The 104,355-nt window shown below is 39.6% G+C and overlaps 1 protein-coding gene and 1 long non-coding RNA gene across 4 annotated transcripts; one reads left to right on the forward strand and one right to left on the reverse strand.

Moving 5' to 3' along the window:
• Positions 1–481: 481 nt before the first annotated feature.
• On the forward strand, positions 482–95,354 carry LOC124143327 (high affinity cAMP-specific 3',5'-cyclic phosphodiesterase 7A-like). Of its 3 annotated transcripts, none has more exons than XM_048400282.1 (14): positions 482–878; positions 49,416–49,476; positions 58,782–58,874; positions 60,201–60,343; positions 78,093–78,156; positions 82,354–82,449; positions 83,676–83,776; positions 85,367–85,498; positions 86,658–86,749; positions 87,549–87,630; positions 87,996–88,061; positions 89,906–90,002; positions 91,320–91,400; positions 93,207–95,354. In XM_048400282.1, exons 1-14 carry the CDS (start codon positions 741–743, stop codon positions 94,256–94,258), a joined length of 2,298 nt encoding a protein of 765 aa, XP_048256239.1. In that variant the 5' UTR covers positions 482–740; the 3' UTR covers positions 94,259–95,354. The 3 variants fall into 3 exon arrangements, with proteins under 3 accessions (XP_048256239.1, XP_048256241.1, XP_048256242.1); XM_048400284.1 differs by lacking the exon at positions 482–878 and adding an exon at positions 19,497–20,970; XM_048400285.1 differs by lacking the exon at positions 482–878 and adding an exon at positions 41,960–42,314.
• On the reverse strand, positions 91,700–91,914 carry LOC125382113. The gene is made up of 2 exons (XR_007222326.1): positions 91,849–91,914; positions 91,700–91,777 (listed from the first exon to the last, which is right to left on the reverse strand). It is a non-coding gene; the product is annotated as an uncharacterized LOC125382113 (long non-coding RNA).
• Positions 95,355–104,355: the final 9,001 nt, after the last annotated feature.

The following is a 104,355-nucleotide window of genomic DNA, read 5'->3' on the forward strand; positions in this document are numbered from 1 at the left end:
CATACCTGGTTGTAAGTCACAGTACTTACAGAGGATGGAGAAGAATGGGTGGACTTAGCAAGCAGATGCAACTGTACCATGAACAGCGACGGTGTGTACGCGAGTCGGGACACAATAAATAATTAATATTCTCAATACAGTATACACAGCGAAATAATGTTTTTCATTTTCAATGCTTTCGTCTTGTTAACCAGTACTAATATTTTGGGTGAATTATTTTAAAATTAAAATCAATTCCGTTTCATAAACGATGTTTTCTATAAAAACAATAGATATATATTATACAACAAATGAATTGTGTTCAGTTTACAGATTTGATATAACGCTAGTCACCTACTTCACTAGTTTTCTGTACCGTTTGAAAAAACGGCGAAAAAAAATCAATCAATTATCTTCTCCAGCTATCAACTGACGAACTTCAGCGCTCGGGTAAATCTTGTATCTTTCGAACACGCACATTCCATCCCTTAGAAAAGGTACGTCAGTCAGTGAGTTGTCACGCGTTTTATCCAGTGTGGATGGACCCCACTCGATCATGGATTATCGAATACACAGCTAATTTGCACAGCACACAGTTGTGACGTCAAACGTCCAGATCGCAGCCAGACGTGTGTTATTCGAGCCGTAGAAGTCGGCAAATTCGGGACCTCTCACCCCTACGATGAAAGTAGGTCAGGCCCGCTCGTTGTCGGCTGTTGGCGTGTGTTTGAGGAGGGTAGAAAGGGGTTTGGGGCCGGATCATGGCAGTCCACCCGGAACGGACAAACTATCCACCCGTGCTAGCGTTGGACCAACCCATCCCCCCTCATGTCTTGGTGCGCCGTGATGCTGTTTCATTTTGTTCAAGCAATAGTTATTTTACAGTTCCGAGATTCGAGGTGAGTATTGCCACGAATCTTTGTATTCATTTGTGACCGACGATTTACACTCGCTCGCACATGCTAGAAAGGTAACATGTGCAAGTGGTAGCACACCCGTCTCGCGGGCTCTTTGTCAGCCAGTGGCATTGCCTGCGCTCTGACCATTATGTAACACCATTACGATTTGTGTCAGTTCGATACGTTTGACGTAATCATTAACGCGAGATTTATTGATATTCACGTCTGCCAATATACTTTTGATATTATTTGTCCATTTAGGATCTTCGTTTTTGACAACCGCAACTAATAGTTGTAACTGTCATGATCAATCTCAGATCCGTTGTCTTCTGTAATGTTTTGATTATTAAATGGCTATCGCCCAGGTGGTCTGCGTTTCACTCCAGTCAATACACCTTGACCCCATCGGTGATTTAGTATGCACACGAGGTATCAGCTTAGACACGCGTTTGACATGGGATCAGACCCCTGCTATAATTATCACGTATACAATAAGGGCAGGATATATAAACTACGCTCACAAATCTAGCAGTCAGTGTCAATATCATTAGTTACGTTTCGTTGCGAGAATGAATAGAGAGAGAAAAATGTATATATAGAGAGTGAACATGTCTGTATTGACTCAATATCTGGCATAAAATGACAGATTTACACGCCCAGATTCAAGTATAAGTGACATGATGACACATGACTCGACACTTCAAGATGACAAATCATAGAAACTGTTGGCATGGTACTTGATTTTGCCACAAGTACTTTTAACCGTAAGGATCCAGGTTAGAATAGGTCTTCAGCAACCCATGCTTGCCGTAACAGGCGACTCCGCTTGTTGTAAGACGCGAATAGTGGGATCAGGTGGTCAGGCTCGATGACTTGGTTGTACATGTCATTGTATCCCAATTGTGAAGATTGATGCTCATGATGTCAATCACTGGACTACCTGGTTCAGACTCAATTATTTACCATGTTTACAGACCGCAGTCATATAGCTGGAATATTACTCAGTGCAGTGTTGAACAACAAACAACATATTTTTGGACCGTGTACGCCATGAATATATAAAAAAAAATCATGTTTAATGAAATCATTTTTGTAAGAAATGTGATGGCTTGGTCAAGGTGACATGTATTTCACTGATAACAGGACCAAAGATGACAAAGAGGCCTAATTTTACAATACAATGTTAAATACCTCTGAAAATAAGAAGATACAAACTTTACAAAACATACAGTTTTGAACAAAATATTTATTTTCCCAATTTTACTGCCACTTGGTTGCATACTTTGGAATCCTAGAAAAATCCCTGGATTACTTGAAATAAGTAATTGTTAGTCAAATCTGTCAACTATTATCTAGAAAATTAAAATACTGACCTTTTTGTTGAAATATCTTCAAAATGATATCCTGAGTTCACCAGTTATCTTAAATTCTGAATATTTTCTTTATAAGTATGATTAAATATTGAGAAATTATGTTGGTTAATTTAATCTTAATGTTGCTGGACTAAGGTCAAACATGTAACATAATCTTGTAAAAGATTTATTTGTTTGTTTGTTGTTTAACGCTGCCTTCAGCAATATTCCAGTTATATTACGGCAGTCTGTAAATAATTGAGTCTGGACCAGACGATCCAGTGATTGACATAATGAGCATCGATCTAAGCAATTGGAATATGACAACATGCATCAACCAAAACATGCATCAACCAAGTCCGTGAGCCTGACAACCCGATCTCGTTAGGCGCCTCTTATGACAAGCATAGTCACCTGTTATGCAAGGATGGGTTCCTGAAATCCTATTCTAACCCGGATCTTCACGAGTCCCACATTTGTGAACTGAATTGAGGACATGACATTGTGTTTATCAATACCATTGTGAAGCCACAAATCTGATTTAACCCTTGTCATGGAGTAAACCTTATCTACACCAATAATAATCTTGACACATTCTTAGCAAGAAAAGGTATGCTGTTTATTTAGGCACTTTTCGCTTCTCGAGCTGGTACCACCTGCATTGTGCATTTCGACAGGTACGCACGGAATTGATTATACTTAATTGATACCCTGGCGAGAACTTCTTAATAGTACACATGGTGTATATCCCCGTATCGCATGTTCATGATGATAGATGAGTGAAGTAAGTCCACATGGTTCTTATCAACAGGTTGTATACAAACACTGTGTGGCCAGTGCTATCTAGGTAAAAACAGTGGTAAATGTTGGAGAGGGTTATCATTGGTAGATTGGTATCTGATTTAGGTCGTGAATATTTACTCTTCATCATTTATTAATTACCCAGAACATATTTGTTTCTCTTTTCTTGAAATTATGAGGGTTTTGAGGTTGGTTGGTTGGTTTGTTGTTTAACGCCGCATCCAGCAATATTTCAGCTATATGACGGCGGTCTGTAAATAATCGAGTCTGGACCAGACAATCCAGTGATTGATGTCATGAGCACCGATCCGCGCTATTGGGATCGATGACATGCATCAACCAAGTCAGCGAGCCTGACCACCCGATCCCGTAAGTCGCCTTTTACGACAAGCATAGTCGCCTTTTACGGCAAGCAATATGTATAATATTATGAGGACTTTGATGTTATATTTATTACCGTTTATTTGATGACTGTTATGGATTTATGTGATTCATATGATTTAGAAGTACACAAGAAAGTAAATTGTTTTTAAATGTTCCCATGGTTGGTTTGAAGTTAATTCATTTCCTTAATGCAAACTCATGATGAAAAGATTAGACAAGGAAAATATTTTGTGTGGCCTGGAAAGACTCACGGTCCAGATGACTGTATCACTATTGGGACATTCAGCAGACTGAAGTTTGTAGTGGATTCGTTTTTTAAATAACAAAAAACAAGCCAGCAACGGGTTCGTTATTCGAAGTCTGTATATTGAACAAGTACAGTAATGTGGCCAAATACACATTATGACGTTCGTCTGACAGGTATACCATCGCCCTAAAGGTGTTCAGTTTATCAGTACTTTTGGATAACATAAAACAAGCCAGCGCCTGGTTCGTTAATCAGTTTATGTCTAGCAATTTTATCAAATATAAAATAGTCTACCTCTCAACAACTGTTTCGGTATTCAGTACTTTTAAATAATGAAACTCGAACCAGCAGCTGGTTAATTATTCGGACTTGGTATAACAAATATAAGATACGATGTTTCCCGCAGGTTCGTTTTTTGTAACTTGTTTTTCAGATAACGAAAAACAAGCCAGCACAAGGTTCGTTATTTAGTTTATGTCAAACATTTCTATCACATGAAAAGTAGTCTTTAGTTTATCTTCCTGATACAATGGTGTAGTTATTCTGTACTTTTGAACACTAGTGACTATAACCCAACCAGCAGAAAGTTTGTTATTCAGAACCGAAGAACCTTTATCAACACATGCACTAGAAAATAGTAGGGGCGGTCGGGTAGCCTAGTGGTTAAAGGGTTCGCTCGTCACGCCATAGACCCGGGTTCGATTCCCGACATGGGTACAATGTGTGAAGCCCATTTCTGGTCACCCCCGCCGTGATATTGCTTGAATATTGCTAAAAGCGGCGTAAAACCATACTCACTCACTCACTCTAGAAAATAGTTAACTGCTGTCTCACTTTGGCTCATTCCCCCTCTTGAAACAATGGACGTGACTAATACAGTGACAAATCAGTTTTTGGGGCGGTCGGGTAGCCTAGTGGTTAAAGTGTTAGCTCGTCACGCCGAAGACCCGGGTTCGATTCCCGACATGGGTACAATGTGTGAAGCCCATTTCTGGTGTCCCCCGCTGTGATATTGCTGGAATATTGCTAAAAGCGGCGTAAAACCATACTCACTCACTCACTCACAAATCTGTTTTAAATGGAGATTAGATAACTGACAATTTAACACAACATGCTCTGATTTCTTTTTGCTAGATAGTCATTATAGAACACAACATATAGATATACTCACTATGCATGAACGCCATGCGAGAAGTACATATACTTGGTTATAAAAGTGACAATGTTTACACACACACACACTCGCTGTGCAGAGTTGCGTCTCTTGGGCACGCCAGAAACCTATGATTGTGGGTTTGAATCCCAGTTCGCCCCGATTATGTTTCTAGGTTTGTCAGCACCATACCCATGCTCGTGGGTTTCACCGAAGTGGTAAACGTCTGAGACCTGCATCACTTCGGGCTTTCCTCCCACATTAAGCTGAAACGCCGTGATATAACTGGAATACTGTTAAAAGCGGCGTTAAACCCAACTCACACACACACACACACACACACACACACACACACACACACACACACACACATGCACCATGTATAACTGTATATCATTAATATACATATATATATATACATATATATTTGTATGTATATATTAGATTAAATATGCCTTTAACATGTTTAAGAAGTTTGATTTCATTCACATATGCATCAAAAATTCTTCTTTGATAAAATATCCCCAGAATGAGACCAGTTGACACTATTACAGAGTAAAGTCCCTCAAATGGACAGGTTCAATTCATAAAACAAAAGGTTTCCTGCCTCATGATAAAACTGATAACATCGGCTGGCTTTAGATCTTTGAAATCTCGACCATGGTCAGCTGTGCTTATAATTAAGCAGTTATCGGAAGATAGCTACCGAATTTCCTCTATTAGAGGCCTGTGCTTCTATTACTTCCTCGCAAGCTGTTGACCCGGCATCTATATTGTTTAATGCTGAATTCTTAATTACCATGATTACTACCTTGCCGAATCCGAAATTCTACGCTCATACAAAGGTAGCATTTGCAGGAAACGGTCAATTTTAATGTACATTGTCAATGCAAGAGAATATCCAGTGTATCCATTAAATGATGTATCTGGTCTATATTTTTGGACAGAGCGTAAGACCTGGCGTTAGTGAGAGACTGGCATTTATTTGACACCCGGCATGTAATAGAGGAAATACGGTATCTTATACTTGTTATGCCGAGTCTGAATAACAAACCTACTGCAGGCTGGGTTTTGGTTATTCCACACTACTGAATAACTAAATAAATGTTGGACACTCTGCTCTCATATGCTTTTTATATTTTAATGAGATAAGAATGACAAATTGAGCTTGTTTATTAAAACAGTCTTTCAATAACAAACCTGCTGCTGGTAAGTGTTTCATTATTCAAAAGTACTGAATAACTAAACAGTTGTTGAGAGATTGACTATTTTATATTTGATAAAATTGCTGGACAAAAACTGATTAGCGAACCTGGTGCTGGCTTGTTTTTCATTATTCAAAAGTACTGATTAACGAAACAGGTTTTGACCATATGTGAGGTGGATGTAAAAACCTCCTAGCGCCCCTAGGCAGCTTGGGTTCTATATTCCCCAGGAATTTGAGAATAAAATAAAACTGCATTTGAGCAGATACTAGTACCTTGATACCTGTGGTATATAAATATATAGTATAATATAATAATTACTGTAGTTCAAAATACGACTTTGAATAACGAACCTGGTGCTGGCTTGTTTTTTCGTTATTTAAAAAATGAATAACGAACCTGCTGCTAACTTCAGTCTGCCGGGATATCCTTGATTTTGTGAAAATTGATAAAAGAAACATTGTTATAAATGTACAGCTGTAATTGATGTTAATTGTTAACAGAAAGGCATGTTTGATAAGACAATCTATTTGATTAGTCAAATGCAATTGATAAATATGTGTCCATTTAAAGTTACATCTTTTTAGCAGAGAGTGGCGATTATCTGCATGAGTAGACAGAAAGTCCTTACCATGAATATGCAGTAATAAAAGTGAAAATATATCAACGTCACATTTTCTAGAATGCCTTGCATTTCATTTAGACGTATAAGCAAGGACAGTATCACAGATGGTAGTAGTGATATGGATGATGTGGGATAATTGTCACGAGTCTTGTAATACGACATTACAATAATCATTTTCATACAGAACATTACCAGATTAGTCGTTCTGTAATTTATGATCTACTCCATGTCCAGATCTGGGCTCCAGAAAGCGATCTTGGCATTATGATGACCGTCACAGAGAATGAGAGTTACGACAAACGTAGAGTTAAGATCGCTCGCTATGGGGAACAGGTTCCATCATGAGTGATGTTTGAGGAAACAATTGGTGAAGTCATTTAGACAGCAAAGATACATAGATATACCTTGCTTGGAGAGACTGGTTCATGAATTTGTTGAACAATGATATGACCTGCCTTCTTAATATCTTCCCAAGCAATGTTTGAACCTGGTAAAATACATGAAATGGTGGATATGACATCAGGTTGAAAAAACCAAGTCAGGGAAAATTGCAGGAACTATTGAATTGAGTTCATCATACTATCTTGCAAGGGGGGGATCTGGCTTTTTTAAAAGGGAGGGGTCCAAAATATCAAAATCCCCTCTCTGATAATTTTACTGCTTACAAGTACAACATACTATATTTGGTATTCAAAAGAGTTGGGGCCCGGATTCCCTGGATCCGCCTATGTCTTGTACAATATGTGGTATATCCCCACTCCGTCTAACTGGATCGGGTGGTCAGGCTCGCTGACTTGGTTGATGCATGTCATCGTATCCCATCTGCATGGATCGATGCTCATGTCAATCGCTGGATTGTCTGGTCCAAACTCGGTTATTTAATGTTCGCTGTCACATAGCTGGAATATTGCTGAGTATGGCGTTAAGCAACAAACAAGCAAACAAACTTATAGGTATATATAGCTGCAATGGTGTTTTGATTCTTATTAAAACATTATAATGTTCCAATCATGATTCATCACATCGATTTGTGTTATACTTCCTCATTTTAAGAGAAAAAAAACCACTGACTCATACAAGTCCAGATAGTGACAGGATGTGCTGATAACTAGGGCACCACAATAGACATGATAGAGCAGTGTTATAAGATACACACACTTTGAATGATGATGTGGCATATGAAGTGTGTCCGCCTGTGTCAGACAATATGTCATACAATGTCACACAGTGCAGCTTCTGTCCTACTTCTGCATACATATATGACAGTTATTACACAAGGTGATTGCCACAGTGTTGTTATGTCACAGTTAATAGTGTAACTGTGTCCTTACATTATGTGAGGTTCCATTTGGTAGCAAAATAATTACCTTTTTTCAAAGTCATACAATATTCAGTGATTTAGATATTGATTTTTATCTGATGTTAGTAGGAGAGGGCAAATGGCTGAATGACTGACTGAATAAGTGGGTCTCATGCTGTAGCTACCCTATGTCAGTTAATACACAGTCTCACACAGTAATTGAAGCTGCTTCTGGTTGATATCATCATCAATGTTGATTAATGCGGCACTTGGCAATATTCCAGCTATATGACGGCGGTCTGTAAATAATGGAGTCTGGACAAGACAATCCAGTGATTGACATCATGAACATTGATCGGGATGCGATGACATGCATTTACCAAATCAGCGAGCCTGACCACCCGATCCTGTTATTTGCCTCTTATGATAAGCATGGGTTGCTGAAGACCAATTCTACCCTGGATCTTCACGGGTATCATCATCAATGTACTTGTATGTACACACTGTCATATAAAGTAGACACAATTTTTGGATAACAACTTCTTAATCATTCTGTAATAGCGACATTGGGATCGGGTAGCGTTAATTCTCAGTCATGTAAGTTAATGGAAAATACAGTTCTACCCCTGCAAGCTCCTGTCACCATGGTGTTGGAATTTGATTGCAGTACATCCCAATCACACTGGTTGTCTAGAGGCGACTAATGGGGTTGGGTGCGGTGACATGGTTGATGATTTTTCACAGTCCGTAGTCAATTAGCTTGAATATTGCTTAGTGTGTCATTAGACAACAGACACACACACAGACAGACAGACTTCGTGGAATTGTTGTTGACATTATCGACCACTGGTTTGGCTGGTTCAGACTTGAACACCTTTCAGGCTGTCTTGGTAAATGTAATAATGCTGCTTATGAACCCTATTCATTCCACCACAGGCCTGTGAAGATATGGGGTAGCATAGGTCTTCAGCAACCCATGCTTGCCGTAAAAGGCGACTATGCTTGTCGTAAGAGGCAACTAACGGGATCGGGTAAAGGGCTCGCTGGCTTGGTTGAAGCATGTCATCGTATCCCAATTGTGTAGATCGATGCTCGTGACATCAGTCACTGGATTGTCTGATCCAGACTCGATTATTTACAGACCGCCGTCATATAGCCATAATATTGCTGAGTGCGGCATTAAGCAACAAACAAACAAACAAAACATTCCACCACAGTCGCTTGCTCATTCAACCACACTCACTTTGTCAACTCTCCCGTTTGTCCCTTATTTCAACTCCTAAAACATTTCTTGCATATCCCTTTTTGATTTTCATGGAGGTGGCTCACCACCAACTCCCTAAGACTCTCATTTCCTTTTCTAAGCCTAATGGTCCCACGAAGACATTTTCTGTTGACATAACACAGTAAGGGTGTACCCAAGATTTTTTTCATCTTGTACATTTCAGCGTTTGTGACATTTGTAGATATACTGATGACGTAGGTTGGCATATGACAAGGGTGCTAATCCACTCGTGCTCGTGGGAATACATGGATATCATAGATAAATAAATATATACGTACGTCACATCGGTGAATTTCGTAGTATAGACTACGCACACGGCAGATAATGTTGTGAGAAATGAATGACTTTTCAAATATTGCAGGTCAAGGTTTATTGATAAGTCTGGCAGGTGTAGCTAGGTGCTACTGTTCCGTTCTAGTATTCACCAAATTGGGTTAATGCTGTCAAAGCATTTCACATCGACTGGATTTAATGGCGGTCCTGGTCCAAGAAGCGGACAGGGTAATTTCATTTTCACCTGATATTGGTATATCAAATGTACTTAGTTCTGTGTGGTCAGACATGTAATCTATGATTGTCTACGATAGTTTATTATGATTTGTACGAGTCATTTTGGATTTTTTTTGATGTTATTGTCATCACCACGATCAGCGTTAGTTCAGGACCGAGACTTTTAATAATTCACTCTGGACCAGACACTAGTGCTTAATATTATGATCAATAATCTAAGATGCAGGTACATTGACATGCTTTCAACCAAGTCATCTGATCCATTAAGTTATCTCGTAGGACCAGTATTAGGCTGCTTGGGAACAATTATAAAATTAAATCTCCAGGATTGGGTGGTGACTGACTGAGTATGGTTTTACGCCGCTTTTAGCAATATTCCAGCAATATTCCAGCAATATCACGGCGGGGGACACCAGAAATGGGCTTCACACATTGTACCCATGTCGGGAATCGAACCCGGGTCTTCGGCGTGACGAGCGAACGCTTTAACCACTAGGCCACCCGACCGCCCCTTGGGTGGTGAGGCTCGCTGAGATGACTGAATGCTTGTCATTGTACCACAACAATATTGCACATTGCTTGTTATATCAGTCACTGGTTTGTTTCAATTATTTTGATTAGAAGATTGCTAAGTATGATTTTAAGGAACAAAAAATAAAAACAAAACAGACGTATGTATGTCTTTATTGAAAAAAATGTCTTTGTGAGCCCAATATGTTTCAGCAGCATGGATATCAAAATGTTATTTGAGAAAGGGAGCACAAGCATGTAAAAATAGTTTGGAATTTCTTTTTCAAGATGCTTTAGATTTTGTAAAGAGAGAATGTTAATCAAGCGAAGATTTTGAGGCATGTAGTTTGTAACAAAGGGAGACAACTCCTGTGTGACTACTCTCAGAATGAAAGACCAATTCTAGTGCCGGTCTTCTGAGAGGCAGGGTCGGCGATAGGTGAAGCAGGAGAAAATCAGTAATCAAAGAACTGCAAATGTACTTTTGTAGCAATACACAATTAGCACGTCAGCACTAGTATTTGACAATAATAAACATTTCTCAACAAATTTATGTTTTTCCAAACTAGTTCATTCTATGATAACATGTAGAAAAAAGACTTCTTTTGAAATGCTGTAACTATTATCCGTGACTCAAGCTGCTCAAAGTTAATATCAACATGATATCAGTGCACGGTTCCAGATCAGTTCCTATTTTGAGACATTGACTGCTTAGTCTCTGAAATGCCCTGAACAATTCTTTTCAAAATGAAACCATGAAGATCTGTGTAGAGAATAGGTCTTCAGCAACCCATGCTTGTCGTAAGAGGCAACTAAAGGGATCAGGTGGTCAGGTTCGCTGACTTGGTTGATGCATGTCATTGTATCTCAATTCTTAATTTAGTGGATTGATGCTCATGATATCAATCACTGGATTGTCTGTTCCAGACTCAATTATTTATAGACCATGGTCATATAGCTGGAATACTGCTGAGTGCGTCGTTAAACAACAAATAAACAAAACAAAACAAACATTTCAAAATTACTTATGATGCACAAAAATGTCCTATAAAAGTTGATAATGTCATGAAATATTTCTGGACAGAACTAGAGCCAAACGTTCCAGCAAGATCACAGAATGACAATGTAGCAATTGTTATTGGTCATTGTTGCAGGTTTTCACAGGATGTATATGGGCTAGTACAGCCTGGAAATATTCTTCCTTGAAAATGAATGTGTCTTGATAAGGCCTTGAATTTACATTCTTCCTTGAAAATGAATGTGTCTTGATAAGGCCTTGAATTTACATTCTTCCTTGAAAATGAATGTGTCTTGATAAGGCCTAGAATTTACATTCTTCCTTGAAAATGAATGTGTCTTGATAAGGCCTTGAATTTACATTCTATCTTGAAAATGAATGTGTCTTGATAAGGCCTTGAATTTACATTCTATCTTGAAAATGAATGTGTCTTGATAAGGCCTTGACTTTACATTCTTCCTTGAAAATAAAATGATGTGTCTTGATAAATATTGGTGAACTGCTGCCAAAGATGACTTTGTCGTTGATCATAATATCAATCACTGGATTGTCTGGTCCAGACTAAATTTGCTGTCATCTTGGTGGAATATTGCTTGAGTGTGGCTTTCACAAAAATGTAGGTGAAACAGTATCTTGGGGAAGGGTATTTATGAAGTTGTCATTCACCAATCCCCTTGGTCTATCCTGTATGTGGGAGATAAGTATTGTTTATTCAGAAGGTCATAGCTCACATTAAGCAATAAATCATCCAACCGAGTAATTTTAATGTCTGCCTTCACCCGGAAACAAAAATGATACCAGATGATCAACTGAGAATTGACGTGACCTCGATCACATGAGGTATAGAGTGACACTACGTTATCTGGACTTCTCATTCCTGTCTTCATCATATTTGTAGTGGTAGGAGTGAGTGAGTGAGTTGGGTTTTATACCATTTATATCATGGCGTGTCAGCTTAATGCGGAAAGAAAGCAAGTCAGACCTTACCCTTTTCGTGAAACTCCCGAGCACGAGTATTGTGCTGACAAAGTTCGATGGGAAATATTCTGCCAAGAAAATAGACACTTATACCATTGTATACAGCAACCCCCCCACCAATCAATGCACTGTCATGACAAAATAAACAACATAAATGTATTATATTTCTATTATTTTTATCCCAACACTTCCAATTATAAATTTGTGAATGTGTCCTAAATTAGTTCATATATTTCATGTCTTCATCTCACTTAAATTGTTCATCTCTCCTAATGTTAACTACTGGTAACTATGACGACCATTTATCACTTCTACATTTTGTTCTAACATGCAACACAGCTTGTAATGGAATCACACTATCAATTACAAGAAACATTCAAAGTTGAACATTTTCCTCATTTAATAAAATATATTGGTTTGAAAATAAAATTGATTTTGTAGTAGTAGTAGTAGTAGTAGTAGTAGTAGTAGTAGTATATACATATGATTACATAAAGTGTCCAAGAAAAAATCTGCTTATGAATATGAGACACTAAAATGTGTACTTGTATGGGATGCATTAAATTGTAACTTATAACAGCTTTAATAAGAAATATGTTATGACAATTGTTTGATGTCTCTTAAACTTCTTAAAAAGTGTTGAGGCCAAAACTTAGTAAAAGATTTTGAAGTTTAATATAATTCATTAGAAATACACACTTATGTTAATAATTAAATTATGAAATAGAGGATTCTGTATAAATGCTGCATTAAAACAATTAAAATGCAAGTCATAATGATAGTGAGGGGCGGTCGGGTAGCCTAGTGGTTAAAGCGTTTGCTCGTCAAGCTTGTGAAGCCCATTTCTGGTGTCCCCCTGCCATGATTTTGCTGGAATATTGCTAAAAGCGGCATAAAACCAAACTCACTCACTCTGTATGTGTGAAGCTAATTTCTATTTATTTTTCCCTTATCATGTGCTTATAGATCTTTGTACAAAATAGCTGTTTTGATGCAGTCTACACTTCCTAATTAGCAGGTTCTACTAATCCTTTCTAATCATCTTCTCCAATTCAACGTGAGATGGGCTGTATGGTGACAAAGAACAAATATTGGTACTACCATCCGAACCTAAAGTAAATCTAAACAAAACAGCCATTTGTATTTTCATGGCATTGGCTGAACGACTGGAACAGGCAGATGCGTAGACAGAGAAGGAAAACTCTTCTGTTTTTAGATAAAGCTCCATCTCATCTAATAAGCAGGTTCCACTTATCCTTTCTAATCTTCTTCTTCAATTCAACGTGAGATCGGCTACATGGTGTCAAAGAACAAATATTGGTACTACCATCCGAACCTAAAGTAAATCTAAACAAAACAGCCATTTGTATTTTCATGGCTTTGTAAATAAACAATTATTTCAAGCTACTTGTAACGCCAGTGACATCAGATTTAGGTCATGCTTTACAGAAGTTCTACATATCAAAATGGGGAATGTGAAGACCTCCCCTCCCCTAATTTCCCTTTCATCTGGAACGGAATCTTAAGTCTAAGAACTTTGTAAGAAGATAGCAGACATGTAGAGCATATGGGAAGATTTGATATTGATATTGAAATTTGAAATGGTTTTTGCTATAAACTCTTAAGGGAGTGTCACTTGATGCAAGCATTATTTGAATGGAACATGGCGTAGTAGGGACGTGCAGGGATTTATCCAGGATTCCAGAGTCAGTGCCCCTATCAGGCAAAATAAATCGTTATTTTGTTCAAACTTGGGATTCTTTTTATACTTCTTACTTATTTTAAAATTCAGAGGCATTTTACCAATGTATTTTGAGATTGCATCCAATGCAATAATATAATACTAAACATTAAAACCACTTCCTCTTTCTTGGTCCTGTTATCAGTGAAAGAAGGTAACCTCTACAAAGCCAAAAAAGTTATATTGGTTATATATGCCATGTGGATATGTGGATATGTGATATACAGTGGAATCTGTCCAAATTGGACCGTCAAATTTGGACTTTGGTGAAAACCTGACTTTATCTCCGGTCCCCTCAGTTCCTTAGTAAATTATCATTACTCTAACTGACCTACAACTCTCTAATTCAGACTTTACACTTCGGATTTTGGACTAAAATTACGATCCAAAAAAACAATTTTATTATACTATTAAAATGAAGCTGTCTTAATCAGTCTGGACCTGACTGGACCGGATAGGACTGGATGTTCCCTCACTTTGAAGTAAGCTCAGTCATTGTCAGCTAAAACAACATAACAACATTGCAAATCCTGCATGTAATCCTATTGATCTTAACACTTTGTTGTCCACCTAATTAATTAGAATTTTCTCACCTGTTAATGAAACTTATTAGAATTAGATAATGAATAGAATTAGCACGGTATATGCTATTAATAAATCTTGTGTCTTGAATGGACTCACATGAACTCGGTGTAATCCTGCTGTAAACCAGATTTTTTAAATGGTCCCGACCAAGTCTGAACTGGACAGATTCCACTGTATATTAACTAAATAGGGAAATGTTTTACTTCTAATGTGGGAATTTTAATGACGTTTGCTGCAGACTTGTGGCGAAACATCGGCCTCTGAGCTGGTCTAGATAATTCCCTGCCATCCATTTACTGGTAAGTCAGGATAAGTTGAGCTTAGTGACCTGAGAATTGCCTGCTGGAGCATACCCTTGTGATGAAAGGGGTAGTGGGTTGTCTGCGACAAGCAGTACAATGGATATGTGCATGTCCTGTCTCGGCTAACAATGAGTTCTAGTGGCAAGTTCAATAGCACAGAATAGTATGTGCTGATGTGAGGTACCCGATGACTGTGAAAACAGTGACAGCAAATTTGCATGGATAACAATTGAGAAGTATCATGACAGACAGACCACTGGCAATGCCAGCTCTTGAAAATGCTTGAGATATATTTGTACATTCTTTCTCCATGTAATTCATGACATTATAGGCCAATTCTTGAGCCAGAGAATGTGTGATTTAGCCATGCTTACCTCGCTTTGACATGTTTATTTGTTTGTAATTAACTTTTATAAAACGGCTTTTAGAGAATTCTGATATCGACTTGTCACACCGACCCTTAATAGTCTTATGAGCAACACGTGTGTCCATGGGAAAGTAGTCATTTTCGTCGTCATGACCTGCACGTGCACAACATGCGTACACCCTCTCCAACTCTAACAAACCAAATATGTTTGCCCAAATTCTGTACACCACCCACTTGTCTCAAACCCGTTTTGTGAGTTGGTTCAACTTATCCTGGACTACCAGTAATATTCTAAGCAGGGGATTTTTGATAGAGACAGAATATTTTCTAGGTCACTGCTTTAAGAGACACATGTTTTTCCAAACATTCATCTGTGAACCAATAATATATTTGTCCTGGTGTGAGTTCAGTGGGTAAATCTCTGTATGACACACATAAATCCCCAATGACCATGATCTGTTAATAGGGCATATGTTACTCTGGCATGGCAATCAGCCGAGAACTATTTAGTATCTAGTGTTACACTGAAACACTGCATTACAGTAACATCCTGCTGATGGTGTTGTGTGCTGCTGCAGTAAGCTATACTATCATCTCCATCGTAGGATAGGTTGTTATCAAGCTTTTGGTAACAGTTGTACTGAATAGCTTAGGCCACACATTTTTGTTTTTCGTTTCACTGGCCCATTGCCCCTACTGAAAATCAGCTGGAAAAGAAATAAATTAAACAGATAGAGATTTATTTTTATTGTATCTTCTGCTAGTAATATAGACCCTCTCACACGATATTAAATGTTATATGTCAATTCCATGTCTACATCACTATCAGTTATTCAAGAAGCCAGCTGCAGCTTTAACTCCACGTCAGAATGACTTTTACGTAAATACATAAATGATTAACATTGCTATTTATTTATATTTTTATTGACCAACCTTGTGTGGAAAAGCTGGAATAAATCCTTGAAACATAAAATTAAAAAAGTGTGGCCTTATGTAAAGGTTAACATGTACACAGTAGGGATGGGATGGGTACCCGGGTCTGCTTGGTACTGAGTAGGACCCGGATACCCACAGGACTACCCGGACCCGTGGTTAGTCACGTGATATATTGTTTAATGACAAAAATTATCAAGAACTCTATGGTTACACTACAAGTAACTAATGTTCGCATTTCTTTCTGACTAAGCACCCATTCCTTCTGATTATTCATATGGTTGAATAAAGATGTAACTTAATTCAGCTTCAGTGTATGAATGACCAGATTGTTTAATACATGTATCTAAATATGTTTTGCCAGGGCTATGCTAAAAATGTACCCAATCGGACATTTTGAGACATCTCCTGAGACCTACAGTGGGTACCCAGGTAGGGTTGGGTCGGGTAATAGGGGGATGGGTACCCAGGTAGGGTTGGGTCGGGTAATAGGGGGGTGGGTACCCAGGTAGGGTTGGGTCGGGTAATAGGAGGGTGGGTACCCAGGTAGGGTTGGGTCGGGTAATAGGGGGGTGGGTACCCAGGTAGGGTTGGGTCGGGTAATAGGGGGGTGGGTACCCAGGTAGGGTTGGGTCGGGTAATAGGGGGGTGGGTACCCAGGTAGGGTTGGGTCGGGTAATAGGGGGGTGGGTACCCAGGTAGGGTTGGGTCGGGTAATAGGGGGTTGGGTACCCAGGTAGGGTTGGGTCGGGTAATAGGGGGGTGGGTACCCAGGTAGGGTTGGGTCGGGTAATAGGGGGGTGGGTACCCAGGTAGGGTTGGGTCGGGTAATAGGGGGGTGGGTACCCGGGTAGTAAATTTGGCCTCGTCCCAGCCCTAGTACACAGGTGGCCCAGTGGAGGAGGGTGATGCTGGGTGGTCAGTTGTATCACTTGACCAACAAGGATTGAATATTCATTGGAAATATCTGCGAACACCTTGAGGTTTGATGGGATGTAGTACTCAAGACAGATTTTTTATTGAAAAAAGGTGAATTGTTTCACGGAAAACCTGTGTAGTCAGTGCAAAACTGATAAAAGTTTTATTATTATTAAATGCCCCAATCTGATAAGTGCCCCCTGACTAACTTTTTAGACAATCTGGTCCTAATCTTTAGCTTGAAAATTTCTGTATTGTCTGACAGTCTGTATTTTATTATTGATGTTGCAGATCTTTTTACAGTAATCAAAGTCCTACATCATGACTGTGGAATATATTTTTTTTATGAAACAAATCCAATCTAGATATATATACACGAGCATGCCTAGCCAGCTCTAGCTAGCACTGATCAGCCCCAGGAAAATTATGTATTTTAGTTTTTGAGGAGAGAAATGCTTTGTGTAATATAAGATTTCATAGACTATTTGTTAGTCTACAGTAACAGCAGTGTAGAACATTTTGGAAAGGGTTTATAATGCCTTGTAGCCATCATTGAAAATGAATTATTTTTATGGATGTTAATCTTTTCTCTTCCGCTCAATCTATGACAACAAGTTTAACTTGTGTATGGTTTTACTGTGCCCCTAGTCGACTTTCTAAACGCACAGGGCACTCACTACTGCTAATACGGTACTATTGAATTGTTAATTTTTCAGGTTACCTGTGTAAAACTTGGTAGAATTAGGGATAATTGATATGTCTATAGGTTTGCGTTAAAAGGAACAAAACAAATCCTGTTTGCGGGATTTTACAGATTTCATTTTTAGGGTTGGCCGATCTGTGTAAAAATTATTGCCACGAATGAAGAAATCCTCTGTTATTACAGTCTTGTTGCTTTGTGCGATCATGAGTGCATTCATGGTGCAGATATTGACACTGATGCACAGTGATGGGGAACACCTGGGCCTCCCTTCCCACAGATATCAGGTGAACGCAATCTCTCATTACACCTCAATAGTTAATAATCACTTCAGGTAATCGGTACTTTCTGCTTAGAAACAAGTAAGCATGGGTTATGTTTTGCGGCATTTACCACTCAAAGGAAGGGAACTTATCATGTTTGTGCAGAATCACTTTTCATCAGTAGATAAATGATAAAATTACTTCCTTTTTTTGTAAGCACACATCAAAGAACAAATCTAAAATAATTGTCCCACTGCATCAATTTTGACATTTCACAGCCATTTGATGTAATTGGGAATGAAAAATGACCTCAATATAAATCACTAAAAGACTTTAAAAAGATCTGATTTACATTTTGTTGCTGAATCAAAGCACTAAACATTTAATAACTATAAGACTAAGCACTTAGGTTTATCAGGGGATTTTCTTTTGGCAATTAAGTCTCGCTGAGAATATATATTTCATGCTGTTTCTTAAGTCAATATGTATTCCGTCAGTTTGCTTGACATTCCTTCGCCTTGAACATGTTGAGTAGAATGTGACACATCCTTGTGTGAGGGTCAAGTCTCATGTTCATAAGGGGTGGTTGGGTAGCCTAGTGCTAAAGGTATTCACTCGTGCCAAATCTCTGGGTTCAGTTCCCATACAGTATAATATGAAGCATCCCTTGCTGTGATATTGCTGGAATATTTCTAACAGTGACATAAAACAATCCTCACTCATTTTAATAAAGGATTAAGCTTGTGTGAAGCTGTCATATCCATACAGGTAATATATGGTGTTATGTTGACTTGCCTTAGATCACCTCCGTGTGATGGAGAGAGTCGAGTCGGTATTGATGGAGCGTGTTGACATTTGTATGATTTTCACAACGAGCTTGGCCTGATTGCAATGAATGATGTTGACCTGACATGAAGCTAAGTGTAAACTGCTTCCCATTCATCATGGTGTAGCAGTGGGCTCTATATTGTCTTGTGTTGGGAGCTGTGTTTTTATTTGACAAGCAAATCCATTTCAAATATTGACCCATTTGGTCGTGTCATGGCTTGTTATTGACTCCAGCACCATGAGGAAATCATACACTATGCCTACTTTTACCATTATTACCATGATTCCTCTCTCCACACACCTTGTCTGTGCTTGCGCTAAAGTGTCATTACACGGCAACAGCGTATTATCCTTCTCTGGTGTTTACAATAGTACTTACGCTTCATAGATGAAGCATTGATTGTAAACAATTGCAAATTTTTCTGTCCTCCATGGGCTTGGTAGCAGTAATATTGCTAATGGAAAAACCACCAGTTTGTCCAGACCTTTGGCATGAATGCATTGTGATAAAATTCATTATGGACTGTGTATGGGCTGCATAATCATTAGTGAGGTGCGATGTCCACACGAAGCTCTTGGCACCGTCATCGGTAGGGTTGTAGTGCAACTGTTGACTCCGCAAACATTGATGGCAGGAGTGGCATAGAGAGGAGGTTCAGAGCGAGCAGACGACGGTTGACAGCAGCAGCATCAACTGTGCGGTCTGGAGATTCTCACCGATGTTCCTCAATTGATAATGCTCAGTCAAGATTAACGAGGGTCAATTTGCATGGTGGATTGGCTGAATGGGATGCCTTGGATTGCAGTGTAGGTTTGGTGTGGCAGCGCGGCAGAGAGGAAGTGGGCCTTGGTGTGAGAAGCGTGCAGTGTGTGGGGAAGCAGCCCATGTGACACAAGTCTCAGAGATGACTGCGGCTTTTCTCTGTCACAAGTGAAGCAATTACAATCCTCTAAGCTGTCATTATCGAAGATGTCTTGAATTTTGCATCTGCTTCATTCAGTGGTTAGCTATTGCAGTGGTATGAAGCAGGCAGGCAGTGAATAGTTTCAGTGAAAACTGGTTTTAATGCCTTACAACTCGGCTCAAGCTTGCAGAAGAAAACTGACAGCTTTGTTGGAAGCAGACGGACTCTTCCTGTGTTTTTGTGCACTTCTTACCATCCCTTTTTTCTCGCAGATACTTGAGTGCACGTGCTTCCAGTAGTGGGGATGATTTGGGGAAAAGTAATTTTCCTGTAAAACACAGCCTCTTCCTGGTATAATTGCTGCTGTGGTGCAGTTATTGTAGCAATCAAATGGTAATTGAAGACAGTTACCGTGGCGACTTGAACATTGCCAGAGGACATTGTGGCATTATATAGTGTCATCAACTGAAAAACAGAAGGAATGGAGCATTGTGGCACTTTACAATTTAATGTCTCCTTCATGAATATTCATTGGAAATATCTGCAAACTCCTTGAGGGTTGATGGGATGCTGTACTCAAGACAGATTTTTATGAAAAAAGTGAATTGTTTCACAGAAAACCTGTTTGTGTAGTCAGCGCAGTATTGACAAACTTTGATACCAGACTAACAAGAGCGTCTTCAAAGACTGTGAAAAGATTTTTAATGTGATAGCCTTCCTGTGAACATGACCGCTGGCTGTTCTCTGAATATTGATAATCTTGACCTGGCCTTACCTCAAATGGAAAGTTGATATAATTTTGTAGCAATTGGCTGAATAATTGGACTGTGCATTCACGTGGCCCTCGAAAAGAAGAATCAATTGGCAGTATTTGTGATATCAACTCTTAAAGACAAAACACCTTCGGGAAATACGAGGATATAATAGCCTTTCTTTTTATTGTTGAAGTTTGGACAAACTATTGCTGGGATTGCGTCAGAGTTTGAAAAAACCCTGCAATGATCATTTTGACAGCCTGTCTTTTATCTCACAGAAAATTCAGGCAAGCTTTGCGCTGACAGAATCATGGTGCCGTTTACGTCATGCCTTTGCTTTTCGAGAAATTGTGCTTCAAGACGATGGCGTTTTGTCCGAGGCACGATGACCCTTGACATAGCAGAGAGTGACTCAGTTGCCGATGAGGTAATACTTTCAGATTCCATGTGGCCTTTTCTATGCTCTGACGTATGCTTGAATATCTCTTTCTGTGCAACTGATCTGGGTTTAATCGGGTTAAGCAAAGTCCATATGAGGTCTCATGTAGTTCGATGCATCACTGTTTGAGATGCTATGTTGGATTTTCTGTTGAAAACTCCCATTACAAGAAAATTAAATTGCAATTACATTTTATTGATTTTTTTCCGCAATCAATCAGTGCTTTTATGTGACCAGTTGTGAAAAGTGATAATATTCCTTTGTGATGCTGTAGTAACTGTACAATGCTATTTTGTGTCTTAATCAAATTGAAAAATGTCTATCATTACTATAGGGTTTTGGCAGTGGGTTTGAATGTTTAGCAAATCTAATACACAATGAATGTGGCAAGGCAGTTTTTTCTTAACATTTAATATGATATGATTTCTCTTCTGTCAGTGGAAATAAACAAGCATGTATCATTTTACAAAGCAATTACTCGTGTGAAGATCCGGGTTAGAATTGGCCTTCAGCAACCCATGCTTGTCATAAAAAGTGACTAAGGGATCGGATGGTCAGACTCATTGACTTGGTTGACACATCGAATCCCAATTGTCCTGATCGATGCTCATGATATTAATCATTGAAATGTCTTGTCCAGTCTCGATTATTTACAGATGATTATTTATCATATAGATGGAACATTGCTGAGTGGCGTGTTAAACAACAACAAAGCAACATACAATAATGTTGTTGAACTACAGCGGGGTATCAATGGTGACTTCACAATTTACTCAAAGCGTGACTAATCTCACATTTTCACATTTTCAGTAGAACTATGCATCTTAAGAAGGTATTACTGACAAATGGCAGCTTCTGTTGCCTCTTGTATCCCTGCACTAATATGCAATCTCTGAAATACTAGATGACCTTTCTGTATGTTATATGTAACACAATTTTGATTGCAGAAGCAGTCTAGACAGTTCGGTATTGTAAAAGACGAGTAATCTAGCTGCTGCAGTAAAAAAGATTAAAATTTACAATGTTACGTCAAGGAGGTAGAGTATCTGTGGGGAAAGAACTACATGCAAGATGAATCGTAATGGAAAGGATATTATTTTTGGACAGAGGTAATAGAATTGGAAATTCATACGTAGGCAGGTTTCATTGTGAAATTGTCACACTACAGAGACACAGTAGGGGTGAAATGTATTTTCGTGAATTTTTATGTGACGATACGATACACGATACATTTTTCCCTGCATCGATACAAGAGATACACTTGCTGAAATAAATTACTTAATACTCGTTTAATGACCCCTGGTGTTTTTGTAAGTCCGATATTGCAAAATATGTTGTAATTAGCGTTTCAAGTCCACTACCATTAATAGCCATTCCGAACGTGTGTCTACAGCTAGCTTTTCCTTTTGAACCTGCTCAGAAATATTTATTGTCAAGAAGTTTCCATGCGATTTGATGTAAATATGAGTATCGAGATACGTATCGTATCATGACCGATGTATAATGATGCTTATCGTATCGTACCTTGCTGTATCGTTTCACCCCTTCTATACAGTTGGGTATGATTGGCCATTTCATGAAATTAATATTAATATCAGCTTCAAGTGAAATGTTAAAATATATTTCTGTGTCTATTCTTGCTTTTAAAGGTTATTGTCATGTTATGTTTCATAGCCGCATTTTAGTTATGATGAAAGATGTAACAATGAAGCTCTTACAGCAAAGGGAAATATTCTCTTAAAGCATTTGAACTGAGATTCTACTGCAAACAGGCAAACTAGAATTGTTTCCTAGATCTTCAAGCAAGTAAGCAATTTGCTGTGCAGAGTTGTGTTCTTTGGGTATACCAAGACCCTATGATCATCAGTTCGAATCCCGGTTTGCCCCTATTATATTATAAAATAATTCCTATATTGCTTCATGCAAGTAAACAGATTCTGTTTCCTATATCTTACCTCATGCAAAGAAAAAAGGACTCTTTCCTATATCTTATTTCAAGCAAGTAAACAAGCACTGTTTTCTATATCTTACTTCAAGCAAGTAAACAAGGACCCTCTCCTATATCTTATTTCAAGCAAGTAAACAAGGACTCTTTCCTATATCTTACTTCATGCATGTAAAAAAGGACTGTTTCCTATATCTTACTTCAAGCAAGTAAAAAAGGACTGTTTCCTATATCTTACTTCAAGCAAGTAAAAAAGGACTGTTTCCTATATCTTACTTCAAGCAAGTAAAAAAGGACTGTTTCCTATATCTTACTTCAAGCAAGAAAAAAAGGACTGTTTCCTATATCTTATTTCAAGCAAGTAAACAAGGACTGTGTATTGTCTAATATAGACATGCTGAAGTGGTCAAACCATTATATTCCAGATCTTCTGTGTATTGTCTAATATAGACATGCAGTAGTCATGGTAGTGCCCAAACCATTATGTTCAAGATCTGTGTATTGTCTAATATAGACGTGCAGTAGTGCTCAAAACATTATGTTCAAGATCTGTGTATTGTCTAATATAGACGTGCAGTAGTGCTCAAACCATTATATTCCAGATCTACTGTGTATTGTTTAATATAGACATGCTGTAGTGCTGAAACCATTATATTCCAGATCTACTGTGTATTGTCTAATATAGACATGTCGTCGTGCTCAAACCATTATAGTCCAGATCTGTGTATTGTCTAATATAGACATGCAGTAGTGCTCAAACCATTATGTTCAAGATCTGTGTATTGTCTAATATAGACGTGCTGTAGTGCTGAAACCATTATTTTCCAGATCTACTGTGTATTGTCTAATATAGACTACTATAGTACTCACACCATTATGTTCGAAATCTGTGTATTGTCTATAATATGGACGTGCTGTAGTGCTCCAACCATTTTGTTCCAGACCTACTGTGATGTTGACTCAGATGGCATATGGATTTTGAATTATTTATTCCGTCAATGTGACATTTCTGTACACAAGCTAGTGGACTGTCTCCTCTAATTCAACAGATTCTAAAGTGCCATTTAAACATATCTTCTGTGACATTTTCCAGATGGCACTATTTTTGGCATGTAAGATGATCATATTTTCAGTTGTTTGAATCAGATTTATAATTAGCAGTCTCATAAAGCTATATTCCTAGAAATGGTTTGTACTGATAAGTAGTCGTTATACAGTGCCTGATGCTCACTTGTTTAATAGAGCGGGCTGACTTGGAGGTTGGCTGGATACATTGTGTGACTCCGCTTACTTACTTACTTACTTTAGAGATTTAACGTGCGCTTTCTGACTGATGCGTATTTCGCAAACGGGCCCAGCCAGGCCATTTAATGTGTTTCCGAAAGGGGCGAAAGTGGTCTGTGCAACCCAAGAGGGGGCTTTAGGGGTTGCTTATATAGAATTTGGGAATTTTGAGATTTGGAATAGATGCCGATGGGGGTGTGACTCCGGCTGATTTTGCGTCTTTGTATTAAGTGGCACTGATGACTGCTCATCTAATTAAAGATAGCCAGTGATTGATTGTTTCAAGCTCTGATTTATCCCCAGACAAGGATTACATTTATTATTGCTGTTCTTCAGCTCTGAAGGGTTGTCTGTCAGTGAGGGGGCTCGGGTGGCCCAGCCATCTAACACACTGCAATTCAAGGTGCAGAGTTGTGTCCCTGAGGCGTGCAAGAAATCTATGATTGTGGAGTCTAAACCTGGTTCATCATGATTATGTTTCTAGGTTTGTCAAGACCATACTCTGGGTTTCAACAAAGTGGTACACATCTGAGACCTGCATCACTTTGGGCTTTTCTCCCACATCAAGCTGACATGTTGATGTAATGTTCAAAGCATGGTTAAGCCAAACTCGCTCGGTCACTCATTCTAGCCACATGTCTTTTGGCAAAATGTTTATTAACAAGCAGCAACTTGTGCAGATGATGTGATGATTTTCGATCATGTGGTACTTTACGTCTTCCAGCCTTTTGATGCTGCTCAATGACTTCCTTGAACTACTGATTTGTCAGGTCAAGACTTGATCAGTTACTCACTAACTTAGTTCCTGATACTGTTCATTATTTGAGTTTGTCAGCTCAAGCTTCTGGGTTCTTCCGAAGTGGTACATGATTATGAGGACATATTGATTGGTTGGTTGATTGTTGTTTACCTCCGCACTCAGCAATAGTTCAGCTATATGGTAACCGTCTGTCAATTATCGAATCTGGACCAGACAGTCCAGTGATAAACATCATGAGCATCCATGCAATTGGGATATGTTCATGCGTCAACGTATGCTCCACGCGCCTCTCACGACAAGCGTGGGTTGCTGGGGACCAATATTCTTACCCGAAATCCCCTCAGATCAGCCCGAACATAACTGAAATACTCTTCATGTAAACCCGACTCACTCACACAAAGGCCCCGTGAAGATCCGGGTAGAGTATGGATAAAGAATAAATACATTCTGTGGTAACACTTAACCTAATTTTTAGATTTGTCATTAATTGGTACACATTGGGAACATCTTTTCTTAACGTATATACTTCTCTTCATGTTTCTATGGTTCGCAACCCGTGAAGATCTGGGGTAGAATAGGTCTTCAGCAACCCATGCTTGCCTCCCCGTGAAGATCCGGGGTAGAATAGGTCTTCAGCAACCCATGCTTGCCTCCCCGTGAAGATCCGGGGTAGAATAGGTCTTCAGCAACCCATGCTTGCCTCCCCGTGAAGATCCGGGGTAGAATAGGTCTTCAGCAACCCATGCTTGCCTCCCCGTGAAGATCCGGGGTAGAATAGGTCTTCAGCAACCCATGCTTGCCTCCCCGTGAAGATCCGGGGTAGAATAGGTCTTCAGCAACCCATGCTTGCCTCCCCGTGAAGATCCGGGGTAGAATAGGTCTTCAGCAACCCATGCTTGCCTCCCCGTGAAGATCCGGGGTAGAATAGGTCTTCAGCAACCCATGCTTGCCTCCCCGTGAAGATCCGGGGTAGAATAGGTCTTCAGCAACCCATGCTTGCCTCCCCGTGAAGATCCGGGGTAGAATAGGTCTTCAGCAACCCATGCTTGCCTCCCCGTGAAGATCCGGGGTAGAATAGGTCTTCAGCAACCCATGCTTGCCTCCCCGTGAAGATCCGGGGTAGAATAGGTCTTCAGCAACCCATGCTTGCCTCCCCGTGAAGATCTGGGGTAGAATAGGTCTCCAGCAACCCATGCTTGCCGTAAAAGGCTACTGTGCTTGTTGTAAGAGGCGACTAACGGGATTGGGTGGTCAGACTCGCTGACTTGGTTTATGCATGTGATTGTATCCCAATTGCGTGGATCGATGCTCATGATGTCAATCACTCGATTGTCTGGTCCAGACTTGATTATTTACAGACTGCGGTCATATAGCTGGAAAAAAATGCTGAGTGCACCGTTCAACAACAAACAAACAAACAAACAAACAAACAAACACATAGGGTCAATACCAGTAAATAAATGTCATTTCTTCAAAAGTAAGGAGAGTTTACATCAGATACCAAATGCTGATGTCATGTCATGGTAAAGTGTCTCCTTCTGAGTCAAGTTATCCAAACATGATTTGTTTCTTTAACCCCCTAAGCACATTTTCTTGGCATTCAATATATCCAAATGAACATATAATCTGATGGATGTCTCCACTGGTAATATAAATTAGATTTTGTCGGAGAAGGATGATTTTCCCTCTTGATCGAGTTGCATGTCGTGAAATCCATCAGCGCGCTCAACACCTAGTTCCAGATCGGTCAGCGTGTAGCGTGAAGTCCAGTGTAGTGCAGAACTGATCGAAAGTACCGTATTTAGTGCTATTGGGGTTGTGATACATATTTCATCACAAGAGTTGCAATACGTTCATATCGTCAAAGTAGTGATATTTCAAATTTATGCAGTATTATGTTCATGGTCATGTATTGGTCATGTTTTTGTTTTTCAATATTGTCTTTGTACAGCCTTTGTATTGACTGCTGTGTGCTAGTAGGGTGGCCTAGTGGGTAAAGTGCTTGCACCATGCTGAAGACCTGGGTTTGATTCCCATTTGAACAATGTGTGAAGCCATTTCCGTGAGTTCTCTGACATGGAAGTGCTGGTATATTGCTATCAGTGATGTTAAACCTCACATCCAAGTCTATGGAGTCACAGACCTGAAACCAACCAGAATCACGAAGGTGTAAGCCCTGTTAATCATTAGCAGTACTGCCAATTGTGATGTTGCTGGAATATTCCTGATATTCTGCCATCACTCACTCACTCAATTCTATGAAGTCTGAACTCTCCAATCACCTCTTGTCACCATCATATTGTCATACAGACCCTGAAACAAATATATCCAATACAACCCATGCAAGTCTATAATGTTTGGCAAGTCTAGATTACTGCAGTGTCTGAGAATGAAGAAAGTCTCTGAGCTCCTTTTTATTATATTTTAGAACTATTAGTTAACAACAGTTTTTTGTAAGATATGTTCATTTCAGAGACTAGATGGTAGTCTAACAATCATGTCAAAGTCCATTTTTCAGTCTGCCTCCCATAGTTGGAATATTGCTGATAATTTGCCCTCACTCACTCACTGTGAAGTCTGTGCTCTCAAATCACCTCTTGTCACAATCATGTTTAAGTCCATTTTTCAGTCGGCCTCTGTCTGACCAATGTAAAACAATGTTGTTGACATATTTGACTTGTGCTTCTCTATCAATCAGTCAGTACATACTTGACCATCATTGAAATGATCAAAAATAAAGGTGAAATATGACACCTTCCATCAAGTGTGTATACATGCAAATGACATGTGTATTGTATTTTTACCCTTATATTTTACTGAATCGGCAATCAGTCCTAGATTGTCAAATACGGTAACGAGGCTATTTAGGAAAGATTGAAGGCTTGGAATGGTATTCTGACATCACATCCTTCACGTTCCTACATTCATATCTCTGAAGACCAGATAGGTGTTATCACCATTGCAAGAAGTGGGAAGTACTCTGTGCGCTGTTCGGTTCATGATTGGAAACAATTAGCATGATTAGGTTGAAGAAAACGACGCGAGGAAAGGCCATCATGACGTTTTAGAACATGAAGTATTGAACTTTGTAAGACAAGAATTTGTTTTCTTACTAAATGATGACTGGCATTATGTCATACATTGTATCCAGTTCTTAATTATATTTTTGATTAAGTGCTTGTCAGTAATTGTTAAAAGTGTGATTAGCAAAGACTGCAAATAATCTTTTTTAAACATGATTTTGAAATATTTTGTCTCTATGCTATGTTTTTGGATTTTGTTGTTACCATGGTTACTAGGTGACAGAAGATTTGAAATGTTTTATATTTAGCGTATTGACCCTGAAGACCTGTGACCTTTAGCTCATCTGAACCAAGGGTACATTTGAACTTATGTCATGACGTGTCATCTCTGAAATCATTGGACTTAAAATGCCAACCTGAGCCCCTATTTGAGTTTATTATTCCCACTTGGCTTTCAGCATAATTTTCAGAGGATTTTCTTGTTGTTATATGAATAAGTTAGTTAGTGATGCATGTTTTGATTTGTCCAAGATAGCACCAAATCCATGACAGATTTACTGTGTAAATGAAAGAATCCAGTGTTCTTTAACTTCTTATGCGTAGTCCGCCTCTGTGGTCTAGTGATAGAGTGTCCGTCTGGAAAGCGGAAGGTTTGGTCTGATCCTTGGCCGCGTCATACCAAATATGTTTTAAAGATTGTACTTGTAGTTACCCTGTCTGGCGCTCGGCATTAAGGGGCTAAAACAAGGACTGGTCGGCTCGAAGTCAGTATACTGTGTCTGAGTGGGGTATGTTAAACTGCGGCATGGTATCTCTAGTGGACTAGCACTATAAATTGGCATCGCCGGACTAGTACAAGCAGCCACACACGCACACGCACACACACATGCATGTCACTGTAATCTTGGACGTTAAACCCCATTTCACCTCACATCACCTCTTTTAAGTAGTACATATGAGAGATTAACTACAGTAATATTAAAGAATCATGTTTTCTTTAATTTCTTTTATTAAAAAGTAGTATAAATGTGAGATGTACTTTTGGATAAGAGATGTTGTGAGATTAAGTTAGAGCGCTGTACCCTGCAACAAGCAATATCTCGGTTTTACCACAGCAGTAATCCTGTTAGGACAAACTAGTGGTTGACAGCATGAGCAACATCATCCCGAGACAAAGGAGTTATGTTGAGAATTATGGAGTTATATTTTGGCTAGACTAACGAGTCTATGCATTGTCCAATCAAAATCCCGTAACGATATGACATCCAGTTCATAAAAAAACATGGCAACTGCCCTGCCGATTTCTTTCGATTGCAGGATTTGCAGAGCATGTATATTATCAACTGGGTGTCAACATATATTTTCCAAATCTGTTCATGTTTTTAATCAAGGTGCTCAAGTAATTTGATGCACTTCACGAGGTGAAGCCCTTTTTATTGCAATAAAAATATTTTATTATTGATGAGATTGTCTTGACTCGGCACCAGCATTTCGTTTGAAGTAAATGCAAGTGATATGAGAGATGGAATCTGAATGGTCAGCAGGGGGGCATACAAGGGACATATCTGGTAATAGCCACTGGTGGCGCTATGATTGAGCAGAGGAAGTCCAGCCTAGTTCGGCAAGAGTGGAAACTGGACCTTTAACTCCCTTACCTCGGGAAGATGCATGAGCAGTGGAAGTCCAGCCTAGTTCGGCAAGAGTGGAAACTGGACCTTTAACTCCCTTACCTCGGGAAGATGCATGAGCAACAATCAGTGCTGTTTAAGGATGAAAACACACACGCTCACACTCAGTAACTCCTGGCTGTAGTAAACACTGTGGCAGGGTATTTCCAGAGGGGCAACAGTACAGAGGTAACATTAAACACAGTAAACTATCTACATCATCCTTTTACGTTATTCTAGAGTAGCAAAATAAAAACCACTGTCTGATGTTATCAGTGAATGTGATATGCCATGGTGAGCATCCATGTGTGTTCCCAGCTCTGGTGACATGCGGTATGAACACAGACAGGTGACACTCACAAAGGGAACTGCTTCATCATACGGCCATTGTTGATGTACTGCTAGTGCAAAGAGGGGAGAGAAGAGCAGGGTAAAAAGTTAGTAAAATTAGATAAACTACTTTGATAAACTTACTGTTTATACCCCTTCCTTCAGACAGGGAGAAGTGCTGGGGTTATTGTAATGTTGACACAATCCGATACCGCTCTGGCCTCTTCTCTTTTTGAGAAGTATTCATAGCAGATAAACTGTAGTAATATGAAAGAATTGAGTGTTCTTAACATCTTTTGAGTAGTATATAATTGATCGAAGTCATTCCAGTAACTCGCTCCTTGTTGTTATCTCCATGGTATTTTGAGGTGGAGGAAGAATGTGATCAGCGTGTCTGCTGTCCTTTGTCATTGTGTTCCCTAATCATTGTGTTCCCTAATCATTGTGTTCCCCAATCATTGTGTTCCGAAACATAATAAACTTCATTTGCACCCTTAAAAACAGATGAAGTTAGAGTGCACTTTGTTATTTTCTAAATTTGTATACAAATTATACATGTATATATTTTCATGGAATCGAGGTGAACTGACAGTGGCTTTGTTTTGTATATAGCTGTTTGTTTATTACCGGATGGGTTTCCCTAATTTGTAATACAGGTTTCCAAACTCAAACATTATATACCGATACAAAGTATTTGTACTATGGAAAGAAATGTATGGTTAAATGCAACTCTGCCTGTACCATAACATTTGTACACACAGGCCTTAGGCCTAAAAGTACAGAATAAATAAATTGAATTGAATAGAGGTTTTAATGACTCTGTGCCCAAGCTACACTTTAGCTTGGCACAAGACTGTGGTGATATGCTTTGCGCTGTGCAGTGAAACATGGCTTTAATGAAAACAGATAGATACTACTTCCCTATCACACGACACAGCCCATATCTCCACCAATACATCACCATCAAAATGCATCATGGGTCTTGATGACTGCCATTGTCTCGGGGAGCCAATCTGATGGGGCTAATAAGGGACAGATTGGAGATTGAGAGACTGTTCCGTCTGGGTCTAATGTCAAGTCTCTGGTGGCACCAGCCTTGATTAGGGTGATAGATAACCCAATACAGGGGAATGTCTTCATTTAAGCCCCAGAATAAGCTCAAACTGTGCCCTTTTATTCCATATTGAGTGTAAAATGTTTCTGATCCACCACTGATCCACTGATCCACTGATCCACCACCCTCGTCCCAATGATCCCAACCCCCACCCCACTGATCCACCACCCTCACCCCACTGATCCACCACCCTCACCCCCTTGATCCACCACCCTCACCCCACTGATCCACCACTCTCACCTCACTGATCCCAACCCCCACCTCACTGATCCACCACCCTCACCCCACTGATCCACCACCCTCACCCCACTGATCCCCAACCCCCACCCCACTGATCCACCACCCTCACCCCACTGATCCCAACCCCCACGTCACTGATCCACCACCCTCACCCCACTGATCCCCAACCCCCACCTCACTGATCTACCACCCTAACCCCACAGATCCCAACCCCCACCCCACTAATCCCAACCCCCACCCCACTGATCTACCACCCTCACCCCACTGATCCCAACCCTCACCCCACTGATCCCAACCCCCACCCCACTGATCCACCACCCTCACCCCACTGATCCCAACCACCACCCCACTGATCCACCACCCTCACCCATCTGATCCCAACCCTCACCCCACTGATCCACCACCCTCACCCCACTGATCCACAGCCCTCACCCCACTGATCCACAACCCTCACCCCACTGATTCACCACCCTCACCCCACTGATCCACAACCCTCACCCCACTGATCCACAACCCTCACCCCACTGATCCAAACCCTCACCCCACTGATCCACCACCCTCACCCCACTGATCCCAAACCCTCACCCCACTGGTTTCCATCACCACCCCACTGATTTCCATCACCATGATCTTCAGCAATCCATGCTTGTCATAAGAGGCAACTGAGGGGATCGGGTGGTCAGACTCGCCGACTTAGTTGATGCATGTCATTGTGTCCCAATTATGTAGATCGATGTTCATGATGTCAACTACTGGATGGTCTGGTCCAGACCCGATTATTTATGGATCGCCATCATAAAGCTGGAATATTGCTGAGTGTGGCGTTAACAACAAACAAAAGAAATCCAAAATGATGTTGCATACATAACCTTTGACAGACCTATTTGACACCTTTTTTGACTGGTTTCTCGAGTATGCAAGTGCCAACACCACTAATCTCGCTCCATTGAATCCCCTTCCCAATTTAACATTCTCTTCCTAAGTTTATGAAAAAGTCTCACAACCAGCTTATTAATCTGTTGTTGAGCCATTGAGAACAGCTAGAGCTTCTTACAAGCAATCATTGCACTTGGCCTATAGCAACACTCACTGCCACCGACAGGACTAAACCGACAGCACTATTGCTATCAGAACACTTGCTGTCATTGCCAGGAATTAAGGCAGCGCTAATAATGCTTAGTAGGAAAGATCCTGTCCCCAACTAACCTGTATTAACTACTGACTGTTGGGAGAGATTGACAGGTCATCAAGCTTACTGACCTCATTCCTATCTTTGCTGTCTGAGGTCCATTGAAGAGCAGATGGCCACAAAGGGTCATAGAATTCAGATGTAGGGTATCATGTTGATTGACCCTGGTGTGTATGACCCAGTCTTACCCATACGATTATCCCCTTTCAGCTGGGGATCTGGCCATGTGAAAGATTATCTTCAACAATGAGGGTTGAGTCACCACATCACCGCTTCACAAGAACATCAAATTTGGGCCTGTCATATTGGCAACATTTACTTTTCCTTTCAGTTTATGAACTCAGCAAGTGATTCATTCATCACTGTATATGAGATTTTCTTACAATGCATCTTATCAACTCACATCAGTTGCTCTCCAGAACAGAATCAGTTCACCAGAACAGTCTTTTGTATGACACGTTAGTGTTGGTGTTTATTCTATTGACTCACCTACTGACCAAGAGACAGTCAGTGGCAGCCAGTTCAGACCGCCTCCGTGGTCTAGTGGTAGAGTGTCTGCCCGGTTTGATCCCCGACCGCTTCATTCCAAAAGACGTTAAAAGATGGTACTTGTTGTTACCCTGTCTGGCGCTCGGCATTGAGGGCTAAAATAAAGACTTTTCGGCTTGGAGTCAGTGTCTGAGTGGGGTATTTTGTGTTAAAATGCGGCAAGGTGTCTCTAGTGGACTAGCACAATAAATCGGCATCAGTCCGGAGTAGTACAAGCAGCCACACACACACGTGCATGCACGTCGCTATAATCTTGGACGCAACGTTAAACCCCATATCATCTCACCACACGGGAGTCTGGTGATACAGTGGGTTTATATCATGGCATGAGTAGTTCATAGGCAAATAGCCTGAAGACAACATCATTGATGAAGTTTCTGTCTCTGCTTGACTACAGTCCAAAAATGGCCGTGAAGATGGAGGATTCAGCTCGTCAGTAACCATGTATGAGAATTGATCTGGTTTTTGGACTTGGGGTCCATTCCACAAAGTGATGTTGTGCTAAGACGATCGTAGCTTCCATACTTTGACATAGACTTTCTACAATTGTCAGCTCTGAGATCGCTTTGTGGAACGGGGCCATGGGATGTATGGAAGGTTGCTGCCAGGCTTAGGCTATTTGTTGAGAGGACCTTATATTGAGATGACGGCTGTTCTTGTAGTTGTCTGCTTTTGGCAAGATGTGGTCAGACAGTGGCCATGATTAAATGTTTCAAGTAGGATTGTAGACTAATGCTGTAAATATAATATTTTGATAGAAACAAACAACTTTCTTTATATTGGAAAGGAGCATCAATGAGATGGGAGATTCAGAACCTGAGAAAAAATCTAGACTTGCTCCATTTCAGGCTATATCATTACAGTAAGGGCTGGGCAGGAGGGAAAATAATACAGTTGAGGGACTGTGAGACAGGCTAGTAGGATAGTGGCCTGTGGAATGACACAACATCCACTCACTCACTCTGTCATGTCTAAAGGTCTTCAGGGTGCATTGGACCACCTCCAAGGTCTAGTGGTAGAGCTTCCGCTTGGAGAACGGAAGGTCCGGGTTCAGTTCCTGGCCATGTCATACCAAAAGATGTTAAAAGATGGTACTTGTTGTCACCCTGCCTGGGGCTCGAGATTAAGGGGATAAAACAAGGACTGGTTGGCTCGAAGTCAGTATACTGTGTCTGAGTGGGGTATTCATGTTAAACTGCAGCATGCTGTCTCCGTGGGCTAGCACTTTAGAATCAGCATTAGTCCGGACTAGTACAAGCAAACACACACATGCATAATCTTGGACGCTATGTTAAACCCCATTTCACCTCACCTCAAGGGGTATTGTTGGAATTTATCACCCTCCAGAAGAGCATTCTTCAGCAATCTATGAGGCTATTAATTAAGGAACAACTTCAAGAAAATTAGAGACGTGAAGTTCTGACATCGAGCTGTCTCAAATGTAATTGAAAATAAAACCTAATGATAAATCTAGTGGGCAAAAAATTTCACCATATTTGTTACCTGAGAGAAACTACATCGATATTTGGTTACACTTGTAAGCAAAATGCGCATGAGTTTGCCATTAGCTGGTGTTAGTTTTGTTACAGCTGTCACTGAGACCATAGTGTAAACCAATCAATAAGCACTCTTATATCATGCACATGTGATATGGCAGCTTTTTTAAGCTTATCTATGAATACAAAGTAAAATGTAAATACTGAAGGTGTTAACAGTAAAATGTAAATACTGAAGGTGTTGAAAGTAAAATGTAAATACTGAAGGTGTTGAAAGTAAAATGTAAATACTGAAGGTGTTTAAAGTAGGAATGTAAATACTGAAGGTGTTGAAAGTAAAATGTAAATACTGAAGGTGTTGAAAGTAAAATGTAAATACTGAAGGTGTTTAAAGTAGGAATGTAAATACTGAAGGTGTTGAAAGTAAAATGTAAATACTGAAGGTGTTGAAAGTAAAATGTAAATACTGAAGGTGTTGAAATATTTCTACCCTACTATACTGGAATAGAATAATAACCAGGACTTTCTCCAATGTTGGCCAGGGTGGTATTGGGTGATACGAGTGGGTGATACGACTGGGTGATACGACTGGGTGATACGAGTGTGTGATATGATGGCAGAATGGCAGATATGACTCTGGATTCTGTGTCAACTTGTTTTTATCTCTGCATCAGATCAAGTAATATTATGTACTGTTTCACTGCGTCTTAGTTTTCAACAATAATAGGCAGAAGTAAAATCAGGTTTGTCCTCAGTATGTTATGTGCTGAACAATTAACAGGATTGTGACATAACATTGTGTCTGACCATTGATGTTTGAGATACTGCTTGACATACACGTGTCATGTGCAACTAAAGGCGACTATGCTTGTCATAAGAGGCGACTAACGGCATCGGGTGGTCGGGCTCACTGACTTGGTTGATCATCGTATGCACGCACGCAACCACGCACGCACGCACGCACGCACGCACGCACGTGATGATAATACACCATCCACCTAAATCTACGTTAATGGAAATGTTATGACACAACTGGTCTTCAGCTTTATTCTGTATGTATACGGACATTGTGGCAAGCCTCCTCTCAATCCCGTGAAAACAAACTGTCCACAATGTAAATCTAGACCCAGTAACCTGATGGCAAAAGGCCTAAATGGCAAGTCATGGATGACAGGTCTGCTAGGATCACAATGGAGAGATGCCTCAACGAGATTGAAAACAAACACCAGATGAGTCTTTTGTTAAAGCTTCCTCAAGTGGAATGCACTCATGAATATTAAAATTTCTTCACTTCCTGCAATGTTTGAAGGCCACATTGTTGGTGAATAAGTAAGTTATCTCCTCGTTTATCATTGTAAAAGAGGGCTGTTGGGATTGCGACTTACATAACAGGGTTCTCAGCAAATTGTCCTGAAACTTATGGGATGTGTTTGTGCATGTGCAATATACACAAGAGGTAGTGATAACATTATCTTTTTATATCTCATTTATCATTCTCTTTGAAAAGGGTGCAGTTACAAAAAAAGTACTTGACAAGTATTTACAAGGAATGAATTTTACATAGTTACGTTTATTTTCTATTTTGCCGACTTAGTTCTTTATCAATGATGTGGAAAGGAATACAAAAACTTCTTATTCTTGGAAAGATACAGCATTGAGTGGGAAGTGGGGTGGGAATTTGTGTGGGGGGGGATTTGGTTAAGGATGTATGGAGGATGCATGACAGTGTTGAAATTACAGACCGTGTTTCTGTTGACAAAGTAATTTCTTTGTTCCTGTTAGTAGTGTTACAGAATAATAAAAATAAAGAGCATGTTAAAAATGTATAAAGCAAGTTACTTTGGGAATTCTGTGTAAATGAAATCAGGGTACTTTCTATGAAAAGATAGTTTCTTTAATTTTAATTTGATATCCTGTTTAAACTATTTGGTTTTTTTTGTGGACTCAAATACCTATTTTTGATAGGTTGATAAGTTTCATACTGGATAAGTTTCATACTGGATAAGTTTCATACTGGATAAGTTTCATACTGGATACAAATGTTTGACTTGTTGAAATGGAACCAAAAGTATTGATCATGATTGATGGATGATTAGGTCTGGATTGATATAAAGTGAAACCTCATTAACCTGGACCCTGTTAACCCAGAAGCCCCTCCTTCGTTTTATCTTAATAGATACACAACATGAATTAAACTGACACTACACTAAACCATGATTCTTTAATCTGGGCCTTTGATTATCCGGATGGTTTCAATGGGTATGGCATGGTCCGTTTTGACGGGATTTCACTGTGTCACATGATCATATAGTTTGTGGAATTCCATGTATACATTTACCATTGTACATGATCCTTGTCCTAACTTTTATCCAAATTTTTAAACCCACACTATATATGTTCATGATGAATTTATGGTTTATAGGATTCAAGCATGGTATTAGTAGTCAATTTGAACCACAACGAATATCAGGGATAGGTTTTTAATGCACAGAGGTCAAGGTATTTTCTTGGTTTCTGGGTACAGACAATTGTAGCTTTAAGCAGTATGATAACAAGTGTATGATCAAATATTGATGGCATGGGCATGTAGGAAGATGAGCGTTGCTACAGACATTTCCGTGGCATATGAATAAATCAGTGACAAACCATCTCCTATTTGCAATTATTAGGATCACCAATTGTCCTTGAAGCAATGGGTTATGGCTCGCCAAGTAGTCTGAGATGCTGGATGTCCCTTGATGTGCCGACCACCTCTGTGGTCTAGTGGTAGAGCATCTGCCTAGAGAGTGGAAGGTCCTGGGTTCGATCCTCGTCCGTGTCATACCAAAAGCATTAAATGATGGTACTTGTTGTGACCCTGCCTGGTGCTCGGCATTGAGGGGCTCAAACAGGGAGTGGAAGGCTTGGAGTCAGTTTACTGTGTCTGAGTGGAGTATTCATGTTAAGCTGTGGCATGGTATCTCAGTGAACTAGCACTCAGGACTAGTACAACACAACACAACACAACACACTATATAACTGCAATAATCTTCGACGCGGTGTAAACCCCATTTCACCTCACCTCATCTTGATTTGCCAGAAGCTGATGGTAGTGGGTTTGAATCTCAGATCTGCCCTGATTATGATCCTTGGTCCATCAGCTGTGTACCTAGCTCCCAAGGGGATACTGAGTTTGAATGGGTACCCAGAAACCTGTGCTGGTCATCTTTCTCAATGACTTGGATGATAGCATGTCATCATAGCTCAATTGTGTGGACCGTTGCTCTCATTATCATTTACTGGATTGTCGGGTCCAATAATTTCAAGACGCCGTCATTTAGCTGAGTATGGTGTTAGACAACAAACAAACAAACTATGCCATGCTTATGGGCTTTGTGTGGTAGCCTCCATGACCTGAAAAACTTTGGACTATCCACCCACATTAAACTGACACTGACACTGACACTGACACTATATACAGTAGGTAACCGGAATAATTTTAATTGTGCCTCTCCCCAATAGTGGTGGGATTGCGATATTTTACTTCCCGCTACAAGTATCAATCACAGTTGAACTCTAAGTAAAAAAAACGCCTTGACCGCTAGGCTACCCGACCGCCCCGTATTGGATTGCACAGTTGGTGTATTGTCCCAGCCCTACTCTCCAAACTCACTCCTGCACTAAAGTAAAACTCCTTGACAAGGCCTCCTGTCATGTCTCATCACAGCAATTCTGTGTCGGTATTGGTCTCCACCCATCCATGCTTGTCATGCTTGGTGTGAGGGTCAATTGGGTATATGGGCTTGGTCATCCCGATTACTGTCTCTCATCGTGCCCTGGTGGCTAGCTCATGCTTTCACTCATGGTTTGCCTGGTCCAGACTTGATCTCATGTCTCTGTGCTATAGCGGGTAGGTTAACCTATAGTTAAAGGGCCAGTACGTTGACCATTCTGAAACAGGAGCCGATAAGCCCTGAGCTTAATTTGTTCTGCTCACCTTATTCCGCGCGAGATGTTTTTGCTCCAGTGACCACAGCACAGGTACAGGCTTATCACATACCAGATTTTTCTCTTATGTTAAACAAATGCACTTATTCTGAAATAAGAACAGACAGGCCTAATGCAGTGGGAAGATCCGGGGTAGAATAGGTCTTCAGCAACCCATGCTTGCCGTAAAAGGCAACTCACTGGATCGGGTGGTCAGGCTCACTGACTTGGTTGATGCATGTCATTGTATCACAATTGTGTGGATCGATGCCCATGATATCAATCACTGGATTGTCTGGTCCAGACTCAATTATTTACTGACCACTGTCACATAGCTGGAATATAGCTGGAAGTGCGGCGTAAACAACAAATAAACGAGGTAGTCGTATAAAGGCAAATTTTTGCGACTGTATGGCCATAATTGCTGATTGCAACATATGTCAGACGAAGTCAAAATGTTTATGTTTATGCTAACATTGCACTTCACTGGCAGAAATTACAAACATGAAATAGCATGAAGGAACCAGGTTTATGCATAACTTGTAAGAACATAAACAAACGAAAGCATTGAATAAAGATAACTTGAGAAGTGAAGAATAACTCAAGGGGGGTAACTCTATACACCACTAACTTGTCAGACTTTCATTTTTTCATTAAAATATGAGGCCATTGAATGTAGTTGAGCGTAAATATTCTGAGATGGCAATCCTGGTTTTTATATATGCTATACGAGAAGTTACCGAACACCCATATCTTACGAATTACTATAGTTAATCTGTCATGACATATGACTATGGTAATACGCAAGAATTGGGTGTTTTTTAACTTCTTTTGAGTAGTATATATGGAAGGTTGATCGTGAAAAAGCATTCAATTTCAATATTTTCATCGAAACTTAAGGAGACAGTATGTAGGTTAATTGTATGGAGAGCCATGTTCCCTCAGGGGAGGTCAGTGCTTTATGACTTACAGTTGAATGTACAGTCATTCCTTGTCATGTTTATCACGTACTGAAGGGGGATAAAAAACGTTTTGATAGACGTATAGATTACATGTAAGTGTGTGGTAAAATTTATTGCCTCAAATAATACTTTGCAAGCAGAAAGCTATACATTTGGGTCTTTGAAAAGTGAGTTGCCCAATTTTTATGAGAAAAAAACTTTAGTTTAAGAACTCATAAAGGACTTCAGTAAATCATATTTTACCAAAGCACAATGGCAGACTTACAGTGTGTAAAATTTTATGTTGGTAATAAGTATATATTCACCACTCAGGAGCTATTATCTGTTATTGATGGCACTCGGTGGGGTATGTTGTGGTTATCATTGTGAACCAATATAAGCTATTTATTCGCTGAACTAGGCCCAGTATTCTGAATGTGTATGCAATGATCTACAACTTGTTCCATAGACTTTATGAACTTCGGTTCAAGTAATTTATTTCCTTGTTGCTGTAACTGGAAATATTGCTACAAGTGGTGTAAAACCGAACACACTTGCTTGAAGAAAAGAGGCGCCAGAGTAAAGGAGAACAACATGGTACTTTCATAAAAATGCAACCTTTTTTAGGTCAAATGTTAAATATGACAGTTAATTAACGATTAGCATATTGATATTATGCAGGTTATTTTCAAGATAAAAACTACTCATACACTCAGAAATTGCCATTAGAAATATTGTATAGGACAGCAATCTCTTCACTACAGTACATCAATTCATAATGACATTAATGAATATCTCCGATGGTATTCAAAGTTCACATCAGTCTTTTAGCTTATGAATGCATTGTTTATTATTTCAGACTTTGTGATATGTTTTTATCCATTGTCATATTTCCATACATCATGTGTTTACAAAGAATTGTCATAAGTGCAAATACAAATAATGTTATTTTATGAATATTTTTTTACATATTTATCATGTTTGTTTATGTTTTTTAGAATTCCTAATTTTTCAAAGTCTGCATTTGAAAAATGGAAGACAAATAATGTTATCATAGTTGGTTAATATTAGCAAATATTAGGTGGTGACAATATTTTTTGTGTTTTGTTTATCAATACAGTATTGGAAACATATTGTAATAGATATATTGTATAAATAGTTCAGTTTTAGTTGCCAGCCATGTTTTATTGAGAGTAGACAATAATTTAGATAAATATTACAAATGTAATTAATCATCATCATTTTATCAGATCCTGACAGGGATATAATTCAGTAGGATGTATCTAAGTTTTCTCTCCTGAGGAATGGTTCATAATTCTCGTTTGGTCGGTTCGCTATATTTCAGGAATGATAGTTGTTGAAACTTGCTGTATGCAGAGACAAAGACAGATAAATAATGTTCCAACACTCTCTATATGCTTTCATAATGTTTGTGTTTGTTTGGTGGTTATTCAAACAGACAATACAAGCTTTATCATACAAAAGAAATTCGAAGGAGGATTGGCTTTTACAACAAGATTGTTTCTGTTTGTCGTGAATGTACATGTGATATGAGTCAATATACCTCAACACTCCTAACACTTAAATATGTTGCTGCCTGCGTATTGGATTATAAACAAATTGGAGATAATCTCTGGTTTGTTGGTTTGAGTTCGGGTTTGTTTTCGGAACATGTTTCTTCATGAACGGAATGGAGGAAGTGTAAAAAGTTAATGTGTGACAGTTGCAAATTTGTCTCTATTAAATCAAAAGAATATTCTGTGCTTTTGCCAATATTTCCAAATGTCTGTTTGTTTCTATTTCTCAGTCCAAGCACTGATTTTGATCCAAGCTGGTTTTAATTTTATTCATCATCACAATATTGCAACTTGAAATTCTATTACAAACTGATGATAATATTGAAGATATTATTGCATGTTGAAATAAAAAAAACGTCTTTCATATTTATGCATGGGAATATTTTAAAATTTCTCACAACAAAATTTGACATAAAACTAAAAAGATTTACTTGAAACGTAATCTGGTTTCCAAAACTAATTTTGCTCCATTCTGGCATAAAACATGAGATTGCCAGATGAAAGCAGAATGTTTTAATGAATAGTACATGCGTGCCACCCTTTGATTTAGATAATTATGATATTTTAATTAGATTGAAAATGGGACCTAAAAAAATCCCAAGCACTGATGATATAATTGTTGACCCATAACTCCAGTGTCATATTTCTTCAGAATGGCTATAATATACAGTGTACCATGGTGCGAGTGATAATGTTTCCTACACAGCCATATACACCCATAGGCAGTTCATTGAAGCAGGAGACCGGAGTCTACATGGAAGGAAATCCTTCTCCGTAATACTCCTTTAGTGTATTAGTGTATGCAAACAAGCTGTGAAAGCCTGGTGAGGCTTCGGTCACAACAAGCTTTGGTACGGCTTCCACTACCGAAACACCAGTCTTTCACTTTTCATTTTCCACCCCTGTAGGTTCCGAACGCTGTTGATCACTCCATGTTAACTCTTTGTGTCTGAAGAGCATTACGATCTCGTGTCATTAACTCTCAACCTTTGAGACTGGTAGACCCTACCTGCCCTGAGCTGGAGCCTTTGTGAGGGAACTTTGATTACATTAGGGTGAAATCTCATAGAGGTGGTAGATACCCTCCCCACTGTGGTGAAGGGAGGGGATGAACTTGTAGGGAGGGTTCACCATGTGTGTAGACTCGAGGAGCTGTTCAACCCGGCTGTCATTGTGATGGATCCTTAAATTGTTAACCCTGGAGTAGGAAGTGGCAGAATGTATGCCAGATACAAAGCAGAGGTCGAGGCGGTAGGTACTTTGGCTTTGTTTATCATTGTATTTACAGCATTAGAAATTTGACTTTTTTAGGACAAGTCCAGAGGAGTAGGTTAAATCTTATTTCACTGGTCCTCAGAGTTTGTAGCTGGTACTGCTTCAACAGACAAATATTTACCATGTTTTCATTTAAAAAAATGTTTATTCAGTTCCAATCTGTGGAAAAAAAATGAAGCATTTAGAACTGGTTCTGAGTTATAGCCCTCTAATGCTGCTAGTAAGTGAGGACCACCATCATTGGATTTTTACTTGTCATCAGCACAATTTTGTAGTCATGGGCTAGTGGACAAGCGTGAATTTTGAAGGCTGATATACGTGTTTTGTTTATGTTGTCGTCCCAACATACAAATGATGTTTTTGATGCTGAAGAATTTGTTTTGTTTAGTTGTATAGACAATGTCATATTTTATAGGCTTTGTTTGTTTCAAATATTGATTATATATGGTTTGTTTTGGATTTTTATATAGAAACAGATTTCTGTGAGAGATAAAATTTTATTGATTTTAAAAGAATTTGTTTTAAGTAACTTTTTCATTTCCGAAAAATATTTTCTATGTTAACGGTACCCACGGTTGTTCAAGTATCGTTTCACATACTTGGTTATGATGTTTTGTTGAAACTGCTACACAAAATGTTATCATGGTTCTTGTTTGTGTAGTCTTCATATGTCGCTGGGCAGTCGGGTAGCCCAGTGGTCAAAGTGGTCGCTTGTCACGCTGAAGACCCGGGTTCGATTCCCGACATGGGTACAATGTGTGAAGCCCATTTCTGGTGTCCCCCGGCATGATATTGGTGGAATATTGCTAAAAGCAGCGTAAAACCATACTCACTCGCTCACTTCACATGGTGCCTGATTGTTCTTCACCTTTTACCATCATGTTACCAGTAAGCATCAGTACAGATGAGGCAGCGGTAGGGTTACTAGACTCATGGTTAAAGCATTTTTGTAAAGACTTGTCCAGAGGACTAGTGGAAACACATTATTTCTCTAGTCTTCAGAGTTTGTACCTAGTCCTGCTAAAACAAGACAAAAATGTACATTATGTTTTCATTTTGTCAGTTTTATTCAGTTCCAACTGATAGAAAATTAATGTTTTGAGAACTGGTTCAGAATCATAGCCCTCAAATGGTACTAGTCAACATGAGGACAACCATCTTTCGATTTTTACTTGTCCTCAGCCGGGGCACGGGTGGCCCACTCGTCTAAGGCGCCACGATTCGCTGTGCAGAGTTGCATCCCTTGGGCAAGCCAGAAACCAATGATTGTGGGTTCAAATCCCAGTTCGCCCAGATTATGTTTCTAGGTTTGTCAGCACCATACCCATGCTCGTGGGTTTCACCGAAGTGGTAAACGTCTGAGACCTGCATCACTTCGGGCTTTCCTCCTACATTAAGCTGACACGCTGTGATATAACTGGAATATTGGAACACTTGTCCTCATCACAATTTAGCAGTGCTGGGATTAGCAAGCTGACTTAGCGTGAATAAGAGTAGACATCCTGAAACTCAATCACTGGCTTGATAACTGTGTTAGAACCTAGTCTGGAGCATGGCTCCTAATTGTAACAATGAAGTTGTTCATCCATATATCTTATCCTTACTTATCCTGAAACTGATAGGTTTATTTGCTTATTTTTAAATACAGGACCAATGATGAAGGCCTTGAGGCCTGGTGGTTCACTTGTGTCCAGTCCAAGTCTCAAAGTTTCAATTTTTACCAAGTAGCCATATGGCTACATGTATTTTTTCCAGGTAGCCAGTGGTAAAATCAAGAAGTCAAGCCAATATTGTAGGTAGCCAAAAGCATTTGAAATGATCTTTTATCAAATAACTATTATATGTACAAGTCATAGCACTAGTCTTGGAATTGTATATTTATAGTGGAAACTGTACTTGAGTTTCGTTATTTGTGACTCAAACAATGATGCAATTTATGTTACAAGATTATATTGGTATATCCTTGCTCATCCAATAAACTATCAACAAAAGTAAAATACTAATTACAGTCAAGTCTCGTTAATCCGACATTCGTTAATCCGACAATCGGCTTCATCCGACACACATAATGGGAACCGATTAAATCAGTGCTATATAGACCTGTTAATCCAAAGGTCTCGCACTCCGGACTCTGACACACCTAATTTGCAATGAATTGCTGAAATCACTCATTAATCAGTCTTGTTAATCCGACACAGTGATCAGCGTACTCCATGGTCATCTGCCCGCGAGTACACAACCTGTGTTTTGATGCGAGACGAGTCGGCAAGTAGCTGCATATTTCAACGGCTGCAGAGATAAACTTGCTTAACAATAAACAATTACTGCCTTAAATAAACAAAAAAGGATTAATTACTTGCCTATATTACCTAAATCTCATTAAAATCTGATACAAGTTCTCGCTACTGCTGAGGACATCCCATTACAGGTCACGTCAGAACGACCTTTCGCGAACTTTGACCGACCAATGAAATTACTAGCAGGAAGTCGACATTAGCCACTAAGGAAGCAGCTTTCTTAAGCATTGCGGCACTAGTTTCAAATTGGCAACTTCCATTCCAGATTATGCTTAAAAAAGTATTTTGAATGTGTTAAACTTCAGAGGTTGCATGATTAGAAACCATATTCCGCTAACAATGTAACACAACAATATGAATATTTCCTTTTTTCCTTTTTTTAATTATGTGTTCGTATTGTTATCTATCATGTAGTTGTCCAGTTTTCGATCACAAACGTTGATACTACCTAATTTCGTTTATCCGACATACTCTTAATCCGACATAATCATATGCAAACAACAATGTCGGATTAATAGGACTTGACTGTACATTAATATTTATGTTGACTTCAGGAAGAATTATTTGTGAGTACAATTAGTAACAGACGTGTCTTCCAAGATCAACTGTTGTTTATTTTTGTGTCTACATATGTGTAGCAATAGAATTTAGTCGCCACAAGATATTGAGTAGTAGTGAGTGAGTGAGTTGGGTTTAACGCCTCTTTTAACAGTATTACAGTTATATCACAGCGTGTCAGCTTAATGTGGGAGGAAAGCCCGAAGTGATGCAGTTCTCAGACATTTACCACTTCGGTGAAACCCCCGAGCACGGGTATGGTTCTGACAAACCTAGAAACATAATCGGAGCGAACTGGGGTTCGAACTCACATGATCACAAGTAAAATAATAGGGTAAAGTGCACTAAGATATGAACTGATATAAGCTGAATGGATTCAGAGTGAGTGAGTGAGTGAGTGAGTATGGTTTTACGCCGCTCTTAGCAATATTCCAGCAATATCACGACGGGGGACACCAGAAATGGGCTTCACACATTGAACCAATGTTGGGAATGGAACCCCGGTCTTCAGCGTGACGAGCGAACCCTTTAACCACTAGGCTACCCGACCGCCCCGAATGTATTCAGAACAATATAAGTCAGGGATATTTTTTATAAAACACTGTGCTCATTCTTCACTAAAAAAAATACAGTAAACTGCATTTGATGTTGGAGGAAAGTCTGAAGTGATGCTGGTCTACTTTGTTGATGCATATCATTGTATCCTAATTGCGTAGATCGATGCTCATGATGTCAATCACTGGATTGTCTGGTCCAGACTCGATTATTTACAGACTGGCGTCATATAGCTGGAATATTGCTGAGTGCGGTGTAAAACAACAAACTGTTTGACCAGGCCTCGGTTATTAAGTACTTAAGACAGAAATATCATGTTATGTAATGCTCAGTGCTAATGTACTGTTGCAAGCCCATGACTCAGATAATCTTTGACCCGATTCCTTGACCTCACACTGGGTATCGGAGCTACAGGTGCTTTATTGGATTATACAAATAGTTTGTCTAAAAAGATGGACCTCTTGGGGGATCATAATAAAAGTTGGAGCACTGAAATGAGAGATTCTTTGTGAAAATTGATATGTAATCTAAGTACTGTTAATGGTCATAATCCTGTTTGTAGTTATTTATTAGTTGAACCAAGTATATTTTTATGTCCGTAGCTAATGCTGTAAGGATTAACCAAAGATTAAATAAATCTGTATGTGCTGTTACCATGGTTACATGTAAAGAATGTCGTGTCGTGTCGTGTCGTGTCGTGTCGTATGGCCATATATTGTTACAAAACATTCATGTTCTTTGAAGGAGCATACATTATTTGGTATAAATATAAATTGTACAATACTATCCCCATGACTTCTCAAGTCACTGGTACTCACCTTGTGGATTCACACCAGATTCCGGGCTAGAATTGGTCTTCAGCAACCCATGCTTGTCGTAGGACGCGATTAATGGGATCAGGTGGTCAGGCTCACTGACTTGGTAGATGCATATCATTGTATCCCAATTGCATAGATCGATGCGCATGATGTCTATCACTGGATTGTCCGGTCCAGATTCGATTATTTACAGACCAACGTCATATATAATATTGCCGAGTGCGATGTTAAAAAAAAAAGAAATGCACCAGAATTGTTCACAGGCTCCTCACACTGCTTGTAAGAGGTGACTAGAAATGAGACGGTGATCTGTTCGTAATAAAGTCTGGACGATTGACATCATGATTGATGCATGCAACTGACATACCTTGACATGTATTCAACGAAGTCCGCCTGACCTCCGGATTCATGTAGTCGCCTCTTGCGACAAGCATGTTGCTCAGGGGACCTAATCTAACCCAGAATCCCCATGGATGTATGTGGATTCCATTGCAGGAGTATTCAGATTCCTGTGCTTATAAGAGGTGACAAGGAGTAGTATCGGGGACTTATAATGACAGCCCAGTCTGTGAGTTTAGCCACTAATCTGAAGACCAAGTCCAGTAAAATTCTGTTCGGTCCAGTAAGATCAGCTGACAATAGTCCGTATGACACTAACACTAAGAAGTACAAGAAATGATGCTAAGTGCCAAGTTGGGGCTAGAAGACTGGCACAGTCTGCAGCTTGCAGGTGTTACTTGTGTGTCAGTGCATACACGTGTATGTGTGGCTGCTTGTACTAGTCCGGACTGATGCTGATTTATAGTGCTAGCCCCACTGAGATACCATACTGTAGGACTGCCTCTGTGGTCTTGTGGTAGAGCGTCCGCCCGGTGAGCGGAAGGTCTGGGTTCGATACCCGTCCCCATCATACCCCAAAAAGATGGTACTTGTTGTTACCCTGTCTGACCCTCCGTTCACAGGGCGTAGGCACTACAACTAAACCACAGAGGCGGTCACCATATGTTCAGGCCCATGCAGTAGAAAGAAAGTTATCCTATATATAAGTACATTATTCAGGAACTAGCTGCAGTTAAGGTTATATTCACTGTGCTGAGAAGGGTCGGTCGGTCGGGTAGCCAACGCCAACGCAATTAGGATACAATGATATGCATCAACAAAGTAGGCCAGCATCACTTCCGACTTTCCTCCAACATCAAATGCAGTTTACTGTATTTTTTTTAGTGAAGACTGAGCACAGTGTTTTATAAAAAATATCCCTGACTTATATTGTTCTGAATACATTCGGGGCGGTCGGGTAGCCTAGTGGTTAAAGCGTTCGCCCGTCACGCCGAAGACCCGGGTTCGAATCCCGACAAGGGTACAATGTGTGAAGCCCATTTCTGGTGTCCCCCGTCGTGATATTGCTGGAATATTGCTAAAAGCGGCGTAAAACCAAACTCACTCACTCACTCCATCACATGACCATGTTTGGATTCGAGATTCTCCCTGATTATCATCTTTGGTTTGTCAGCACCATACCCATCCTCGTGGGTTTCAAGAGGCAAACATCAATGACATGGCTTTCATCCCACATTGATCTGATACACTGGTGAAACCTAAAAGAGTGTCATAACATTGTGTCTGACCATTGATGTTTGTGATACTGCTTGACATACACGTGTCATGTGCACCAACAAGTTAAGATTTGCGTCGAATAATCGATGTAAGATGTAACATACCGTATTCGACGTAATAAGCGCCCGGGGCGCTCTCAAAATTAGAAATAGGGGGCTCTTATTAGAATATTATTTTGCTGAAAAAAAACATAGTTGAAAGATAAACTTCGTTGTTTATGCTGACAGCCTTAAATGTTTATGCACGACAGATATATTTTTCCAGATTTTAATTGCCCATAAATAAGGGTGCATATAACACACGTGTGCGTATTATACCGAATAAATAACTCTTGTGTACATTAATCAATGGGAAGGGATGCAAATTGGGCTTGTTCACTAGCCAATATATCAGCAAATATCGCCGTGGGCGCTTATTAGAGCTGGGCGCTTATTACGTCGAATACGGTAACTGAAAATTCTGCAGCTCTTTCAGCATTACTGAGAATATTTTCATGACATATATTTAAAAACTGTATTGTGACAGACTTTGTAGACACTAATCTGAATGCACTTGACTTTATGCTCCACTCACTCACTCACTCACTCACTCACTCACTCACTCACTCACTCACTCACTCACTCACTCACTCACAGTACTGTTTACAATAACATACAAGTAGAATAAAAGAAAGCAAATATTGTTTTTCGGCCCAGAGAAGGACCACCTTATCACTGCTTATAGCTTGAGTTTCTTGTAACCGCTTGAGTACGTACAATGAATACATGCGGGTAACACCCCTGTGTTCATATTCGGTTTGGACAAAGCATCATATCCTGTGTCACGTCATCTTTGCTTTGTGAGGAAAGCGTACAGCCGTGACCTAGTCAACCCGCCAGTGTTGTGGCGGAGCGTCTTGTGATTCCATAGGATACCAGAAATATAGGTTGCAGTGATCATTAACATTTTTGTATTTTGAGTCACTTCATCTACCTTGTAAGTGTAGTTCATCTTAATGGTTGCCTTTTCAAGTCATTGTAAATATTGTTGTATTGTAGTTTTGTTAACCGTGACCTTGCACAGTATGATTGGTATTGCAAATCGTACATTATTATGTTACTGTGACATTGTTGGGTGTTCATGGGAATTTTTTTGTGATGAATAACTGAATTATTACCTACATTGTTGAATACACTCTGTATATATTAATGTTTCAAGACAGGATGATAATGCATTTTCTCTTTACTTTGCAGAGACGGGGTGGAATCTCATTTGACAAGGCAGACAAAAATGCAATATACGTTCGGACACTTGGTAAGTTTATATTTTAGTCTTTTCTTTATATTTTTTTGTTTTATTCTCATTCTTATGGAAAGTTACATTATTATTTTGGCAAAACGTTGTGAAATCAAAGTTAATTGTTTTGACATCACGAGTGTGTTTACAGATGGTGTCAAAAGATTTACTGTGGAATCCTGTTGTTTTGAACTGGTGAGGACCAGAGACTTGACCTTATTACCCTTAGACCATGGTGATTCCAAGTTCCCGACAATGTAGTTCAACTGTAGATACTTGTTTCTGTGGGTTTGTTTTTCTGTGATTTTGCTTGTTTGTTGTTTTACGCCGCACTCAGCAATATTCCAGCTATATGACGGCGGTCCATCAACCAAGTCAACGAGTTTTCCTTTGAGAACGTAAAAGGCAACTAAAGGGATCGGGTGGTGAGGCTCGCTGACTTGGTTGATGCATGTCATCGATCCCATTTGCATGGATCGATACTCATGATATCAATCACTGGATTGTCTGGTCCAGACTCGATTATTTACAGACCGCCGTCATAAAGTTGGAATATTGCTGAATGCGGCGTTAAACAACAAACCAACCAAATCCTGCAATGAAACTGGAGAGGGAGGGGATGATAGTCATTTTAGATGCAAGTGTACACTGGGACAAGAATACCTAATTTTTCAATTAAATACACTTTCTCCAGAGCCTTAGGCCCCTTCTTCGAGGTGGTTTATCTGTTTTTATAATGACGGTGTTATAGAGTGATGATTGTTACATTGTGTATCTTTGTTACACATCATGTATATGTGTCTGTGTGTGGTGCTCATAACTTTGGCTGTATCATAAATGAAGGTCTACCTAAGGTATATAGTGTTGTATTGTGCTTATTGGAATAGTGACGATAAAACATTACATTCACATGAAGATGGTTATGTGGGGAGTTCATAAACATTACCCATCATCCAACACTGGCAACAGATAAAAAATGTCTTCAATTTCAGGTTAGTTCTTGACAATATTTGCGCTGAACTTTTATTGTTTTAGACGATGTTAAAACAACATTTTGCCTTAGAAGTCACCTTGCCAACTTAGCTGTCAATTTATTTTCAACCACATACCATGTAAGACAATATACAGTTGCGTGAATTCAAGGCTATGAGGAGCTATAGATTACTTTCCTTCGTGTTGAAAATAGAATGTACTCTACTGCAGCCGATAGCAACTGACGTCCATACTTTGCATGCATCTGTTAAATTACCAAATCATGAAGGACAATATCAGAACTTTGTCACTGGTAGTTTTGGTAATTTTGAAAATATAGGCTGCTTCTTTTGGCAGCTGTGATTAAACCATATATGAATGCATTACAGAATTACAGACCCTGTTTTATTTGTACCATGTGTCCCCATATTTCTTCACTTGACTTGCCTTTGCATGTGTTTTTGATGGGTGCCACATTTGTACCCTCCGTGAACATCTGGTATCATCACTATTTGATAGTGGTTCGTAAACATGTACTCATGACACATTTGGAGTCATACAATCGACTGATTTTAGCAAAGATTTCTTGTGGCTACGGAAAGGTTTTATAGCTTTTATTTACCTATGATGGTTACCCATGAATATCCGGGGTAGAATAGGTCTTCAGCAACCCATACTTGCAGTAAAAAGTGACTTTGCTTGTCGTAAAAGGCTACTAACGGGATCGGGTGGTCAGGCTCACTGACTTGATTGATGCATGTCATCGTGTCCCAGTTGAGTGGATCGATGCTCATTATGTCAATCACTGAATTGTTGGTCCAGACCTGATTATTTACAGACTGCGGTCATATAGGTGGAATATTGCTGAGTGCAGTGTTAAACAAGAAAGAAAGAAAGAAAGAAAGAAACAAACAAACAAACAAATATATGATGCTGCAACATGTCTCTGATTGTGTGTTGGGTTAACTGTCAAATAATACAAACTTCATACTGGTCATTCCGTAGCTGTTTTGTAAAAGTCTGAAAGAAAATATGTTTATTATTACGAATACGAAAATAAGTATAAACAGGTCTAAAACGGACCACTCCCTTTGCTGTCAGAAGTGCCATAATAGTCTTTGCATTTGAAGTGTCAGGAATTATCAGAGAGACTGACGTCAGAATATATTGATCTAACTCTACAAAGAAGATTCATATGTTGACACTGTCATCATGTTTACAGATAAACTACTGGGTTTTTTTAACCTGTGTTATTGTTTTAAGTTTTAGTCTGTAGTCATATAAGCATGTTATGACTACCACTAGGGAACAAATATCTTGTTTTGAAATTCAAAACTAAAGGATGATAATGTACATAATTGGTTCCCCATTGGGGTGCCAGGGTAGAATGTCTCACAAGCAGCCTATACTGGCTGTAAGAGATGACCTAATGGATCGGGCAGTCATGTTAGGTGACTTAATTAATTACATGTCATTTAATTCCAATTGTGTGGATCGAAGCTCATGTTGTCAATCACTAGATCATCCTGTCCAGAGTCCATTTTTGACAGACTGCTGCAATATGGCTTGAATATTTGTGACCCGTGAAGATCCGGGGTAGAATAGGTCTTCAGCAACCCATGCTTGCCATAAAAAGCGGCTATGCTTATCGTAAGAGGCAACTAACCGGATCAGGTGGTCAGACTCGCTGACTTCGTTGATGCATGTCATCGATCCCAATTGCGTGGATCGATGATCATGATATCAATCACTGGATTGTCTGGTCCGGACTTGATTATTTACAGACCGCCATCATATAGCTGGAATATTGCTGAGTGCGGCGGTAAACAGACAAACAAACAAAACCTTTGTACAATCCTGAGACATGTTATTGTTGGATCTCATTAAGTTGTCTGACCGCCTGCGGGGTCTAGTGGTAGAGCGTCCGCCCGGAGAGCGGAAGGTCCGGGGTTCAATCCCTGGCCTTGTCATACCAAAAGACGTTAAAAGATGGTACTTGTTACCGTGTCTGGCCCTCGGCATTAAGGGGCTAAAAACAAGGACTGGTCGGCTCGGAGTCAGTATACTGTGTCTGAGTGGGGTATTCATGTTAAACTGCGGCATGGTATCTCAGGGGGCTAGCACTATAAATCGGCATCAGTCCGGACTAGTTCAAGCAGCCACACACACACACACGTGCATGCACATCGCTATATAAGTGCAATAATCTTGGACGCGACGTTAAACCCCATTTCACCTCACATTAAGTTGTCTTGCGCAAAAATAACCAAACATTTCAATTTACTAGCCCTTACTTGTCTTTTCCTGAAGTATTGTTGACTTGTTCCAGGATCTGATGGAGTCAGAGACTAATAATGTGTTATTATTGGCTGATGTTACAAGATTGAAGGGACAGTCGGGTAGCCTAGTGGTTAAAGCGTTCGCTCGTCACGCCAAAGACCCAGGTTCGATTCCCGACATTGGTACAATGTGTGAAGCCCATTTCTGGTGTCCCCCGCAGTGATATTGCTGGAATATTGCTAAGAGCGGCGTAAAACCATACTCTCTTACTCACTACAAGATTGAAATTTTACTGGACTTCTAAAACTTGTGGCCAAATGGCAGACTTCAGTACATGCTGGAACCTGTAAGTTTTAAGTGAGCTCAAATCTCACGATATTTGTCAAGGAAGGTGGTAGTTTCACCAATAACTGTATTCACTGTAACAGAAATTGGACAAGGCCTCTTCTCTTATTATATCCATACACAATGTGTTATATTTGGTGTCAGTGCTCGAGTGGTTAGTAGTTCAAACATCATTTTCACTTATTTTTTTGAAATGTCAGTCAGTCACATCAAAGTTTTATTGCTAATGGAGGTAATTTTTCTCAAGTCGAACTTTCTTTGAACAAATACCAAGTATTTTAGTATCATGTAGCTCTAAATTACTATCTTGAATGAATGTGTCTTATGACACTTAATAGTATGATGGGTTACCGATTACATGAGACAGTATCAGCTGACACTAAGGCAGGTGTAGGTAAGGCCGACCTGATCTTTGATAGCAACATTGTTATTATTGAGCAGAGGTAGTGATCAGGCCTCAAAAGAACCTTTGAATGAGGTGACTTTACAGTTTCTGTATTGAATCATTTACATGTTCGTCTTTGAAATGTGCTTGCCTCTTGGCGCAGTGAGTCTTTTTCTTTCCATGTTTACATTTGACTTGGGATAATGATATTGGAAGGGAATGTTTGAAGGATTTACGATCTGGTCAAATTAAAAAGGCCAAGTTGTTTGATCTGTGTAAATTTGATAGGGTGAGTACCTTGGTGGATCATTCTGGTTACAGATTTGGTTTGAATAGGTTTTATAGAGATTATTGACATTAAAAATGGCTTGAAATATAGTGGCAGATAGTAGCAAAAATAGGATAATAGAGTCTGTTTTCTACATAGAAAATGATGATGATGATGATGATGATGATGAATAGGTTTTATAGAGATTATTGACATTAAAAATGGCTTGAAATATAGTGGTAGATAGTAGCAAAAATAGGATGATAGAGTCTGTTTTCTACATAGAAAATGATGATGATGATGAATAGGTTTTATAGAGATTATTGACATTAAAAATGGCTTGAAATATAGTGGTAGATAGTAGCAAAAATAGGATGATAGAGTCTGTTTTCTACATAGAAAATGATGATGATGATGATGAATAGGTTTTATAGAGATTATTGACATTAAAAATGGCTTGAAATATAGTGGTAGATAGTAGCAAAAATAGGATGATAGAGTCTGTTTTCTACATAGAAAATGATGATGATGATGATGATGATGATGGTGATGATGAGCAGCATTGAACACAAGCAGCTTTATACTCATTCCAAGAGAAACTGACCACTGATATCAAGATTTCATTCTGTATTTATTTTATGAAACTGATTTGTGAAAATGCTTTTAGCCCTGATATTTCTTGTGAACTCTATACTGTATTTCTTTTTGCGGGGTACAGATTTTTGGCCCCCATTATTCAGGTTGGTAGTTGAAAAATAAAAATAATTCCAATTTAAAAAAAAATCTTTTTTTTGTTTTCCTTACAATGTTAAGTAGGTTGAAAAAATCCAACAAAATGAATTGGCGGCATCAGTTTCATAAAACATCATTCAAATGTTTTTTTCATATGTTGCGCTTACACATAATTTTTCAGGATTTTTATAATAGTTTGTGAAATTGTTATAACATGCGTAAGGAGATTGTTTTTAGTAAATGTATCAACAAGAATACTCCAAATATCTTATTCGCATGTTGAATATGCTAATATTCTATGGGATTTTGAAGAGCGTTTGCTAACTTGAGCCAGGGAATGAAGTATATGGGCTCAGTATTACTCACAAAACTTCACAAGTTCTTGTGCAATTTATGAAAGAGTTGCAATTCCCCTGTAGCACCTTCTGTTGGTTGCCTATACACCTTGTTTATAGAGTGTGTTTAGTTGGCCCGTGACGTGAGAAGCACGATCACACAAGTCGACTTTCTGTCTGTGTGTCCTTACGCTGTGTCTTTGAAAAACATCTTTACTCTAGTCTTTTCTAGTGCAACTGTAATATGTGTTTGTTTCTTTGCAATAACAAAAAGATCGTTTGTTGTCAAGAAGTCTAAGAAAGTGACATAAAACAATTTCTTTGGTATAATTTTTTCCCTTCCCTCTATGCCTGTCCTACCATGCCAGAAGGATTTTGGGGACAACAACAAGCGTCATGTTGAAAGGAAATTGATGAAGTTAGATACACTTTGTAATGAAGACAATATTTGGTCAGGATTGGCATCAAACATACATCAATCAGCTGTGATTGGAAAAATGTTTCATCTCAAACGGCAACAGCGTCATTCTCACTGAAGAACACCATTGCCAGTTTTGTACATTCCGACCAACCTTTTAACGATGGGAGATAAGATTTACTTTGTTTTCTTAGCTTTATTACATAACGTTAAAAAAAATATCAGTTAACTCCCTTGCGTCATTAGTGCTCTCAATAGGATTTCCACTAATCCAGCAAGCATTGGGGATGAATGTTTAATGAAACCACATGTACAAGGCGTACTGTATGATAATTACCGTAGTTGTCGTAGAAAACTGTACTGACAAATGATGTAGTTTGTCTCTGTTACAGACCATACAGCTTGCATTTTATTAAACTATCATCCCTGTTCAATTCTCATCCCATTTTAAGCTTTTTAAAATATAATTTAAACATTAAAAGACTTGGTTCCTTTACAGAATTATTTTGATTAAACCTTGTACATAACTTATGTTCTTGGGTTATATGTTAGTCTTCATTGTAGTGGGTCAGTCAAAATTGATGGTTGCTTTGAAATATTTTGTCCATATACTAACATTATACCAATATGGAATGGAGCATTTCTGACCTGAGTTATCAAACAGGTTAATTAAACACATTTTCTAACAAAAAATATTGAAATGCATCCATAAAATTGTTTAGTTAAAGTTTTTATATATGAAAGTCTGTTATGATCTTTTACAGGATTAAGCAGAGAAATTCTGGTGTTCATATTTTTAAGAGAGTTGAATATCTCAACAATATGCTCAATGCCACATCCTTTGTGGTAAATGATGCTCATTTTGGAAGGAATACAGTACCCACCATCTGCTTGATAAGGGCTCTGAGGGGCTTCACTATAGAAGATAATTACCAGACCACCTTGTTTCAATTAGCACAAATTTGATATGCTTGTCCATGGCTTCTTGTAACAAGGCAGGATGCTTAGAGCTGGAGGTGCACTTTCAGAGGGATACTATGTCTAGCTGAGGTCTCCTGAACACTCCTACATTGCCGGTTTGTTGTCCCCCTGTCAACATTTGTGTATCGTTTATCAGCTATTAGCTCAGAGGGGTGTAAACACCAAGCAAAAATCTTTTCAGGCGACACTTGGAAAAGAAAACTTTCTCACTTGCTCAAAGTTGTATCTTCGATGACAATGTTGAATTATTGACCTTCGTAGCAACTTTGAAATGAAGGTATTATGGTGCAAGTTCTGCTGTTATTATTGGCGACCATGTGGCATTGATTTGTCATTAGTGTTGGTCTCTACACATGCTTTTAACCATGGGAATGGTCGCATCCCTGAACTTGGTGATACAATGAGGGGAGCCAGTTATTGGTGGGGTTTGAAAGATGTAAGTATGGATCATGTAAAGACTATTGATGCAATTGTGTCCCAGTGTTGTTTTGTTTCGATTACCAGGGTGTCATAGATGATTGTTGTTCCGATGACCCAGCGGAATTGTTCTCATCCAGCCTTCACCCATTGGAAGGTTTTGTTACTAATCTCAAAGATAATGACACTCTTTGTTATGGTAGCTGTTCTATCCTCCAGTTGTGTTTCCAAGGAGTAATCTAATCCTTCCCACAGTTTCATGACCACAGAGCATGGTTTAATCTGTACGTTTTAGTGCAGGTATATTGTTTCATAGTCCTCGTGCAGATTAAATTATGGTTTCAATCCATTTTTCATATCTACAATGTTTTTTGTCTCATCTTTTGCAAGATTTATGTAACTGCCCTCTCTAAAGAACGTCTATAACTGTTTTATGGAGTATATACCGGTAACTGTTTTATGATGTATATAACTGTTTTATGGTGTATATAACTGTTTTATGGTGTATATAACTGTTTTATGGTGTATTTAACTATCATGCTGGGCAATAATTGGGAGTTTCAATTGTTTTTCCTTTTCATAGTTATGCCACACAGCTTTTTATAACTTTTGTGTGTGTACATATATATATATATATATATATATATATATATATATATATATATATATATATTTTATTAACTTAATAATTCCAAATGATATACATGTATATATATATATAAATATATGGTTCAGAATCTCAAAATTTGTAATTAAATTCATAATTCATCAACAAATCAGATGAAGATGTTAGCTACCTTGGGTACTGTACATATTTAAGAATTAAATTAATATATTAATATAAATTAACACCTCTGTATGCCAGTGTATACTTGTGTGACAATTAACACTTGTATGCCAGTGCATACATAGAGATACTCAGTTATGGCCACTATATATAAATGTAAACATTATATTTTCATTGGGGGCTCTCGGTTGTTACCTCGTTGTGGGCTTTCATTTCATAATCCCCCCAATTCATATTCAAATTCAAACATGTTTTCAAATCCCTCTTCGCAGGCCAGCTACTGCCCCTGCTCACACAGCTCTTGTCAGGCCGGCTTGCCCCTACAAGCAGCTGCTTCCCCACGGTTGTCCAGGCCGGCTTGCCCCTGCTCACACAGCTCTTGTCAGGCCGGCTTGCCCCTACAAGCAGCTGCTTCCCCACGGTTGTCCAGGCCGGCTTGCCCCTGCAACCCACGGTTGTCCAGGCCGGCTTGCCCCTGCAACCCACGGTTGTCCAGGCCGGCTTGCCCCTGCAACCCACGGTTGTCCAGGCCGGCTTGCCCCTGCAACCCACGGTTGTCCAGGCCGGTTTGCCCCTGCAACCAAGCTCATAAAACATTAACCATTCGTAAGCAACAACCGAGCCAGCTCCCTATTCTTGTGCCAAATATAATAAATAATTTTAGTCTACTTGTTGTTTTGTTATTTCTGCACAAAATACACATTTGACATTTTGGGAAAGTCAGTTTTGTGTATCACGCCAGTTTGATAACGGTGTAAGAATCGACATCAAAATGTTGCTACATACGATAAACCAGAAGTTGTTATCCATAAAGATGTATGATATTCTTATTTACCTCCCACTTTCTAGAATGCCAATCAAATAGTCTTGAACACATTGCAAGTTCTTGAAATAATGATCTTTTTTTGTCAATACCATGGTAAGTCTGCCAGGTCCTACTGTGATGATTCTGTCAATAAAGTGTGACAAACACCAGGTGATTCAGGCTACCTACACAGTGGAACTGACAGTTTGCAGTTTGTTTGTAGCATGTTTTGTCCTTAAGGGTTTGTTCACCTCCTTGCTTCATGACGAAGCAGCTGTTGTGTCTCGTTCCATTTAAAATACTTGTGTGATAACACGGTACTTACTGAGAAATGACACAAACTTCAGTATCAGCTCCGAGTCCCAGCCCTGAACACTTGTTTGGAAATAGATATTTTTCTTTGGATTCTCATATTGTTTGAAAAAAGATATTTCCTGTTTTTATGAATGGTACTGAAAAAAAGTCTGTTATGTTACAAACAGGATGGGGATGTTGAAGTCGAAATTGTTTGACATATTGACAGCACTGTGCAGGATAGTTCTATATGATGTCATTAAAGCTTTGTTTTCGGAAATAACAGTACAGTTTTTGTTTTCAGCTGATGTTAAGATGAGGGCGAAGCCCGAGAAGACGGCGCCCCTTGGGAATGCCAAGTCGTCCATTCTGGAGTCAGAACACAGGGTGCTTGAGAGTAAGTATATCATGTGATAGTGTCTGTATATCCTTGTTGACACAGTGTGTTTTAGAATAAGTATACCATGTGATAGTGTCAGTATATCCTTGATGACAAAGTGTGCTTGAGAGTAATTATATCATGTGATAGTCTCTGTATATCCTTGGTGACAAAGTGTGCTTGAGAGTAAGTATATCATGTGATAGTGTCTGTATATCCTTGTTGACACAGTGTGTTTTAGAATAAGTATACCATGTGATAGTGTCAGTATATCCTTGATGACAAAGTGTGCTTGAGAGTAATTATATCATGTGATGGTCTCTGTATATCCTTCGTGACAAAGTGTGCTTGAGAGTAAGTATATCATGTGATAGTGTCTGTATATCCTTGTTGACACAGTGTGCTTGAGAATAAGTATATCATGTGATAGTGTCAGTATATCCTTGATTGCGCAGTGTGCTTGAGAGTAAGTATATCATGTGATAGTGTCAGTATATCCTTGGTGACACAGTGTGCTTGAGAATAAGTATATCATGTGATAGTCTGTATATCCTTGGTGACACAGTGTGCTTGAGAGTAAGTATATCATGTGATAGTGTCAGTATATCCTTGGGGACACAGTGTGCTTGAGAGTAAGTATATCATGTGATAGTGTCAGTATATCCTTGGGGACACAGTGTGCTTGAGAGTAAGTATATCATGTGATAGTCTCTGTATATCCTTGGTGACACAGTGTGCTTTAGAGTAATTATATCATTCGATAGTGTCAGTATATCCTTGGTGACACTGTGCTTGAGAATAAGTATATCATGTGATAGTGTCAGTATATCCTTGGTGACACTGTGCTTGAGAATAAGTATATCATGTGATAGTGTCAGTATATCCTTGGGGACACAGTGTGCTTGAGAATAAGTATATCATGTGATAGTGTCAGTATATTGTTGATGACACAACCTGCATGGTGTGTAATTATAACATGTGATATTATTGTCAGTATATTGTTTGACACTGGGTACTGTGTGTAAGTATATCATGTGAAATAGTTACTTTTATAAAAGACCAGGGCACTGGACACTGAGTATATCATGTGTGGTAGCTGGTATATTATCTTGACTGGAGTCAACTAAGGTTACTGAAGAGTAAGTATATTGTGTAAATCGGGTGTGAATGATTGGTTGAATCATGTAAAAGATTCACTGTATTTCAAACTTGACCTTGAATTCTGTCAGAATGAATTGAGAGAATTATGTTCTACTGTAATGTGATGCAATGTGTATGAAAGTATGTTGCACTTCTCTCAGTAGAAGTGATGCAATCTCATCAGAACCTAATGTCTTCTCCCAGAACTTACCTTACCCGAGTACAAGATGAGGTTTCGGTCTCGGTTCCTAAGTCTGCACAAGGTTCACCGTCGGCGCCGGCCAGTGCTGAAAGTGGTTGGACAGAACAAAGTCCTCCTGGACTCTCACTATGGCAACCAGGCACAGGTCAGTCTTCACATTTATCCTTCAGGTCTTACAAGCACAATGCAATCTTAGCGCCATGGCTATTGTAACTGCTACACTTTGATGTATACTACTCAAAAGAAGTTAAAGAACACCCGATTCTTTCATATTACTATAGTTAAGCTGTCATGCAACAAATTAACAACAGTATGAAAGAATTGTGTGTTCTTTACTTCTTTTAAGTGGTATATACACACTGGTCCAACCATTAGTGTGTATGGCAGTGCTGAACAGTTTATTCGACAGGTCACGTAGAAAGTTTATAATTATGACTGTTCAAATGTTTATTTCCCGAGCAGTAGTATTTAAGACTTTCTTGCAAACATCCTTTGATAGGTTTTGGGGTTAAGAAATTCTGGACCATTTCATAAAGCTTCTATACAATTCTTTGATGATTGGGTCCCGGCAGCAGTGTCTGAGACCTTCCTCAATTGTATTCTTGTTCATGTGTGAATGGTTGGAAATGTGTGCTCCTAACCCATATCATCAAAAGGTACAGATGTTTTATTGCACATTTGAAGTGTGCCCCTGTCAAGGAATTTATTGGATATTTCTAGGTGCTGGAATATTGATATGGTTTGGAGTTATACTTATGGTATCTGAGCAGAGATAGAGAAGTTTGCATGGCATTGGAAAAACTTGTTTGAAGGACTGACTGCCTTGCTGTGTATTTTAAGAGAAACCTCCAAGGAATTACTCATAGTCTGTTCCCAGATTGTTGACACCATTTCCAGGGGTTTAAGTGACATGGGTGGCCCAGTCGTCCTAGCCACTGCAATGCACTTTGCAGAGTTGCATCCCTTAGTGTGCCAGGAACCTGTGATTGTGGGTTTGAATCCTGGTTTTTGTTTGTCAGAACTGTACCTGTGGGTTTCACCAAAGTGTTAAACGTCTAAGACCAGGGCCCCGTTCCACAAAGCGATCTTAGTGCTAAGTTGGTCGTAACTCCCATCCTTTATCATAGGCTTACGACCAACGTAGCACTAAGGTCGCTCTGTGGAACGGGGCCCTGGGCCCACTTGCACAAAGCAATCTTAGTGCTATGATGATGGAAATTCCCATACTTAAACATAGGCTTACTATAGTCTTTGTGCTAAGATCACTTTGTGCAAGTGGGCCCTGCTTTGCTTAATTGTGTTAGCTTGTGTTACCCATGGTTTAGTTTTATGTAGAAAATGATGGTTTGCTGTTGACAGACATAGATACAGCAACAATGTCCAACTGATGTCATGAGCTATGTGATGTATCATCTTCATTGAACCATGTGCAGTTTCTAGGTTAGAATCAGCCCCCAACCTATTCTTGTCACATAAGGTCACTGTATGGGTCAGATGGTGGCTTGGTTAATTGCTGGCTCATTTACCCTGACGGTGTAGGACGTTGCTCTTCGTATCAATCACTGGACAGACTCTTTATTAACAGGCTGCAGTCATAATGCTGGAATGTTGCAGTGTCGCATTAAACAACACACAAACAAATATTCAATTATTTGCAATAATACATTGGTATGACGTCTTATTGTTGAAGGGTCACGCCGAAGACCCGGGTTCGATTCCCAACATGGGTACAATTCATGAAGCCCATTTTCCAGTGTCCCCAGCCGTGATATTGCTGGAATATTGCTAAAAGCGGTGTAAAACCATACTCACTCACTCTTATTGTCAAAGGATCTTTTGCAACAAATGAGCAAAACACCTCAATACAAGCAATTGTGGATTAAGCAAACATTATATACTACTCAAAACAAGTTAAAGAACATCTGGTTCTTTCACAGGACTATGGATAATCTGTGGTGGCATTACAGATTCACTATTGTCCTATGAAAGAATCGGGTGTTCTTTAACTTCTTTTGAGTTGTATATTTCTCAGTGAGACTTACTGAAAACTACTTTCTCTGATGTAAACCTAGCCTCAAAGCATACCTGACCCATCATGTTTGTATAGTGTCTCTATTCAAATAGTATTTTCTCTCTATTGATTTGTGACCGCCTCCGTGGTCTAGTGGTAGAGCGTCCGCCCGGTTCAATCCCCGGACGCGTCATACCAAAAGTTGCTAAAAGATGGTACTTGTTGTTACCCTGTCTGGCGCTCGGCATTAAGGGGCTAAAACAAGGACTGGTCAGTATACTGTGTCTGAGTGGGGTATTCATGTTAAACTGCGGCATGGTATCCCAGTGGGCTAGCACTATAAATCGGCATCAGTCTGAACTAGTACAAGCAGCCACACACACACATGTGCATGCATGTCGCTATATAAGTGCAATAATCTTGGACGCTACGTTCAACCCAATTTCATCTCACTCTATTGATTTGTTTCGTCTGACCCAATAGTTTTTATAGTTTCAGAAGTGTTTTATCATTGCATTCAATACACTGATGTAAACTTAAGCCACTTCCTCATTCATGGTCCTGTGATCAGTTGAATACAAGTCACCTCCACCAAACCATCACATCAGTTATAGATATATTTACATGAGATAGGAAATTAATTCTCATTTGGGAATTTTTACTGAAAATTGCTGCAGACTTGGGGCCAAATATCAGTCTCAGAGCAATCCCATTTAAGTCCCTGTATGTCCCATTGCCTTCTGACATAGTTCAGTGAAATATGTAGAATACTTCCCAATCATTCCTAGTATATTTCATTCTTGTCAATAACGGAGAGTAAAGAGGATTATGTTGTTAGGTGTGGTGACTTGGCTGATTGCATGTCACCTTGCCTCACTGAACTGCCTCCGTGGTCTAGTGGTAGAGCGTCCGCCCGGAGAGCGGAAGGTCCGGGGTTCGATCTCTTGCCAAGTCATACCAAAAGACGTTAAAAGATGGTACTTGTTGTTCCCCTGTCTGGCGCTCGGCATAAGAGGCTAAAACAAGGAGGCAGTATACTGTGTCTGAGTATTCATGTTAAACTGTGGCATGGTATCTCAGTGGGCAAGCACTATAAATAGGCATCATTCCGGACTAGTACAGGCAGACACACACATGCATGCATGCATTGCGCTATATAAGTGCAATAATGTTGGATGTGATGTTAAACCCCACCTCACCTCACCTCACGCTTTAACTACTAGGCTACCCATCCATCCCTGAAGTGCTTATGACTTTGTTATTAAGGAAGCTTTAAGTATGGGCTTTCCTGATTTATAGTTGTACTGCTTAACACAACATGAGGGATCATAGGATTGTCAGACATGGTGAGGTCAGCTCTCTCCTGATTTGGTGAAGTCAAGATAGTTCAGGATTCTGGTGGAAAAGTTGTAGGGCAAAAGGTGATAAAAGGTGGGGATGGTGTTCCTTCTGTTTCTGCGTGTAATGCAAACCCCTTCCTGGTTCACTGTGAGAATCATCAAATATGTCCAGGTTTTGTTAATTGTGTCTTGTAAGGAATAGAGTGAGTGAGTAAGTGAGTGAGTGAGTTTGGTTTTACGCCGCTTGTAGCAATATATCAAGCAATATCACGGCGGGGGACACCAGAAATGGGCTTCACAAATTGTACCCATGTCGGGATTCGAAACCCGGGTCTTCGGCTTGACGAGCGAACGCTTTAACCACTAGGCTACCCGACCGCCCCGTAGAGTATTAGAAACTATTATGAAACATATTTACTTGTCAACTCCTTGTATGTCTATTGGACCAGTTTCGGGGAGATGTTATGCTGACTCAGCATGTGTTGTAAGGTCAACAGGCTGATGTACGGGTCAGTCGTTGGGCTGGGGTCAGGACCAGGTCTAATCTCCGCAGCAGGTCGTGTGATCCCCGTATTATGGCTATCAGCAGGGGATCAGGCAGGAAGTCCAACAGGATTAGCCACAGAAACTGATTGAATTTTCAGTTCGTAGCCTGCTCATAAATGTCAAATAGTATTACTGTCGCACACCTTTTTGGGTACTGGTCTTGAAAATGTTTCCAGGGATTTTGTTTGTGCTGACAAGTCATCAATACGTTTCATATGTTTTTAAAGGCAGTTGATTAAGGGTTCAGCAACATAGTTGTCCAGGTTCATTGACATAGTTGCCAGGGAACATTTGGTTAATTAAGATCTGGTTTATTGTGGCAGTTATTTATCATTTATTGACCTTTCATTAGGGAAATATAATTTTTTATTGACCCCAGAAACTGATGTTGACCTCTGCCACTGGAATTGTTGTCGGTTATTGTTTAATTACATAGTATAAAAAGACAAGAATATTTCAAATTCAACAATAATTGATTCAGATGTCATGAAAAGTCACTGGAGATGATGTGCAACAAGTCTTGAGTTACATTCTTGCCGATTGGCTGAAAATATTTCTCTCCTTTGAGTCCATTGGCTTAATCGTGCTGGGCGAAAGAAGGCTATTTGACCCTTTCTCAACCAGTAAAAATACAGATATCATTTGTAAATGTAACAATGGTTGTTTTTTTACGGTGATTGTGATCAGGTAGTCAAGATGAGTTAACTTGCTTTCCAGAGTTATCTCCCATGTAATTTGGGCTGGTTTGAATTATGTTTATGGTTCACAAATGAATAGGCATCTGTTTATCAGTACACTAACCATTTGTTGAAACCATCTGAGCAACAAAAGCTTAATTTATGTAGGGCTGACAAAGGCTTAATATCTCCATTGTCTGCCTCCTCCCATGAATGTCTGACGGATAATAACACTACATTGTGCAAGATGACACAGTTAATTTGGAAATTATACAAGTGTTGTTTTTTTATTTACTTGTTTACGTCTGCTCTCAGTGTCCCTGCTACAATATATCTAGAACATGTTATTTGGATAGTGTTCATTGTAAGCATTGTCCTGAGCCCGTAATTATGATGCAACAGCTTTAACCTTGACATTTGCTTGTCAGTGATTTTGCATGTTAGAAGAGATCACAATAAACCTGGAAGACTCGTTACCTCGCTACCTCCAAACTTGAAATCCCAACTGTTGTTTAATGGAGGAAAGTATATGTTCTAGAACAGAATGTATTTGTTTTAATGTTTATTGCACTTAACCTGAAAGGGCAGCGGTATATGGTTATGCCAAGGAATTCTGCCCATCGATCCGTCTGTCCGTCCTTTAGAGCAGATTGTGTGTGTGCGACCTATAACTTTGAAACTACTGCATAGATTCTTTTCAAACTTGGTGAACACTTTTTTTTATACCAATAGGAGAGGTGCAATGCAAAGTTTGATTTTAATATTAGTATTTTCAGAAAAAATACAGCTATTTTTCATTTTTTGCCTCAGAATCTTTTTATTTAAACATTTTTCGATCTATAACTTAAAAACTACTGTATGGATTCTTTTCAGGTTTAAGGAACATTTTCCATACTAATAGAAGAGTTGCAGTGCAAAATCTATTTTTTATACATGTATGTGTATTTTCTGAAAAAATATGATTCTTTTTTCATGTTTTGAACTAAGAATTTTTTAAACTTCAACATTTATGTTACCTGTAACTTGAAAACTGCTTCATGGATTCTTTTGTAATTGGGTGTACAGTTTCTATGCCAATAGGAGAGGTGCAGTGCAAAGTTTCTGAGAAAATATTGCTTTTTTTATTGGTTAGAAATATCTTGGAGCTGATGTTGGTATTGGTGAGCCCTGCTCACTTTTTGCCTTGTTAATGCTTAATGTCTTTTATACAGATGCACTTTTGTTGAATATGGATTTGCCAAAAAATGTTGTATATCATTTTGTTAAAGGTTAGTTTTATCTCACCAATTTATGTGTACTTTGACTTACGTTTCTCATAAAACACAACTTGGTGCTACTCACCTTCTGATAGGGGTGGAGAAGGATATTGCTTAAAGAGACATATACATCTAGATACACTTTTGTTGAATTTGATTTTGCCAGAGGTTAGTTATACTCAGCTCATTGTGTTCTCTGAAGTATGTTTTCTTATCATACACAAGTGTGTGCTACATAACTTGAGAAAGTGGAGTAGGGTGGTGTGTAAGCCTAGTGGTATTAGCCATGGTAGGGCTGGAATATTACTAAAAGTGGATTAATTTTGTCCAAACTTGTCTGTTCGCATCATGTTGATATCTAGATCAATGTGTTGATCGTGTTGGTGCTGAACCTTAGAAACTGTGGCCTCACTACTTTCTGTCCAGGTATCCTAGTTGTTAATACACAAGGCTACCTACCTACCTACCTACCTACCTACCTACCCACCTACCTACCTACCTACCAACCCAAAAACCCATCCACCCACCTACCTACCTACCTACCCACCCACCCACCCACCCACCCACCCACCTACCTACCTACCTACCTACCTACCTACCTACCAGCCCACCTACCTACCTACCTACCTATCCATCCACCCACCCACCCACCCACCCACTCACCTACCTACCTACCTACCTTCCTACCTACCTACCCACCTACCCACCTACCCACCTACCCACCCACCTACCCACCTACCCACCTACCCACCTACCCACCTAGGATTATTTGTATTGTCAAAACAATTTTAACTGTCAGCAGTATGGAAAAATATCTTCTGATGATTTTTTCCCCTGAATGTTCTTTTTTAAGGTTGGCTTATCTGTAAACCAAGCAAAATTAATTATAAGGCCGAAGTCGCTTTTACGTCAGGATATGATTTACAACAAATGACAATTTAATATGGTAATATATAGTAGGCAGTGCTTAATGTGATTCCAGGTGTGTATGTATAATGGGAGCGTACACTGTGTGTGCGTTACATTACATTGGTATATATATACAAAAGTCGGTGAAACCTTGATGGGTCATGACATTCAGTCCCTCACTTCACTTAACTCTATCAATATTGCAGCTAATAACGCATTACAGAATCACAATTTGAAGAGAGACAAGGATGATCCGTAATGAGATATCCTTACTTGCCAGTGGCATAGACAGATCACTTTGAAAGTAAGTGATCCAAAACCCTTGCGAAATACAAAACCATCATGTGGCGTTTTGTCATGCTGTCTGGCCCTTCTATTGTGGAGTTGTAAAGCAGTTGTGAATCAATTCTCTAGCGTCTCATTACTACCAGGAGACAAGGGGGGAGTGACGTAGGAATGACGCACTAGAAGACATTGTTCCGACAGGGATCTCCACGTGTACAATAGACAAGCCTCAAAGCTGCAGCTAAACGGACAGTAATTACGAGATGCCTTCTTTTCTCACATCATCCAATAATCAAGGGAGTTAATTGTGTTACTTGACTGTTGGGTAGGGTACTTCAACAGTAGCCGGCCCCTGCCTTTTGTCTGATGCGGAACTTACGTAGATGCATACCAACTTGAGACACTATGGCGCCAGAGGATCATTTCCATCAGTATTGATGATGTCAAGATGTTAAGGCATTTGGTAAAGAATCAGTATACGTTTGTTAGGTTGTAACAGAAAATATTATCATATTACAATCACTGTGTACGCTATGAAATGAAATAATACGTACCACCTGTCAGTGGAACAACTTGATTGAGAAACATGGAACAATGTTACAATTCTGAAAATAAACTGCAACAATGTTACAGCGTCATGGAAGAACATGTGACAATGTAAAAGGTTCAAGAAACATTGGACAATGTATAAAGAGTTCTTGGAGAAGCGTGTGAGAATGTATAATGTTCTTAGAGAAGCGTGTAAGAATGTTTCAGCCTTTCAGATACATTCAGCCTTTTAGTATAGTAGTCAGTCAGTGTAAGAAAGCATTATATGAATAATTGTTCATCATAGCAGCATGAAGCAATCGTACCACATCATTCCAAGTCATGAAACAGTGGTACCTTTTTTTTTAGCAGAGGTATGAAACAATGGTATCACTTCATTTGGAAGCATGTGACAATGGTACCACTTTAAGCATAGATTGGAGACAATGGTACCACTTTAAGCATAGATTGGAGACAATGGTACCACTTTATAAAGCAGAGGCATGAAACAATGGTACCACTTCATTCGGTAAGATCGGTACCACTTCATCTTGAGAGCTCTGACAGTGGTAACACTGCATGTAGAGACATTTGACAATGGTGCCACATGAAGAAACATTTGACAATGGTGCCACTTCATTTGGTAGCATGTGACATACTTGTCGTAAGAGGCGACTAACGGGATCGAGTGGTCAGACTCGCTGACTTAGTTGATGCATGTCATCGATCCCAATTAACAATTGAATCAATGCTCATGATATCAACCACTGGATTGTCTAGTTACAGACCGCCATCATATAGCTGGAATATTGCCGAGTGCAGCGTTAAACGACAAACAAATCATACTGATGAAGGTGACGATGGTACAGCTTCAGTTAACTTCAAGTTGCAACCTCATCTTTCAGACACCTTTCACCAATACATGGTGATTCCGAGTTAGATTAGACATCCCCAATAACCTATACTAGTAATAAGAAGATACTAAATGGATCCAGTGGTCAAGCATCGTAACTATGATGACAATATTATTTTAATCCTAATATAAGCCATTGGTTTGTCTGATCCAGACTCAAATATTTACATGAAATATGAAGAACTCAACCCAAACGACACATCTCCTGAGTTGTCATTATTAGATTGATCTTGTAGTTGTAGAAAATAATATCAGCATTCACATTTACGTAATCATTCCTAGGGGACTTGGAAGAAAAATAAAATAATTTGTTTTTTGAGGAATTCATTGATTTTCTTTTCCACTACCATGTTGCACAGTTCCTCGATGTGTATTGAAATGGAGTACAAAGTGTCATTGCTTAACGGAAAAGGTTTCTATGTCAGTGTCAGCAGAGAGGAATCCCATCTTTTCATGATGGACTCATTGCCATTTCATTCACAAAAACGTTTAAGCATTAATGATTAATAACCATTTAGCTGAGTTTGTCAATATTCACCATGGGGAAGAAGGTCAAGGTTGAAGAGTGAAATGTTTGCCTGCCTGTTGGGACCCGTAATGCTCGGCTTGAGGGGCCGAGGGAAATCAGTAAAATGAGTTGCTTGCGTCATCAGCGTGGAAGTTGTCGCACAGCAATTTTTACAGAGGTCCGAAACGAAAGTGATGATATTTCAAAATGATATTACTGACATGCTTGACATTAATAAGAAATGACACTTGTGTATTACACTGACGACCTGCAACCAAATTTGTACTAATTAACTGGCATAGCTTTTGTGATATTTCGGTCATGTGAGATGGCACTTTTGTTATCAGCTTTCAGAAGAATGGACATATTCGGGAAAATGTGTTGTATGCAGTGAAAGGATGATTCTTTTCATTTGGCTGATAGTGATGATTGGTTTGACATTTGTGTCAGAGAAGCAGATTGGCTGTGGACCATTATAAGCTGACATCTTTATGCATGTAAAAGGCATCTGATATATCAATTATCTATCTTTTATGTAAATTTAAGCATTGCCATTAGACGTTATTGTTACAGAGGAGCAGTTGATGTGAAATTGGATGTAAACTTGCTGACAGAGTAAAACTTTGGTATTGATGGATGAGAGATATATGGAATCTGGTGCGGCTGTTGGCGTCCCCGATGGTTCTGATAGGCTGGATATGTGTGATTGATGCTAGGTTACAGAGGAAATCGTTTCTACGATGTCTTACAGAGGAAATGGAGCATTTTAAAGTTTTCTATATGCCAAATCATATTTTCCACAAGGATGTGTTCATTGTTTGATTTATCTTTATTATTCATATCAGGATTTCTTTGCTATTGTCTCAGTTTGGCTCAATATGATTTCTGCACCTCTTAAATTTTGCTTCTTTGAGCATTTAAATTTTTCTGTCTGTAAGATTTGGTGATTTCACAAATGCAGTTTTCTTTGTCGAAAACACATTCTCATCAATTGCATGAATGAATAGACACTTTTCATATTCGGTCCAGTCGGGATGATACTATAATAATGTGATACTTAGGCTTTTTTGTTGATTTTTTATTCAAATATGAATAAATGCTCCTTTCACACAGCAGATCCTAACTCTTCACACCCCAAAATATTGTCACTGTCGAATAAATGTACATGGCCTGTCGGCTGACCCTAAGTCTTCTGTGTACAACATAAAATATGCTTATATGCCTGACAATAGTCCCATGAAGGTCTAGGTTAGAATAGGTCCTCAGCATCCCATACTTGTGGTAATAGGCAACTATTGAATGGGATCGTGTGGTCAGGCTCGCTGACTTGTTTGAATCATGTCATTATATCTTAACTGTGTAGATCAATAGATGTGATGTCTGTCAATCACTGGATTGTCTGGTCCAGACTTGATTATTCACAGACAGCCGCCATATAGCTGGAATATAGCCGAGTGCAGCGTTAAACAATAAACAATCCTTACAATTTTCTTTGTTTTTTATATTTCAGTCATATTGTTACGTCATAATAATTCACCATCACAATAAACCACGTAATGTTGTAATTATATCTTTGTTACAAAACAGGCAGCCAGTTGTTAGGAACTCAATACATGCTTCTAAGTATCACTGCAACAATAGCTGCAAACAAATACCCGCTTAAGTTGTCGCCATTATAATCCGAAGATGATGACAGTGGGATTTTAGCAGACAAGGGGCAAATATTTGAGCTTCCTATGTGGCTTGTGGGGACTTTAGGTGTAATCTACAACTATTGTTAGGCGGCAGTTCTTGTAGCTACTTGATACCTCCAGCAACTTGCTACTGTGGTTCAGGCAGGATGGTTGTTCACGGCATTGTGATTACAATATCAGTGAGTGAGTCTGGTTTTACACCTCTTTTAGCAGTATTCCAGCAATATCACGGCGGGGACACCAGAAATGTGCTTCACACACTGTACCCATGTCAGGAATCGAACCCGGGTCTTCGGCGTGACAAGCGAACACTTTAACCACTAGGCTACCCGACCGCCTGATTAACCATGCTTGCCGTAAAAAGCGTCTATGCTTGTTGTAAGAGGCAACTAATGAGATCGGGTGGTCAGGCTCGCTGACTTGGTTGATGCATGTCATCCATCCCAATTGAGTGGATCGATGTTCATGATGTAAATCACTGGATTGACTGGTCCGGACCTTGATTATTTACAGACCGCCGTCATATAGCTGGAATATTGCTGAGTGCGGCGTAAAACAACAAACCAAACCAAACCCTGCTCAGACACAGTACACTGACTCCAAGCCAGTTTTCAAGAATGTTCTGTTATATAATAGAAAGTTGTATACAGACCACAGTTCGTACAGATTGCTCAGTGTTATGTAGTAGAAAGTTGAAAATGGGAAAAGGTTGTTACAGAATGTTCCGTTTATAATAGAAGGTTTTGGTCAGAACTTGGTTATTACAGAATGTTCTGTTTATAATAGAAAGTTTTAGACAGAACTTGGTTGGTACAGAATGTTCCGTTTAATATAGAAAGTTTTCGACAGAACTTGGTTATTACAGAATGTTCTGTTTATAATAGAAAGTTTTAGACAGAACTTGGTTGGTACAGAATGTTCCGTTTAATATAGAAAGTTTTCGACAGAACTTGGTTATTACAGAATGTTCTGTTTATAATAGAAAGTTTTCGACAGAACTTGGTCATTACAGAATGTTCCGTTTAATATAGAAAGTTTTCGACAGAACTTGGTCATTACAGAATGTTCTGTTTATAATAGAAAGTTTTAGACAGAACTTGGTTGTTACAGAATGTTCTGTTTATAATAGAAAGTTTTAGACAGAACTTGGTTATTACAGAATGTTCTGTTTATAATAGAAAGTTTTCGACAGAACTTGGTTATTACAGAATGTTCTGTTTATAATAGAAAGTTTTCGACAGAACTTGGTTATTACAGAATGTTCCATTTATAATAGAAAGTTTTAGACAGAACTTGGTCGTTACAAAAATGTGCCATGGCACTGACAAAAACAACTTCTAAAAACGTGGACAAAATTGGGTACAGGCGCTTGCAAATAAAAATCACAACTTTGGCAGACAACATTAGCATTGACAGAATTGATCCCAAGTATTTGTCAATTGTCAGAGGGTACAGGAAATCAATTTATCGTCATTTATTTCGATTTCTGAGAGATTTGCATGGATGTCATGTGTCAGTTGGGACCTGTGTGGTGCAGATGATTGAATGCTGTACACATGTATCACATTGTTGCATTGATCACAGACTTCCAGGATAGATGGGATCTTCAATTCCATAGAGATCCCAACAGCCCTGAAGACGGAAGTGGCACGGAACATGCTTAGAATACCTTGTATTTCTCTTCGTCTTTAAGGAAGATTTGCATATGAAACTTGACGTGACAGATTTAAAAAGCAACAGACTGAAACTAGGATAATTGATTTCAACCACTTAATGCAAGATTTGTTGAATGTCATGTTTGATGTAAAAAGAAAAGAGAAATTATTGTTTGTTGCTGAAATCCTTTGAGGAGATTTTGAAACTGACAATCGGCCTTAAAAGCCTCAGCTCAACTGTGACTGTTCATAGAATGGTTTGTAATATGGTGTGCTAAAGTAATTAATTTATGATATGTAAACACTTCAAATGAGATGTTATATAATGTACAAGATAACTCACCTCCATGGGAAGTTGGTTGGTTGGTTGGTTGTTTAACGCCCCACTCAGCAATATTCCAGCTATATGATGGCGGTCTGTAAAATAATCGAGTCTGGACCAGACACTCCAGTGATTGATATCATGAGCATCTGGGATCAATGACATGTATCAACCAAGTCAGCGAGCCTGACCACCCGATCCCGTTAGTCACCTTTTACGACAAGCATAGTCGCTTTTTACGGCAAGTATGGGGTGCTGAAGACCTATTCTACCCCGGAATCTTCACGGGTCTCCATGGGAAGTCCAGCAACCTATGCAGGCTGTATGAGGCGACTAATGAATCGGGCTGTCAGGGTGGGTGCCTTGGTTGATGAGGTGGATCGATGCTCACAATATCAATCACTGGATTGTCTGGTCCTGATTATTTACTGACTGCCATGTTATAGCTGGAATGCTGCGGAGTGCAGTGTACAACAACAAACTCACACACACACTAGATAACCCTACCAACCCGTTTCAGGCCAGTTTCCACTAATCTTGGATTGGAATCACAAATTCATCACGAATTGGCAAACGTGTGTCACAGATCTTTCCTCCCAAACTGAGCTGTTTCCAATTTCAAACAATTGTTTCGATTTCCTCTATAATGTTCAATAGAGGTAGGATGACATTTAGAAAAAAAATAATTGGGGGCAGGACTTTTTATGATACATTTTCCACAGATTTTGATTACATTGTTTTTATATAATTTGTTTAATATTGATAGAAACAGTAAATGAAGTGTGTTTTATCTAATTTGTTACTTATTTCTGGTCTCCAGAACCCCCAAAACACTGCTTTTTCTTTTGTTGTTTTTTCACATTAATTTTTTGGAGTCAGCCTTTTCGTAAATAAGTTTAAAACAATGCCTGGCCTTAATGAGAGGGTAGACCCCTTGATTAAAAATGTTCTATTAAAGTCATGTGAATAGGTCTACTTTTAAAATATTGAAACACTGTCTCATTAATCAGTAAACAACATGGCCAAACATATAGACTTCAAATGCCATGAAAACATTACTTTCCTCTTGAACTTGATTTTTCCCTAGCTTGATATTCCCCACTTGACATTCCCCACTTGACATTTGACCTAACATCCATGAAATCAACAACAGAAAATGCCACATGAGGTATGTTGAAAAGAGATAGGTCAAGTGAATCAACAAAGATGGTAAATGTTTCAAGTGTTATGTGATCTTTCGAACATAAACACCAGGTAAACAATGTTATGTTTATGTTAAGCTTTACCCCCTCTGTTGTTGCTGCTCAAGACATTGTGAAGCACTGTTTTGCCTGTTATGAGATTATTTGTCACAGTTGCCATGAATGGAGACAACATCGATGCTGTTTGCAACTATCGTATGGGCTTGATCCACTAGTGTACACTAACACTACTTGACATGGTACCCAGTGAGAAACACTTAATTACATTGTGTATTGGAAGCTTTGTTACGTGATAGAGACAGACAATTTATTGAGTCTTACCTCATTTTCACATATTAAACATTATACAATATGATGCCATAATATAATATGAGAGGCTTAAAGTATATACAAAGCATATTTGAATAAAATACAGAATATATTGACATAAAATACAGAATAAACTAGAAAATATTAATACGGAAACTCTTATATAAAATGTTCTTGCGCAGATTTAAGATAGCTTTGCAGGTTTGGGCACATATGAACGCCTCCATGGTTTAGTGGTTCAATCCCCGGCCGTGTCATACCAAAAGACGTTAAGAGATGGTACTTGTTATTACCCTGTCTGGCGCTTGTCATTAAGGGGCTAAAACAAGGACTGGTCGGCTCGGAGTCAGTATACTGTGTCTGAGTGGGGTATTCATATTAAACTGCGGCATGGTATCTCTGTAAGTGTGCTAGCACTATGAAATCGGCATCAGTCCGGACAAGTACAAGCAGCCAAACACACATGTGCATGCATGTTGCTACAATAATCTTAGATGCGACGCTAAACCCCATCTCACCTTACCTTTCCATTTGGAGCTTAACCCTACAACACTGGGATTCAGGTCAGGATAAATCAAACTTTAATGACAATCACTTTCATTGCTAAATTTTGACATGCATGTTATTTCCTCTGGCATGTGTACTGACCAGTGGTCCCAACGATGCCCAGTATGTCCAGATGAAGATGCATCACTCTATATAGGAGTGTACAGGGTAGCATTAATGTCATGATTTTCATGACTATTTTGCCTTGTATGCCCAATGCATCATGGAGACTGGCTATTCTCTGGTGATGACGTTTTTAATTTACAGTAACTGAAAACCTGTTCAAAGTGGCTTTTACTACCAGTCTTTCTAGCTTACTGCATGTATATGGACTGCCACAAGCAAATTTTTCTTAGAAGATTCAGTGCCTTTCATCCCCGATCTAGCTGACACGTCGTGATATGACTGAAATACTACTGAAAGTGGGCGTTAAACCAAACTTGCTCCCTTCCTTCCAAAACCCATTAACCCATTAATCCACTACCTCACTCACTCACTCACTCACTCACTCACTCACTCACTCGCACACCCAGCCATTCACTCACTCACTCACTCACTCACTCACTCACTCACTCACTCACTCACTCACTCCACAGTTTCTGCCTGAAGTTTGGGTGATGATTCCATGTTCAATTTCATTTTTTTGCCACAATTTTTCAAAATTGGACAGTTTCCATTTACAACCAAATCTCAATTTCTTGTCACAAGGACGAAAAATGGCAAATAGGCTTCCTTGTTTAAGAAGATGGAGAAAATATACCACTTAGCTGTCGCCTGAAGCCATCTTTTCAACAGCACACTTTAAACATGTAATTTAGACAACAAGGCATATTTTGCCGTGCTTAGCTGATGATGTTCATCTAGTAGATGATTTGACATGGCGCTGGGATAATAAGTGTTGCGATGAGACATTATCATTGTGCACTCTTCAGCAAAAGTTGCTCGAATCCATTACAAGGTAATCTCTTGATTTTACTCTTCGCCTACACACCTCATAAAATGTAGTGCCTTGACAATCTTTATACCCCACTTTTGCGAAATTGCTCATTTTCGTCAGAAATGTCACGGAAATTCTGAAGAGACAGCAGGAAAGCCGGGCGGGTCATTTCCCAGGCTTCTGGTTAACGGGAAATAAAGTGAGGTGGAAAAACAGAAGTGACACATTGTTATGTTCTCATAAGACAAGGAATTGATTCAGATTGTTTATTGATAGGATGGTGAAACAATGCACTACTGGCACAGGTCAGTGGTCGTTGTCCCTGAGTAACCTATTGGTTAATGGATTTCCTCATCTGGCAGACTGTCAGAGGTTGATGTTCCATTTGTGGTGTTATGTGTGAGGTTAATTCTTATGCATGGTTTCACTTAAATGGATGTAAAAGTGCAATGGTGTCATAAATTTATTCCTATTTTCTTATGCTATGATATGACTGAAATTCTTTTCAAAACGGTTTTAAATGCAACTCACCTACCCCACTCTCTTACATATATTCTCAAGGTTTACGGAGCATATTGTATTTCAAACTTTTTGCTGTAGGTATTAACTTGGGTTGACTGCAGTATTTGAGACCCTACATGAGTTTCGTATTGCTCTGGGCCCTGTTGCACAAAGCTATCTTAACACTAAGGTGATCGTAACTCCCTTACTTAAACATAGGCTTACGACAGTCGCTGCACTAAGATCACTTTGTGCAATGGGGCCCTGGCTCCCAATCAAGCACAAAGTTAATCGTAACTCCTAGACTGTCGTAACACTAAGATCGCTTTGTGCAACAAGGCCCTGGCTCCCAATCCAGCATTAAGATTATCGTAAACTCCTAGATAGTCGTAGCACTAAGATCACTTTGTGCAACGGGGCCCTGGCTCCCAATCCACCACTAAGATAATCGTAACTACTAGATAGTCGTAGCACTAAGATCACTTTGTGCAACGGGGCCCTGGCTCCCAATCCACCACTAAGATAATCGTAACTACTAGACAGTCGTAGAACTAAGAAGGCTTTGTGCAACGGGGCCCTGGCTCCCAATCCACCACTAAGATTATCATAAACTACTAGACAGTCGTAGAACTAAGATCGCTTTGTGCAACAGGGCCCTGGCTTCCAATCCAGCATTACGAAAATCGTAACTCCTAGATAGTCGTAGCACTAAGATCACTTTGTGTAAAGGGACCCAGTTTTCATGACTTTACAATATTAGACCACATTTGTGTTACACTTTGTATTTGTACCTTTAAAGTAGGAAGATAAATAAGCCTAAGATAGGTGCATATTTTGATAGAAATAGTTACTCTGCTGTTTAATCTCTGGTATACTCTGGGTTTAGCGGGACCAAACTCAGGGGTTTCACCACAGTTGTAAATGTCTACAACCTGTATCATCTCTGGGTTTGTCCGTACCATACCCGTAGTCGTGGATTTTAACCAAAGTTGTAAACGTCTAAGACCTGTATCATCTCTGGGTTTTTCCGTACCATACCCATAGTCGTGGATTTTAACCAAAGTTGTAAACGTCTAAGACCTGTATCATCTCTGGGTTTGTCCGTACCATACCCATAGTCGTGGATTTTAACCAAAGTTGTTAACGTCTACCACCTGTATCATCTCTGGGTTTGTCAGTACCATACCCTTAGTCGTGGATTTTAACCAAAGTTGTAAACGTCTACGACCTGTATCATCTCTGGGTTTGTCAGTACCATACCCATAGTCGTGGATTTTAACCAAAGTTGTAAACGTCTACGACCTGTATCATCTCTGGGTTTGTCAGTACCATACCCATAGTCGTGGATTTTAACCAAAGTTGTAAACGTCTAAGACCTGTATCATCTCTGGGTTTGTCCGTACCATACCCGTAGTCGTGGATTTTAACCAAAGTTGTAAACGTCTACGACCTGTATCATCTCTGGGTTTGTCCGTACCATACCCGTAGTCGTGGATTTTAACCAAAGTTGTAAACGTCTACGACCTGTATCATCTCTGGGTTTGTCAGTACCATACCCTTAGTCGTGGATTTTAACCAAAGTTGTAAACGTCTTAGACGTGTGTTATTTCTGTGTTTCCACATTAATCCGATTATTATTTTTTTATATGACTATATGGCATGACAGATTAACTACAGTCATATGAAACACATCAGGCGTTCTTTCACTATGCTTTATGATATTGTTATCTATATAATGAATTCTTTTTCTTGCAGTGTTTGCTGTTAGAAATAGGCCACTGGGACTTCAATGTCTTCAGCCTGGACACATTGTCTGGGGGTAAGTACACATTCACCATGTTTCACGAGATCCACAGTGATCAACACTTTGGCATGTTTCAGCAGACAAGTGATAACAATCAAGGATAAAGTGATGAGCATCTCTACAGACTTAGGACAGGGTGCAGATTTGGATATTGTTCTTCATCAGGGACCTATTCCTTGAAACCATCTTGGCATGAGAACTTGGCATGAGTAACTCCCGCTCTTTGACATTGACTTGTGATAACTGTAGTGCTCAGTACCAGTAGTGTAGGTACCAGATCCCTGACACACCCGTAGAGTAGACGCCAGATCCCTGACACAACAGAAGTGTAGGTACCAGATCCCTGACACAACAGTAGTGTAGGTACCAGATCCCTGACACAACAGTAGTGTAAGTACCAGATCCCTGACACACCAGTAGTGTAGGTACCAGATCCCTGACACACCAGTAGTGTAGGTACCAGATCCCTGACACACCAGTAGACACCATATCCCTGACACACCAGTAGACACCAGATCCCTGACACAACAGTAGACACCAGATCCCTGACACAACAGTAGATACCAGATCCCTGACACAACAGTAGACACCAGATCCCTGACACAACAGTAGTGTAGGTACCAGATCCCTGACACACCAGGCGTATAGACACCATATCCCTGACACACCAGTAGACACCATATCCCTGACACACCAGTAGACACCAGATCCCTGATACACCAGTAGACACCAGATCCCTGACACAACAGTAGATACCAGATCCCTGACACAACAGTAGACACCAGATCCCTGACACACCAGCAGCACCAGATCCCTGACACACCAGTAGACACCAGATCCCTGACACAACAGTAGATACCAGATCCCTGACACAAAAGTAGATACCAGATCCCTGACACAACAGTAGACACCAGATCCCTGACACACCAGCAGCACCAGATCCCTGACACACCAGTAGACACCAGATCCCTGACACAACAGTAGATACCAGATCCCTGACACACCAGTAGTGTAGACACCAGATCCCTGACACAACAGTAGTGTAGACACCAGATCCCTGACACAACAGTAGTGTAGACACCAGATCCCTGACACAACAGTAATGTAGACACCAGATCCCTGACACACCAGTAGTGTAGGTACCAGATCCCTGACACACCAGTAGACACCATATCCCTGACACACCAGTAGACACCAGATCCCTGACACAACAGTAGACACCAGATCCCTGACACACCAGCAGCACCAGATCCCTGACACACCAGTAGACACCAGATCCCTGACACAACAGTAGATACCAGATCCCTGACACAAAAGTAGATACCAGATCCCCGACACAACAGTAGACACCAGATCCCTGACACACCAGCAGCACCAGATCCCTGACACACCAGTAGACACCAGATCCCTGACACAACAGTTGTGTAGATACCAGATCCCTGACACACCAGTAGTGTAGACACCAGATCCCTGACACAACAGTAGTGTAGACACCAGATCCCTGACACAACAGTAGTGTAGACACCAGATCCCTGACACAACAGTAATGTAGACACCAGATCCCTGACACACCAGTAGTGTAGGTACCAGATCCCTGACACACCAGTAGACACCATATCCCTGACACACCAGTAGACACCAGATCCCTGACACAACAGTAGACACCAGATCCCTGACACAACAGTAGATACCAGATCCCTGACACAACAGTAGACACCAGATCCCTGACACAACAGTAGTGTAGGTACCAGATCCCTGACACACCAGGCGTATAGACACCATATCCCTGACACACCAGTAGACACCATATCCCTGACACACCAGTAGACACCAGATCCCTGATACACCAGTAGACACCAGATCCCTGACACAACAGTAGATACCAGATCCCTGACACAACAGTAGACACCAGATCCCTGACACACCAGCAGCACCAGATCCCTGACACACCAGTAGACACCAGATCCCTGACACAACAGTAGATACCAGATCCCTGACACAAAAGTAGATACCAGATCCCCGTCACAACAGTAGACACCAGATCCCTGACACAACAGTAGACACCATATCCCTGACACACCAGTAGACACCAGATCCCTGACACACCAGTAGACACCAGATCCCTGACACACCAGTAGTGTAGGTACCAGATCCCTGACACAACAGTAGACACCAGATCCCTGACACAACAGTAGTGTAGATACCAGATCCCTGACACACCAGTAGACAACAGATCCCTGACACAACAATAGTGTAGACACCAGGTCCCTGACACACCAGTAGTGTAGACACCAGATCCCTGACACACCAGTAGTGTAGATACCAGATCCCTGACACACCAGTAGACACAAGATCCCTGACGCAACAGTAGTGTAGACACCAGATCCCTGACACACCAGTAGATACCAGAACCCTGACACAACAGTAGTGTAGACACCAGATCCCTGACACACCAGTAGTGTAGATACCAGATCCCTGACACAACAGTAGTGTAGATACCAGATCCCTGACACAACAGTAGTGTAGACACCAGATCCCTGACACAACAGTAGTGTAGATACCAGATCCCTGACACAACAGTAGACACCAGATCCCTGACACAACAGTAGTGTAGACACCAGATCCCTGACACAACAGTAGTGTAGACACCAGATCCCTGACACAACAGTAGTGTAGACACCAGATCCCTGATACACCAGTAGTGTAGACACCAGATCCCTGACACACCAGTAGTGTAGATACCAGATCCCTGACACAACAGTAGTGTAGACACCAGATCCCTGACACAACAGTAATGTAGACTCCAGATCCCTGACACACCAGTAGTGTAGATACCAGATCCCTGACACACCAGTAGTGTAGACACCAGATCCCTGACACAACAGTAGTGTAGACACCAGATCCCTGACACACCAGTAGTGTAGATACCAGATCCCTGACACAACAGTAGTGTAGATACCAGATCCCTGACACAACAGTAGACACCAGATCCCTGACACACCAGTAGTGTAGATACCAGATCCCTGACACACCAGTAGAGTAGACACCAGATCCCTGACACAACAGTTGTGTAGATACCAGATCCCTGACACAACAGAGATGTAGACACCAGGGCCCACTGCACAAAGCGATCTTAGCGCTAAGATGATCGTAACTCCCATACTATAACATAAGCTTACAATAGTCGTAGCGCTAAGATTGCATTGTGCAAGTGGGCCCAGATCCCTGACACAACAGTAGTCGTGATACCAGATCCCTGACACAACAGTAGTCGAGATACCAGATCCCTGACACACCAGTTGTCTGTGGTGTTGCATGCAGGGTAAGATCAATAGTAGCTGCTCACACATGGCAGAATATCTGAGAGCCATATGGCCGGACAAGTCAGATGAAGCTCACACAGTGGCGTAAACTCATTAGTGCTCAGGATTGTGTTAAACACAACCTGCGTGTAAGTGTGTTAAACACAACTTGCATGTATTGTTACACACTTTGAGTTTGCGTGCAAGTCCTGCATGTGACATGTTTTCAAATAGCACTTAGTCTATCTCTGTTGCGTTATCAACATATTATTACTGTAGTTACGAATAATCCTTTCAAGAGGCTTATTCAGCTTGGTTTGTAGATGTGTTTCACTGTCATTTATGTGTTTGGAGTACACAGCTTAAAAGACAAAAACCCACATCAGTAAAACAGTCATATGACAGTAATTATGTAATTTGGTAGAATAATAACCTTATGAGGCTATTTTCACTGTTATTTATATGTTGGGAGTACAGGTAAAAACACCCTCATCAGTAGGACACTCTTGTACAACATTTTTTTATTACTGCTTTATCACAGGAAATGAAGACTTGTTGGCTTAGTAAACACACATTTCCACAGACGTAAAACGGTAACTGTCCATATATTTCAAAAGTACTGCCCAAGAACATTTTGTTTATTCCATAGCTTAAAAGAAGTAGTTTATGGTATGAAGAGAGTAAATTTATTGAGGCAACTCTGTATTTCAAGGAAAACAACATTATGCTTACTCCTTCTTCAGGTGAATAGGTTGAAAGACACATGAAGTTGAAAGAAATGCCTTTGTTTAAAAGTGGAGGTCTTTTTTTTAGAAACTGGTCCAAATCTATTTCCCATGTAAAAACCGTGTTACCTAGAATGTATGATGCTCGCACAACACCTATATGTTTGTCTTTTGTTTCATTCCAGGTCGATCACTCTTCCATATTGCATTCCAACTTTTCCAAAACTATGATCTCATATCGGTCTTCCATCTTGATATTCTCAAGTTAATGAGGTGTTTCAGTAAGTATTGTTTTCATGCTATCATGCATTGAATAAACATCGGGGGCACAGTCACCTAATGCTGAAAACCCTGGTAGGATTGGGAAGCAAATTATGTCCCAAGCCCTCCTTGGTTCAGTGATATGCATGGCTCCGTGGTCTAGAGGTAGAGCGTCCGCCTGGAGAGTGGAAGGTCCGGGGTTTGATCCCCGGCCGCGTCATACCAGGTTAAAAGATGGTACTTGTTGTTAACCTGTCTGGCGCTCGGCACTAAGGCGCTAAAACAAGGACTGGTCATCGGAGTCAGTATACTTTGTCTGAGTGGGATATTCATGTTAAACTGCGGCATGGTATCTCAGTGGGCTAGCACTATAAATCGGCATCAGTCCGGACTAGTACAAGCAGCCACACACACACGTGCATGCACGTTGCTATGTAAGTGGAATAATCTTGGACACGACGTTTAACCAAATTTCACCTCACCTCACCGGATATGCATGGCTACACATGCTGTAGACCTGTGACGATCCGGGTAGAATAGGTCTTCAGCAACCCATGCTTGCTGTAACAGGTGACAATGCTTGTCGTAAGAGGCGACTAACGGGATCGGGTGATCAGGCTCGCCGATTTGGTTTATGCATGTCATCGTATCCCAATTGCGTGGATCGATGCTCATGATGTCAATCAATGGATTGTCTGGTCCAGACTTGATTATTAACAGGCCACTGTCATATAGCTGGAATATTGCTGAGTGCGGCGTTAAACAACAAATAAACAAACAAACAAACGAACTCATGCTGTCAGTCACTGGTTTGCCTGGTCGGGATATGATTGTTTCTAGGCCACCATGATATGGATAGAATGTTGCTGACTGTGGCTTAAAACAACATGCACTTCACACTTCACTCTACAACAATCACAGGAAAACATGAGATACTGAAGGTGTTTCATAAAAAGGGGAGGCAACTTGTAGGAGCTTCAAGATTAAGGGAGGTAACTGGCTGCACTATCAGGAAATTTTGATATGCAGTGATTTTTTTACACAAAAACAGAATTTCTTTGACATTATGATCAACTGAAACTTACTAAAACAGCTATGTACTTATTTTGTTTATACTCCAAACTCCTATGTGCATGTCAGAAAATTCAAATGAATATAGAATGAACATATATAATATGAATACAGTTATCAATGAGAGCAATAGTCACTCAACATTAATTTTGTTCTGTGATGGTGTATGTTTCAGCATTACTAGAAAGTGGTTACCATGACAACAATTCCTACCACAATGCTGTTCATGCCGCTGATGTGACACAGGCAATGCACTGCTTCCTACAAGAACCCCAAGTAAGCCCCCAAACACCTCTGCCAAAACAGTACTCACTGGCTACACGTGTATTGTAGTACTTCTAGGTTACATGATCATACTTGATATGCATTTAGACAGCCTCCGTGATCTAGTGGTAGAGCGTCCGCTCGGAGAGCAGAAGGTCCGGGGTTTGATCCCCAAAAGACGTTAAAGGATGGTACTTGTTGTTACCCTGTCTGGCGCTCGGCATTAAAGGGCTGAAACAAGGACTGGTCAGCTCGGAGTCAGTATACTGTGTCTGAGTGGGGTATTCATATTAAACAGCGGCATGGTATCTCAGTGGGCTAGCACTATAAATCGGCATCAGTCCGGACTAGTACAAGCAGCCACACACACACACACACGTGCATGCACGTCGCTCTATAAGTGCAATAATCTTGGACGCGACGTTAAACCCAATTTCACCTCACCTGATATGCATTTAATTGTTTTTAATTCTTCACGTTCTATGTTATAAGGTAATTATATATACGGCACTTGTGGCGTCTTTAAGGAGTTGAATAATAAGCACATTAACAGCATGACAAAAAAAGTATGTTCCATCCATATAAACCATTCATATGTTTTCACTTATTTAATAACTTAAATATAGGTTAATTAACTCGAGACACATTTTAATGGCATAACCAGTATTTCCATGACAAAAAGAAGCTCAGTTTATCTGAATCCCATGAGAGATTATAATATGATACATGTGTTAAATGGGTACAATTTATAAGTTGAAAAAAATAAATATTTACAGACAAGTTAAATACACTCCTGTATTCATATTTCTGAGGGATATGAAAAGTTTAAAATTTAGGGGGTCCCTTTAGATCCTCTATGGTATTTATTCCAGGGCCCCTACATTTTCAACATGAGGTTTATGACAAGAATCCCTTGACCTACATGCTTAAATTCGAACACTGGATATGCCTTGTCATTATGTGTGACCAGTTGATCCTGTGGCATTAATTACAGTTGCTTTTGTTGAAGATTATGTCACAGCTTTGTTTGATTGCTGGTAAAAATAGTTCAAACTCTAGTCAGCTTCTTTAATTACGAGTATTATGACTAACATGGTAATTTGTTAGTAATTTGAGGAGATGTTGTCTTGGCTTTTCTATGTTTCTATGAACCCCATACCCCCTTAGCTATAGGGTTCATAGCATGACTGACCTGTGAAGATCCGGGGTAGAACAGGTCTTCCGCAACCCATGCTCGCCATAAAAGGCGACTGTGCTTGTGCCAAAGGGCGACTAACGGGGTCGGGTGGTCAGGCTAACGGACTTGGTTGATGCATATCATCATATCCCAATTGCGTAGATCGATGCTCATAATGTCAATTTCTGGATTTTCTGGTCCTTGAAAAATATATCTATTTATGAGTGAGCGTAGAAAAATATTGTCAGCTCCAGTGTGTTGAAGGTGGTTCCTAATCCTTCCCTCATCATCTGAGACCTCCGCCTTCAACTAAATCAACAAGTCATCAAGGTGGAATTGGGATAAGCCTGTAAACTAGCAGATGCAAATATGAAACACTGTTTAGCTGAATGTTCTTACTCATAAAGTACCGTTGACTTTTTCAGCTTCGAAGCTGTGTGACTTCTTTGGAGGTTATGGTAGCCTTCATTGGATCAATGTCACATGACTTGGATCATCCTGGGGTCAATAACACCTTCCTCATTGCCACGGCTAATCATCTGGCTACATTGTATAATGTAAGTACTCCACAATGCCTTGCTATCTTTCGGTATTTAAGTCTTCCATAATACCATGGCAACACATATTGCTACATTGTATACTGCGAGTCCTCATTATGCATTTTTGCACCCGTGAGGATTCGGGGTAGAATAGGTCTTCAGCAACCAATGCTTGTCATAAAAGGCGGCAAACCGTATCGGGTGGTCAGGTTTGCTGACTTGGTTGATGCATATCATCATATCCCAATTGGATCGATGCTCATGATGTCAATCACTGGATTGTCTGGTCTGGACTTGATTATTTACAGATCGCCATTCCATGCTTGCTGACTTGGTTGATAAATGTCATCGATCCCAATTGCGTGGATCGATGCTCATGATATTAATCACTGGATTATTTACAGACCGCCGTCATATAGCTGGAATATTGCTGAGTGCGCCGTTAAACAACAAACAAAACCATATGCATTTTTGTAAACCATCTCATCCGATGTGGACAATGTGTAATGTGTGTGTAAGTGTGATTCAGATATTTGAAGAAACTACAAGTAGTATTTTGGGACTCTCTGTTTCAAAGTTGTACTGCACTGGGGATGTGTTTCCCAGACTGATGTGATGTTTTTAACCAGGAAGTGTGTATAACCTTCTTATGAAGGTAGCTAGACTTTTTCTGTTTTAAAGTTGTACTTCATTGGACATGTAATTCCTGAAAGGAGGTTAAGTAATTAAACCAGAAATACTCATTTTTATGGAGGTAGCTAGAGGCATAGAACTTTTTTTAAAAACTTGTCTTGCTCAAGATAATTAAGTGTTTTCCCAAACCAGAAATTTCTTTTTAAGGTAGTTATTTGCTAAGCATTCTGTTTTACCAGGGTATTATCACTTTAGGCATAATGAGAGGAATTGAAATCATGTGTTATACTAAAATACAGTAAGGACTCTCAGGAATAACCTGCATCTGTAAACATCCTCAAATTACCAGTATTTTTAGTTTGAAAACTTATATTGGGAAACTGACCCATCTGCAGCATGTGTTTTCAAACTTAAAAACTGCCATCCGCACCAATCATTTTGAAGACCTTGACTGAGCATGAAGCATTTTTATTTTCATTGAAAACAACTTTTTTAAATTTCATTTTGATGAGATACTTGAAACTGTTTCTTTGTTTCTTTTCAGAACTCGTCAGTGTTGGAGAACCATCACTGGAGGTCTGCAGTTGGAGTGCTGCAGGAGACAAGAGTGTTTGACCATCTACCCAAGGATCAGTGGTCAGTTGATACCTTGTCAGCGTTAGGGGGCACGGGTGGCCCAGTCGTCTAAGGCGCCGCGATTCGCTGTGCAGAGTTGCGTCCCTTGGGCACGCCAGAAACCTATGATTGTGGGTTCGAATCCCGGTTCGCCCCAATTATGTTTCTTGGTTTGTCAGCATCATACCCATGCTCGTGGGTTTCACCGAAGTGGTAAACGTCTGCATCACTTCGGGCTTTCCTCCCACATTAAGCTGACACGCCGCGATATAACTGGAATACTGTTAAAAGCGGCATTAAACCCAACTCACTCACTCACTCACTTGTCAGCATTAGAAATAGTCCTGTAGTCCTTGCCAATCTGCTCAATAGTTTTTGTCATTTTTAAGAGTTTTGCTACATTATCATTGTAAGAACTAGTGGAATAAGAATGTTAATTTTACCCCGCGTTTTGCTAGGAATTGTAACAATTGATCAACACTGTAATGGATTAAATACGCTTTAACTGTCAATATTCATTCAGAGCATGACTAGCCCATTCATTTGTACCCAATCTTTTGCTGTGCAAATCCTTTACATGCCGAAGACCTAAGCTTGACCCCCACATTGGTTCAATGTGTAAAGCATGGTCAGCAAGCATGTATCAATACAAAATAAATACTCTATCAAAGTGTCTTGTGGTTAAGGGGACACAACTCATGTGACACTGTAATTGTTTTCTTGCCAGGAAGCATTTCTAGGCTCATTAACAATGCTTTGGTCATCATAAATGTCTAACTACAGGATTTGTAAAGTGTTAATGAGCTTGATTCTATTTCAGGGACGCTGTTGTGAAGCAGATCAAGTCTCTGATTTTGGCGACGGACATCACACGCCAGCAGGAATTCCTTCTTAAATTTAGAGTGAGTCATTTCTGTATGATGTCCTCGATGAAATTCCGGGTCAGGTATTTCCCCACTACCTTGTCGTTTGAGCCGTTTTACATGAGGATTGGATGGACTCAACTGACCCAGACACAACATAGCTGGCCTTTATTTGTCTCACTGTCTCAGTATGAGTGAGAGAAAAAAGAAGCTATGAAATCAAAATTCCTGCTTGAATTCTTTCGAGTCTTTCGATGACTATAATATGGAACTCGTCAGTGGGTCCAACGTAAAATTGTTGTTTTAAATGATGGAGGCTGTATGAAATACTGCATCTTTCCTCAGTGTCTTTGTTAATATTTGCAGTACCTGAGGATGTTGACGTGGTCGTTGATATTTTTCAGAGGCTTCTAGATAATGAAGAATTTGACTACGAAAATAACATTGAGGACAGACATTTCATATTACAAGTAAGTAGAAGAATGTGTATCAAAAAGACATTATCTGCACTGATACTAAAACTTCTAAGTGACATTTACAGATATCATAGCCTACATATTTATGAACAAATGTATGAGTAAAGAATTAAATTTCATTTTGGCGAAAGTCACAAAAGGAATTCTGAAATAATTATCTACAGACAAGTTATTACTGTCTTTGAAAGGCATTTAGAAGTGATACACATAAGGAAGAGAATTTATGGATGTCAGCTTCTATATTTTGAGGAACACAACATTTCAGAGTATATGCTTACTTCTTCATCAGGTGATGAAGGAGTAAGCATATACTCCGAAACATCTTCCTCATAATGCCGCCTCCGTGGTCTTGTGGTAGAGCGTCCGCCCGGAGAGCGGAAGGTCCGGGGTTCGATCCCTAGCCGCGTCCTTTCCAAAAGACGTTAAAAGATGGTACTTGTTGTTACCCTGTCTGGCGCTCGACATTAAGGGGCTAAAACAAGGACTGGTCGGCTTGGAGTCAGTATACTGTGTCTGAGTGGGGTATTCATGTTAAACTGCGGCATGGTATCTCAGTGAGCTAGCACTATAAATCAGCATCAGTCCGGACTAGTACAAGCAGCCACAGTCACACACGTGCATGCACGTTGCTATATAAGTGCAATAATCTTGGACGCGAAGTTAAACCCAATTTCACCTCACCTCACCTCTTCCTCATAATGAAGAAGTTGACATCCATAAATTCTCTTCCTTTAAGTTATTACTGTAGTATATTATTTGATAGGTTTTGACTTCAAACACCAAATATACATCATGTATTTGACATATAATATTCTTTTATAAATAAAATTGCAAGTGATTCAGTGGCATTTTATTGTCTAACCAAGTAATTTGTTTTGCATTTGTTTCATAAAACTGAAAAAAAAGGGCCAATGCCTATGGACACCTGATTGGCTGATAATAGAATGGGCGGGGCTTGTGTTGCATTATTACACTGAACGATGTCATTGACTTCTCACTGTTGTTGACCCATGAAGATCTGGGGTAGAATAGGACTTCAGCAACCCATGCTTGCCGTAATTGGCAACTATGCTTGTCGTAAGAGGCGACTAATGGGATCAGGTGGTCAGGCTCGCTGACATGATTGATGCATGCCATCAATCCTAAGTGTGTGGATCAATGCTCATGATATCAATCACTGGATTGTCTGGTCTAGACTCAATTATTTACAGACTGCTGAAATATTGCTGAGTGTGGCGTTTAACAACAAACCAGCCAATCACACTTTTGTCTGTGTTTATGATTAAAATAAATTGTCTGTGAAATTATTGATGACATATTTATTTATAAACATGACTTCAGTATGTTTTTGTGTTTATGGTGTTTTTGCACATCAGTTTTTACGTTGATACCTCCATATAGGCGAACAAATATTTTATGTCAATTCAAACGACCTCCGTGGCCTAGTGGTAGGGCGTCCGCCTGGAGAAGGCCTGGGGTTCGAATCCCGGCCGCGTCACACCAAAAGATGTTTAAAGATGGTACTTGTCGTTACCCTGCCTGGCGCTCAGCATTAAGGGACTAAAACGAAGCACTATATAAGTGCTTCGAGTCAGTGTGTCAGTATATACTGTATACTCAGTGGGGTATTCATGTTAAACTGCGGCATGGTATCTCAGTGGGCTAGCACTGTGAAATAGGCATTAGTCCAGACTAGTACAAACAGACATGTGCAGGCACATTGCTATATAAGTGCAATAATCTTGGAGGCACCATTAAACCCCATTTCACTGTATGTCAATTCATAAGCATTTGTTATTGGAAAGTAAAAGGTGTACATATTTTGTCCTTGATTCCAGATTGCCCTAAAGTGTGCCGACATCTGCAACCCGTGTCGGATGTGGTCCCTCAGCAAAGTGTGGAGTGAGAAGGTGGTGGAGGAGTTCTTTAATCAAGGTTAGGATCTTCCACGTTCTGCTGCTTCATCAAGTTGCTACACTCCAAATGCTAGTGTCCCCAGTCTGTGTCATACTTGAGAGAACAATGTGCCCAGTTCCCTGTGCTTGACAGAAATTGGGAACTCATAAATACAGTATTTGTTGGCAGGTTGTGTGCTAATGAACCCAAACGATGCATTGGTCATTCCACATGCAGTGAACTCTTGGTTTGTCTGGTCAAGACGAAGAAGCTGACATGAATTTACTAAATTTACACCTAAATTGGGAGTGTTGGTATTGTGCTGGAGATAGTTGTCCACCTTGTTTCTCTAAGATAAGTCACAGAGACCATCGGGGCGGTCCGGTAGCCTAGTGGTTAAAGCGTTCGCTTGTCACGCCGAAGACCCGGGTTCGATTCCCGACATGGGTACAATGTGTGAAGCCTATTTCTGGTGTCCCCCGCCTTGATATTGCTGGAATATTGCTAAAAGCGGCGTAAAACCATACTCACTCACTCACTCACAGAGACCATCATGGCAAATGCGTTTTTCTTCATTTCCTCTCTTAAGATGACCACCTCTGTGGTGTTGTGGATCAATCCCCCAATCCCCCAGCCACATCATACCAAAAGATGTTAATAGATGGTATTTGTTGTAACCCTGGCGCTCAACATTAGGGGGCTCATCATGGACTGGTTGGCTCGAAGTCATTATGCTCTGTCGGATTTGGGTATACATGCTAAACTGCGACATGGTATCTCAGTGGGTTAGCACTATAAAACCGGCATAAGTCCAGACTAGTACAAGCAGCCACACACAAGTGCATACTCATTGCTATATAGTCACATGAAGATCTGGGGTAAAATTGGTTTTCAGCAACCCATACAGGGTCGGGGGGTTCAGAATCGCTGATTTGAAGCATGTCATCGTATCCCAATTGCGTGGATTGATGCTCATCATGTCATTCTGGTCCAGACTCGATAATTTACATACCGCCGTCTTATTACTTGAATATTGCTGAGTGTGACGTAAAACAAAAAGCAAACTCACCGCTATGTTAGTGCAATAATCTTGAACTTGATGTAAAATCCCATTTCACTTCAGCTCAACTTTATGAAAATGATAGATATATAACATAACCTATTGAAACTTTGAAATACAGATTATCTGCCCCTCGTGGCAACATGCTTTTGGTCCCTTGGATATTGATTGAGGCTTACGCCATTCATGGGATAGATATCTGTAATTTTGTGTCAGCTTGGTGGTTATTCTCTGTTTATTCTTTCAAGAGATTGAATTTGTTATGTTTTTGCTTGCACTTTTGCTTGTACTTGCAGGAGACACAGAGAAAGCTCTACACATCCCCATAACTCCATTATGCAACAGGAAGGCTAATACCGTGGCCAAAATACAAGCAGGTAATAAATTAGGGGTAACCTCCCAAAACCCCTACATCCCATTTCCCCATCAGCTTAAGACAACAAAGTTCACGGTCCATGGCACTGCTAATCCCTAGTCTGTTACCTATTTCATACAATGGAACAACCCAAGAAACACGAATAGATTGAGAAATTCATAATACATTATAATAAATTTCATCTCAAATGGGATCTTGTTCTTGGGGAGTAGGGGTAGGCCAGCTGCTCTTCTTGCAGACTTCAGGATCTTCTCATCATACAGGCATCTTTCATTACACTTACAATAATTCTTTTTTTTAAAGCTTTCCTTTAAGTCCCCTTATCCCATAAAGCTCTACCCCTTTCATTTCTACTACCTCTACTCCAGACCTTAATCTCTCCTTTAGATACACGTCGCTATATAAGTGCAATAATCTTGGACGCGACGTTAAACCCAATTTCACCTCACCTCCTTTAGATGAGTTCATAATGCCAGACAGGTAAATGCCGCGTGTTGTTTTAACTAATTGTAGGGGAACTGGGTTGTAGGGGAAATGGGATGTAGGGGTTTTGGGAGATAACCAAATTAGGACATGCATGGAGATCTGTGTGGGCGATCCTAGGTTAGAACTGGCGCCCTGCAACCCATGCTTGTTGTAAGAGGGGACTCGCTGGATCGGGTGGTCAGGCTCACTGACTTTGTTGGTTTCATGTCCGTGTATCCTTGCAGTGTGGATCACTGCCCATGACATCAATCGACCGGTGAAGATCCGGGTAGAAGAAGCCTTCAGCAACCCATGCTTGTCGTAAGAGGCGACTAACGGGATCGGGTGGTCAGGCTTGCCATCATCGTATCCCAATTGCATGGATTGATGCTCATGACAAAACAAATCATGACATGAATCACTTTATTGTCTGGTCCAGACATGATTATTTACAGGCCTCTGCCTTACAGCTGGATATTGCTGAGTGTGGCACAAAACTATCAGGTCCGATTTGGATCCATGGCCAAAGTAGATGGTATATTGTCAACTCACTGCTATCAATTGCTGACATCAACCTTTTGAGATGACACTGAAAGACAATTCAAAATATTAGGTGTACTTTTCTATACAGGCTTACACTGAGTGACAGGCTGCTATCATTGAGTGGTTCTTTCATCACTTAAGATGAGATAAACAAATTTTCAAACATAACATAGTTTACTGTACATGAAAAAAGTTATAACGAACTTAAAGGGACCACTAATTGTAGTTCTTAATAACCATGGTTTGTTATAAGCATATATACAGCATATATACAACAAATGGCTGGGACTAAAAAATAGGTTTGTCATATGGGTCAGTTCGTTATAAACATAGTTTACTGTACATGAAAAACAGTAAACTACAGTTATAACGAACTTAAAGGGACCACTAATTGTAGTTCTTAATAACCATGGTTTGTTATAAGCATATATACAGCATATATACAACAAATGGCTGGGACTAAAAAATAGGTTTGTCATATGGGTCAGTTCGTTATAAACATAGTTTACTGTACATGAAAAACAGTAAACTACAGTTATAACGAACTTAAAGGGACCACTAATTGTAGTTCTTAATAACCATGGTTTGTTATGAGCATATATACAGTATGTATACAACAAATGGCTGGGATTAAAAAATAGGTTTGTTATATCGGTCAGTTTGTTATAAATGTGTATGTTATAAACGTAGTTTACTGTACATGAAAGCAGCATCAAACCAATCTCATTTATTCCCCATTGATTGTCCTGTCCGAAACAAATATAATCACTTGACTGATATTAATTTCACATGGTTACAGGTTTCATGGAGTTTGTGGCCACTCCCCTGTTTATGGAGTGGTACCGCTTCATGCCATCCGATTTAAGTCGCAAGATGCTGAACAATATAGCCAGGAACAAGATCCAATGGAAGAAGATTATTGACGAGGAAGCTCTTCAGGTTCAAGAGTCCGACAGTTCTTCCTCGAAGAATGAACAGTCGAATGATGACCAGGAGCAGAGTGACGACGACGAAGATGAAGATGAGGAGGAGGTGGAAGAGGATGTATGCAGCGAGGAAAATGATGTCGTGGAGAACGACATCAACCTCGCTTACCACTATGACTCGGAGCAGATGAGCGAGAGTGGGCGGAGTCTGTCGCCGGTGTCGGAGGATGTTAATGTTGTCATTGCTCCTGGAAGCAGGAGACACAGCATGCCACCTGTGTTCATTCGAAGGGATCTCAATTTCTATTTGGGAATGCGGAGAGACAGCGGACCTAAGATTCCCCTCCTCCGACGACAGAGTCTGCCGACGACAACACTTTTCAAATCTACCTCATCAGATATTACTGTTTCCCCGGCTATTGTGAAGGAAGTTCGGAGTCTTTCCATGGAAGCACTCATGTCTCGGCCGAAAATCTCAAATCTGAGTCCGAGCATTGAAGCTAGTAGACTAGCTAGTGGGTTAGAATACTTGAACTTTGTGCCATTGAAAAATCAAACTTTGGTGCTGCAGAGAGGGAGTATAACAAAATTTACCTCTTCCCAACGAACAATCAATTCCTTGTCGGATATTACATTCCAGTCGAACCGCCCACTCGATAGGGATGATTTGAGAATGCGCTCAGACACACTAAAAAATGACAAAAACCTTCCAAATGTTGGTCTTGCATCGAGCTGGCCGACAATATCGCCAAAGGCTAAGATAATCAGTAAGGGTATTCCAGGAATGAAACTCCAAACAAACATTTCATTTCTTGCTCAAAAGGAGAATGAACCAAGGGGAGACAACTGCGATGTGAGTGCTGACAATCCACCTATATGTCTTTCAGAGCACCAGCGCGAGGCTGCCCCGGGCCGACCTCATTAAGTCAAACATTTCCATGTTGTTTCTCATCTGTTTGTCAGTTTTGCACCATTATGGTTGTCAGTGATCTTGATGAAAATAACCGTACCACTCTCATTGTATAAACCGTCTTTTTTACAACACATCCGTCAATGAATCTGTGTATGATGTTGTTAGGAGTGCTTTTATTAGCCCATATGAAGATGAAGGTTTTGTCTTTCATCATTATTGGATATTTTTTTGCATAAACACATACCGTCTCAACAATTCAGGTCAAGCAATGCAAATGGATAAAGAATATGTATGAATACTGCTGTTCAGTTCTAAACCTCGTCAGGTAGCTGCAGCGATGTGCCAGTACCAACGTTATATTATCTGAACTATTAATGCCAGTCTGGTATACCAAAGTCCAGACACCTTGGAGTCATGATATACTGGAACACCCTTCATATGTATTTGTGTTCATGTGGTAGCATGTTTGCCGTTTAAGTACCCACTTTAATAAGTAGAGCAGCCCTTACCCACCTAGACCTCCCTGCAAGTGATCTTCGTAATCGTTTATTGCTGAATATTGTTGGGGTTATTTTGATGAAATTGTGTGCTCAATTTTCACTACACTTTCACTTTCCTAAAAAATAACTTTTTTATCAGTAAGGTTCAATTTATTTCGGTGAAAGTGTGTGGGAGCTGATTGGCTGTTATTTACCGTGACACTGACCAGAATAACGTTATTGTTGCCTCGAAATAATGACTGCCACTTGAAACAGCTAGAGTAATGAGGTTTATTCATAGAACACTATAGGTTGCAGATTAATTTCTTTCCATCTTTTCACTGAAATATTAAGTATAATGATAAGTGATGATGTGTGGCCTTGTTTACCAGGGTTTTACCATGACTTGCAAAGGAGAGGGTCCAGGGGACCCCAATAATTAATTTAAAGGGTCTTTCAGGCAATATGAGGGTCCTGTAAAGTAATGAAATGGTGTAGTGTACTGTACGTTTAGGTTATTTCTTTAGAGCTTGGAATGAATCAGTGATCATGTGGACAGAGGTCATGATTGATGGATGAAATAACAGACACCCATAATTGCTCTTTATACGGTGTAGGTACAATGAATATTAGGGCTGGGACGACTCCAAATGTACTGCCCGGGTACCCAACCCCCTATTACCTGACCCGACCCTGGTACCCGCTGTAGGTCCCAAGAGACTGGTACAACATGCCGATAAGGAATTGCTTGAGAAGAGCCCTGCAAAAAGTATTTAGGTACACTGTAAATTTATCTGGTCATGCATGACTGAAGTTAAAAAATATATTAGTCAGAGGGAATGCATGAATAAGTCGAAAAAAATGTGAACATTTGTGACCTGTAACTTTTAAACAATATATCACGTGACTAACCATGGGTCCGGGTAGTCCTGTGGGTACCCGGATCCTACTCAGGACCCACCTGACCCGAGTACCTGAGTTTCCTGTCCCAGCTCTACTTGGGACGCAGTATATATTCTTTCTGAGTCCATTCTCCTCATTTGTGTGTCGTGTAAAACCCTGGTTGACGGAATCGCCGAGTGAACAGTGTTTGTTCTCCACTCCTCTTTTCCAACATCATATTAAACATTTAGTCATTTTCTTAGTGCCCAGGGCGCTTATTACAGCAAGTATGGTATGTCAGTGATCCCAGGGAGATTCTCGGCTTCAGCTTCAAACATTGTAGAACAGTGTAGAAAGTCCTACAGACGAAGTTAAAAAATAATATAGATTTTTAGGCATAGCTACATCGCAATAAGAAATGACTGGATTTTACTTATATTTGAAGAATACCTAAATTAATTCTGTTGACATAATTTATTTATTAGTTTCATGCTGAAAAATGGTGCTGCTCATGCAAAAGTCATTTTTTTGGTCAGTTGTTTTGCTCAAAGTCTCAATTAGCATTCAACTGAGGTTTGTCGAAACCATACATGTTATTCCTTAGCGTTGGAAGTGGTTATCGTGACAACGTGACAGCTATGGTTAAGACGTGTTCTTAATGGTGGATGATGAGTGTTAAGACAGGAAAATGCTTTAAACAGGATCATGATTCCTTTTAGATATTTATTTACTGTTAGTGTTGCTTTTCTAAAGTGTTTTAGTATATGCATAACACATTCTTACGAGGGAAGCTAATTTTGGTCACGTGTGATTTTTAATGTCTTAAGAAATAAAATCTATAAACTTCTATCATGATATGCATGTTAATTGATATCACAAATTTCCATGAGACATGTCCTCTAAGGGTTAATTGTATATTATTGTATTGTTTTTTTTATAAAAATAAAGAAGAAAATTATGACAATGACCTAAAATGATCACTGACTCAGTTTTGGGGGCAAGTCTGGTGAAACATTTAGAAATTCACCTGAGGGTTGATTTCATATTATGTGATCGTTTTTTATCGAATTAAAAATTATCACCTGTAACTGAAACGGCTATGAGCATTGACTCAGTTTTTTGGGCAAGTCTGGTGAAATATTTACTCTGAATAAATTCCCTTGATCATATGTGTTTTATGTTCAGTTGATGAACAATGAGTGTATGCAGGATATGAAATTTTGCTTTTCTGTGTTGTCATTTGAAACTTGTACCTAAGTAAAAAAATTGTATTGAACTATGCAAATAGTGTATTTGTAGACCTGTAAAATTGTCAATGCTTATTTGAACCAGTATGTTATTTATTTATTAATTCCAGTATGCCCATCCTCGTCAGCCATCAGATGTATTCCATGTTGTTCTATGATACTCTGGGGGATAAGATGACCAGTAATCCAGTCCATATGTACCCAGGAGTACTTTATGACGATATTGTCCTGTGGTGTGGAAACTTTGTTACTGTCTGGAATGACTTGTTTGTATGGAATCTGATGATAATCATATTTATCAAGGCCATGATTAAATCATTACTTAATTTTATATTTTGGGGGCTTGGGAGGCCCAGTCGTGCCAAAATTTGCTGTGCAGAGTTGTCCTTTGGGCCCACCAGAAACCAGATGATCGTGAGTTCGAATCCCGGTTCACCTCGATTATGTTTCTAGGTTTGTCAGCACCATACCTGTGCTTGTGGGTTTTACCGAAGTGGTAAACGTCTGAGACCTGGATCATTTCGGGCTTTCATCCCACATTGATACAACTGGAATAATCTTAAAAGCGGCGTTTAAGCAACTCACTCACTCACTTGTTTATTTTGTGAAGCAAGGGGTTATTTGACCATCAAAGTGCTGACAGAAATAACAGATCTAATTTTAGTGTATTGGGATTAGTTATCACGTAATCAGACATTCTTCTTAAGGGCTTGAAAAAACAGTACACAAGGATACAGTTATTGATAAATTTTGTATTAAGCTGTCAGATGGTCATGCTCCAAATAACAATATTCTTTTGTTGAAAAAAAGAAGAATTTGTTAATTCTTTTAAACAAGTGATAAGTCAATCTCATTAAAATCAGACCTTAGTTCTCGCTACCGCTAAACAAAGACACGTCAGACACGTCAGAACGACCTTTCATCCAACCAATCAGAGCGTCACTAACCAGATCATGAAAGTGACAGTCGGAATGTGATTTCTAATCATACAACCTCGAAAATATTAACACGGGATATTCCGAACGATAGATACGGGTTTAATGACTGAATCCATACAATCGAGACCATCTATTAGCCATTCCAGAATGTTCTTTTGTTCAGGTTTCAAATTTGTAATCGAGAATTTGTCCAAATATGTTGTCGCCAATTTGAAATTAGTGCCATAAAGCACGAGAAAGCTGCCTTCTGATTGGTCATTCCATTGGTCGATCAAAGTTTGCCTAAGGTCAGTCTGACATGACCCGTAATGGGATGTCCTCAGATCTTTGTTTAGCGGTAGCGAGAACTAAGATCTGATTTTAATGAGATTGGTGATAAGTATGATCTTAGTGCTACAGCAATCAAAACTCTCACAAATGTTGTAATGCTATAATGTAGGGATCTTATGGGTACTGCGGGTCGTGTTGACACGGAATTGAATTCCATGTCATGGACTTGTTTATCCAACAAGGGCATGTGATGGAAGACAAAGTTTAGTGCTTTGGTTGTGTGGACTACACAGTAACACAGTCATGTTGAAAATGAGGGTGCCGTTGTACAAAGCGATTTTAGTGCTAGTATCCCAATTACGTGGATCGATGCTCATGATGTCAATCACTGGATTGTCTGGTCCAGACTAGATTATTTACAAACCGCCGTCATATTGCTGGAATATTGTGTGGCGTTAAACAACAAACATCATCATCATCATCATCATCATCATCATATTAGTGCGAAGGTGATCGTAACTCTGATACCTTAACATAGACTTACGACAGTCTTAGCGCTAAGGTTGTTTTGTACAACGGTACTCAGGTCTATATGTTATATTTCAAAAGACATGAGTTGATGGCCTCATGCTCCACCCGTTTTGTTGCTTGTGAATACTGGTAGGTCATATAGATGATGATGTCATATTTCAGTAGAAATGTTTCAAAAATAAAGCATTTTGACTGATTCTTGTTGACAGCTGCCCAGTCTCTGTAGCTCTGAGTATCCTGTTGTCATGGACAGTATCTGCATGACATACTTTCCAACGAGGTGCTTTTTGTATTCATTTCACTTGGGGAGCATGTATTTCAGTGAACTGTTTCAAAGAATAGGGTTAAAATTAACATAAATAATTATTTTCTATCTGAATAAGCAGAATTGAGTAATCAAGCTGTAAAAATGGTATATAGTTTTATTTTTTATATTTATTTATTGTTGAGTAACAAAAGATATGAATGAGAGTTTTAGAATTTATTGCATTTATAGCATAATATCATCATGTCTTAAATCTGCAAAATTCTTTCTGGTGTTGACAATGTTTTCAGTGTAATTATTTTAATAACATTCTCAACATGTCAATAGTTTTATTTAAAAAATATGAAGTAGGTCATGCTTTGGTTTTGTTTATTACCAAAATGAATTCTTTTTGAGTTCAAATGTAGTAGTTAAAAGTTCATAGTTTGGTCAATCTTTTCAATTACTTGGTTCGAACTATTCACCTGGCTTGATTTTCAAAAGAATTGGGGTAACAGAAATGTGTGCCTCTCATTTATAAAATTGGATGAATTCAAGCTTGCTGACCAGCGGTGGAACTGACTCTCTTGCTACTGTTGTAATAATGTAAAATTTATATAAACAGTACTGGTAGAACACTTTCTGAAGTAGTAGTAGAAGGGTGTTGTTTCATAAGCAGTACCAGTAATCATCAGTTCTCGTCCAGTGGAAACAACCTCACAGTTGATTCATTCATAACTTCTGTGGGTGATGTATGTTTCTTCTTATAAATGCAGGATTCCATCTGAATAAATCTGTGATGTAAATGATAATTTTGGTAATTGTTTGTTAAATATATTCAGAAAGTTCATTGAAGTACATTTAGCCTCAGGACCAGTCTCAGGTTGATTTATTGCATTAGCTAGACCATGTTCCAGTCCATGACCATGTGCACCCAGCTCATCTTCCATTTCTCTCAGATCCTCTTCCCCACCAAACCTGTCCTCTTTCATCTCACCCTGTTCATCTCACCACTTATTCTTCTCACCCCTAATTCACCTCACCACTTATTCTTCTCACCCCTGAATCATCTCACCCTAATTCATCTCACCACTTATTATATGCACCCCTGAATCATCTCACCCTAATTCATCTCACCACTTATTATTCTCACCTCAGAATTATCTCACCCTAATTCATCTCACCACTTATTCTTCTCACCCCGGAATCATCTCACGCCTAATTCATCTAAGACCTAATTCATTTCACTCCTAATTCATCTCACCCCTGATCCATCTCAGCCCTCAAACCACAATATTCATACTTCAATTATCTCACTCACTCACTCACTCACTCACTCACTCACTCACTCAAAAGCGACCTACTTACTCAACCCCCCACTCAAGTCTACCCTACAGCCCACTCACTCCACACTGTCATCATTTGTGTGTTAATGTCTTGTAACTTGTTAAACATCCCCTTGATTTTGTCAACAAAAAATACTTGAAAACATGCAGTATTTCAGTGATAATGTTAATGATTAAATACTCACATCCTTTTCTCCCAGGCAGTCCAAGCTTCTGATATTGAATGTCTTTGACCACATGTGAAGTCGATTTATTCTTTTCTTTGTGCATGCTACCCTTTAACTGGTTCCTTAGGTTGCCATGTTGTATCTTGACAATGTTTCACCCAGTTTTGTCAATTGGAAAATGTCCCTGTTTCAAACACTAGGCATGGCAAATGTTGTTTTCAATACCCAGACCTAGCCCAGTAGGAACAGTGTTCATTTGTCATGCACAGCACCCAAGTACAAATCCCATAGCATGCAACTCTTTAGTGTTTCCCATATTTCATCTGAAGGGATGATATCAAACTATTCAGACATTATATTCTATTTTCTGTCGTTTAGTTTGAAACTAAAAGGTGACCAAACATAATGTCTTGTCAGGTTGAATGCTCATCTCTGTCATCGTGGACATATGTCAGTATATATGAATGTGAGTATATATTGATCACTCAGCTCTTTAGAATGTGCCCTTGCCCAAATGATGACACTTTATCAATTTTTTATGCGAAGGTGCAAATTTAGCAAACAAATGAGCCGTTATAGGATCCACTGATCATGGGTTCGAATCTCAGATTAATCCATGGTCTGCACAGGATCCTATGGTGAAGGTTCAAATCTCAGATTAATCCATGGTCTGTGCAGGATCCACTGGTGAAGGTTCAAATCTCAGATTAATTCATGGTCTGCAGGATCCACTGGTGAAGGTTCAAATCTCAGATTAATCCATGGTCTGTGCAGGATCCACTGGTGATGGGTTCAAATCTCAGATTAATCCATGGTCTGCACAGGATCCACTCGTGATGGGTTTGAATCCCAGATGCATCCATGCTCTGGATGATCCACTGGTGATGGGTTCAAATCCCAGATGCATCCATGGTCTGTGTAGGGTCTGCTGGTCTTGGGTTCAAATCTCAGATTAATTCATGGTCTGAACAGGATCCGCTGGTGATGGGTTCGAATCCCAGATCCCCCCTGATTAATGACCTCGGTCAGTGGGTTTCACCAAAGTGGTGTTTGTCTACTAGCTCTATCACTGTGTTTTCCTCCCGCATTAAGCTGAGACACCATGACAACGGATGTTCAGCTCCAATGCCTGTTAAACCCAACTTACAAACAAGTATGTCATGTCTAGTGAAGACTTCAGTGTTGTTTAGTGTCACTCATGTGGGTGCTAAGTCGTGTATGGTATGTTTGATATACCAAGCCAACTTTCACATCTGTTTTGTCATGAACGGAACTAGATGATGAGGGTGATACTTTTTTAAATAGATATTTCATTTGTCACATATGCACTGTCAGTCCATTATACATAGATCATTACATGTCTCATTCATTTTATTCAAGTTGAAAATTACTCCAGAAAATTTAACTTTTTCACAACTTTTCATATATTTATATTGAAATTATAATATTTGCCACTGCAGGTACATATCATGTTGTGTTTAATGTATTTTTTCACATTTTTAAATTCACAATTGAATATTTGTATTCTTTATTATGATGTGCAAGTATGCATGTGCTGACTTGTTTGAGAGAGTGTTTGCTTGTTTGAGAGAGTGTTTGCTTGTTTGAGAGAGTGTTGGCTTGTTTGAGAGAGTGTTGGCTTGTTTGAGAGAGTGTTGGCTTGTTTGAGAGAGTGTTGGCTTGTTTGAGTGATTGTTGGCTTGTTTGAGAGAGTGTTTGCTTGTTTGAGTGATTGTTAGTTTGTTTGAGAGAGTGTTGGCTTGTTTGAGTGATTGTTAGTTTGTTTGAGTGATTGTTGGCTGTATTGTTTGTGAAAGGCTTGTGTTCAGCATGTATTCTACATGTGCTGTTTGCAAATATGCACTTCGTAAATAGCAGGTATTGTCATAAACAAAGGGACACGTTATCAGTATTATTTTTTTGTAAGAAAACCTTTTGACTGACAACTGGCACAGCCCCTGATCTAGAATGAACTCTGGGGCACATGTTTTATGATAAAAATTCACACAGAACCAAACCACCATAAAAATAAATTATCTATTGAACAATACTCATTACTGTGTTAAAAATGAAATTTGAAAATTTTGTCTCAGAATTGAAAAGACCACTCTACAGAGTAGCTGCCTCACTCTAAAAGTCTTCATTAAAAGTTTGGCATAGAAAATGTGCTTATGGGATCCAAACAGCCAAAAATGGATTTAATTAGCATCCTCGATTATCTAGTGTATTAAATCTCCATTATGTTGTGATACATATCCTTGACACATTCTTATCATCTTCAGCAACCCATGCTTGCCATAAAAGGCGACTATGCTTGCCGTAAAAGGTGACTATGCTTGTTGTAAAAGGTAAACGTCTGAGACCTGCACCATTTCGGGCTTTCCTCCCACATTAAGCTGACACGCCATGATATAACTGGAATACTGTTAAAAGCGGCTTTAAACCCAACTCACTCACTCACTCACTCCTGTCATCCACAATGAAAAGTTTCATTTCTGTCTTTAGAACATCCAAATTTCATTTAATGAGGAAAACCAAATATCAGGGACGAGGTCTTACTAGGAAACAGTAAAACGTCATCCCAGATCTTACTGCCTGTAAAAAAATAGTTAGGTTTAATCGCAAGTACCAGCATAAAGGTTTTTAATCAAGGATGCTGCATAGAAAAATGTCGCTCCTGCAGGAGCACCAGATTGCATGGAAGAGATGTGTAGCCTCTGTGTGTGTGTGTGTTTTTTGTGTGTGTGTGTGTGTTTTGTGTGTGTGTGTGTGTTTGTGTTCGTGTGTGTTGTGTGTGTGTGTGTGTGTGTTGTAACTTTGTTGCCCCTCCAACTCGAGAGCATGAATCCTAATGTGTTGTTCAAGTATTCATTCTCTTCCTCAAGAGTTCATTTGACTTTTGTGTAAGAATTGGTGTGTTTGATAATATGCACACCAACATATATATGTTTCTGTTTACAAATGTTGAACAGCAGTATGATTTGTAAAATAACCCTGTCAGGTTTGTTAGGATCCTTATGTGAGTGTAGGTACAATGTGAAGCTGACATTTGTTGTGTATATGAAATGAATTTTTCACACACTGCATTACTTTAATTACTTCCTCAAAGTTATTATTTGTGAGTCCATGGTTTGTTTGTACCAGACTTGAACGTGTTGGCAGTTGCCCTGTAGTTGTAGCAGGTTTTATACAATATTCACACATGTATACAAGTACTAAATGTACAAAATGGCATGCTTTAGAAAATTTGAAATTGTTCCAGATCCAAATGCCTATTCCACTTTGATGTTAATTATATATTATCGGACATTTAATTTTTTATGACTTGTATTCATATATTAAATTTAAATTCAAATTAATGATCATCTAGCCTGTCAGTGTTTACGATTCAGTGACTAAGCTGCTTTCCATCCCAGAACTGATACCCTTCAGAGCCCTATTCCAGAAATCAGTGTTGGCGCTAATGTGATTGTTACTCCCATACTTCAACCAACACAGTCATAGTGATAACATCACATTTGGGAACAGGGTCCTGAAGTAGAAACTTGTTAATGTGACATCTTCGTCCTTGCAGCACTTTTACTAAGCTCTCAAACATTAAGCTGCTTCCTCCTTGCAGCACTTTTATTAAGACCTTAACACCGATTATGGCTATTTGCCTCATTTTATTTAAGATCATACAGCACTTTTAGTCGTCTTGACCACTGACCTTGGCTATTTGGCCTCATGGTATTTCAACTCCTACAGTTTTTTGTGACAATGGATGTTAAGGTTGTGTGGCTGCCTGTATACAGGGGAGAGTGTGAGGTGCATCCAAGTGTTATTTATGTGAGTTGTTCGCCATACTTTGAAAGCAAAAGAGGATAAATAAATGCTAGATATGCATAGGAGTGTACGGAAATTGTTGATGTTGTGTTTATATGTGTTGTCTGAAAAATCTAGAAATCCACTCATTTCCCCCAAATCCATTGTCATGACGCTTTGTCAATGAGAATAACATGACTT

This window comes from Haliotis rufescens, unplaced genomic scaffold (assembly GCF_023055435.1).
Source record: "Haliotis rufescens isolate VD_foot unplaced genomic scaffold, xgHalRufe1.0.p SCAF_2, whole genome shotgun sequence".
NCBI lineage: Eukaryota > Metazoa > Mollusca > Gastropoda > Lepetellida > Haliotidae > Haliotis > Haliotis rufescens.

Coding starts and splice junctions, on each gene's coding strand:
- LOC124143327 (XM_048400282.1), top strand. CDS start 741: ATGGCAGTCCACCCGGAACGGACAAACTATCCACCCGTGCTAGCGTTG. Junction 49,477..58,781: donor AATATACGTTCGGACACTTG/GTAAGTTTATAT, acceptor TTTTGTTTTCAG/CTGATGTTAAGATGAGGGCG. Junction 83,777..85,366: donor GCTTCCTACAAGAACCCCAA/GTAAGCCCCCAA, acceptor TGACTTTTTCAG/CTTCGAAGCTGTGTGACTTC.